Source organism: Sebastes fasciatus, chromosome 11, assembly GCF_043250625.1.
Source record: "Sebastes fasciatus isolate fSebFas1 chromosome 11, fSebFas1.pri, whole genome shotgun sequence".
NCBI classification, from domain to species: domain Eukaryota; kingdom Metazoa; phylum Chordata; class Actinopteri; order Perciformes; family Sebastidae; genus Sebastes; species Sebastes fasciatus.
Window position 1 is genome coordinate 1,340,987 of NC_133805.1, and position 144,179 is coordinate 1,485,165.

General features: G+C 35.2%; 1 protein-coding gene and 2 long non-coding RNA genes across 3 annotated transcripts; all 3 read right to left on the reverse strand.

The window, feature by feature from the left end:
• Positions 1–21,180: 21,180 nt before the first annotated feature.
• Positions 21,181–21,687, reverse strand: LOC141776343 (uncharacterized). The gene is made up of 2 exons (XR_012595749.1): positions 21,392–21,687; positions 21,181–21,302 (listed from the first exon to the last, which is right to left on the reverse strand). It is a non-coding gene; the product is annotated as an uncharacterized LOC141776343 (long non-coding RNA).
• A 25,774-nt stretch (positions 21,688–47,461) lies between these two features.
• LOC141776347 (M1-specific T cell receptor alpha chain-like) lies at positions 47,462–113,318 on the reverse strand. The gene is made up of 5 exons (XM_074649842.1): positions 113,264–113,318; positions 52,088–52,291; positions 51,211–51,258; positions 50,981–51,088; positions 47,462–48,124 (listed from the first exon to the last, which is right to left on the reverse strand). Coding segments are annotated over exons 1-5 (402 nt in total). The 5' UTR covers positions 113,304–113,318; the 3' UTR covers positions 47,462–48,122.
• On the reverse strand, positions 106,295–110,553 carry LOC141776348 (uncharacterized). Its single transcript, XR_012595751.1, has 2 exons — positions 110,443–110,553; positions 106,295–110,228 (listed from the first exon to the last, which is right to left on the reverse strand). It is a non-coding gene; the product is annotated as an uncharacterized LOC141776348 (long non-coding RNA).
• Positions 113,319–144,179: the final 30,861 nt, after the last annotated feature.

The following is a 144,179-nucleotide window of genomic DNA, read 5'->3' on the forward strand; positions in this document are numbered from 1 at the left end:
AATCTTCGTCTGTCGCAATGGAGTGAGAGTGAAACACGCTGATGTAACGTAGGCTACAGTACTATGGGAAGTGAGAATTTGGAGTGGGTGGTGCATGACGATATGACCCACTTTCTCCACTATTTTAGCCAGTGCAGCCGCATACCGTACGCAGGGGCTGGCTCTCTGTTCTTGGTTATCTAATAATATGCTACAATAATATAACACATTTCTGTCTCCTCTTTGCTTCTGATACAAGACACCATGGGCGGTAGACAGCTGTTCAGATACGTCAAGATGGAACGGCTGGGAATAGTCCGGGAGGGCTAAAGCAGCCGCTTCGGCCATCTCCTGTTTTAGGCGGATGAACCCCTCTTCCCCCTCCTGTGACCATTCCAGTTCTGCCGTTAGATTTCTCATTCCTGCCATAGTTACCATCTGTCTAAGCAACTGTGTATCTCCGGCGTAGTTAGGAATGTACTGTCTGGAATAACCAGTGAGTCCCAAGAATGACAACATTTCTTTAACGGTTAGTGGTTTTGGGTGGTGCAAAATCGACTCTCTGTGTGCAGGTGACATGGCAGTGCCTTTGGCTGTAATTATTCTTCCCAAGAATGATACCTGCGCTCTGCAACACTGGAGTTTTTCTTTAGAGACCTTATAGCCACAACTATATAGTCTTAACAAAAGAGCATGCGTCAGAGACAGACACACCTCGGCCGAGGGTGCTGCTATGAGCAAGTCATCAACATACTGTACAATAAAACATCCGTCCGGAAGTTCCATCCCTTTTAAATGTTGTCTTAGGGTTTCATTAAAAATTGAGGGCGAAAGAATAAAGCCCTGTGGTAACACATTATATGTCAGCCTCTGGCCTTCATATGTAAATGAGAAAATGTCCTGTAAATGTTCTGCTAAGGGTAGACAAAAGAAAGCGTTAGCTAAGTCTATACATGTAAATGAGGTGTGGGCAGGTGTGAGCATGGAGAGAGCAGAGTGGGGGTTAGGCACTGGTGTAACAGGGGTCGAAACCAGCTCATTTATGGCTCGTAAATCATGAGCCATTCTGTATGAGCCGGAGGGTTTGATTACTGGCAAAATGGGAGTATTCCACTGAGAATAAGATTTTTTTAATACCCCTGCTTTTATTAGTCCCTCAATCGTAGGGGAGATGCCCTGGGCTGCTTCTGCTTTATGTTTATACTGAGGTCTCCAGATAGGGCAGTAAGTGTTCATTTCAAATGTTACTGGTTCCATGCTGCATCTTCCCACATCAAAGGGGCCCTTAGACCACAATGAGGAAGGAAGAGTGTTCAACATGGAAGTGGCCCCTTCCCCATCCGTCATTTCACAGCCGTGATGACGTGTTAGGGAAACATTCTCACATGTGCCTGTTACTGTACTGAAATGTGATATTTTATAATACTTTCCCTTTTCTGCCACCCATATTCCTTTTAATGTTGTTTCTTCACACCCTGTTACGTTACCCGCCTCTTTACACATGGTTCCTAGGTCTTTTGCTTGATGTTTTGGAGCGAGCGCTAATGAGATATGTGGGACAGCGTATGAGGATAGTTTGTACCATAGTTTTTGTTCTGGGTTTAGAGAGACTATGGCTGCAACGCCTTGGGGTCCTATTACAATGTCCTTGACTTGTAGTGACCACGATCTATCAGCTAACTGTTGCTGAAACTCATCCTGATATTGTATCTCATTTTCCCTATCATAGTTTAGGGTACAGTGGGGAGGATCAGGTACAGGAAGGTAGGGGTTTAGAGCTCGGATCCATGGTTGCCACAGGTTGTAAAAGTCAATCAGTGGATTGCAGTCTTCCAAAAGAACCCAGTATATTTCAGCAGTGGGTGGACTCTGTTGAGGATCGATTATTTCTTTTAATAACATTTGATGTCCAGGGGCTCCTGACCCGGAACATCTGACAACACTTCCATTTGGGAATTCCACCGATATGCCACCTTTTGAACAATGCACAGAAGCCCCTAGGGCTGCCAGAACATCTCTTCCCAAAAGATCTCTTGGACAGTCAGGTGCATACAGAAAAGAATGCATTAGTCTTTGAGTACCATTTTCCACAGGTATTGGTTCAGTAAATGGTAACTGTTGTTCTCTGCCGGAGAAACCTAAAACAGAGACATAGTGAGAGGATAACCGGCATTCTGGCTCCGCTAGGGTGGAATACCGAGCTCCGGTATCCACCATGAACCATCTTTGTTTTCCATTCACTATTAGTTGTAAACAAGGTTCGGCCAGTCCCTGCTCCCCTCTGCTTTCTAGGCTTCCCTATAGTCCCCATTGTCCTGGAGGTGGTCCTGGTATTTGGTATTGTGGAGCCTGGAGGGGTGCGTATTGCTGATTGGGTGCCTGTGGAGGTGGGGCTAGTCCACCCTGAGGCTGCTGGTTCTGCTGATAATTTGGGCACTCCCTAGCCCAGTGATCTTGGCTGCTGCAGATAAAGCAGGCTCCTCCTCTCGGTGCTCCTCCCCTCCCTCGGCCTCTACCTCCTCCCCTTCTTCTCCCCCTATTCTGGCCCTGCGGCTGTTGTTGATAGGGTGGGTACTGATATTGAGGGTTAGGTTGTGGTGGGGCATATTGGGGTGGATAATATGGTGGAACTGGAGGTGGGACAGGTGTGGGTATTGGGGCAGGTGTCTGGACCATCTGTTTGTGCAGGTTCTTCTGCTTCTTTCCCTCTGTTGCACTTTCCCTGGCTGAGGCTAGCTGAAGCTTCGTTAATTTAGCTAACATGTCTTTCATTTCCCCAATTTCATCATCTTTTTTTTCCTCATGTTTTCGCATGTGGTGTAGGTAATGTGTCTCCCATTTACTAGATTCAGCTGCTTGCATGTCAGGGTTATTATCCATTGCTTCTTTTACGGCTGGGGGAGAGTGTTTTAGAACAGCATTCCTAAAGGGATATTGATGATTTACTTTGTCCGGATTATGTCCAGAGGAATCAGCCCACTCTCTTTTGCACCTGGCCAAAAAAACACTCCCCGTCTCGTCATTCTTTATTTTAAATACCAAGTTATGCAGTTTTCCTGCGGGAATGGGATACTTAGCCCTTATGGCGTCTCCCATGGGGGTAGCATATCTACACCAGGATTCCTCATCCCCTGATCGAGTGGTGTGTGAATTCTCTTCCAATTCTCTCTGTGCCCATACTGACACACTTCCTGCTCCCAACAATGCTCTCACGTCCCCTAATGAGAGTTTCGTGCCCCTGGTCTGCTCATCCAATGCTCTAAGCCATGCACCGCCTCCTTCTTCCAATGGGGGCAACCTAGCTGCTATGGCACTTTTATCTCCGGCCCCAAAGGGTTGATATCTCTGACCTCCGGTGGTCTGAATGAGAGGATAAATGCCTAACGGTTTTTGTCTGACCACTCTTCTGTTGCCATCCCGGGGTCTCAAATTATGTCTATGACCCAAGTCTGTGCTACTCTCTGCAAACTGTTGTAGCTGTTCTTCTCCATACTCCTCGTCTAGTCCCTCTCTTTCTGGTCTTTCCTGCTCTGGTCTACCGCGTGCCGTGAACTGTCCGGTGAAGGTCATACAGGACCCATCTCTACCATGACTCATTTCTCCGTCCTGTGAACGTCTATCTGACCTAGTCCAATGGAACGCATCTGGTTCTTCCCCTGGTTCTTCCTTTTCCTGTCTTCTAAATCTTTCCCTCTCTCGACTGGACTCAAACCGTGGCTCAGTTTGTCTACAAAGACTGGAGGTGGTGGATGTACCCCCATCCTCCTGATGGCCTGATGGGCCTCCTCCACATGCTCCATCCTGCTCTCTGTCAACCTCCCTCTTGACTGCCTCTGTCCTTTCTTCTAATTCTACCCATAGTCTGTCCCTCTCCTGCTCTTCCTGCTCCTTTCTATGTCTCTTTTTCTCTGCCTCGTCTCTATCCCTATGCCATCTCCTAGCCATCTCTTCTCTCACCCTCCTGACCTCAGGGTCAGAGGATTCGCTTGGGGAGACGACCATCGGTGGTGGTATGGGAGATGGTAAGTTCTGTTCTGAGATTGTATCCCCCATTAGATCCACAACCCCAGGCTGATTTCCCCCTCTGGTTAACCCTAGCAGGCCTATTTCTAGGAGCCGGGTCCTTCTTTCTAAATCTTCTCTGTTCCTTTTTCCCTCAGGATCTTCTAGCCACAAATGTCCTCCCTGAACAGAAAATTGGGGCATCTGGGCAGATACTGGTTTGGGACTGGAATGTTGTGGAGGGTCGGATTCAGGGCTATGTTCAGGGGGTGGAGACGGTGGAGGGAATGTTTGGGTGTCATCGTATGGTGGGGGTACCGTAGGTGCTATACCTGTCATTACCATCTGATGATGCGGTGGTGGCGGATCGGGCTGTTCCCCTAAAGCTGGGTACAGCCGGTTGTATCCGTCCGGGGTTTTATTTGGTTCTTTTTTAGTCTCTTTTTTTACTGGCCATTGATGTCCTAATTCAGTTACGGATGCAAGATAAATGCCGTTTATTTTAGCTAAAGTTTTTGCTTGGTTCTCAACGTCTTTTTGGGCTTTCTTTTTTGTAAAAATACCGCTTTGTTCCACCGTTTTTCTACTTTGGGCCAAGAGTTCCTGCTGTTTTAGTATGGCTTCTCGTACTGCTGGGGTAAAAGCTGATTTAGAGGAGTTTTCCGGGAACTCTTTATTCTCTATCATTCCTTTAAACCATGCATCCATCCCCTCTGTCTCTTTTCCCCTTATCTCTGGGTCAAAGGTACATATCGCATTCGTTCTTACTTTCGCCCACTGTTGGCCGAAGGTTAACCCACTTTTGTTACAACCGCCTTTTTCCTCACAATCTTTGTCAAATTCTCCATCCATTCTGTTCAGTACTATTTCACACAGGTTTATTCAGTTTATGACAGTAACTAGATTCAGAGTAAATGGGTCGCTATGCCCCTCGCTGTGATCCTACCAACATAAGCTTCTACTGGACACTTTGATGTTCCAGCGATGTTGGCCCAGTATCAACAGTAAGTTTTAATTTTCCTCTGAATACTAGTTATTAATGTACACTCATACAGGCGCTCCAAGCGCAGCGTTCCAAACGCTTTTCTAACGTCCCAGACGTTACTAAAAGGGCAACTTTCCTCCTTTTAGTTAGCGCTCCAAGCGCAGCGTTCCAAACGCTTTTATCCAAACAGTAGTGATATCAGAGTAATTGGGTCGTTATGCCCCCACCACAGATCCCACCAACACAAGCTTCTACTAACGGTCTCCCGTCAGCGGTGCTGGCCCGGTATCTGAGGCAGTTTTAAATTTCCTCTGATGTACACTATCAATACAGTTTATTAGTGTTCCAAACACCACAGTACGGATCCCAGATCCTTATAGGATCCCAGATCCTTTTAACTAAGATCCCAGATCATTAGCGGATCCCAGATCCTTTTAACTAAGATCCCAGATCATTAGAGGATCCCAGATCCTTTTTATTAGTGTTCCAAACACTATATAGGATCCCAGATCCTTTTAACTAAGATCCCAGATCATTAGCGGATCCCAGATCCTTATAACTATGCAACTTGATTTATCCAAAGTCAAACAGAGATGCTTCAAACTCAGCCAGAGAGATAAATTTAGATCCTATGCCAATATGCAGATTTTGTTTTAACAGGTTCTGCTTACCTTTTTGCCTTGTAGTCAGGGTACCCTTATCTCTCTCTCACTGAGTTGTCCGGTCTCTGGCTCGCTCTTCGCTCTTTCCGAAGATCACGTCAGGGTCACCAAATTGAAGGAAATCCCCTCAGGGAATCGTCACCTTCATGCGTGTTGGTTTATCTTCTAGGCAGCTGCAAGCTCAGAGTTAAAATCATAAAAGATTGCAAATTAGGTTAAATCAGTATCAATTTATTCCGCAGATATATTCATCAAAGTTGCACAGAGTTATTCACAGAATTCTGGATTCATCAATGTGTCCCTGATACCATGTAATACAGTGTACAGTTCACAGTGAATGAACACCGAGCTTTTCTTTACATTTGCCTTTATACACAGCAATAAACATTCTCTGAAGGGAGGGGCAGAGTTTTGATCATTCTTAGTACTTTTCCATAATGTCACTATGACCTTCCTCTATCTGACTCCATCGTGTCCACAACGCTATCTACTGTTCACAACATTCTGCCCTCTCCCCCCTATCTGTTTCTTCCCTAAGGCTGTGTCCTTGAGACTGTTCTATCTACACAAAAGTATGTTTATGCCGTCCCACCCTTGTGACTCTGAACGAGAAGTCCCTCAGGCGCCACAGTATTCATCTTATAATTCTTAGTCTAAACATCTTCAACCCAATGAACTCGTAACATAATAGTTTAAGCATTGCCATATTATTCTTCATGATATATTTCCAACAACAGCAGTCAGTGAAAATCCAGACTATTCTAAATGTCTCCGATTGTGACTCTGTGGCTAGGTAACTCTTTAAACCTACTGATTGTTCTCCTTTAATCAATCATCTTTTTCATTCATCTCTTCCTCTGCATGTTCTCTTCTTCCCCAGAGTGTAAAGGAGAAGACAGAGTGAAACAGACAAAAGGAGATGTACTTGCTGCTGAAGGACACACAATCACACTGGACTGTACATTTGAGACAAGTGCCACGTTCCCCACTTTGTTCTGGTACAAACAGGAACTTCATGATTACCCAAAGTCTATCCTACAACGCTACTCTGGAGCAAAGGATGCTGGAGACGTTCAGAAAGACAGAATTGATGCTACAGTCGACAAGACATCAGTTCCTCTGAGGATCCAGAAGCTTCAGCTGTCAGACTCTGCTGTGTACTACTGTGCTCTGCAGCCCACAGTGACAGGAAACACCAAAACTCTGTACAAAAACCTTTGGAGCAAAGCCAACACAATACTCCACAACGTCCACTAGAGGGAGTCACACCCTGTTCCACTTCAACAGGAGCTGATGATCCAGTCTAGATTGTTTCCCCTCATGAGTCAGTTGTGATGAAGACCTTTAGAGATGAAACTTTTCTGAATATGAGTCTCCTCCTAACTGCACAGGTGGCTTCATGACAGAGACAATATATCTGAGAAGAAACAAAAAATATATCTGAGTGCAAGAAACAATATATCTGAATTTAAGCAACAATATATCTCAGTGCAAGAAACAATATATCTGAGTGCAAGCAACAACATATCTGAGAATAAGGAACAATATATCTGAGTGCAAGCGACAATATATCTGAGTGCAAGCAACAATATATCTGAGTGCAAACGACAATATATCTGAGTGCATCAACAATATCTATGAGTTCAAGCAACAATATATCTGAGTTTGCGCAACAATATATCTGAGTGCAAGCAAAAATATCTCTGAGCTTAAGCAACAATATATCTGAGTTCAAGCAAAAATATACAGTACCTTAGTGCAAGCAACAAAATATCTGAATTTAAGAAACAATATATCTGAGTTCAAGCAACAATATATCTGTGTGCAAGCAAAATATACAATATCTTAGTGCAAGCTACAAAATATCTAAGCTTAAGCAATACTATATCTGAGCGCAAGCAACAATATCTCTGAGTTTAAGCGACAATATATCTGAGTGCAAGCAACAATATATCTGAGTGCAAGCAATAATACAGTATATCCGAGTTTAAGCAACAATATAACTGAGTGCAAGCAAACATATATCTGAGTTCAAGCAACAATATATCTGAGTTTAAGCAACAATATATCTGAGTATAAGCAACAATATATCTGAGTGCAAGCAATAATGTATCTGAGTGCGAGCAACAATATATCTGAGTGCAAGCAACAATATATCTGAGTGCAAGCAACCATATATCTGAGTGAAAGCAACAATGTATCTGAGTGCAAGCAACAATATGTCTAAGTACAAGCAAAACATATATCTGAGTGCAAGAAACAATATATCTGAATTTAAGCAACAATATATCTCAGTGCAAGAAACAATATATCTGAGTGCAAGCAACAACATATCTGAGAATAAGGAACAATATATCTGAGTGCAAGCGACAATATATCTGAGTGCAAGCAACAATATATCTGAGTGCAAACGACAATATATCTGAGTGCATCAACAATATCTATGAGTTTAAGCAACATTATATCTGAGTTTGCGCAACAATATATCTGAGTGCAAGCAACAATATATCTGAGTATAAGCAACAATATATCTGAGTGCAAGCAAAAATGTATCTGAGTGCGAGCAACAATGTATCTGAGTGCAAGCAACAATATATCTGAGTGCAAGCAACAATATATCTGAGTGCAAGCAACAATATATCTGAGTGAAAGCAACAATAAATCTGAGTGCAAGCAACAATATGTCTAAGTACAAGCAAAACATATATCTGAGTGCAAGAAACAATATATCTGAATTTAAGCAACAATATATCTCAGTGCAAGAAACAATATATCTGAGTGCAAGCAACAACATATCTGAGAATAAGGAACAATATATCTGAGTGCAAGCGACAATATATCTGAGTGCAAGCAACAATATATCTGAGAATAAGGAACAATATATCTGAGTGCAAGCGACAATATATCTGAGTGCAAGAAACAATATATCTGAGTGCAAGCAACAACATATCTGAGAATAAGGAACAATATATCTGAGTGCAAGCGACAATATCTATGAGTTTAAGCAACAATATATCTGAGTTTGTGTAACAATATATCTGAGTGCAAGCAAAATTATCTCTGAGCTTAAGCAATACTATATCTGAGTGCAAGCAACAATATATCTGAGTGCAAGCAACAATACAGTATATCTGAGTTTAAGCAACATTATATCTGAGTATAAGCAACAATATAACTGAGTGCAAGCAAAAATATATCTGAGTTCAAGCAACAATATATCTGAGTTTAAGCAACAATATATCTGAGTATAAGCAACAATATATCTGAGTGCAAGCAAAAATGTATCTGAGTGCGAGCAACAATGTATCTGAGTGCAAGCAACAATATATCTGAGTGCAAGCAACAATATATCTGAGTGCAAGCAACAATATATCTGAGTGAAAGCAACAATATATCTGAGTGCAAGCAACAATATGTCTAAGTACAAGCAAAACATATATCTGAGTGCAAGAAACAATATATCTGAATTTAAGCAACAATATATCTCAGTGCAAGAAACAATATATCTGAGTGCAAGCAATAACATATCTGAGAATAAGGAACAATATATCTGAGTGCAAGCGACAATATATCTGAGTGCAAGCAACAATATATCTGAGTGCAAACGACAATATATCTGAGTGCATCAACAATATCTATGAGTTTAAGCAACAATATATCTGAGTTCAAGCAACAATATATCTGAGTTTGCGCAACAATATATCTGAGTGCAAGCAAAAATATCTCTGAGCTTAAGCAACAATATATCTGAGTTCAAGCAAAAATATACAGTACCTTAGTGCAAGCAACAAAATATCTGAATTTAAGAAACAATATATCTGAGTTCAAGCAACAATATATCTGTGTGCAAGCAAAATATACAATATCTTAGTGCAAGCTACAAAATATCTAAGCTTAAGCAATACTATATCTGAGCGCAAGCAACAATATCTCTGAGTTTAAGCAATACTATATCTGAGTGCAAGCAACAATATATCTGAGTGCAATCAACAATATATCTGAGTGCAAGCAACAATATATCTGAGTGCAAGCAACAATATATCTGAGTAAAATCAACAATATATCTGAGTGCAAGCAACAATATATTTGAGTGCAAGCAAAAATATATCTGAGTGCAAGCAACAATATATCTGAATTTAAGAAACAATATATCTGAGTTCGAGAAACAATATATCTGTGTGCAAGCAAAAGATACAACATCTTAGTGCAAGCAACAAAATATCTAAGCCTAAGCAACAATTAAACTGAATGCAAGCAACAATATATCCGAAGGCAAGTAAAAATATATCTGAGTGCAATTAACAATTCCACATAGACATCAGTTTGATCAGGTAACAGGATCTTTAGAGAACTGGGTGATATCCAAGAGTTCAACAGTTATGAATCTTGGTGTTACGTTCCATTCAACTCTTTCTGTTGATCAGCACATTAAAGACATCACAAAGATCGCCTTATTTCACCTACGCAACATCTCTAACATCAGGTCTTCTTTATCCATGGCTGATGCAGAGGTCCTAATCCACACCTTGGTATCATCAAGACTGCATTATTGTAATGTTTTGCTATCAGGTCTGCCTCGTTCTAGAACTAGAAGTCTTCAAACTAAAACTAGAAAATGGGACCACTTTAAACCAGTTTAGGCTTCATTACACTGGATCCCAATCCATGTCAGATCAGACTTTAAGGTGCTTCTGATGACCTAGAATATAGTAAATGGGCACGTTCCTTCCTACCTGTCTGATCTACTTCAACCTGATACTCCAATCAGGACTCTCCTCTCTCAGAATACAGGGCTCCTGTCTGTCCACAGAGTTAAAAAGAAGTCAGCAGGCCAAAGGGCCTTTTCTTATCGAGCCCCTTTCCTCTGGAATAACCTCCCTATGGACATCAGACAGTCTGAATCTGTGGAGGCCTTTAAATCAAGACTCAAAATCCATCGTTTTGACCTAACTTTCTATAGTTAGTTATTCTTTTATAATCTGGCTGCTACCAGTCTGTTAACCAGGAGGAAGTGGAACTGAGAGAAGGTCAAATCCAGATCTAAGAGGAGACGGAGAGATTCAGGGAGGAGCTAAGATGTTACTGAACTATAGAAGAGAGAGGAACTTCTATATTCAGCAGAGTTCAATACACAAACCATCAACATTACCTTCATTCAACATGCTCTCATTGGACTGTTATGGACTTTCTCTACTGTTTGTCACTTTTCTAACAGGTACGCTAGATTCTGCTGTTTTAAAAACAACTTGAACTCCAATGTTTCATAAATGGAATTCATTTCTTGAGAGTTCTGTAACATAATAAATAACAGAGTTGTCTCTTCCTTCAGGTGTCAGCTGTGAAGAACTCACTCCAGTCAAGAATGAAGAGTCCAGTTTAGAAGACAGCACTGTTACTCTGTCCTACACATACTCTAAAAAACCAACTGGTAATGATTATTTCTTCTGGTATCGACAATATCCAGGAAAACCACCAGAGTTCATCATCTCACACTCTTCTTCAGGAGAAGTAGGACTTTTTAAAATCTCTGGACTGAAGATTAAAGTGGATCAGAACCAGAAGCAAATCCATCTGAACATCTCCTCTGCTGCAGTGTCACACTCTGCTGTGTACTACTGTGCTCTGCAGCCCACAGTGACAGGAAACACCAAAACTCTGTACAAAAACCTTTGGAGCAAAGACAACACAATACTCCACAACGTCCACTAGAGGGAGTCACACTCTGTTCCACTTCAACAGGAGCTGATGATCCTGTCTAGATTGTTTCCCCTCATGAGTTCAGAAGGAAACAAAACCAGACCGGACAGAGAGTCCTTCTCTACACTATTTTTTTGATACAAGTAATTTTCTTTTAACAAGAACTTTTTTTTTTTCGGTCAAGTATTTTTTATTGAATTTCTCTTTGTCAAGTTTATTTTTTGTATTTATTTTTTGTCAAGTATTGCCCTCTCTTGAGGAACTTTACACCGCCCGCTGCCTCCTCAGAGCAGCCGGCATCCTGAAGGACCCTTCCCACCCTGGACATCAGCTGTTGGAACTTCTGCCGTCTGGTAGACGGTTCAGGTCCATCACATCACGGACTAATAGACTCAAGAACAGCTTCTACCCTAGCATCATACGTGAGCTGAAAACTGGCAGACACTCACATAGAACTGAACGGAATGGAACTGATCTAAACACTGTCAGATTCTTGTCAGAAAACAGAACCCTTACTCAGCTTATTACATGTTTTCATCCTATCGCACTTTTTATTCAGATACATTTTTTCTTGTAATTTATCAACTACTGATACATGTGCAATATGTGCTCTTATTACTGTGCAATAACTCACTGCCTTGATTGTACTGTATATTGCCTTGACCATATTGTAATTGTATTGTCTGTATTGTATCATAGGTCAACATTTCTAGTTACATTAAGTAGATTAGGTTAAGCTTGATTTGGACAAAGGTTTTATCTTATCTTTTATACTGTATATTATGTGTGATTGCACCATCAGGACTGCTTCAAATTTCGCTGTACTCTGTGTAGTGTCACTAAAGGAATCTTGAATCTTAAGCTAAGGTCAAATGACATTATTCAGACAGTACATTACAGTTTCTAGTTGATCAGTTTCCCAGAAGCACACGTCTTCTGGACGTCCAAATAATGTGAATGGATTGAACGCTGATGGAAGAGTTCTCTGGCCACACCCACTGAGGTTTAACTCAACCAATGAGATTCGTTGTGTCTTCAGAGCAGAAATGTTTGAGGAACTAAAAGCCCAGTTAGCTTGATGTTGAGGAGAAGGGCTGTGCAGCAGAGAGGCTGTTTAGTTCTTTCATTCTACTGCAGTGGAACAACGTCGCTCATCTGCTGTCTGTTTGGCTTTAACAACTCCAAAGACATGTTGCTTTACCTCTTTTTACTCTTCTTTACCTTTATAGGTGAGTGTTAGCACAGAGATCAACCTCTCATTGAACCTGCTGGATTAACCACACATTTCACTACTACAGCTTTATCTGTGGAAGGGAACACTTTATAAGATAGAAAAAGACATTTGGTGGTGTTTTATCTCTAAATGATCAGAGAGGAGAGAAAAAGTCTCTTGATGTCACAATCTCTTGCAGACTAACTGACATGAATAATACTCATTTTGCAGCCCTGGGTTCCATGAACAGCATAAAGCTACAAAGTACTGAAGAACATGTTGCAGAGGGCAGAGACATCAACCTGACCTGTAAATATGAGGGAGCTATCAGCAATATCCAGTGGTACCGACAATACCAGAGATCCAGACCAGAGTTCCTGCTCTACATCACCGAGGGAGGATTGATTCATCCAACTGGTTCTGGTTTCTCAGCTCACATTAACAAAGCAGAGAAACATGTTGATCTGGAGATCATCTCAGCTAAAGTGTCACACTCTGCTGTGTACTACTGTGCTGTGGCGCCCACAGTGACAGGAAACACCAAAACTCTGTACAAAAACCTTTGGAGCAAAGACAACACAATACTCCACAACGTCCACTAGAGGGAGTCACACTCTGTTCCACTTCAACAGGAGCTGATGATCCAGTCTAGATTGTTTCCCCTCATGAGTCAGTTGAGATGAAGACCTTTAGAGAAGAAAGTTATCTGAATATGAGTCTCCTCCTGACTGCACAGGTGGCTTCATAACAGAGAACTGTTGGATTCCAGCTGTGAACATCAGACCAAACACAACTCACTAAACTTTTTATTACTGAACATTCAGTTACAAGATTTCACCTCCGTCAACGTGGAAAAACTGGCTGCTTTTCTGCTCTGTTCAACTCTCGTAGGTACGGATGTTTCTGACAATAAAACCTGAAATATCAGTTCACAATTTAATGTTTCAAAGACACAAATCTGGAGGTCATCACTTCATCACTAATAACTGCTCAAAAATATATCTGAGTGCAAGCAAAAATATATCTGAGTGCAAGCAACAATATATCTGAGTGCAAGCAACAATATATCTGAGTACAAGCAAAAAATATATCTGAGTACAAGAAACAATATATCTGAGTTTAAGCAACAATATATCTGAATACAAACGACAATATATCTGATGGCAAGGAACAATTTATCTGAGTGCAAGCAACAATATATCTTAGTGCAAACGACAATATATCTGACTGCAATCAACAATATCTCTGAGTTTAAGCAACAATATATTTGAGTGCAAGCAACAATATATCTGAGTTTGCACAACAATATATCTGAGTGTAAACAACAATATATCTGAGTGCAAGTGCCGTATCTTTCCTGCGACAGTGCTGTTGAAGTGATGAGGAAGGATGCTCCGCGGACACTGTTCTTGCTGGTGTAGGGGATTTACAAATGGAACAGGTTTGGTTATTAGCTAATTTAATAAATAATATTCATAGAATTATTATTATTAATAAGAATTATTAATCAACATTAATAATGAACGGGGCACCACCCTGGAATCAGGGACCAATAACCAAAACGTTAATCCAGTCTCATAAGGGGATTGTTCACTCCAAATGTCAGTATTTTAACACTACTTTACACTTAGGAGATAAACGGTGAAGGGTGAATCCGAGCACTAACTCTCATAACCAGCCGTTATTACAATATGAATGCACAATAAACACAGACAACTGCTATTTAAAATAAGACCATTTATTTACATATAGTGATCTCAATCAATAATAAACACTCTAACAACATCAATCTAAATCAACAGTTATTACAGCAGCAATTACTAGTTAACAACACTTTTAATAAACAAACGGATATTCTACAACGCAGCTCTAAGCACTAAACTAGAATTAAACAAAACACAAAAGCAAAAGAAAATGTGTGTGCGGCAGAGAGAGGGAGATGTGTGTGTAAGAGAGAGAGATGTGTGTGTGAATGCAAATGTGTACGTGTTTAGGTGTGAAGGAGGAGTGTCTGTGTGTGTGTGGTGTGGGAGGAGCAAAGGACGCCCGCGGTGGACGTGGTGACGTCACGCGAGGGGGGGTTTGCTCGAACGTTACAGATCACGCCCAAACGGATGTGAAAGTCCCGCGTGATCAGTAAGGTGGGAACGTGAGGAGGCGTATCTACGTGTGTGCGTGTGTGGGAGGAGCAAGGGAAACCCCGAGGCGGCGTTACCACGTAAGCGGTCACGTCACGAGGGAGGAGTTGCTCTGGTGGCGGTAGCGCCACGGAAATTACCGACTGCGCACGAACGGGACGGGGATCCCGCGTGTCGGCAAAGTGTTTGTGTGTGTGTGGTAGAAGTGGAGGAAAGAAAGGCGAGGAGCGCCTGAAAACAGTATCACAGTCAAAACAGTAAACACCGCAGCAGCAGGAATCCTAACTGCCGCGCGAGAGATGTACTAGCTGGGTTATTATTACTCAGATGCTCGGCAGGCAAACTCACGTTAGTCAGCCGTGCACTGGTCTTTTAATAATGAACTACAGCTACAGATCTTCACGTTTAGCAGGAGCTAACACAAGAAGCACACAGTAATCAGACAGTCAGCAACAGTAAACAAAGCAACATAAACAAGCAAAGCAAAGCAAGTTAAATAAACAAAGCAAACAGACAGACTCGGCGGTACGTTCAGTATAAATCAACAATAGTTATTAACTTATTGGAATATACAATTTCACTAGTCTCTGCCCAGACACAAGCCTCTTACTTGAATCGCTTCTTCGGAGCGATAGTAGAGTATATCGTCGTTAATTGGTCCGGCGGCGTCGCACTGGCTCGGACAATAACGGGCCGTTATGGAGCTCGTCAGCTGATGAACGGCAGGCTGGACCTCCGTGGCGGCGGAGGGGAAAGCAGCCAGAAATGAAGGAAAGGCGGTGCGCTCGTTTCCTTTGATGAAGAGCGGTTGTCCTCGGCTTCCTTGGTGAAGCCGGGCTGTAGTCTTCCTTCTGCAGGGATGTGGATCAAAGTCTGATGGACACAACATTATCTTAACTCGTCCAGCGAGGTCAGAAAATGTGGCTCGGTCTTAGGTGAACGCCGCAGCGTTGGTGTACCTCCTGGAGTCGCAGTGGAAAAAAAAAGGGCGAGCTTCAGGTGAGCGTGCCTATATCTCCTGTGAGAATAGTGGGCGTTTCACCGGAAAGACCCCACGTCTCCTATTAGCCTCATCCAATGGGGCTGCTCCCGTTTGGATTCAACTGAGATCTCGCGTGAAGACGCAAGATTTCATGAGCTTGACCGTTGGGTCCCCTGCTGTGATCAGGCTTCTAGTTTCCCATGTAGGCCAAGGCTCTTTGTCTCATGAGGTCCCTACACTGGTATAATAGAGTTTATTACAAACAAGCAACAAATGTCATAACGGACGTCTAGAGCGTCCGGAGGTCTCAAGTCAAATCTGAAAGTCCTGCACTTCGGGGCTCTCGCGCCTCCTTATATCGGGTTCATGTCATGCACATCTGAGCTGAACGTATGACCATGTATGTGTCCGTTATCCTACATGTTTATCTTTCAGCCCCTGGTCTTAGCGTATGACTATGTATGTCTCTACGTATGCTTCTTACACATATGTTTACAATTAGGGGCCTCGCTGTCTTGTGCAAGACTTGAAAATATACCACATATTCCCCCCTTCGAGACTTACACAAAGTCTCGAAAAAATAAAAGAAGAGACATACAGGTGTATAAACATGACAAATTTAACAACCCGTCCTTTTTACCATTGAAACAACTGTATGGAGTATAAAAGTGAGAGTGAAAAACCTGTCAGGCAGCTAATCTTTCTTGAAATATCCATTAAACAATGTATACAGGAAAATTCTCTCACGGTCCCTCTGCCAAGGCGACCATACGTAGTACTCCATAACACTGAAATGAGGAATTTTAGCAATTTGTGTATGGAAATGACTTAAGCAAATACATATGGAACTCTCAGCAAATTAAAACAAAACAATGTCCAAAGTCAGGCTGGTCGACCCATCGCACCTTTCTATGGACCTTTTCCTGCCTACCCCACTGTCCCTAAACATCGAGAAAAAGAAAACATCTGAGGTCCCATTATATTTAGAAACCATCATTTGCCAAGCATGTAACACACAAAAAAGAAAATTCATTTTTAAGAATACTAATGTAACATCTAAGAGAAGACATAAGACTGTATAACGCTGCAGTTTCTCAGCAGCCTTGACTCCGGTGTAGTATCGATGACGTCTTGACTCTGGATGTTGTATCGCCAGTCCACGTTCATAGTTCTTCAGGCCATTCGTATTTTCATGTTTGAAGTGTCTGAACCCATTCAGCCCATCGGAGTCCCTGACAATCCACCACCCTCACAGTGGTCTTCCCCCAATATGTTCTAGAATGAAAGAAAAGAAAACCAGTATCTTTTGCATACAGAACAGATACAAATTAAAATATCAAACACAGAATAAGAACACTTCTATAAGTAAAAATGTGAAATTAGAAATCATATAAGAACACTTCTATAAGTCAAACTGTGAAATTAGAAATCATATTGTCCATTAATCATATTGTTCATTTGTTGCCATACCCCCCCTTCGAGACTAAACAAAGTCTCGAAAGAGCAAAACAAAATCAACACTACAAACTACGCAAGCAAAAACAGAGGTAAATAATAGGATTATAATCATATGAGATATTTAAAATGGATATTCTTCCACCAATTCGATCTTTATTGCGTCATCCTCATCCACGTCCGTGTCAGCTTCGTGTAATAATGGCATCAGCGTTTGATCGCCGGGCAGCACAACTCCAACCCATTTAATTATCATAGGACGATAGACTGCACCAAGACGCTGTTTAATTCCTAGTTTTTGCAAAATCAATTTCACCGTCTTATCCACAAACTCTTTCCCATTGTCTGAGGATATTCGATCTGGAAGTCCCCACCTGCTTATGACCTCTCTACATAAGAACTTGGCAACCGATTAAGCATCTTTTCGTTTTGTTGGACAAGCCTCAGGCCATCGTGAAAATCTGTCCACCACGACTAGCATATACCTTTTCCCTTCAATCGGTTTTATCATGTCAACATAGTCCACAACTAGTTCACGCATAGGACCCCTTGGAGTTGGGATGTGGCCAGGAGGAACCGTCACTCCCCTCCGAACATTGTTTTTCAGACAGATAGTACACCTGCCTATGACATAATCAATCTGTTCAAGCAAACATGGTGCCCAAAAACCATACTCTTTTGTAATCTTTCTCTTAACTTCCCCCCTTGCAACGTGAGCTAAGCCAAGCGCCTCCTGAATCATCAGACCCAACAGGTCTGGAGGTGATAGTATCAGCCCCTCATGATTTCTCCAAAGTCCAGTAGAATCTCGGGTGGCACCTCGGTCTAGCCACAACTGTTTGTCCATTTCAGGAGCAGCTTCCTGCATTAAAATCACATCTTTGAGCGTAATTTTGTCTTCCAAGTTCACTTCATGCGTGACGAGAAGAACTTTGCCCAATTTATCTGCTCCAGTGACTGCTTTTGCAGCTTCATCAGCCGCTCTATTCCCTTGTGAAACCCTTGACGCATCCCTCTTATGTGCCGCACATTTAGCTATTGCTATTTCTTTAGGCTTCATCATAGCATGCAACAATTTCATGATCTGGGCGTGATGCTGTATCGGCGAACCATCCGTTTTCTTAAACCCTCGGTTCTTCCACACTGCTCCAAACAAGTGGCACACATTATGTGCATATGCAGTCGGTATATATCGTCACTCGCTTCCCTTCTGCCAACAAACACGCTTCAGTTAGCCCCACCAGCTCAGCAAGTTGTGCAGATGCAGGCTGTGGTATCTCTTCAGCCTTCTCAACTGCAAATCCAGTTCCTTGGGCTTTTACTATCGCATAGTAGAGTCCGCACCCTTAATTTATCGCCCACACGATAGCAAGACCCATCAGTCCAATACTCCAGGTCCACCACATGCAATGGGAGAGCTTGTAAATCTGATCTAAGCCTAGAGTATTTCTCTGCTTCTTGAACACAATCGTGTGGCTCACCGTCTTCTGGAGTTGGCAAATTCTCCGCTGGATTTACCGTAACACACCTTGCTAGGGTAACATCTTCCTGCTCTAAGAGCCTATGATAGTCTCTGAGCCTAGACATGGTCAAGTTGTTCTTACCATAATTCAAAAGATTTCTGAGACTATGATGTGTAAGAATTGTCACTGGATAACCCATTGTTACAGATGATGCTTTATTGTACATTAGAGAAACTCCCACCATAGCTCTGTAACACAGTGGTAACCCTAGCTCTACTTCTGAATAAGCCGTGGAGTAATACGAAATAGGTTGAGGACTCGTCCCCGTACCCGTTGGTTGACAAAGAACTGCACATGCATATTTACCCCCAATAGAAGTAGATACATATAACACAAAATTCTTAGAGTAGTCTGGAATTGCTAGCGCCGGAGCCTCTTGCAACTTCGAAATCCAAGGATGTGCTCCATCTTGAAGAGTAGGTAACTTTTCAAGTATGTTTGACATATCTGTACTCTGCCAAGGCTTATACTCCAAATTCCGTCCTCGGATGACCACTGGAATCATCTTGTTGGGATTCGACTGTTTTCTAGAGCGAACTCTAGTTGTCGTGGCAGATTGTTCGGAGTTTTCATTCTCTAACTCTTCCTTCCGAAACCGCAATTCCTCTAGCTGGTACTCTAGTTCTCTTAGTTCTTCTGGACTATCAGTTTTTTTGTCGGTCACGGCGGCATCGGTCTATGCTTATTTCGATCTTTCTTAAAGTCTTCCGGGCTTCCTCTTCATGGCCCTCTTCATCCTCACTGTCATCAGAGATAACATTTCCTCTTATTTCCGCTCTTGCCAACATCCGCCTGACTGCAGGGTCATATCCTCCCCTGCTCCCTTCCTGATCGCTTTGGTCACTCTCGTTTCCATGGTCCAGCTTTTGCTTCCCAGACCCAAACCTTGCTTTATTCTTACTTTTGGATCTTGGATACATCGTTATAGTTGTCTCCGCTCGTCCTGTTTCTATTATTCTGTCCTCCTCGTTTCTGATACGGTAGTCACCCTCCTGACTGATCACCGGGATCTGAGGATAGATTTTCTTAGACTTCGTCCCTACCTCATAAGGTGGTGGTCCCTTCACTGGGTTCATATGTGAGAACAATGAATTGGTGTCTTTCCTCAGTTTTTCTGTTTGTTCTGTATTTTGTTTTATTTCTTCTGCAACTTTATCCCTCTTATCGTTTGCAGCTTTGATCAGTTTCTGTCCCTCATCTTCAAACAACTGGAGAATGCCAAGCTCCACTTGCCTCTTCTCCTTGCGTTTTCTCCCCTTTTTTCCCTTCTTTTGCTCTGCCTTGTATGTGGATACAAGTACCAGCATTATTTTAATTACATCTGGGTTAAGAGTCCCCTCCATTGGCCATGGTTGATCAATTTCAGGCCAGCGTTTGTGCCATTTTTCCGATATTTTTGCAATGTTTGCGATGCCCCTAATTAAAGGATTATTCTTCTGTACTATCTCAACAGGAGTGATTACTTTTGGATTTTTAGTGTTCTTTTTCCCCATTATAACGGCTTCCTTATGTTCCGTTATTGTACTTTAAGAAGTAATTGCTAAAATTAAAACTACTCAAGGCTATTTAGATTACTTCCCCCCTTTTTTTTTTTTTTTTTTAACCCAATTACCCAATTAATCAATTAACCAATTATCCAATTAACCAATCAACCAATCCACCAATCAACAAATTATCCAATTATCCAATTAATCAATTAACCAATTAATCAACTAACCAATTAATCAATCAACAAATCAACCAATCATCTAATCAATCAATCAACAAATTAACCAGTTATCTAATCAATCAATCAACAAATCAACCAGTTATCTAATCAATCAATATTCAGCTCAAATCGTCAAACAGTCACCACATTGAATGTCCACCACATCACAGATCAGACAAACCACGCACAATAACATAAATGAACATCTGCAATTGTCAGCAGAGGTTAGACTAAACAATCATATGCCATTAATTAATCAAATGCATTAACTGATCAATCAGTTGCCAAGTTTTCTATTTATTCATTTATTTATTTCTCCTAACTGCCTAGAGCATGTACTCTTTCATGTGTATAGGAGCAGGTCAGTATCCTCTTAGGCTTATAAATGAAAGCAGGTTTATATGTGTACCATCAATATTGCTTACGACTGAGAACATATACAAATATGGAAATGCAGGTTTTGTTTTTGTTAAAGAGTCTGTGGATAAATTTGTACCGGCCTTTAGTAGATTGAAACGGAAGCCTCCCCGTGGACGTCAGCAATCCACCCTCCGTGATGTGCCGGCCCGCTGCCTTGCCTCCCGTCTCAATTCTCATTCACCATAAATGACATAACAGACAAGAAACAGGCAATGATTTAGTCTCTTGTGAACCCATTAGGTCCCTTTAACAGCATCATAAATTTTATTCCTAACTTAAACCCCTACCTAAACATTAAAGCACTTAGTGAACCCCACTGGACCAAACAGTTCAAACGGCAAAGGAATTCTCTGTATCTCCCAAGAAAGGGTCACCGAACGCCTTCATACTCCCACATTCCAACCTCCTCTAGGGAATTTTGAGACGAGTGAGGGGGGGTTTCAAACGCTACCCTTCTTAAACGAAGTTCATTGTGCATTTAACAGCTTATTTATTATATTACGTCCCTTTTAAGAAGAGCTCATGTTTTATTTACTAACTCGTTCAATTCATTAGTCTTCTAAAAGAAGCTCATTATTTAAGTCATTAGTCTTCTAAAAGAAAGAAGCTCATGGTTTTATACAATACATTATTTAATTCATTAGTCTTCTAGAAAAAGAAGCTCATGGTTTTATACAATACATTATTTAATTCATTAGTCTTCTAGAAAAAGAAGCTCATGTTTTATACAATACATCGGGCCACGTATCTATTCTTACAAATTATTAAATGTCCTGTTCTCAAATCACCACCTATATATGGTTATTCAATCATAATGTGTTCTTTCTTTCTTTTAACTTTAACACATCTATTCTCTTCCTATGCATTTTATGGCACACATCTGGAACACATCAGCAGCCAAGTGTCACACACACACATTCAGCACTCCTACGCACACACATTCTCCCCAGCTTCTTCTCATCCCAAAATAAACACACACACACACATTCTCTTCACCAGTTTTAGATATCTTCATTCATACAGCATGCTTTCTGCCGCTATTTCCTTACTTTTTCTCATAAAATTTATGCTACCTCTGAGGTGTAAATCTTCGATGAGAGGCTGCTTCAGACACCGTTCGTCAACAAACGTCAGAGTGGTAACGGTCAATCGAATTGTGATTCTACACTCTCCAGTTATTAAACTGACCATAAGATGTCGTTCCAGGTTTTAATCGGCCCGTACTACATGCTCCTACACTTGAGGGCTCTAACCTATCTGATTTGCGGCTGTCATATGATCATTTCCTTTATTTCCTTTATTTCCTTTATTTCCTTTATTTCCTTTATTTCCTTATCTCTCTCTTATCACTCTGTCTCTTAACACTCTTTACATTTATTTATTCAAATTACCTGGATCCAGGTTTCCCAATTTTGTCTTTCTAACTTAATTCCGGACTATGTCAGAGCCATCGTTACGCAGTGGCTAATATGCATGTGTCTTACCGTTAAGAAGTTGAGGGCCCCTCTTCATTAATCTTGCACGATACTATTTAGCACACCTTATCGTTACCATGAAGCTATTCTAAACTATTCCTTGTATTTCTCATACTTCTTTTCTTCACTTAATATCTTTTCTCTATTCATTCCCCCTTTTTTCATTAAATTTAGCACGGAGCCTCACTTTAAACATCAAATCAACAGGACATGTCCATAACAAGAAGGTTCTTAATTTACGGTGTGGCCAAACAACTCCACATAACAGCCCCAATTTATGACCAGCATTCAATCGAGTGCGCTCACCGTCTGTGAAGTTGTAGCAGTAAACCGCTGAGGCCACCTCCGATCCTGTTCGTGACGCCAAGTTTGTCGTATCTTTCCTGCGACAGTGCTGTTGAAGTGATGAGGAAGGATGCTCCGTGGACACTGTTCTTGCTGGTATAATAGAGTTTATTACAAACAAGCAACAAATGTCATAACGGACGTCTAGAGCGTCCGGAGGTCTCAAGTCAAATCTGAAAGTCCTGCACTTCAGGGCTCTCGCGCCTCCTTATATCGGGTTCATGTCATGCACATCTGAGCTGAACGTATGACCATGTATGTCTCCGTTATCCTACATGTTTATCTTTCAGCCCCTGGTCTTAGCGTATGACCATGTATGTCTCTACGTATGCTTCTTACACATATGTTTACAATTAGGGGCCTCGCTGTCTTGTGCAAGACTTGAAAATATACCACACAAGCAACAATATCTCTGAGTTTAAGCGACAATATATCTGAGTGCAAGCAACAATATATCTGAGTGCAAGCAACAATATCTCTGAGCTTAAGCAACAATATATCTGAGTTCAAGCAAAAATATACAGTATCTTAGTGCAAGCAACAAAATATCTGAATTTAAGAAACAATATATCTTAGCTCAAGCAACAATATAACTGAGTTTAAGCAATACTATATCTTAGCGCAAGCAACAATATCTTTGAGTTTAAGCGACAATATATCTGAATACAAGCAATAATATATCTGAGTTTAAGCAATACTATATCTGAGCGCAAGCAACAATATCTCTGAGTTTAAGCGACAATATATCTGAGCGTAAGGAACAATATATCTGAGTGCATGCAACTATATATGAGTGCAAGCAACAATATATCTGAGTGCAAGCAACAAAATCTCTGAGTGCAATCAACAATATATCTGAGCAAGCAACAATATATCTGAGTTCAAGCAACAATATTTCTGAGTTTAAGCAACAGTATATGACTGCAAGCAACAATATATCTGAGTGAAAACAATAATATATCTGAGTGCAAGCAACAATATATCTGAGTGCGAGCAACAATATATCTGAGTCCAAGCGACAATATATTTGAGCATAAGCAACAATATATCTGAGTGCGAGCAACAATATATCTGAGTGGAAGTGACAATATATTTGAGCATAAGCAACAATATATGACTGCAAGCAACAATATATCTGAGTGCAAGAAAGAATATATCTGAGTGCCAGTAACAATATCTCTGAGTGCAAGCAACAATATATCTGAGTGCAAGCAACAATATATCAAATGCGAGCAACAATATATCTGAGTGCAAGCAACAATATATCTGAGTGCGAGCAACAATTAATCTGACTGGAAGCAACAATATATCTGAGTGCAAGCAACAATATATCTGAGTGCAAGGAACAATATATCGTGCGTGAACATAAGCATGTTCATGTGCATAGTTGTGTGCGCATACGCATGTGCTCAAACATGACCAAAATCAGTCTGGGATAATATTTGACGCTGAGCTTTCCTTTCATCATCGGCTGATTTAACATAATGTTGTCTCTACTTTAGGAGGTGATCCATCCTTTAAATCATCACAGCTACCGTTCTGTAACTCCTGTTATAAACACCAGAAAAAGAAGAAGTTCCCTCCTCCAGCTGGTCCAAAATGCTGCTACCAGTCTGTTAACTAGGAGGAAGTGGAACTGAGAGAAGGTCAAATCCAGATCTAAGAGGAGACGGAGAAATTCAGGGAGGAGCTAAGATGTTACTGAACTATAGAAGAGAGAGGAACTTCTATATTCAGCAGAGTTCAATACACAAACCATCAACATTACCTTCATTCAACATGCTCTCATTGGACTGTTATGGACTTTCTCTACTGTTTGTCACTATTCTAACAGGTACGCTAGATTCTGCTGTTTGAAAAACAACTTGATCTCCAATGTTTCATAAATGGGATTCATTTCTTCAGAGTTCTGTAACATAATAAATAACAGAGTTGTCTCTTCCTTCAGGTGTCAGCTGTGGAGAACTCACTCCAGTCAAGAATGAAGAGTCCAGTTTAGAAGACAGCACTGTTACTCTGTCCTACACATACTCTGAAAAACCAACTGCTACTGATTATTTCTTCTGGTATCGACAATGTTCAGGAAAACCACCAGAGTTCATCATCACTATCTCAGGTCTTAATGTTACAAGACCAGCAGAATCTCTGAAATCAGACACTAAGTTCTTCACTAAACTGTCTGAAGAAAAGGATGGTGTGGATCTCCAGATCTCCTCTGCTGCAGTGTCACACTCTGCTGTGTACTACTGTGCTGTGAAGCCCACAGTGACAGGAAACACCAAAACTCTGTACAAAAAGCTTTGCAGCAAAGACAACACAATACTCCACAACGTCCACTAGAGGGCCACATTATCCAGTAGGAGGTGCACTACTCGTGCACTGTGTTCAACCATTCAGTCAATCACAAGTGCTGCTGTGAAGAGAACAATTGTCAGACTGAATGTTGAACATCAGCTAGTTTCTCCTGTTGATTTAAACCTTGTTGTAGAGATGGAACATTGGCTGTGGATTATTCTTGCTGCTCTTTTCTTTGGTAAGATACAAACAACTCCATGTTGTGATTCTTTTCTCCAGGTTGATAGAAAGTGGAGTGTTTGTGTCCACAGAGTAACACTGTCCAGTTGTCTTCTCCTCTCAGCTTCATCAACAATCAGTCAGTCTAATGGCTTCATTTTCTCTACTTTTTCCAGGACTAATAGCTGGAGACAAAATCTCTCCTGTAAAAGATGAGCTCAGTGAAAGAGAAGGAGAATCTGTCTCACTCAGATGTGACTATGAGACAACTTCACAAGACGTTTACCTTTATTGGTACAGACATCATGGTGACCTTCAGGCTCCTCAGTTTATTCTCTGGAAAAGAGCAAGAAGCGAAACAAATGATTATATTCCTGATAAACGATATGAATGTAAAACAGGGTTCAACTCAACTGAAGTGACCATTAGCAGACTAACCCTGGCAGACACAGCTCTCTACTACTGTGCTCTAGAAACACAGTGATAAAAAGTGGAGAAGAGGCTGTACAAAAAGCTCAACACAGATATGGGACTACTCTTCAGAGAGGAGGGAAGTGGTATTCAAACCACAGCTTCATATCAGATGGATTCTGATCAGAGTCATTGTGGTTACAGCTGCTAATAAAACACTGGGGGGGGAATCCACATGAGCAGCAAATCCACATCAGGGACCAACTAGAGCTGGGCCGCTGGAAACAGTTTCAAACTGGCTTGATATTAAGCCACAACACCGGACCGGACCGGTATCAAAATTACATTTTACCACTAGGTGTCGCACTGACTCAGCAGCTGCTTGTCACAAAATGAGAATAGCGGGTCCACCTTAACAGCTCACCTTAAGTTAAAGTTTAAGCTTGGAAGAGAACTAAAAGACTAAATAGCCACAGCGAGGTAGATATAGCTTAATGTGGGCAGACCATGGATGAATTAAGGGTCATTAAGGTGTTTACCACCACGGTTTAGCTAGCATTAGAAAGCTAATGGCTAACTCTCTGTATGCAGCTGTCAATGAGCGAGATGACGTGGTTGATTCACGGCATCGTTGACAGCTTACGACAAAATGAAAAAGTTCGTTGCCGTAATAGTTGCCGGTGTAGTTATAATAGATAAAGAAAGTATGGACGCTGGTATATATGATATATATATACAGTATGTAATTTTATTCCAAAAGTCGTAAAGAAAGAAAAAGAAGTATATAATAAAATTCACAAGTATGAATATATCTGAGGTTAAGCAACAATATATCTGAATGCATGCAACAATATATCTGAGTGTAAGCAACAATATATCTGACTTTAAGCAACAATATATCTGAGTACAAGTAAGAATATATTTGAGCGAAAGCAACAATATATCTGAGCCAAGCAGAAATATATCTGAGTGCAAGCTACAATATATCTGAGTGCAAGCAACAATATATCTAAGTGCAAGAAACAATATATCTGAGTGCAAGCATAAATATATCTGAGTGCAAGCAGAAATATATCTGAGTGCAAGCTAAAATATATCTGAGTGCAAGCAACAATATTTCTAAGTGCAAGCAACAGTATATATGAGTGCATGCAACAATATATCTGAGTTTAAGCAACAATATATCTGAGTACAAGTAAGAATATATTTGAGCACAAGCAACAATATATCTGAGTGCAAGTAAGAATATATTTGAGTTCAAGCATAAATATATCTGAGTGCAAGGAACAAATTATCGGAGTGCAAGTAAGAATATATTTGAGCGCAAGCAACAATATATCTGAGTGCAAGAAGAAATATATCTGAGTGCAAGGAACAAATTATCGGAGTGCAAGTAAGAATATATTTGAGCGCAAGCAACAATATATCTGAGTGCAAGAAGAAATATATCTGAGTGCAAGCTACAATATATCTGAGTGCAAGCAACAATATTTCTAAGTCTAAGCAACAGTATATCTGAGTGCATGCAACAATATATCTGAGTTTAAGCAACAATATATCTGAGTGCAAGCAACAAGATATCTGAGTCTAAGTAACAATATATCTGAGTGCAAGCGACAAAATATCTGAGTGCAAGCAGAAATATATCTGAGTGCAAGCAGAAATATATCTGAGTGCAAGCTAAAATATATCTGAGTGCAAGCAACAATATTTCTAAGTGCAAGCAACAGTATATATGAGTGCATGCAACAATATATCTGAGTTTAAGCAACAATATATCTGAGTACAAGTAAGAATATATTTGAGCACAAGCAACAATATATCTGAGTGCAAGTAAGAATATATTTGAGTTCAAGCATAAATATATCTGAGTGCAAGGAACAAATTATCGGAGTGCAAGTAAGAATATATTTGAGCGCAAGCAACAATATATCTGAGTGCAAGAAGAAATATATCTGAGTGCAAGCTACAATATATCTGAGTGCAAGCAACAATATTTCTAAGTCCAAGCAACAGTATATCTGAGTGCATGCAACAATATATCTGAGTTTAAGCAACAATATATCTGAGTGCAAGCAACAAGATATCTGAGTCTAAGCAACAATATATCTCAGTTTAAGCAACAATATATCTGAGTACAAGTTAGAATATATTTGAGCGCAAGCAACCATATATCTGAGTGCAAGCAGAAATATATCTAAGTGCAAGCAAAAATATCTCTGAGTGGAAACGGCAATTTATCGGGGCTGAACGTGGCTCTGTGTGTGCACTAGTGATGGCGAGATGAAGCCTCATGAAGCTTTGAAGCTTTCCAGCAAATTGGTTCGGAAAAGGGTTCATAGCTCGAGGCTTCATGTGCTCACGAAACAACCTGGTGGTCAAAGAGTGTAAAACAGGCAGATATGATCTTAACCATGTGATGAGATAAGATACGATATTCCTTTATTAGTCCAGCACTGGGGACATTTGCAGTGTACAGCAGCAAAGGGGATAGTGCAAAAAACAAGATGCATAAGCTAACACAGTAAAAAAAGAGCTAAACAAAGTGTAACAAAATATGAACCAAGTATAAAGATAGGAAGTGTACAAATAGGAGCAGTATATACAGTATTGACAATAAACAGACTATTAACAAAATTGCAAGTGGAAAACGATATTGCACAGTGAGAATTAAGTGAAAATCCACCTGAAAATATCAGTTTATTGTCAGTTTGTCAGTTTTTGGTGTGTAAGTGTAAGTGCTCTACTGGGAGCAGTGCTGGTTGTGGTCTACTTGGACCACAGATCTGTGATATACTGTATTTTGCGCCAGTAAAGGCTGTTGGGAATGATTATAAACAATGAAAAAAAATCTATTACCATGTAATCAATTTATATATATATCATATATAATAAAAATGTCTATTTAGTAAGTATATTATGAGTATATAAGATACATGTATAATAAACTGTAATTGTTTTGTGAGTAATGCATCTTATGTGTGTAAACCAATCCTTTGGTCAATAATTGTATTGTAGTGTAGTGTAATATAATATAATAATTACAGAAGGGGTAATATTAGTGTTCTGTCACTTCTGGAAAGTGGCATTGGTTGAACCAGTGAAGATCTGAACCACTTCATGAACCAGTCAGCAGTATGGCCGGGCAGTGAGGCTTCGGATGTCATCAATGATGTCATTGGTCTACAACGATACAAGCCTCGATACGCGCATCGCAGGAAACTTCCTGGATTACTCGACACACGCTCCGAAGCCTCGGCACAGCACGTAACATCACTAGTGTGCACATGGCGTGTGCACATAAGCATGTACATGTGCATAGGCTTGTGCACATAAGCATGTACATGTGCATAGGCTTGTGCACATATGCATGTGCTCAAACATGACCAAAATCAGTCGAGGATAATATTTGACGCTGAGCTTTCCTTTCATCATCAGCTGATTTAACATAATGTGGTCTCTACTTTAGGAGGTGATCCATCCTTTAAATCATCACAGCTACCGTTCTGTAACTCCTGTTATAAACACCAGAAAAAGAAGAAGTTCCCTCCTCCAGCTGGTCCAAAATGCTGCTACCAGTCTGTTAACCAGGAGGAAGTGGAACTGAGAGAAGGTGAAATCCAGATCTAAGAGGAGACGGAGAGATTCAGGGAGGAGCTAAGATGTTACTGAACTATAGAAGAGAGAGGAACTTCTATATTCAGCAGAGTTCAACACACAAACCATCAACATTACCTTCATTCAACATGCTCTCATTGGACTGTTATGGACTTTCTCTACTGTTTGTCACTATTCTAACAGGTACGCTAGATTCTGCTGTTTTAAAAACAACTTGAACTCCAATGTTTCAGAAATGGGATTCATTTCTTGATAGTTCTGTAACATAATAAATAACAGAGTTGTCTCTTCCTTCAGGTGTCAGCTGTGAAGAACTCACTCCAGTCAAGAATGGAGAGCCCAGTTTAGAAGACAGCACTGTTACTCTGTCCTACACATACTCTAAACTGAAACCTGGTGATTATTTCTTCTGGTATCGACAATATCCAGGAAAACCACCAGAGTTCATCATCTCCCATTCAGGAACTGGAAGTATAATTAATCATCCAATCCCTGAACTGAAGATTAAAGTGGATCAGAACCAGAAGCAAATCCATCTGAACATCTCCTCTGCTGCAGTGTCACACTCTGCTGTGTACTACTGTGCTGTGAGGCCCACAGTGACAGGAAACACCAAAACTCTGTACAAAAACCTTTGGAGCAAAGACAACACAATACTCCACAACGTCCACTAGAGGGCCACATTATCCAGTAGGAGGTGCACTACTCGTGCACTGTGTTCAACCATTCAGTCAATCACAAGTGCTGCTGTGAAGAGAACAATTGTCAGACTGAATGTTGAACATCAGCTAGTTTCTCCTGTTGATTTAAACCTTGTTGTAGAGATGGAACATTGGCTGTGGATTATTCTTGCTGCTCTTTTCTTTGGTAAGATACAAACAACTCCATGTTTCCTCTCTCAACACTTTTCACTAGTAACTGAGCTGTGAGTGCTTTTAATGTTCATTATACAGAGAAGCAACAACACATCATTTCTGTTGCTATCTAGTAGCTTCTAAAGAACTCCTTCTATGGTTTAATGTGACATCAGACAGCAGTCAGTGAAAATCCAGACTATTCTAAAAGTCTCTGATTGTGACTCTGTGGCTAGGTAACTCTTTAAACCTACTGATTGTTCTCCTTTAATCAATCATCTTTATTCATTCATCTCTTCCTCTGCATGTTCTCTTCTTCCCCAGAGTGTAAAGGAGAAGACAGAGTGAACCAGACAACAAGAGATGTCATTGCTACTGAAGGACACACACTCACACTGGACTGTACATTTGAGACAAGTGACCCAAGTCCCACTTTGTTCTGGTACAAACAGGAAGTTCATGATTACCCAAAGTTTCTGCTGCGACGGTTCTCTGTAAAGACAGGTAATTCTGAAGAGCAACAGAGAATTGATGCTACAGCCGACAAGACGTCAGTTCCTCTGAAGATCCAGAAGCTTCAGCTGTCAGACTCTGCTGTGTACTACTGTGCTCTGCAGCCCACAGTGACAGGAAACACCTAAACTCTGTACAAAAACCTGACAGCTCCTCATTGAACATTTACACACTTCAGCTCCTCCTTTAACTGAACAACACCTCCATCTAGTGGACACTGACACGTCCAACAGTCCAGATGTAAAACAGGCTTTGGCACAATCTACAACTCTTAACATCTTTCCAGATGGACTTCTAAGATGAGAAATAACTCGTTTTTCATGTCGTAACCTCTTTGACCCTGCTGTCCTTCCATCGGGTCCACAATGTTATTTTACTGGGTTACTGGTACTGACTTATAGAACTGTGAAGAAAACAATTCATGGTGTAGTAATAGCAATAGATTCAGACCATCTGTCCACTGTTCTCCTCACACCACCACTTACTTCTTGCTAATAAATGCACACTATTTCTCCTCCTTCTTGCATGTTTCCAGTCCATTAGACGATAAAACCTTCTTTGAATATATGTAATTTATATCAGTTTAGACTGTGATATAGTAAACTATTTCTATAAACAAGAACATTGAGAAATTGTGAAAGGATACAACATCCTGGCAGAAAAGTCCTCTTCTGAATCAACTGTAACGTCACTGTAACGTCACAGTAACGTTAGTTAGTGTAACGTCAGAATAACGTCAGAGTAACGTCAGTCACAGTAACATTAGTCAGAGTAACGTCAGAGTAACGTCAGTCACAGTAACGTTAGTTAGTGTAACGTCAGAATAACGTCAGAGTAACGTCAGTCACAGTAACATTAGTTAGTGTAACGTCAGAGTAACATCAGAGTAACGTCACAGTAACATTAGTTAGTGTAACGTCAGAGTAACGTAAGTCACAGTAACAGTGGTAAATAACAGCAAAACTATTTTTCCAAAAATCAAACTAGACTTTGTTCTGATGTTGGAATGTGGTTAGCAGCAAACAGTCTTCTGACCAGAAAACAGCTGTGAAATGATCAACTGTAATGTGTGACGTCACATTAACGTTACTGTGACGTTACTGTGACGTCACCGGATGAGCTCCGTCACAAGACCTCAACACAGGTCACAACACAACCCACAGCCAGTAACACAGGAAATATCTCTCACCTTACAGGTGTTCTCAGGGACGAGGAACAAGTCCAACGGGAGCTAACAAGAAAGCTCCTTCTTCACGGTCCCAGCGGCTTTCTGCGGGTCTCTGCGGGTCTCTGCGGGTCTCTGCGGCTTTCTGCGGGTCTCTGCGGTTCGTGCGGTTCGTGCGGATCTCTGCGGGTTCGCGCCGGTCTCTGCGGCTCTCTGCGGTTCGTGCGGGTCTCTGCGGGTCTCTGCGGGTCGTGCGGGTCGTGCGGGTCTCTGCGGTTCGTGCGGGTCTCTGCGGGTCTCTGCTGTTCGTGCGGGTCTCTGTGGTTCGTGCGGTTCTCTGCGGGTCTCTGCGGGTCATGCGGTTCTCTGCGGGTCTCTGCGGGTCATGCGGTTCTCTGCGGGTCTCTGCGGATCATGCGGGTCTCTGCGGGTCTCTGCGGGTCATGCGGTTCTCTGCGGGTCTCTGCGGGTCATGCGGTTCGTGCGGGTCTCTGCGGGTCATACGGGTCTCTGCGGGTCTCTGCGGGTCTCTGTGGGTCTCTGCGGGTCTCTGCGGTTCGTGCGGGTCTCTGCGGGTCATACGGGTCTCTGCGATTCGTGCGGGTCTCTGCGGGTCTCTGCTGTTCGTGCGGGTCTCTGTGGTTCGTGCGGTTCTCTGCGGGTCTCTGCGGGTCATGCGGTTCTCTGCGGGTCTCTGCGGATCATGCGGGTCTCTGCGGGTCTCTGCGGGTCATGCGGTTCTCTGCGGGTCTCTGCGGGTCATGCGGTTCGTGCGGGTCTCTGCGGGTCATACGGGTCTCTGCGGGTCTCTGCGGGTCTCTGTGGGTCTCTGCGGGTCTCTGCGGTTCGTGCGGGTCTCTGCGGGTCATACGGGTCTCTGCGATTCGTGCGGGTCTCTGCGGGTCTCTGCGGGTCTCTCTGGGTCTCTGCGGGTCTCTGCGGGTCTCTGCGGGTCTCTCTGGGTCTCTGCGGGTCTCTGCGGGTCTCTGCGGTTCAGAAGCTTCAAACTTTGGGCAGGTTGTGAGTGACTGATAGTTTTGACGCTCGTGACGTGTCAGCTCTCGTGGTTGAAACAGCCAATCACATCACGGCCTTCATACAACGTAGCAGATAGAGGTAAACAGTACAATTTCACTGAAATATTATTGATTTATTGATTGATTGATTTATTGATTGATTTATTGATTTATTGATTTATTTATTTGTTTATTTTTTGTATAATTTATTATTTGGTTATTTCTATTTCTGGCAGTCATTACTCAGTTATATTAATAATCTAATGAGATGTCCTGTGGTGCATGTTTAAATTTAGAGAGTACATACAATAATAATAACATTATTATTATTATTATTGTTATTATTATTATTATTATTATTATTATTATTATTATTATTATTATTATTATCCTAATTGTTGTTCTAATAGAATGAATCCATCATTATTGTTCTTTTTTTCAAATTCTTTTAAATTTATTTCTGGATGTAAAGTTTATTCTATTTCCCAAGGGTCAATGAAAATAAAGCTAATCAACACATGTCAGTTAAATATTTGTGTGTTTGTGTATGTTTCTTAACAATTTAATATTATATATATATATTATATTATATATATATATATATATATATATATATTTTTGTAGGAATTATAATTCCTGTTGATTTTGAAGTTGCTGGTGTACGATTTATTATTTTAATAATAAATATCAATTCAATAAATCTGTGTCTATGGATTTATTTATTTATTTCATTTTGTTTTACAAAGTTAATAAAATGATGTTTAAGTCAAACTTGATGTTTCTTTACACATAACAGAATGATCCAGTCTCTTCCACTCAGCGAGACATACAGATGATTAATTAAACACTGGTATCTGATCGGTACTCGGTATCGGCCGATACTCAGAGCCCAGGTATCGGTATCGGTATCGGTATCGGTATCGGTATCGGTATCGGGACTGTGTGACTGAAGTCAGATCGGTGCATCATCTCTACTCACATGATAGAGACCAGCTGCTTCATTCAGGACCTGTTGATGTGTGTAACAGTTCCTGAGTACATCCACAAGGTGGAGCTGGTGTCACATCAGACAGCAGAACAAGAACAGCACTGGTTCCTAACCTGGGGTCCCGACCCCCACTAGGGGTCACCAAAGTGTAAGACAACTTTTTTTAAATAAATGTACAATTTCCGATATCAGAACATTTCATTCATTTCTGTGAAGAAAACTAAAGGAAATTGTCATTTTTAAAGTTTGGATCATTATTCAAAATACAAATTAAAACAAATCTCACAGGATGAGGACACGGTGGAGACCTGAACACCAGTCAGGTCTTCACGGTAAAGACCTGAACACCGGTCAGTCACAGAGTCTGTTATTTAAGATATAAACAGGATGAGGACACGGTGAAGACCTGAACACCAGTCAGGTCTTCACGGTAAAGACCTGAACACCGGTCAGTCACAGAGTCTGTTATTTAAGATATAAACAGGATGAGGACACGGTGAAGACCTGAACACCAGTCAGGTCTTCACAGTAAAGACCTGGGGTCTCATTTATAAAACAGTGCGTAGGATCCATACTAAAAATGGACGTGTGCACAAAAGCCGAAAATGGCGTATGCCAAAAAAAAAATCTGATTTATAAACCGTGCGTACGCACACCTGCACGCAATGTTCCCTTTATAAATCACACTCCACCTGGAAATGTGCGCACGTGGATCTGCCTCATATTCCGCCCTCTACACGCCCACATTCAACCATAAATGGTCAATGCAAAACACCTCATTAATGTTTCTGCATGTGAATGAGCCTGTTGATCTTTACGGTAAATCACGGCAGCTACCGAGAGGAAGACCGAGAAAAGGAGTTTTTCTGACACAGAGATCAAGGTGCTTGTAGTTGAGGAGGTCTCTGAACACTCGTTCCCTCTTAATTCTGTTATACACGTCATTTAGTCCTCAGTGCCGGTATATCCACCAGCACCATGCAGCATGTTACCAGTGCCACTGCTGTGTTTATATCTTTACAGCAATCAATGTCATCGATTCACAACTTGCCAAAATGATCAAGACAATCAGTAAAATCCACCACGCTGGATATCATTATGAAAAAAGACATTTAACAGGTGAACACAATTTATTTATTATTTAAGTTTTTATAGTGAACTTGTCCTGTATTATGATTAGGACTGATAATGATAATGAGGATATGGAGAGTAACGATTGTGTGAGAGCTGTCACTGGCTTTATTTCCACACTTTGTTAATTTACACTCTCCATACTGGTGAAGATGTGCCGGGTGGAGGTGACTGGTGAAGATGTGCCGGGTGGAGGTGACTGGTGAAGATGTGCCGGGTGGAGGTGACTGGTGAAGATGTGCCGGGTGGAGGTGACTGGTGAAGATGTGCCGGGTGGAGGTGACTGGTGAAGATGTGCCGGGTGGAGGTGACTGGTGAAGATGTGCCGGGTGGAGGTGACTGGTGAAGATGTGCCGGGTGGAGGTGACTGGAGGAGGCAGAGTGGCGCACCGCGATGGCGCACTGGAGACAGTCTGATAGTTGCATCGGATAGCCGTTTTCATTTTGTCTATATGTATACTGTATCTGTCCCTATCTAATAAACCATTAATAAATTAATAAGTCACGTCATCACTGCAGCGATTTTACACAACAACTTTATGAAAACGAATATGGTACTTGGTGATATCTGCACACTATTAGAAGATCTTATTAAAACTATTGGCGCTCTGCTCTGCCATTCTTTAATGCTATTTGATATAATCTTGGATTTCTACAACCGATGATGATGATTTCATCAGCTGCTCCGCAGCTGACTGCGAGTGTCGGTAGTCCGACCCTCTCCTCTGCGCTCTGGAGGTGGAGGGAACGTGATGGTGTGACAGCGCTGATGAGATATTGAGCAGAATTTGATTTGAGTTGGCTGATATATTTTACATTTGTAAGGTGCTTGTAGAATAGTTATGGCTCAATAGCACAAATAACACTGCTTTTAAATGTTTATGATACAGTGGATATAAGTATGAAGTGAAGTTAAATGTGTGAGAGGCATCATTATACGTATAATGACATTTAATGTCTACAGTCTGGCTTCAATTCACCACCTCACCATCTGCGTCTCCAGTTTCCCCTGCCTCGGTGCCTCGGTGCCTCCATAATGTGCGTACGCACGGGTCAAAGTTTCCGTACCGGTGCGCACATTCTCCCGTCAAGTTTGTTTTTATAGATCACAACTATTGCGTGGGAAGTGGCGTACGCACATTTCAGGCCCCGTTTTGTGCGTACGCAACGGTTATAAATGAGACCCCTGAACACCGGACAGTCACAGAGTCTTCATCTCTACTAAACAGCCTCATCCTGCATTAGAAAACAACTAAAGAGCTGATAGAACAACGACAGGGAGAAGAAAACAGCGAATTTGTCAAAAGAAGAAGCCTTCTAAGTATGAATGATTGTTTAAAAAACAATCCTGAATGTGTGTGTGTGTGTGTGTGTGTGTGTGTGTGTGTGTGTGTGTGTGTGTGATTGTGTGTGTGTGTGTGTGTGTGTGTGTGTGTGTGTGTGTGTGTGTGTGTGTGTGTGATTGTGTGTGTGTGTGTGTGTGTGTGTGTGTGTGTGTGTGTGTGTGTGTGTGTGTGTGTGTGTGAATGTGTGTGTGTGTGTGTGTGTGTGTGTGTGTGTGTGTGTGTGTGTGTGTGAATGTGTGTGTGATTGTGTGTGTGTGAACGTGTGTGTGATTGTGTGTGTGTGAATGTGTGTGTGAATGTGTGTGTGATCGTGCGTGTGATTGTGCGTGTGAATGTGTGTGTGATTGTGTGTGTGTGAATGTGTGTGTGTGTGTGTGTGTGTGTGTGTGTGTGTGTGTGTGTGTGTGTGTGAGTGTGTGTGTGTGATTGTGTGTGTGAATGTGTGTGTGATCGTGTGTGTGAATGTGTGTGTGTGAATGTGTGTGTGTGTGTGTGTGTGTGTGTGTGTGTGTGTGTGTGTGTGTGTGTGTGTGTGTGTGTGTGTGTGTGTGTGTGAATGTGTGTGTGATTGTGTGTGAATGTGTGTGTGATTGTGTGTGTGAATGTGTGTGTGATTGTGTGTGTGATTGTGTGTGTGAATGTGTGTGTGATTGTGTGTGTGAATGCTGACATTGTTAGTGTAAAGTGCTCTGAGTGGGTTGGAAGACTAGAAAGGAGCTCTATTATTATATATTATTATATATTATTATATTATTATCATTAGCTCTATTAAAGTCATCTCAGCAGTAAATCACTAAATGTCTCAGAGTGGCAGCTGCTACGACCTCAACGCTGGATGAAGAGCGCCTCGTTTCAAATGTGATTTAAAATCTACAAACAGTATATATATACATGTATATATATATATATACATATATATGTATATATATATATATACATATATATGTATATATATGTATATATATCTGTGAAATGTGCTCATTTTAGTGGCGTCTGTGAAGAACAGAGATATACAGTGGTGTTTTAGCCCGGCATGGTTTGGTTTTATATTCTCTGGTGTCCTCTTATTAATAAACGTGTGAACAGACACTCAAACTACATCAAGACAGAGTCAAAACCAAGACTCTCCACTTAACAAGACATACTATCTATATCTAATATTTCACCTGAAACACTTCAGCATGTTGTTCCTTCTCTTTGTGAGTATTTTAGTCATCACATGAGAGTCTTCAGCATATTTTACATCATTTAAAAAAGCACTAAAAAGTAAAAAAAATTTAATTTTCTACATATTTATTTTCTTCTATCTGAGGCTGAAGAGCTGATATTCATCCATATTCCTGTTTGGACCAAACAGATGTGATCAGAGGGTTTTATTATATCAGAGAAACAAACAGAAACAATCTGACAGTTACAGTTCTGGAGGAGAGCCACCAGATAGAGCTGTTGGCCCATGGAGAGGCTGCAGCGTGCCGCCTGCAGGACGCCGCCTACAGGACATAACGTGATGTGAATGAGTCCACAGGCTCTGTGAAGCTCTAATAACATCTCCATCAGGTGATAAAAGAGACCTCTGGTATTTAAAATAGAAGAAACTATGAACCTGACGAACTGGTACAGTTATAAAGTGGAGAAGAGGAAGTAAAAGTCACAGTTTACAGACAGCAGGCAATAATAACACATACACAATGAATTCAATAAGTAATTCATACTAAAGAGTGACAGGTGAATGCCGCCGCCACCGTTATTATCTCTGGTAGTCCAAGACGTCTACAACAGATCATTTAAGATGAATAAAGGTTTACCAGGTTAACCTTTATTTATATTTCTTCATAATCAGAGTGATGAATACTACACACACTAATGATACAAGAACATAAATAATAGCACTACTAATAATTAGTAAACATTATTAATTATTATTACACGTCTGTGTTGAATACTCGATTCTGATTGGTCAATCATGGTGTTCTGCTATTTCTTTATAGCAGACCGTTGCTACATATTGCAGACCGTTGCTAAGTATAGCAGACCGTTGCTACGTATAGCAGACCGTTGCTACGTATAGCAGACCGTTGCTACGTATTGCAGACCGTTGCTACGTATAGCAGACCGTTGCTACGTATAGCAGACCGTTGCTACGTATAACAGACCGTTGCTACGTATAGCAGACCGTTGCTACGTATTGCAGACTGTTGCTTCGTATTGCAGACCGTTGCTACGTATAGCAGACCGTTGCTACGTATAGCAGACCGTTGCTACGTATTGCAGACCGTTGCTACATATAGCAGACCGTTGCTACGTATAGCAGACCGTTGCTACGTATAGCAGATCGTTGCTACGTATAACAGACCGTTGCTACGTATAGCAGACCGTTGCTACGTATAGCAGATCGTTGCTACGTATAACAGACCGTTGCTACGTATAGCAGACCGTTGCTACGTATTGCAGACCGTTGCTACGTATAGCAGACCGTTGCTACGTATAGCAGACCGTTGCTACGTATAGCAGATCGTTGCTACGTATAACAGACCGTTGCTATGGACGCAGCTCTGATGTCGGACTCTGGAGGAGCGTTTTTGTGTCAAAATATTGATTTCTTCAGCCGTGTAATAAGATGGATAATGTACAGCTGGCGGCTCGCTGTACATTATCTTGTACTCATTTCATGGTTTATTAGCAGTAAAATAACTATTAACTAAGTTTAATTAACTATCAATTAACCGTTTATAAACAATGGTTATTATGCATTATAATACAGTATTAATAATATATTATATATGTATTATAATACTACTAATAATATATTATATATGTATTATAATACAGTATTAATAATATATCATATATGTATTATAACGTTTTGCTTAAAGCTGCTGAAAGTTTTGAAACAGCTGCAGGTTTTTTTTTTTTTCCAGCACACGTGTTGGAAATATTCTGAGGTCGTGTTTTTTCTTCTTTTCTGTCTGCTGGCGGATGTTTGTCAGACGGTGACCTCGAAGCTTCACGCTGCTGCAGCCTCGTTTCCTCTTCTTCTTCTTCTTCTTCTTCTTCTTCACCTCGTGCACATCCTGCTGCTGACTTCCTGTCGGCGGCGAAGCTGCAGAAAAAACAAACCAACAAACAAACAAATGATTTTTCCATCGCTGCTGTTAAAGTCACCGCAGAGTCACGCGGTTACTGTCACAGCTGGTCACACTGACGATGATGATGATGATGATGATGATGATGATGATGATCTTTACATCTATAAACTTCAGGCTTTAACACGACAACAAAACGGTGGAAAAAAGGCAAATATAAATAAAATATAATCAGAGAGTGATGTCATGTCGTAGTAGAATAATAAACACTGTGATGATGTCATAACGTACAGAGTGATGTCACAGTGGACCATCAAGAACAGACCCTGTGTGTGTGTTTGGTCATTTGACCACTAAAGTAAACAATAATAAATATAATAAAGCCGTCTCTCTGTACTGTGTTTTATGCATCATACAGGAGCCCAACAGCACACGTATGACCTCTAAAACACGCTGAAACAGAAGACCAAGAACAGACATGTGGTGTTTGTTTAAACATGTAAAGGTAACACTTTATAATAACCATCATTTATAAATGGTAAATTAATAGTTATTTTACTGTTAATAAACGCTAAAAGCATGCTAATTAATAATGTTTACTAATTATTAGTAATGCTATAATTTATGTTATTCTAACCGTTTATTGTTGCACACATTATAGCATTTGTTAATGGTTACTTAATTATTTGTAAACCTTAAAGAAATTGTTTGTAAAACTAGATGTTTATGCCTCTAAATAAAACATGAAATATTTCTTTATTTGGTTAAATTTTGTTTTACGCTGATTTATGGTCATTCCAGTGTTTAGTCATCAAATGTGAAACCACTTTTCTTTATGTTGTATTTTAATAAGATCATAGAAAAGATTCAAAATATATTATATATATAATTTAGCAATTAATAAAAATGTTTACTAATTATTATTAATGATATAATTTATGTTATTTTAACTGTTTATTGTTCCACACATTATAACATTTTATATTCTATATATAAAATTATTTGTTAATGATTAAGATATTATTTATAAACCTTAAAGAAATACTTTGTAAAACATCTATAAACATTAAATAGATAGATGTATTAGTAAATGTTAAAATGTGTGCAACAATAAACTGTTAATAAATACTTTACTAATGTAATCAGAATATTATTATTATTATACCTTTCAGCTGTGGTACAATATAATATATATATATATATTATATATAAATATATAATATAAACTAACTATTTCATATTACACAAACTAATGATAAAATAACATAATTTATAGCATTGCTAATAATTAGTAAACATTATTAATTATCATTTCATTGTTTTTTTATTTATTTATTAACCATTGACAAAGTATTAACTATCTATCTAAATAATGTTTATATATGCTTTTATGATGATTATAGATGTTTTATAAAGTATTTCTTAAAGGTTTATAAATAATATTAACAAATACTTATATATATACATATATATATATAGAATATAAAATATTATAATGTGTGCAACACTAAACAGTTAAATTAACATAAATTATCGCAGTAAAATAACTATGATTAATTAGCTATCCATTTAGCATTTATAAATTATGGTTATTATAAATTCTTACCTTTTTTATCATATTTGAGAGAAAATGAGCAGTGAAATGCAAACAAACAAACAGAAACAACAACTATATGTGACTCAGATAATGATCCATAAGACGTCCTGACAATGGAACAATGAAGGAGACAAAGAGGTCACCCTCTTGTTTGCATTTATGTGTCATTAGAAAACAACTCGTCTTGTCTTTCATTCCTATAGAAAGTGTAAAGTTACTATTATATATAAATATATCATATTATTATAAACATGATTACAATAGAAAGCAGCAGTAGAACGAGCAGCTGAGTGACATATTTATGACATCCTGTCGGAACAATCTGATGTTTATCTGCTTTATATTTAGGCGTCTCATCTGATTCTGAGGTCACACCTGATGATGCCTCTTCACCTCCTCACCGCCCACACACATCCTGTCCCAGCAGGCTTTGAGGCAGAAACCGCCGCCGCCTTCGTCTGTGACGTCGCTCCGTGCAGCTCGTCCTCAGCGAGCGACCGCATCCTGTGGAAACAGTGAGGCGGCAGCAGCCAATCAGATCGCAGATACAAACACCTCCACAGAGAGACAGATGATGAGAATATAACACATTTAATATTCATATAACACGCTTATATGTAAACATAACTAATATTAATATAACACATTTATATGCAGACATGACTATTATTAATGTAACACGTTTATATGTAGACATAACTAATATTAATATAACACGTTTATATGTAGACATAACTAATATTAATATAACAAGTTTATATGTAAACATAACTAATATTAATATAACACGTTTATATGCAGACATAAATGCAGTACCTGTGAGGGTTTCTGGACAATATCTGTCATTGTTTTGTGTTGTTAATTGATTTCCAATAATAAATATATACATACATTTTGCATAAAGAAGCATATTTGTCCACTCCCATGTTGATAAGAGTATTAATTACCTTTACGGTGCATTTAGAACAGATAAAAAACTGTGTGATTAATTTGAGATTAACTATGGACAATCATGCAATTAATTTAACATTTTCATGCAGTTATTATTTATTTATCATAATAATTTATCAGTTATTTATCTATTTTCATCCACATATCTGGAGGTCAGAGGTCAAGGGACCCCTTTGAAAATGGACATGTCAGTTTTTACTCGCCAATATTTAGTGTAACTTTGTAGCGTTATTTAACCTCCTTCATGACAAGCTAGTATGACATGGTTGGTACCGATGGATTCATCGGGTTTTATAGTTTCATTTGATACCAGTATCTTCACTCTAGCTTTAAAACTGAATACTATAATATTAGACACATTTGATGCAGCTTCATCTTTGTTTTTGCCGTGTGCATAAACAACCATATCATCGGCGTACATCTGAATGTTAACGTCAGAACAAACCGATGGTAGATCATCTATGTTTGGAGCGTTATTTAACCTCCTTCATGACAAGCTAGTATAACATGGTTGTTACCGATGGATTCATCAGGTTTTATAGTTTCAGATGATTCCAGGATCTTCACTCTAGATTTAAAACTGAGCCCGCTACAACCTAAAAATCACAAGTTGCGTTAATGCGTTAAAGAAATGAGTGGCGTTAAAACAAATTTGCGTTAACTTTGACAGCCCTAACTATTATTTAAATACAAGAATAAATAATTTACTTGTTCTACATGTTGTAACATGAATCACAAATTAATCATATATTTAAAAAATTGAAATGAGCACATTCAGTAGAAAACAGGTGGAGTGGAAACACACACACACACACACACACACACACACACTGTGGTTTTCATGTTTCCATCCAGTCGGTTGTTATGATTAATTTTCTCACATCGTTTACTGACAGAAGTTGATCACAGAGGAACATTTTTCATGGTTACAGCCTCCACATCTCATCTTGATACCAATAGTCATCTTTTATTTCCTGTTTGTTTGATGTTTCTGTAACTTTTATTAAAGATTCAGTTACAATCTTAAACTCGAGTCCAGCATGTTTGAAGTGACACGACTTCTTCTCACATTTGTGTGACTTTAGTGAATCCAAACTAACACTTAAAACCCCCAAATAACACAAACTAACTAACCAATGGATGCAGCGGTAGACCAGCTACTCTCCTGTTCTGAGAGGGAACATTACTGTTTTTTTCAATGCAGTCTGGTGGGTTTGAAGAGAGCGATATAACAGCTTCAGTTCCCGTCAGAAAGGGCTGTCTGATGACGAGGTGAAGCGGCTGTGGACGGGAGCAGCAGAAAAACAGATTTTAGACACCTAAAAAGATCAATATCAGTTAAAGTGTACGCTATACTTAGAACATTTTCACCACTTTACCTCGCTGACAGCCCTTTCTGACAGGTGGTATCCATCGGTACCAACCATGTCATACTAGCTTGTCATGAAGGACGTTAAATAACGCTCCAAACATAGACGATCTACCATCGGTTTGCTCTGACTTTAACATTCAGATGTACGCTGATGATGCGGTTGTTTATGCACATGGCAGAAACAAAGATGAAGCTGCATCAAAAGTGTCTAATGTAGTATTCAATTCAAAGCCACCAGACTCTATTGAAAAAAACTGTAATTTTCCCTCTCAGAACAGAGGAGTAGCTGGTCTACCGCTGCATCCATCGGTTATTTAGTTTGTGTTATTTTGTGACTTTGGTGTTTTAAAAGGTTAGTTCAGATTCACCAACAATAACACAATACCGCCGAATGCGGGTAAATTGTTGGCAGTGGCGGGGTGAAATCATCAGGACACCTGCCACTTTGGCAGGCAGGGAAAACGCTAGTGATGGGAATAGAGAACCGTAGTTGTCCGCTTTCTTGGCATCTCATGCCTCCGTGACTATCGATTCCTCTTATTGGTGCTTTCCAACAGTTACTCTGCACAATGACACATAAGCACACTGTATCTTGTTTCAGTTCGTTTGGGACCAGAGACACGGCGGAGAGAAAAATAAAGTGCTCAACAGCGTGGCGCTACTAAACCTGAGGGGATGCACCCTATTTTTCCCTGAATTCTACACTGTGAACAACAAACCTGTGTTTAAATCAGCAGGAGGAGAGGTAGTAACATTACCTGTTAGCAGCCGTTAGCAGCACAGTCCTGACTGGATAAATAGCGGAGCTACTAACGTTAACGGAGGTGCCATTGAGTCATTATTATGAGGCGTTCAAAGTCTGCTCAGGAAAAAGGACTATTGGGCGAAAGTAAATTACAACGTTATCAGGATGTGTTCAAATGTAATTTCATAAAATTAAGTTTTTGGTGAGAAACTTGAATAAATCCAGTTGTGTGAAGGAAATGTTTTCGCATCAATATAAAATAGATATTAGAGAGAGAATTATGACCTGTTTAACTTCCTAACACTAGCTCTAAGCAGCTTGCCAAGATTGTTTTTAATCAAAGCAAATATTTAATAATCATAATCATTTGAATTGTGTGTTTTTATGCACATAACCACTATAGATGACAATAACAAAGTACAGTACAGTACTGTATACACTACCCTCCCTCCACGGTGTAATTCCAACACTGTAATTTACCGTGTTTATAATGTTTTTAATGTAAAATATATTGAACATTGAATGAAATCTGATCTAAAATGTTATTCCTTCATTTAGCGCAGAGATTTCAAAAGTATCAGATAAAATTATAATAATAATAATTGTCTGCCACAGTGGCAGGAAGTAAAGAAAGAGAATTTTCAACCCTGGATGCAGCGGTAGACCAGCTACTCTCCTGTTCTGAGAGGGAAAATTACTGGATTTGTGTATGGAGTCTGTTGGCTTTGAAGAGAGCGATATAATGGCTTCAATTCCCCGTCAGAAAGGGCTGCCTTACAGCGAGGTGGAGAGGTGAAAATATTCTAAATATAACGTCTACGTGTCTAAAATCTGTCCACAAAAGGCACGTTGCTTTGCTCCAGACTCCATCTGCTGTAGTAATACACTGACTACTACACAGAGAAACACCTGAACTATCCCTTTAACCAGGAATCAATATGTTCCCTCAACCAGTCTGCTTCTTCTGGACCGGAACAACCGACCATCAGAAACACATCAGAACCTGAAAACTACCATTTATTCTCCACAACAGAGAGATTCTGGTTCACTAGAAACCGAACCGGTGAACGATAGTGAACAGTGAGATGTTGTTTATGGACTATTATATTTAGTAAGAGTGTGTCGCTGTACGGTGTTCATATTCACCAGAACTGTCTCTCTGGTCTCCACGTAGCTCTGATCACAGCGGCAGATTCTATTTTTTATCAGTGCCGTCTGTGTTTTAACTGCTGCCTGCCCGGAGACGAAAACCAGCCTTTCTGGCTAACTCTGACAATATGCACTGTCTCTATCAAATACAATACTAAACTAAACTAAACTGACCTCAGAGTCCTGATCTCAACCCCATCCAACCCCGACTGAGATCCAGACCTGATCCCCAGCACCACACATACTTTAGGTCATGTAATGTGCTTCTAAATTCAGTATTTGAATTTATCATTGAGGTTAAATGTCCTCAAACTGGGCCTCACAAAGACAGAAGTGTATCACACCCCCCACCCCCTCATCACATCGCTGGTGTGTTTGTGTGCAGCAGAACAAACAGGAAACCACAGAGATCTGCAGCTCTGCTGATCACAAACACTGATTAACGTTCATATTTAACATCGACAGCATGAACACACTGACCCAGATACGACTTTATGTCCAACAACTTGTAGTTTTAAAAGTTTAAATCGATCCAAATACAGCCAACACACAGAGATGTACGGAGGACGGAACCTGCCAAATCTAAAATAAATTAATAAATGATTCAACAAATGAATTAATATGTCATTAAATGTAGCAAAAATAACATTAAAAAAATTATATTTATGTTTTAATTTGCTTCTTTATTTATTAATCTTTGCATTAATTCCTTTATTTGTTTTCTCTTTTGTTTAATTTTCCCTTTTATTTATTGATGTATATTTTTTATTTCTATTATTATTTTAAATGTATTTATTTATTTTTCATTTATTTAGTTTTTCATTTATTTTTAATTATTTTATATTTATTTTAAATGCATGTATTTATTTATCTTCGCATTAATTCCCTTATTTATTTACTCTTTTGTTTAATTGTCCCTTTTATTTATTGATGTATTTATTTTTATTAATTTTAAATGTATTTAATTATTTTCTAGTATATTTTTCACATTTATTTAGTTTTGCATTTATTTTAAATTATTTTATTGTTAAATGTATGTATTTATTTATGTATTCTTGCATTTATTTATTTATTTCTGCATCATTTGTGCCTTTGCATTTCACCCCTTATTTATTTCCCCAAACTTATTTATTTCTGTATTATCTTCACAGGGTCAGGGTGTTATGACTATATGTTAGTTAGCTAAATAAAAGGGAACATTAAACAGAAGAGTAAATAAATAATAATTAATACAAAGATAAATAAATAAAAAAGCAAATTAAAATAGAAATATAAATTTATGTCATATTTTGTCAATTAATTAATCAATGCCTACATTTATTTTATTTTTGCTGCATTTAATGACATATTTATTTCTTTATTTATTTATTCATTCATTTATTTATTATTTTTGTCAGGTTCTGTCCTCCGTAGAGACGAACAGAGACTGCGAGGTTTCATTTCATCAGATAAACCAGAGTCACTGTTCTGAAATCATTTGTTCATTAAATGTCTCAGTTAATTCCTGTAAATGAGTTCATCTCTGAAAGAAGAGTTTTAACATCAGATATTATAAAATGTCATCAATGACTCAGTAAAGTCCTAAAATCATCTCCACTGTCGACGTAAGAAGGATAAAAAAATGTCAAATGTGAAACCACGTCAACACTTTTCTACACGTCATATTTTAATAAGATCAGAGAGAAGATTCAAAAAAGGAAGAAATATCAGTTAATTTTGCAATTATTAGTATTGGTAACACTTTATAATATTTAATTTCTATTTAACAAACAATGAAATGATAATTAATAATGTTTACTAATTATTATTAATGCTATAATTTATGTTATTTTAACTTAATCTATGTTACACACATTATAACATTTTAATACTATATATACAAGTAGCTGTTAGTGATTAATATATTATTTATAAACCTTTATAAATAGTTTGTAAAACATCCATAAACATTATATAGATATTTGTAATACTTTATAATGGTTAATAAGGTTTCTGGACCATCTGTCTATAGATGTTTTACTAATATATATAAATCATTTGGTAATTATTAACAAATACTTAATATAGTATATAAAATGTTATAATGTGTGCAACAATAAACTGTTAATAAATACTGTATTAATGTAATCAGAATGTAATTGTTATCGTCTCCTATCATCTATGATACAATATATAATTAGTAAAATAATTATTTCATATTACACAAACTAATGATAAAATAACAGAAATTATAGCATTACTTATAATTAGTAAACATTAATTATCATTTCATTGTTTAACAGTAAAAAAAACTATTAACTAAGTTGAATTAATTAACTAATCAATTTACCATTTTAAATTATGGTTATTATAAAGTTTATTATTATTATTATATCATATACAGTCTGTGTGAGGAATTCTGAATAAAAACATTTAGTCATCCAGTGTGTTTTCAGTCTTTATTGTAACAACAGAACAGAGTTCAATGATAACAGAGATATTAACACCAGCAGCAGAAGCAACAACACCACTGACTGTAGATCATAAAGACGACAGGTCATACAGATATTAACACGTTAACACGTTAACAGGTCATACAGATACTAACACGTTAACAGGTCATACAGATATTAACACGTTAACACGTTAACAGGTCATACAGATATTAACACGTTAACACGTTAAAAGGTCATACAGATATTAGCACGTTAACACGTTAACAGGTCATACAGATACTAACACGTTAACAGGTCATACAGATATCAACACGTTAACACGTTAACAGGTCATACAGATATTAACACCTTAACACGTTACCAGGTCATACAGATATTAACACGTTAACAGGTCATACAGATACTAACACGTTAACACGTTAACAGGTCATACAGATATTAAAATGTTAACATGTAATACAGATATTAGCGGGTTAACAAGTTATACAGGACGCTGATGATATTAACAGGTTAACATACTGATAGACGTTCCTATACTATACTATATACTGTATATATATATATATATATAAAACAGACGTATGAGACACTGATGGAAGAAGACTTCATCACGTCCATCAGGACGTTGCTCTGTGAATCCGTCGTCTGGTTCCTACAAAATAAAACATGAACCAGAGTTAATATACAGTTAGTACACTTATACAGATATAGTCAGTTAATATACTTATACAGTATATAGTCAGTTAATATACAGTTAGTATACTTGTACAGTACATAGTCAGTTAATATGCTTATACAGTATATAGTCAGTTAATATACAGTTAGTATACTTGTACAGTATATAGTCAGTTAATATACAGTTAGTATACTTGTACAATATATAGTCAGTTAATATACACATAGTATACTTATAGAGTATATAGTCAGTTACAGTTTTTCTCAATTGTTTACACACAAATACTGGTACTTGACACACAATGACCACAACATGTAACTCATGCACCAACCCCCTGAACCAATTCTGCTAAACTACAAGCACAATTCCTGCTTTACACTCAAATTGCAGTTCTAAAACACACTTTTTTCAGAACACTACACACAATTCTCTGCATTTGGCACAATTTTCATGAAGAAAATCTCGTTTTCACAAGGAACACACTGTCATTAAAAATTCTAAAGTCAATTGCCCTACTATGCACACTGACTCATCACATGGGCAAACACCTGTCACACAGTGTTACAATTAGCAATCATGGAAAGTGTATGACCGAAATCCACAAACGCGTATACCCCTTCTCCAAGCTATGGAAGACGCATGTGGAGATATAGCAGTTGATGCTTTTCATGGCTGGATTCGACATGCTAAGCGATATTTCCCCCGCTGCTTGGCCAGGGAAAACATTGCTTGTGATGTGGATGAGGTGCTGTGGCCAGACCGAAACAGAAGAGAGGATGCAGCATAGTTTTTTTTACTGTAACTGTATACAGTAAATTCTTCTGTTGTTTTGTATGTAGACCACTGTATGTGCAACTTTGTGTTGGTTGGGATGTACACTGTGTACATTGTTTTTGTGGGGAAAATAAAATATATTTGTTACCGTGTATTTGTGTGTTCTGAGTATAAAAACAATATTCTAAAATATTTTACAACACACTTCTGTATGTACTGTCTGTAGTAATGTATGTACTGTCTGTAGTAATGTATGTACTGTCTGTAGTAATGTATGTACTGTCTGTAGTAATGTATGTACTGTCTGTAGTAATGTATGTACTGTCTGTAGTAATGTATGTACTGTCTGTAGTAATGTATGTACTGTCTGTAGTAATGTATGTACTGTCTGTAGTAATGTATGTACTGTCTGTAGTAATGTATGTGCTGTCTGTAGTAATGTATGTACTGTCTGTAGTAATGTATGTACTGTCTGTAGTAATGTATGTACTGTCTGTAGTAATGTATGTACTGTCTGTAGTAATGTATGTACTGTCTGTAGTAATGTAAGTACTGTCTGTAGTAATGTATGTGCTGTCTGTAGTAATGTATGTGCTGTCTGTAGTAATGTATGTACTGTCTGTAGTAATGTATGTACTGTCTGTACTGTCTGTAGTAATGTATGTACTGTCTGTAGTAATGTATGTACTGTCTGTAGTAATGTATGTACTGTCTGTAGTAATGTATGTACTGTCTGTAGTAAGTGTAACACTGAACAAAAAAAGGGCCTAAGTCATTATGATGAATGGAGAAGAAGTGTTTTCCATTCATCATAGTGTTTTACATTGAGCACATCAGTGTTCAACTGGTTCTTATAAATGTCTATTCATATGATGGTTTGTGTGTGTCATTTGAAAACAAAATACCATTTTGAGAAGAAATAACATTGTTTTGAATGTAAAGTTTCATTTTGCAGGAGAATTGAGGGGTTTTGCCCATTGTGTGTGTGTTTTTTGATTTGTGTGTAGAGTTCTGAGAGTATGAGGCATGCTTTCAGAAAATGTGTGTAAACAATCGAGAAAAACTGTAACGTGTCGGTGAGCGACGCAAGAGAGAGAGAGAGAGAGAGAGAGAGAGAGAGAGAGAAACAGACAGACAGAGAGAATGAGAGAGAATGAGAGAGAGAGAGAGAGAGAGAGACAGACAGACAGAAAGAGTGAGAGAGAGAGAGAGAGAGAGAGAGAGAGAGAGAGAGAGAGAGAAACAGACAGACAGAGAGAATGAGAGAGAGAGAGAGAGAGAGAGAGAGAAACAGACAGACAGAGAGAATGAGAGAGAGAGAGAGAGAGAGAGAGAGAGAGAGAGAGAGAGAGACAGACAGACGGACAGAGAGAGTGAGAGAGAGAGAGTTGTCTGGATTATGACTGTAACTTCTTCATATTTCTGGAGTATTACCATTACGAGCTGTGATTGGTCAGTAGGCGGTGCTTTTATATGAGTTGAGTTAACCCTGAAGTTACCTCGCTAACGCCAAATCCTGCTTCGTAGTCCAGGTCTCAGCTGTGGTGGTGTTCACCGTGTTCACCAGTAGAGTCCATATGAACGCCCCCCCCTCATGTCGGATTCACGACCTCGTCAGTGGAAAGTTCCTGAAAGCTCCGAGTTCACGAGTTGTGACGTGTTTGTTGACGTTGTCATAAACGGCGGACGCCTTAGAAGTTAACGTTTTAGTGCATAATAAGTTAATATATTGTCATTTTAGTTGTATATTGTTTTTATGATTTATATAATTTTATAATATGTCTGAGGAAAATGTTGATATTCCCAACGACCTTATCTTTCTGCTCTGTCATTATGCCTCTGCATTTCCTGCATCATGTTAGCCACTCGCTCGCTTGCTAAACTTGTTAGCCTTTGTGGCTTCTAGACGGCAACAGTAACGTTAATATTGCCGTTGCTTAGCAGCGGTGTTCTCATGACTTAACCACTTGATTATCCTGTGTCCAGACAGCAGGAGAGGGGACAGCGGGGGGGTCCTACAGGCTGATATTAGTGAGTCATTAGTGGGTCGGTACTCACAGTGACTGATCCACAGACGAAGGGTCAACAGGACGTTGAAGACGATGGTCTTGAGGAACAGCAGCCTGAGGCCCAGGATGGTCAGAGACATCAGGTTCACCTTGGCATCTGTAAAGACCACCATCATCATCATCATCATCATCATCATCATCATCATCATCATCATCATCACCATCATCATCATCCCAATCAGAGTTGTAATGATGGACTCAGTCTGATTTATTACCAACCTGGTTCCAGAGTGTCTTCACACAGTTCAGACGCAGCTCCATCTTCAGCTGAAACACATCAGACAAAATGATTATTAGTTATTATGACGGTTACAATTATCAGTCTTTATTAATATATAGTCTATTTCAGGTTTTACTATTACAATTCCAGATTTATTTACTGTGACGGTTCTCATTCACTGCATCTTGTATGAAAAGGTTGGGTTGGCCTCGCAAATGAATCAGACATGTTTTTATCTGTTCTAAATGAACCTTAAAGGGAGATTAGTCAAATATTTATTACTCTTATCAACATGGGAGTGGACAAATATGCTGCTTTATGTAAATGTATGCATATATTTATTATTGTAAATCAGTTAACAACACAAAACAATGACAGATATTGATCCAGAAACCCTCACAGGTTTAAAGCTAGAGTGATTGCTCTGACGTTAACATTCAGATGTACGCCGATGATACGGCTGTTTATGCACACGGCAAAAACAAAGATGAAGCTGCATCAGAAGTGTCTAATATTATAGTATTTAGTTTTAAAGCTAGAGTGAAGATACTGGTATCATAGTAAACTTTAAAACCTGATGAATCCATCGGTGCCAACCATGTCATACTAGCTCATCATGAAGGAGGTTAAATAACGCTCCAAACTTACACAAGATTTTGGCGAGTAAAAACTGTCATGGCCATTTTCAAAGGGGATTTCCAATAATAAATATATACATACATTTACATAAAGCAGCATATTTGTCCACTCCCATGTTGATAAGAGTATTAAATACTCCCTTTAAGGTACATTTAGAACAGATGAACACATGTGTGATTAACTATTTTAATGGGTTGACAGCTCTAATAAAGACATTATTAAATGGTTCAAACTTACCTTGTTGACATTTGTACTCATCGTCTTTAGACAACAAAGCCACCTGGTTGAACAGCGAATCATCGCCTATTCGGACGGCACTCTTCTTGTTGAAGATGTCATTATGTGTAAAGTTTGCTGCCTGCAGTCGGCTGAAGCCGGTGGCCAGACATGCTGTGGTCCCACCCTCTGACAGCTTGTAGAAGGACGGCTCGTACAACTCTTCTGAAAAACACAAACGGACAACTCATAAACACACAGCGATAAAACATTATTATTAACACGGCTCTGTTGTGATGTAAAACATTATTATTAACACGGCTCTGTTATGATGTAAAACATTATTATTAACACCGCTCTGTTATGATGTAAAACATTATTATTAACACGGCTCTGTTGTGATGTAAAACATTATTATTAACACCGCTCTGTTATGATGTAAAACATTATTATTAACACCACTCTGTTATGATGTAAAACATTATTATTACACCGCTGTGTTATGATGAAGAGGTGAGACTGATGAAAGACGTCAGTCTCAGACACACTGTGATGGAAACACACTCTGAAACGTCCACGTCAGCTACAAACATCTAAAGCTAATATTAGTATTTCAGACCTAATAATCCCAAATCACACCGCTGATGGAAATGTGTGATGTACGTTTTCCAAACTGAAAGTACATTTTTATACGTTTTAGGCTGAGGTTTGGTATTTTCCTCAGTTTTACTGTGGTAGTGTCATACATTTATTAAAGTAGACTTACCTGTGTGTATTGTATTATGTAGTATTTAAATAAACATAATAAATGTACAATCATATAAACTGTGCATGCATCTCAAAATATTCTATAATTACTGTAATATTTATAAATTTCTACTTTATTTAGTGTGCATACATTTTATATATTCATTCTGTATTTGAAGAGAAATTAATTAAAAATGTTGTTGATGTTTTCATTTATATTAATATAAAAAATATTTGATTCTGGTATTTTCAGTTGCAGCTAAATACAAAATAAAAGGTGAATTCATTGTTGCGTTCCTCTCTTATTATTCATTCATTCATTATTCATCAACACAAATAATTAACATGACAAAGTGTTAAATATACAGACATTAATGATGTAGTGCTTATGTTAGTAAGAAAGATACTAATAAATGTTAAACTTTATTAAAGTGTGGTCATGGTGCTATCTGTAAGTCCTTTAACACAGTATTAGCAACACATTAATGTTGTAATAGGAAGTTCTCCAATTTAGTTTTTTAACTTAGAAGCTCTGCTGAGTTATAAAAAACTTCATGTTGTCTGTTTAAGTTTTAGTCTTTTTATAAAAAGGACATATATAGTGTAGATCTGTTAACGTTGACAACACACTTACTTGACGATACCAACGCTCTGGTTCAAGAACCAAATGTGGTTTTGAAGTTGTTGTCATTCACACAGTAACTAAACTAGTTACAAAAAACGCTGCAGTTCTTCAACATATTCATGTCGATAGATGTCGATAGAACTGGTCTGCATCTTTTTTATTTTACTACAAATAATAAATAGTCATCTGTTATTAGTTTGTTTGGCTTCTTATTTAAGTGTATATAATATATACTGTATAATACTGTATAATAATAATGATCATCTAACTCTGTATCCACTTTTAAAAAACTTTTGAAAACACATTTTTTAAGGATAGCATTCCTATAAGTGTAAGACTGGGTATAAATATATGTATGTATACATCTGTTTTGTGGACGCATGTGTACATTTATACACATTTATGTATATATATTTGTTTTATCAACTTGTCCTACCATTTTACCACTTTTATTATTATTGATATGTTCTGTGATGTTCTGTTTTAGCAGTTACCATATTTGTTACTTTATTTATCTGCTTTAATTGTCTTGTGAAGCACTTTGAGAAGTGCTATATAAATGCATTTATTATTATTATTATTATTATTATTATTATTATTATTATATTAATAGTATTTAGTAAACTGAATATCAGTGACTTAACAGTTCTTTGATATTTAATATTTGAAGTTATATTTTACATCCGCTGCAGGATTTACCAAAATAAATGCCTCATCAATAATACGATCTACGCTAATGATTCCTTTTGGTTTCATCATTGTTGGAAATAAAATACTACCTTGCAAGCATATATTGTCTTTATTTTATGTATATGTACGTAACATGGTTTGCAAAATCATTTAGCAAAAATCTGTTGTTCTGCAGCAACTCTGAGGTGCATGAATGAAAAAAAAAAAAAAAAGAATAAATGATGACAAGAAACTCAAAAAGACTAAATACCAATATCACTGAGAGATTTGTACATTATAATTTGTAAGATTTGAAGAACGTTACGCACACTTTGATTTATTTATAAAGCTAATATTTACTCACTTTTTTCTACCTGAAGTTTAGTTCCAGAACCAAATATGAGTTTGTTGACTCACATTGTCGTGTTGTTGGACAGTTTCCACTCATTTATTTTTATTTCCAACCTTCTACATGAGGAATATTTGAAATTAACATCAATTTAAAATGTTAAAGGTTTTTTTGCACTTGTAATGTGAGACATAAATAGATAAGTTTAGTTTTAAATCAAAATGGCTGAACACCCTGATTATGTTCATTTATTTAAAAAGAACTCAAATTATATTTACCTTTTAGCAGCAGAGTGAATGAAATATTTACTTCAGTCTCACACTTACTTGTCATGATATTAAGTTTAACTCCGGCTCCAAACACCATCCTGATGTTGTTATTCACACTCAGATTTATCTGACAGCAAAAACACCAGCGAGCTGAGCGAGTGAGAGGAACGCTTGAAACATATTTATAAATGTTTATTTTTTTAATAAGAAGCTAAATGTGTTATTTTATCTGCATTAATTCTAAAAAGTTAGACATTAAACTGAAGTTAAACTGACAAATTTAAACAATTAATTCAGACATTAAGAAGTCAAATAAAAAGACATCTTTGTCACTTCAAAATCACGAGTTTAAGTTCCACGTCTCTATAATAAGTTCTTCAAACAAAGGTATTACAGGCGTAATGTTTGTGTCTTCATGTTGAGTAAAGTTACGAAACTGTGTCGACGATTATTAATAATTTTCATTCTGACGTTATAAGAACCGTAAATTTTATAAAATGCACTTACGTGAGGAGACAGTAATTTTGATTCCAGATCCAAACATGAGTTTGTAGTTGTTAGCATTCACACAGTAAGTTAGCGTAATTCAAAAACTACAGAACATCCTTCATTATACTGATGACACGTCTCTATATATTTCTAATAAACTACAGAACATCTTTCATTATGCTGATGACACGTCTCTATATATTTCTAATAAACTACAGAACATCCTTCATTATACTGATGACACGTCTCTATATATTTCTAATAAACTACAGAACATCCTTCATTATGCTGATGACACGTCTCTTTATATTTCTAATAAACTACAGATCATCCTTCATTATACTGATGACACGTCTCTTTATATTTCTAATAAACTACATAGTGTACTGTACTTATTCTGATTTATATCAGGATTCATATTTATTAAAATATACATATAATGTTAATAAAATATAGTACTAATGCTATATACAACACTAGCTTTTTCAGGTAGTAGATATACTGTTATGTTCAGCATTTTTAAAATTTTTACATGGACTCTCTGGTGGTTTAATATGTTATTAATACAACAAATAAAACAAATAAGGTGGACTTTCAGCTGCTGTTGGAGAATTATTTACCAAAATCTTTAGTATTTAATATCAGCCATTATGTTTTGATCCTCTGTCAGTTGGTCTGTAAAGAGCAGATGTATATATATTTTATTGTTCGTCAATCTGGTTGTTGATTTTTGGATGTTGCACAAATTATAACCTGAAATAACATTAAACTCATAGCTGTTATAGCAGTAAACAGTGTTTTGTAATATACAACTATAAACAGTATGTATAAATATAACAAAGTAAGGTAAGATACAGTAGATTACTTTTATACACGATTTTTTGCACTCGTTTATATTTGTATGAAACATTTTTGTGACTTTTTGTTATTATATGAACTAATTAACTCTGCAAACTTCATTTTCATTGTACTCTGCAATGACAATGAACAAATATTCATTATTCCAGTTTATTTATGGGTATTTTCTTTTTGCATTTACTGTATATTGCTGTATGTTTTGTTTGTGATTTGTGATTTTTGCAGCGGGCAGTCGTTCACCAGCATCATTTTAAAATTACAGGGTTTGAAATATAGATTAGTTTGTTATCAAATAAAACATCGGTCGAATACATGTACTAAAAACTAAAAATAGCAAAGCTTCATATTGCAGAAGTTAGATACCATACTATCCTATTACTATATAATGTTCAGGCGTTTATAAATTAATTTGAACATTTGATTATCAACAATTGTGAGTGTATTTTCTCATGATTAATTAATTAATCAGTCAGGTAAGTAATTGTTTCAGCATTACAACATTACAATCAGATTTTTCACTTTTTGTTAGTTTTGGTCATTTATCAGTATCTAATATTAATGTATTTGTTTTTTTCACGACTCACTCGTTTGTACGATTAACTGGATTCCAGCTCCGAAGATGATTTTGAAGCCAGCAGCATTCACACAGTCAGCAGCCGCAGAACAACAAACACTAGCAGCTCAGATAATCAATGTTAACGTGATTAAACACGATCAAATTAATTTATTACTGAATTACATGACTGACAACTTGTTAAAGTTAGAAACAGATAAGCGGTGTTTAAGTGTTTTTTGGGACTTTCCTGGTTGACATTTTGCTATTGTTCAAAGTTTTACTAAATGATCAGAAAATGTGTTTGTTCGTGTACAATATTGTTAATATAATGTTTTTTTTATCATTAGTCCATTATGAATCCTACGCCACATAATTCATATTATGGACGTGGTTTTAAGACATTTGATTTGACATTTAATAAATTCAGTGAATATAGGCACATGTGAAATGTAAAATATTGTGGGTAAAAACAACAATATCATGTTTTTCTGCATGTATTTCACATTCGTTGTGTTTTTTGTGAGGTTTGTATGTTTAAGTATTTTATGCAAAACATAAAAATATTATAGACTAAATCATAAATCTAGGAATTATCTAGTTTCCAGTTTTTCTGTATGGAAGTTCTTAATAAAAGAAGGAAATAATAAACTGTGATGAACAATTACTGTATCGTGATATATACCATTACTGAGAAGATTTGGGCCATATCGCCCACCCATACTGCATCTTTATCATATATATTTAACCTCAGCAGGATGACTTGGTTAATAAAAAGTTGTGTTATGAAACAATATTAAAATTAAGGTTCATAGTTCTAACAAATTTCAGACATAGAACATTTTTAGCTGACAGCAGAGAAGCTTTATAAAACTTGACTTACCTTAACAAGACTGTAGTTAGGTCCTTTACTAATTAACTGTTAAACTGACCATTTAACCATAAAACTGACCTTAAACTGACTAATCAGCTGTTTAATGAATAGAAACCGGACTCACTTGTTTCTACTGAGACGTGAACCCCTGATCCAAACCAGATCTTTTGGACTCCAGTCTGAGTCGCACAACAATGAGAGCTTTAACAAGAACTACTAACACTCTCCACTTCTCTATCGTTTATTTATTATTGTATATATTATTATTGACTGACATGGAAATACAGTATGATGGTTCACAGCTCTAATAAATGATTATTCATTTATGAGAGTTAAATTTGACCTGGAACACTTGAAAACATTTCATTTTGAATTGCAGGATTTTGTATTTGACTTAATGTGAGATTAACTTTTATAGTAAATATCATCCCATATCAAAAACCAAGATAATTATGTGGTAATTATTATTATTAATTATTGTATTATTGTGATTTTATTATAGAAAATATCATCCCATATCAAAAACCAAGATAATTATGTGATCATTATCATTGTTAATTCTTTTGTTATTGTGATGTTATTAACTTCATAATTGATCGTTTGTAATGTTTCCCTCAATCAACTGATCAATACATCAATAATTAAATTATTTCTGTTTGTTCTTTCTAATTACTTTATTAAAGTTTGTTTTACTTCACTGATTCTCTGTGAAGCACTTTGCAGCTTGTCTTATTAAATTACTAATAAAAGAAAGTTGTAGTCGTTCTCATGCCAAAAAATAAATAAATAAATAATAATAATAATGTTTTTGTTTCATTCTTACTGGATTGTACGAAGAGTTTAGTTCCTTTCCCAAAGATGAGTTTGCGTGCGGCGTCATTCACACTGTTTATGTCGGTGGCTCAAAAACCTCCGAGCCTCTAAACTCGTCATGTTTTAACTCTTAGAGAATATAACGTCCAATAATCTCATAAAGATCATTAACTAGAACACGACTACTACTGTTAACGCCATCTTAAGGCTCCTTTGTTTCCTTGTAATGATCAAAATAATGTAATTACAGTCTTTACATTCATATCAAATGTTCTGCATTGATTTTACTTCTAAATTAAATTCAAATGACAACTGAATACATTTGATAATTATGATAAAACAGGAATATTTTTGTTGAAAAATGTAGGTTGAATTTAAGAACAAATATCAATGTTGGCAGTAGATATTTTAGAACATATAAACCCTTAAAACTACAGTGATTACTTTCACATATTAGTTTAAAATGAACATTACATGACCAGTTCAGAGGATAAATAGACTTACTGGTGTGAACCGTCAACTTTGTGCCGGATCCAAAAATCAGCTTGACGGCTGCATTATTCACACAGTGTCACACGTCAGTGCAAATACACCGAGCAACAGAATCTATTCATGTGAAACATTAAAATACCCCTACAATTTTACAATTACATTAAGGTGAATTAAATCAAATTTAGGGCTGAAACTGTTAATTTAGACTATTATCAGACATAGGTGCAGTTTGAACTTTAAGGTTGTGTACAACACAGAGAGGTCTAATGTATTGGGATGTGTGTTGCCAACATGTTACAAGCGTAAGTGGCAAAATCAGTTTGATTGCATTGTTTTGTATTGAATGTCCGACTCCTAACTGGCCGTGAGCGACGATTTTGAGCTGAACTTTTGTCGGACGCCCCGTTTCTAGTTATTCCTGTCGCTTGCTTTGAAAGCGCCGCAACGGACGATGAAACGGTTGATTGGTGAAATTGAAATGAGGAGTTATCTGATACGATATCTCCTCATTTCACTATAAATACCTGAATAAGGAGGCAGCTGGCTGGAGGGAGATCACCTGATAGTTTACTGAGGCTACTGTTGGCTGTGTTGTTTGTCATTTTCAGTAAATATCACAATATAGAATCTGTGTTGACTGTTTTTAAAAAACACAAACGTCAGAAGAGAGCAAGTAGTACTCACCCATCTTTTAAGTGGTCACATCTCCAGTCTGATCTGGAGCTTATGTTTACATGGCGTTACAGAGATGCAGATTTAACAGAAAGTGTCCGATGTTATCAGGCTATAAGTAAATAAAAAGACCACAAATCTGTCTTCTTATCTTGTTGGTTTCTTATACTGTCAATATGAAGACACCACAAGGTCGATATTATTCATCATTATAATAAATTATCAGTTCTGCGTTATTATAAAAAAATGTATAAGATGCATTTCTAGGGGGTTCTGCGCCTGTTATCAGACCAAAAATGTTTCTTCTCCTCAGTTTGCTTTCATTAAAAGATTTAAATGTTGGTTGACTGAATGGATTAAGCTCAAATCTAAAACAGGGGATAGATTTGTTTCATCGTTTAAACTTAAGTATAAAAATTCAGTTGCTTAATTCCGTCAGCGGCACCACAACAAATAACGGGCCGTATTTCCCACATTGATTTGGTTTGTATGGAATAACTCACGGAAGCAATTAGAAAAATTAGACAAACTAGACAACAATAAAATGTAACAGGTATAAGTACAGGTAGTACAAGGTGGAACAAGTTAACACTGTATGCAGACGATGTCATTCTATACATCACTCCCCATATTAATGAAAACTATGAAAGTAGTAATGGTGACCACTTGGGACATGAAATAAGGATAAAAGGTAAAAAGTTAATATTATTTAAGGGGTATTTGTTTTATTGTTTTTTGTTCTTATTATACTGAACTGTATAGGAGCTGAAAATATTGATATTTTTAAACATAAACTAAAAACCCATCTATTTAATCTGGCTTTTATGTAGTTTTATGTACTTTTTTTATTTATCATCATCATCATAGTGTTTATTTTACTCTATTTTATGTAATCAACATTTTAATGCTGATCATTATTATCTCTTTTATTCTATTTTATTTTATTAAAATTTTACAATCTGCTTATTTTGTGTAGTTTCATAATTTTTATTTTTATTGTTATTTTTATTTCCTTGTATTTTATTTATCTTTCATTATCTTAAATACCCATATCTCTTATTGCTTTCTTATTCAATTAACTTTTATATTGGTTGTTTTGGTGTGCATTAGTCTCTAAATTCATTTTTAACACTCAATCGTCTGTCCAGCACTTTGAATTGCATTTGACTTGTTTGAAAGGTGCTATATAAAAAAGTTTGTTTGATTGATTGATTGATTGATTGATCTGATCATATTGTTGTACACAATTTTGTGTTTGTCCTGATCAAAGTATGAATCCTTTTCTATATCTAAGAGCAGATTTATTTACTAATAACTCAGATAGCATTTCTTTCTATTCACTCTAGGTTAGTTTTATCTTCATGATTCAGTTTTTATAAACAGTTTTTACTCACTGTCGTGGACGTAGAGTTTAATTCCTGATCCAAACTGGAGCTTTTGGTAACCAGTTGTAGTCTCACAGTTCAGGACGGCTGATCGATAACTGAAAACTTTGGAGCTTCCAAAATAAATCATTATATTTGTTTTGTACTTTCCCACAAGATATTAAAATAATGACTTAAGTTATTCCCGTAATATAACATCTTGTTCTTGTAAGATTTAAAATGATTTAAGGGGTCATTTCAAATGAGAAATATGTTTATATTTATATATACTGTTTACTGTAGGCTTGTTCATCCCCACAAACAGTTTCTGAAATAAACTTGGAAAAAAAAGTTTGTAAATTTGTGTTTGGTTGATTATTTCTCTGTTACAATACTAATTGGTATTGTATTTTATATCGTTGGAAAGCCTGTTTATTTACTTTCACAATGATGTCCAACTTTTAAGGACCGTGCATTTGTGGGAAAATACAATACCAACTAGCATTGTAACAACAGAGAAATAATCGACCAAACACAAATTTCCAAACTTTTTTCTCCGAGTTTAGTTGAAATAGTTTTAGCCTTTAGTAAATTGTTATTTAGCGCGTTATCACTGATGGATTCAGTTATTTTCTGGTTAAAGAACAGAAAATCTTACTGATTTGTATTTTCAGCTCAGTTCCTCGTCCAAAAATCAGCCTTCCCGTTCCGTCATTCACACTCTGAGACGCTTCATAACAGAAACTCACTCAGCGCATGAATTCAGATTTGATTTTTGTCAATATCTATGTAAAAAACGAATTAAAATGAAAACAAAAAAGAATAATGAATCACAGCATTTGGCTAAATGCTTTAATTGTAGATTTTAATCCCATCTTTATATTTCAGTGTTGAATCAGTTCTGTTTTGAATTTTAGATTTGTTAGTTATATTTAAAAGTAATTTTGTCCCATTAAAATTTCAAAATGTAAAGTTTTATGATATCCATCCAGGTTGACGCTGTATATCTGTTAATGTTCACAGAAGTGCTGATGAACATGTTGGAGTCTCCAATCATGATATTTGTGTTGTATGTTTTCCTCCAACAATAAAACTTCTGATAAGATTTAAAAGAATAAAATAATTAGTAAAAAGCTGAAATATGTATATTTTTATATTAAGTGTAGGTTTCTTGTCTTCATGATTTAGTTGTAATAAACATTTTTTACTCACTGTCGTGGACATAGAGTTTAATTCCAGATCCAAACTGGAGCTTTTGGTTACTGCTTGTAGTCACACAGTTCAGGACGGCTGATCGATAACTCAGAACATTATTCACAAACTCTAATGCATTCAAATACTTTACAACTACATGTTTTTTATTTTTTGTGGTATTGCTTAAGTAGTATTTAATGAGTCCAATTAATTATATATAGATGTTTGTATTTTATTTTCCCACAATAAGAAAACAGGTTAATGAGAACAACATTACCTTTTGTTCTCGTAAGATGTGAAATAATTGAATGGTCAGTTTAAAGATGTAATATATTCATATTTATATTTACTGCAGGTTTGTTCCCCCTCAACGATTCAGTGCTAATAAACACATTTTAATAAATTAATCCATTCTGTCTGGAAAGCTTTTCAGTTTACAGTCCGATGGTTTTAGTTAAAGGTCATTATGCAAATTTTTGGGTGCGACGTTGAGCAATGAGCCCCCACCGACACTACTGTTTAATCAGATTTAATAACTGGGGCTGTCAATCGATTAAAATATTAAGTTGTGATTAATCGCACGATTGTCCATGATTAATCACGATTAATCGCACATTTTTTATCTTTTCTAAATGTACCTTAAAGGGAGATTTGTTAAGTATTTAATACTCTTATCAACATGGTAGTGGACAAATGTGCTGCTTTATGCAAATGTATGTATATATTTAATATTGGAAATCAATTAACAACACAAAACAATGACAGATATTGTCCAGAGACCCTTTAACCTCCTTCTCAACTAGCTATTATGACATGGCTGGTAATGATGGATTCATTAGGTTTACTAGTTTCATATGATACCAGTATCTTCACTCTGGCTTTAAAACTGAGCCGCTACAACCTAAAAATCATAAGTTGTGTTAATGCGTTAAAGAAATTAGTGCCGTTAAAACGATTTTGCGATAATGCGTTAACTCTGACAGCCCTAATAATAACATATTTTTCAAAAAGCAGCGTGTCCTGCATCAATCTGATGTACTGTAAATTATGATCATACACTGCCAAAATAGTTTTAGTGGAAAACAAGGAAACTGATGATCTTAAAAATTGATTAACATCAATGAATTTCATGCCAGATACTGTACAGATACTTATATTACAATAAATATACTGACTAAATTAATTGAAATTGCAAATCTAAAAAACTGTTAAGTTTGAGAGTTTGATGTGAACAACCAGTAATAAGAAAACTGCCCACATGATTAAGGTGATTATGGTGATTTCGTCTGATATATGAAATCGAGGTGAAGATAAATAAACAAGATTTGACTCACTGATTTCAACAACTAATCTGGTTCCTCTTCCAAAGTAGAGTTTTCTGAGTCCAGAGTCAGTCACACAGTACTCGGCTGCTAACCAAAAACTCGACCTGGAGCTTTGTATTTTCTTTGGAAACACTGAAATCTTTTACCAAAGATCAGATATGAAAAGTGTACTTTTCCCATATGTGGAATTCACATATAGTCATTATTAATCTTAACATATTTGATTTTTTGTTTTTTCACAGGTGAAAAATCTGCAAAAACATTTAGTTGAGAAGTGATAAACTAATACGATTATTCTCTTTAGTCAGACTTAAAGAAGGTAATTTTCTTACTGGTTTGTACAAACAGAATCGTTCCGCTGCCAAAAAGAAGTTTTTCTCCCCCAAGATTCACACAATGACAACAGTATGAACAAGAACTGTTGGCTGGTTTTAAAACCTACGACTGATCAAAACCTGTATTTACTGCTGAAAAAGAAGAACTTTAGAGGAATAAACCAGTTTACACATGGTATAACGTCTATGATACATAATAATGCTGCATGTTTGGTGTCTGGGGCAACTCTTCTTTTTTTGCTCTACTCTACGTCAACAAAAACATTCCTTACTAACCTCAAATTTACATTTAAATGTAATTTCTCCTTTTAGCTACTAGAATGTATTTAAGGCAGTTATTATATTAAATTGAGGATACAAAATATTATCTCTCACAACAACCCCTTAAGCATTGATTGCTTACTAGCTAACAGAATGAAAAATTATGCCATTAAAGTTACTTTAATCTCAAAACCTTGTATTTTTAAGTTTAAAGGTTTATTGTAAGACTCGATGTCTTTGTAATCAAAGCAAAACAAGTTATTTGTATTGAGTCCGGTTGTAATCAGTGAATCAGAGTAATTTGGATAATTGGTCTTCTCATAGTGAATGAAAACATTGATAAGTGTCCATTCCCTGGACCTTAAATGGGGCAACATAACAATTGGGGGCTCATCCGGGATCGTAACAGTCCCTTAAAAAAAAGTCCTAATAATTATTCATATAGTTTGAATCTATAGCTTTACAATGGATAAACATGAAGGAAAAATTCTGTTCATAGTGTACAGAGGAGAGTCAAAACATTTCCGAATAGATAATTGATACTTTGACAAATAAACCTACAAATTAAGTTAGAATTAAAGTAACTGCAGTATCAGATAGTAAATCAACCATCAGTCTTTAGGTGATAATATGAATAAAATAAACTTACTGGATTCTACTGTCAGTTTAACGCCAGACCCGAAGAAGATCTTATAAACTCCAGATCCAGTCACACCGTGACAGCAACAACTACAGAAACACTGATCTCAGCTCAGTACTGACACTGACATTAATCTAAAACATTTGTAATAGTAAATCTAAAACTTTTGGTTTAATACTATAAAGGCTACAACAGCACAGAACTGCCATCATTGGAAATAATAATAATTAACTTTTTGTTTTCATCATAACTGCTGTAAGAAAATGTTTCATTAATAACACAGTGTGTTGTTATAATGCAACAAAAATGTCTTAAAGAAAGATAGAGGATGGGAAAATGTTGAAATACACTTTCCTGTTTCCAATCTTTCCTCACAATCTAAAACAACAAACTGGCCTCACTTTCCCAGAACATTTCTCCCTGTAGCAAAATCAGTTGTATAGAATAAACAAACTGTGACGCAGTAAGTCATATCATCCGCAAATAGTGATATTTAAGGCAACATTTGAATCCGTTGAGACTACTATAAAAACTGACAGCATTTCTCACTGATTAACATTTATGTTAAGATTGTTATTTTGGAAGTCGGTAGATTTTTGTCGGTAGATACATCCAGGAGGACAAGGTTGTGCGAAGTATGCGAGTTAGGAAAAGTTGACAATTAATCACATTTTCTTCTGAACTGTCCAAACTATGATGAGTTACGAACTTCTATTTTAAATGAAATGTCTGATCTAAATCCAGAAATGTTTTGGTGCTCGGATGATGACAAAATGGAACGGCTATTTAATTTGAATGCTTATAAGTCGGCTACTTTCATTTCTCAAGCTTGGAAAAAATGTCAGGATGGTTTATTTGTTTAGTATTATTTGTTATCTATATTGCTACTCTGGTTTCTGCCTTTGCCTTTTCTTTATTTTCTAAATAATGTTTTTTTGTAAGCCCCTTTGGGCTGGGCATATTATTTATGCATGACACAATAATAGTAAAATCAAATCAAATAAAAAAAACATGTGTGTTTGTATCCTAAAATGATATTCAAACCCTTTTATAAAAGCAAAAATATCTTTCTATAACAAGAAAACGTGTCTTGTCACAGGAAGAGAAGTTCTATCTTCTGTTTAAACTTTAGCAATCCAGTGCCTAATTTTAACATGGACACTTTATAATAAGTTTCATTTGTTTTTACCGGCTGTGTTTCATTAAATATACTTTTAAATATTCATTTTTTCTTACTTGTTTCTACATGTAGAGTTGTTCCAGTGCCAAAGAGGAGCTTCACTCCATTATTCACACACTGGAAACAGACTCAACAAAAACAACTGGAACCTTTCTTAAGTCTTAAAAAAAACACCATAGATAATAAATTGTACAAACAGCCAGCTGGAGGTTGAGGGTTCAACTATCTTCAAACCATTAGGTTGTAATTTAAAATAACATATGTTCAAGTATTGCAAAATTATAAAAAAAGCCAGAGTAAGATAAAACTTTACAAAAATATTAGTTATTAATGTGAGAATTAACTGTTTAGTAAAGCAAAAAAGATAGAGAACGTACTATTAGAAAGGACATTAAAACATTTAAGTAGAATTTTACAAAAAAGCAAGTCTCTATACTCTATCCAAAGACTATTCAATAATGCATTTTTGTTAAGTATAGAATTTAACTTACTTGAGCCAACTATGAGTTTTGTGCCACCACCAAAGACGAGTTTGTTGAGCCCAGAGCTAGTCACACAGTTCAAAACTCAAATACATAAAACACTGGTATTTACTGAAATAAGACATCTGACTGATAAATACGAGGTCCAGTGAATTTAGGGATTTTAGAACTATAACAATAATTTACATGTGCAGTAATAAATGTAAATATAACGGTACTGTTTGTTTGACCGAGAACAGGAAAAGTTGTTTAAATGTTTAAATTTTCATCAGCTGACTGTGGTTTGGCCTTAGTAGAGCCTTTTTTCAAATTATTTTCTTGTTACTGGAATTAACAAATCTTAATCAATAATAATTTTTACTTTTCTCATCACATGAACTGTGTGCACAAACCATTGTACTAGATTATGTTTAATATGTAAATATTTGATATATTGATGAATGTAACTCAGAGTTTCTCAAGCTTTTCTAAGATCAGAGACTATGATTAAGTTTTCATTTTTAATGTGATCTGTCTTTGATTTTCAGGAACCAGCATAAATTACAATTTAGGAGTGAAAGTGGATTACAGGTTCTAGGTTCTTAACGAGTTGTATTTGTATTTATATTTGCGTGACATGCGCAATCATTAAAGTTGCTTATTACGATAAAGGTGAGTATGATGTTGACTTTGACTTTCATCGTACATTCAATTTTCAAGAGTATGGGGGCAGCTCTCAATGGATTATATTTAAATTATGAGTGATGAGTTGTGAAATAATAATTAAAATGTTTATGTGTTTATGTATTACATTACTTGTTAATGTGCGGTGATGCGTTTACATATTTATATATATCAGCAGCTTTTATGTTTTCCCCATCTTTTCTCAACACTGTTAAAAAAAACGTAACCTGATATACTTACAACATTCTAAATATACCACAATATACTAATAAATTAGCAGTACTTTCTGGCCTCAACAGTCAGCCAGATTCCCTCTCCAAAAAGTATCTTCCAGTTTGTTGGCCCACAGTGTCTCTGTCTTTAACAATAACTACAATAACTAACTTTATCACAGCGACAAATGTAATCACATCATCTGCAAACAGCTTAATATTTGAACATATTCTACTCTCTGCTGTAGAGTTAATGATTCCTATTAATGAAAAACACTATTAAAATTCTTCTGTATTAGAGTTTTATCACTGACTTTATGGTATTAATTTTATCGATGGACATAATGTTGATTTATTTTTTACTGCATGTTTGATAGATGTTGTTCATTGACTAGTGTATAGATTAAGAACAAAATTCTATCTATCATATAATAACAACAATAACAATGTCTTATTGTACTTATTGAATATTTTAATTTTACTCACTGCTCTCTACAATCAGTTTGGTTCCTTCTCCAAAAATAAGTCTCCAGTTAGATCCTGAAGCAGTCACACTGTGGATCGGATCTGAACAATAACTACAAAATGTTTCCTTGTGTCGCTTCAAAAACACAAACAACCTCAAAGACTTTGAGTTAACGGTAATATTCTCTGACTCCCAACAATCAATTAGATTAATTCCCCCCTTCCCTCCCCCCAAAGAAAAACAGACTCTGTTATATGTTTTTCTTCCTGGACAAAATCTAAAGTTTAAAAACATATTTAATCACATCATCTGCAAACAGCTGTATGCGAAGACTGGATTTATTAATTTTCAGTAGTAATTCTACTGAATAAATCATATGATTTCCATTAAGAATTGTGTTTTTACTGTATACTTTTGAATCTTACTTGTTAACATTATCTTACAATGTTAACTTTTTCACAGCAGCTAACCATTTTCTCATTCATCAAAAGTAAACTATATCTAACTGGGTGAAAACAGCCTTGATTTGAGTTGATGAGGATTCATTTTTAAATTATACAAAGACTTTTGAAATGTTTTTAGGAGCCTCAGATATCAGACAACCTTGTGATGAACAACTCATTAGACTTGTGTTGATACTAAAATGTCATCATTTGTCATTCCGATCCATTTGTCCTGTTGTCCTGTGAATATTTAAATGGTTAATACTCACTGCTCTCTACTGTTAGTTTGGTCCCTTTTCCAAAAATCAGCTTCCTAGTTCCCGTTGAAGCAGTCACACAGTGGATATACTCGAGACACTAACCACATGCATTATTTTTCCTCATGAAGGTACTATATTTACATTTTACAAGTTTGATAAAAATAGTTTCTTATTGATTCTAATTAGGATTGCTTCAATATAACTGGATTTGATTCACTATATATGACTGAAATATTTGATATCTACCAGAAAGGTCTGAACAGAAAATGTAATTTTTCAGATTGAAATGATTATAGAAGTGAACAAGAGTTTAAAAAGCTGAACCAAAGGTTGATCTAGTGTTTTTTTAATTTATATATGAGCTGTTTGTGGACACTTCCGCCATCTAGAACTAAATGAAAATGATAGATTTAGAATGTAACGTTAGATCTAAACATAATTTATTACAAATTAATTAAGTAACTTACTTGATTCAACCATCAGTGTTGTGCCAGAACCAAAGATGAGTTTGTCATTTGAAAAGCCAGTCACACAATAAAAAACCCAACTACATAAACCCTGAGGTCAATGACATGGACTATTTTCTCATGAAGCTACTCTTTTTATATTTAAAAGGTGTTATATATATATATATAATAATATATTCATAGTAGTTGTTATTTGGCTTAAAAATAATTTAATTTAAGGACAAGAAGCGCTGCATATGACTAAAAAAATCGAAATGGTACCATAAATGTGTATACAACATTTTTTTTTAACAATTGGTGAAGATGATTGGGTGAAAGGGAGTTTAAAGCTAAAGGTATATTTAGTTTTTTTTTAAGCATATAAGTTGCTGGTGGAGGACCAGTTGAAACATGCTGAAGTTACTATAGAGTTATTAATAGATCAAACATCATTTCTTACAAAATAAAAATATAACTTACTTGCTTCAACTTTCAGTTTTGTGCCAGAACCAAAGATGATTTTGTTCCCATAACCATTCACACAATAAGAAGTCCAATGACATAAACCCTAAGATCAACTCTGAGTTTCTGAAGCATCAAAACAAAAACGGGTCAACAAAGGAGCATAAATGTGTAATGTTATAATACGTAAAATACTAATATACGTATAATACTAATACGTTATGTAATTTAGAAAGTCAGTTGCTCAGAGTTGCTTTAGGAAAAGTCATGGAGGGACATCGTATTCATTATTAGTAATGCTATAATTTATGTTATTTTAACAATTTATTGTTGCACACATTATAACATTTTATATTTTAAGTATTTGTTAATGATTACGATATTATTATAAACCTTTAAGAAATTGTTTGTAAAACATATATATACATTACATAGATATTAGTAACACTTTGTGATGGTTAATAACTGGTTTGTAAACTGTCTATAAACATTATTTGGATGTTATGAAGTTACAACTGGTGATTATAATACCTTGTTAAATAGTTAATACATACTTTGTAAAGCATCTATAAACATTATTTAGATAGATAGTTAATACTTTATTAATTTTTAATAACTGGTTTCGGGTCCATCTATCTATGTAATGTGTATAGATGTTTTACTAACTATTTCTTAAAGGTTTACAAATCATTTGGTAATCATTAACAAATACTTAATATAGTATATAAAATTGTAAAATGTGTGCAACAATAAACTGTTAATAGTTTACTAATGTAATAATAATGTAATTGTTAACGTCTCTTAACAGCTGTGATACAATATATAATAAACTAATTATTTCATATTACACAAACATAAATTATAGCATCAGTAAAAATTATCAATTATCATATCGTTGTTTGTTAACAGTAAAATAACTATAAACTAAGTTTAATAAATTATCAATTTACCATTTATAAATGATGGTTATTATAAAGTGTTTCTGAATTTAGTTAAAATCTGGAAACCAGCGTGTCCTGCTGACATGCACCGTACTGTTGTTTACTGAGGTTTAGCGCAAATAAAGAAAGGTATTGTATAAAATAAAGACACAGTAATAATATGTATGAATATTTGTTAATACATTGCGCAATATTTGTTTCTCATTTTAATGGACCTGTTATGTACATAAAGTTGATTTTTTAATTTTCTGCACAATCAAACCAAATAAACAGTAGGTTGACTGGGAATGGACAGGCTGAGCAGATATTTACCCTGTTATGGGTTTTTAGTTGATTAATATGTCTACTGTGGAGCCAATACAATAAACTGGAGATCATTTCTAACAATAATAACTGAACTTACTGTCCTCCACGATCAGTTTGATGCCCTCCCCAAAAATTATTTTCTGGCTTCCCGTCCCAGTCACACAGTGTTTGGTCCCTCAACAAAAAACTGCAGTAATAAATTACATCACATCGTCTGCATACCTCTCTACTTTTACATTTACTAACAGACTATTAATAACTGTATGGTTTCTGTTAAACAGATCAATTAATATCTAAAAATATTGTGAATTCTTTTGAGTAACTTTATGTGATTTTAGTTTTTTCAATACAGCTTTTTTAGGTAATGGAAAAATGAAATGGTATGAACAAACTAACAGATAAGTTAGTCACTCTTGAATATTGCAATTCATAATACTCACTGCTTTCTACTGTTAGTTTGGTCCCTTTTCCAAAAATCAGCTTCCTGTTTCCTCCAGTAGTCACACAGTGGATTTGATCTGAACAATAACTACATTAACTATTTCATTATCAATTATAACTAATTAATTACAACTAACTAGAAATAGTAAAAAAAAATGGGCTGCTTTTAATTTGAAATGATCACACAAGAATAACATAATTTCATTGATGCTTCATTCCAGCAGAAATTCGTACAAAAAATTACTTAATGCTAAAATACATGTCACACATGTTAGAAAAAAAGGAGTGTAGATGCTTTATGGTCTGTTTTTTTTTTTTATTTCTGTTAGTGTTTTATCATCATACTATATTTACTACTGTTAGATTAAAACCGTGTATCTGAGAGATGTCATTTTTGGGTAAAACCTGCTTGTTTTTAGCTGGATGCCAGTGCAACTCCAGATTAAAGGTTGTTACTAAAATCATTAACAAAAAAATAAATGATTTGTTTATACTTACTGGAGATGACTGTCAGTTTAGTGCCAGATCCAAAGGTGAGTTTAGATCCAGAGTAAGTCACACTCTGAGAAATCCAACCACATAAACCCAGACATGGACGACAACGTATTAAGGTATATTTCTATGAATTCTGAAGAACTTTGGAGAGTTGCGATAATTTAATATGGTTGAATATGTCTAATAATACAACTAATAACATGTACAAAGACCATGCTGCTGACTTAAACATTTTGACAACGATCATATTGTTAATTTTATTTTATTTAAAGTCCTTTAAGGGAAATTTGGGATTTTGGGCTTTATGAATAATACAAAATGTATTTGACATTTAGCTCTTATGATATTTATATTTATATAAATTGTTTTACTTTGACTTGTGTCAATGCCAAAATTACCTTTGCATGAGCATTCAAAACATTTAGTATTTTTAACTTAATAGATCCCACTTTTCAGCATTTTCTATTTACTTCTTTGCACTGTGGTTATATGTTATATATTGCACATCTCAATGCAAATATTTGTACACATTTCATATTTTTTATATTCTCATTTTCTTATTTTTAGTTTCAGTGCTTATATTTCTTTGCATATATTGTCTATATATTGTCGCGTTATGTACATATTATAAATGTTACATACTCCTTTATTTCTATTTTCTTACATGTCTTTATGTTACGCCCCAATGGGGATCAATAAAGTATTTCTGATTCTGATTCTCCCAAAAAAAAATGCTTATTAACTACAATAATTTATAATATCGTGTTACATTGCTTCTTGTTTTAGCTGGATGTCAGTGCATTTTTTACATTATTATCTAAAGGCTTTTACAGAAGTTTTAAGGTGTTGAAATTCACAGATTACCACGTCACCGTTCAATGTGTTTGAAAGTGTGAAAATCATCAGTGATGTGGTTTATGTTCTGTATTTAGAAATTTATCTAATTTGTTTATTTTAATATTTGTATTTGAGCTTCCGGAGGACATCTGAGTGAAAATAAAAAAAAAGCAGATGATCTATAAAATGTACTTACTGGAACCAACCGTCAGTTTAGTGCCAGAACCGAAGATGAGTTTAGTAACTCCAGAACCAGTCACACTCTGAGAAACCCTACCACATAAACCCAGAGAAGGGACTGAATGGATTCAGTAGGTTATTTATATCAACTCAAGAACTTCAGGGAGTTATAAACAATATGAATGGGGATATGACATTAAAAACTATTAAAATATACCACCGTTTATGACACAAAAGTGGAAATAAGAATTACTAATAATTACGTACTCCCTCTGAATGTCATGGATAAGCACGGTGAAGCCGAGGTTATAGTTAGTATGTTAACATTTAATACGAATATTTTCTTTCAGCTGGTGTAAACATATTGAACGTATTTGTCCTGTTGAGTTTTTAGTTTGACTTCAGACTTCTATTGCGTTCATTGTTGTTCCAATACAGTAATTTTGAGAAATGTGATATCATTCTAATTCTGATACCAACAGGTAGCAGTAAATATGTTTACTGAACTTTGGGTTTGTTGAGCCGCTGGAATTAATTAATATTTTGCAGTCTGTCAGAAGAATTTATCCTTTAAAATGACATCTTTGCCTTTCACTATTTAGAAAGTTATTCAATAAATATGCGCTGAGATATTCATTCAGTTTGAAGTTTTTTCTTCTAACTGTCTGACTTTCATCATATACATATATGCGACTCAAAATACGGAGTTAATATAGAATAATAATCAAACATAATATTATTACGATACTCACTGGCCTCGACAGTTAGTTTGACTCCTTTCCCAAAAACTAGTTTCCAGGCTGCTGAACCGGCACCAGTCACACAACGTCTCCTCTCAGAACAATAACTGATGTTAGTGACCGATCATCTGACAACAGCTGTGTTATATTCTTAATTTGAGACATAATTGTCTGTTTCATATTGGTTTATACTGTATGTGCCAGTGAGGAGCATTAATAGATAATACGTGAAGTTCAAGAGTCAATACTAAGCTGATAACGATTTCGGTCTCTAAAAATGAATAATGACGCCAAAGTACTTACACACTATGATCACCAAATAATTAACACAACTTGTACATTTTCATTCTGAATCTCATATTAATCCATTATTGTATCTGTATTTTCTTTTAAATTAATTAATTGGCGTCGAAGTGTATCATTACATTTCCAGCCATTACTGGCTTTATTTTAATTTGTGTCGATACCAAATAATACCTCAGCATAAACAGCCAACAAACACACGTTAATTAATTTAATTTAATAAATTAATTACTTTTTTTTTAATGATTAAGATAAATATATAAGTAATGAATTTGTATTTTGATTAATATACATTTATAAGTAATGGATTGGTATTCTTGATTGATAATGAATTTATAATTTGATAAGGATAACTATCAAGTAATTAATTTATATTTCTGTATGACAGAGATAAAAGGTAATAATTATATTTAGACAAGTTTAGGAAAATTAATTAGAGGATATGTTTAGCTGGTTTATTATCAATGAATGATTTATGGAGAGGGGGGGGGGGGATTAAATAAGTTTGTATTTCTTCTCACTCTCTTTTCCAATATGTAAACCGAGGCATCAAGTGTTGGACAATTTATTTTCCTTATGCTTTTCATTGTATGTAAATATTACTTGTTTCTGGCTGTCCACTTGTTTGTATGATCATTCTCTTTTTTTTATTTTACAATTTTACAAAAAAAAATATTTTTTTTTAATCTAATATAGCAAATGAATCATTGATACTCACTGGTTTCTATGATTAGTTTTGTTCCTTCTCCAAAAAAGAGTTTCAGGTTTCCTCCTCCAGCAGTCACACAGTCAGTCTGATCTGAACAATAACTACACGGACTGATTCTGCTTCAGTCAACAATAATTACACCACTTCATTAAAACTAACGGAGGACGTTAATGATTAACATGTAAAAGCAGTAAATAAATATTTTGGATGTCCTTTTTTAAATTTTGCACATAAATTTGCTTCACTTGAGTAAATCTTATTTTATGTTGTGGATATATATATATATATATGAATGATGATGAATGATTGAAACTTACTAGTTTCTATGATCAGTTTGATTCCTTCTCCAAACCGCAGTTTAAAGTTTTGAGATCCAGTCACACAGTAGATCTGAACTCAACAATAACTACATGGACAGTCAGCCACTGCTTCAATAACAACAACTAACGAAGCTACTCTACACAAAATCTATACATAATTATTACAACTAAATTAAAGGTAAAAGGGTTACACATTTGTTGTACTAAAAGAGCAATTTCTCAGGTTTCATAGTATGCGGAAGGCTCGGATTATTGAGTAAAAAATCACTAAATGTTTACATTTGTTTGTGCAAAAACCTCCAAATTATATCCACAATGATATCTTGATGTTAATCTTTTAATCTTTGTTTTTCTGGTATCATGTTGCATGGTTTGTCTGGTTTGATTATTGTGTGTTATACAAAGTTTTAATTAACATTTCAGCATCAGAAGCGCCAAAATGTAATTTGTCGACAGTCAGTTTTGTGCCTGAACCAAAGATGAGTTTAACCAACTAAGTCCTGCTCATTTTATAAAAGTTATACGACTGTTTCCTTGAGGATTATTTATGAACATCGACCTCTGCAAATATTGAAACCAGGTGCAGAAAAATATGATCAAACCGGAGACATTTCACCGACCATACTGAACACTAATTAACTGATTTGACATTAACATTACCACAACCTGCCATCCTAGATACACATTAGTGGCACTAACAACAACATTTCCTTTAGTCAAAAATCTTATTTAAAGCCCCATTTAAAAGATTGAATCACATCATCTGCAAATTGTTTAAAAGTTTTAGACAAAGTGTAATTCACTTCATTCATTAATTTGTGTAAGCAAGCATCTTTGTCCACACCTATGTTGATAAGAGTATTAAATACTTGACAAATCCCCCTTTAAAGGTACATTTTGAACAGATTAAAAAATGTGCGATTAATCGTGATTAAATATGTAATTATTTGTTCTTTTTTAGCTCATAATCAGGTTGGTCTTTTGAGTCATTGTTGAATTATTTAGTTATAAACTTACTGGAGACATTAACATTTTCTGAAAGGCCAAAAAAAAAAGAAGAAAAAACTATATAATTAATAATAAACCTTTTCAGTCGTACTGATATTTCCAACCATTCAGGTTGTCATTTGAACTACTGGCAAACGACAGCATGTCATACATAAAATAACATTAACATTATTATGCGTCTTATTTTTCATTTGAATTATATAATTGTATTTTTGGATACTCACTGCTCTCTAAAGTTAGTTTGATTCCTTTTCCAAAAATGACCTTCTGGTTTCCAGACGTAGTCACACAGTCAGTCTGATCTGAACAATAACTACATCAACTATATTTCCTCACATGGACACAGGAGATACAGTTAATAAATCATAGGTTCATTTTGAAAGAATATCTACATAAATATGTTTGAGTAATGACTTTCACGCTTACAAAGCTTTAAATTGATCTTTTTGGAGTCTATTTTTCTACTAAAATACTATAATGTTTTTTTTAGCTCCCAATTTAGAAGCTATCAGACAAATTAATAGAATTAGTGGTCGGTACAGTGCAGTAAGAACACCATCAAAAATAAACTCTGAGGGGTATTTCTGAAGCAAACAGTTCATTAAATTCAGTCCAACAGTTCCTGGTTTATCATCATAGAGATGAAATGTTCGAGGGGTTTAACATTTAGACGTTCAATACATGTAGACATTGAAATCTAATACTGTAAATCTGTGTTCTGTCAGATGAAGATGTGAATGGATGATGAAGATTATACTCACTGGATTCAACAGTCAACTGTGTTCCTTCACCAAAAAGTAATTTAATGAATGATATTTTGACATGTTTTACTGATGGTGATATTGAGATATATAGCAGATATTGATGATTTTGATTGACGCTTTTTATTATTTATTATTATATTATTATTATATATTATTTTCCACTTCTGAAGAGTCTAACGGATCATTTCATCACTATCAGCTGTTTACACTTGTTCTGGGTGTAAAACACGTAAAGTTTGTTTTTAAAGACGCTCCATATATAAATAATATTTATTATGTATATCAGTACTCACTGGGTTCAACAGTTAATCTGGTTCCACTTCCAAAGATCATCTTAGTTCCACCTCCAGTAGTCACACAACATGAAGCACCAGAACATAAACTCACTGAACCAGACTCCATTTAGAAAAACATCATTTTAAACTGAATTAATTTAAACTATCTACATTTATTGATGTATTTCTGATTATAATATTTAAGATTAAAATAATCAAGACAATCTTACAACTGGTTAGTTTCATTAAAGCATCTTTAAATATCTGGATACTCTAAAGCTGCAGCATCATCCAGATAAAACAAGAACTGTTTCACCATCAATGTACGGATGAATTATTTTCTATTTTGTGATGATTTAATGAGCCACATATTAATGATATTTATAATCTATATCAGTACTCACTGGGATCAACGGTTAATCTGGTTCCACTTCCAAAGATCATCTTTCGACCTCCAGTATTCACACAACATGAAGCACCAGAACATAAACTCACTGAACCAGACTCCATTTAGAAAAACATCATTTTTAACTTTGAGACTTTTGTCTAAATGTTTATAATCCTGTCAAATAAATAAATTGCTGTTTCCATTCAAAGTAATTTTCAATATCTAATAAATAAAATGTGACTTCATTGTACAGTAGAGACACTGAACAGATGTATAATGCTCTGAATTAATACATTAATAATCTGATAATACCTAATCTGTTGGGATATTTATTGATTATGATAAAAACTATTATTTTCTACTTTGTGCTGATTTTATGAGTCTGAATGTTTTTGTAAAATACATGAAGAGTTTGTTAATAATATTAATGATGTATATCAGTACTCACTGGGTTCAACGGTTAATCTGGTTCCACTTCCAAAGATCATCTTTCCAGCTCCAGTATTCACACAACATGAAGCACCAGAACATAAACTCACTGAACCAGACTTCATTTAGAAAAACATCATTTTAGAGTTTAACTGAATTACATTTCAGTCCCATAACCATTTTACCTTTAAATCATAATTAAAATGCAAAACATGATTTTTAAATGTGACTGAATGATTACATTCCAGTCATAAACAGCTGTACGTTTTACCTTTAAATCATAATTAAAATGACATTTAGTGTGGAGTTAGTGGTGATGCATTCAAAAATAATTAAAATGCTAAAAGATTATTTTGTACACCGACTGCAATATCCCAGGTGTAACTCAACTTAATAGTCTGTTTATTGTCAATACTGTTAATTTTGTTCCTATTTTTATATCTCCTTCTATTTAAATTGTTCATATTTTATATGTCTGTCTTCTTTTGCTGCTATACACGGCAAATTTCCCCACTGTGGGACTAATAAAGAAATATCTTATCTTATCTTATATTTTTCCTCTTTATTAGTGTAAAGGGCTGAACATTTCATATCACTACACAATTTATCTGAAGAGGAAGACAAATACCAGCTTTTTACCCATCAGCAATGATATACCATGAAGTAATTTAAATGGACAGAATCTAAATTATACACTAAAAACTGACATCTGATGTCTTTAAAGTTAAAACCGGCGTCATGTTGAGATCACATGGACATTTAACGTTAGCTCTTGTGATCTTTGTTTATTCATTTTGAATGCTAAAGGTGATGGAATTATATCCTTCTGGAGTTAAGAATGATTTTTGAAATAAAACAAATCTAACTGACTTACTGGCTTCAACGTTCAGTCTGATCCCCGAGCCAAAGATCAGTTTGTAAGTTCCAGTATTCACACAACACAAAACACCGTTACATAAACTCCACAGGCCTTCACATCAACAGTGAATCAGCTCACAGCATCCTAATCAACTCAATAACCCGCTATTCCAAAAGGGAAAATATGATGTTAACATGAACTCGCTACCAATACCGTGTCAGAACTGTGATCAACATTAACTCAGCATTTTTTATGAAATAGTATCTTCGCTGTTATATTTGAAAAGTAAAGAATGAATGTTTGCTAATCAGTGCATGTGGAATAATTTCTGTGTTAACAGGATATAAGTCGTATGTGTTTAATTAGCAAGTATTTAATGTTTTTTGTTGTATTAGTACATTTAATTTACTGCCAAACCTATAGAAACTGGAGTATTTGAACATGTAAATGTCTTTTTAAATACCAAAAAAGAGAACATTTTCAGTGTTATGATGCTGTGTTATTTAAATTTAATTGTCTCTTTGGTCTGCATGAACGGTAGTTTACAATATGTGTAAAGAAGCAGTGATGGATTGAACCACATCATCTGCAAACAGTTGTATATTACAGACACGTTAATCTGTATGTATGTTTTCTTTTATTAATTTTTGTATTTGCTGGCTTTTTTCATTTTGTTTTATTTTGATCTAATTTTGGTAATTTAGTTTTTATTTATTTTTGTCATTTAATTTTTTGCAGTCAAACTGAAGGTCAGCAAGACCCCAGATTAACGATATTAAACAGGTTCAGTTTAAACAGAAAACACTAACCAGTGACCTTGTAGTCAAACTGAAGGTCAGTCTAAATGTCTACACTTCCTGACATGATAACAAACTACATTCACCTTTAACTTGTTTTTATACATTAACTAAAATACTTACTGCATCTGTATGTCTTCCTTTTATTAGTTTTTCTTTACTTTTGATCTCCTAATAAATGAGTCTTCTGTTTAGATGTTGCATATATTCCAGTAAATGTAAATAATAATATTTATTATAATGTATATCAGTACTCACTGGGTTCAACGGTTAATCTGGTTCCATTTCCAAAGATGAGTTTAACTCTAGCTCCGTCATTCACACAACATGAAGCACCTGAACATAAACTCACTGAACCAGACTCCAGTTAGAAAAACATAATTTTAACATCTGGGACCTAATAATGTGATGTATTTGATTATTATGATAAAGATTGTATTATTTTTTTTACTGCATCTCTGTCAGCTGTTCACTCATCAGTCAGTCCAGATAATGATTATGATGATCATTTTTATCGGCTATTCTGGTTTAGTTTGTATTCCAGTAAAACACTGTAAAGTCTGTTTTTAAAGACGCTCCATATATAAATAATATCAATGATGTATATCAGTACTCACTGGGTTCAACGGTTAATCTGGTTCCACTTCCAAAGATCATCTTTTGTTGATTCTTAGTCACACAACATGAAGCACCAGAACATAAACTCACTGAACCAGACTTCATTTAGAAAAACATCATTTTAACTTCTGGGACTTCTGCTGAAATGATTATATTCCTTCAATAAGACGCTATCTTTATTAAAAACAAATGTTCATTATACATAAATGTAAATTTTGACATGTTTTACTGATGGTGATATTGAGATATATAGCAGATATTGATGATTTTGATTGACACTCTTTATTATTTATTATTATATTATTATTATATATTATTTTCTACTTTGTTCTGAAGAGTCTAACGGATCATTTCATCACTATCAGCTGTTTATTCTGGTTCTGGGTGTAAAACACGTAAAGTTTGTTTTTAAAGACGCTCCATATATAAATAATATTTATAATGTATATCAGTACTCACTGGGTTCAACGGTTAATCTTGTTCCTCTTCCAAAGATCATCTTTTCACCTCCAGTATTCACACAACATGAAGCACCAGAACATAAACTCACTGAACCAGACTCCATTTAGAAAAACATCATTTTAAACTTTAACTGAATGCATTAATGAATTACATTTCAGTCACATAACAAAGCTGCTCGTTGATCATTTTAAACCTTTAAATCATAATTAAAATGTAGATTATAATATTAAGAGTCCAGTTAGTGATGATGCTCCTGAAGCTGATTTATTTATCATGATTATGATTATTTATTGTTCCTATAATTATTATTACTGTCAATGTGTACTTCATTTAATTTATTTTTTAAATCTTTTTTGTATTTAATTTATCTATTTTTTGTTCTTCATCCTTTTCAGTAAAACACTGTAAAGTTGCTTTTAAAGACGCCTCGTCAAAATATTAATTATGATGTATATCAGTACTCACTGGGTTCAACGGTTAATCTGGTTCCACTTCCAAAAATCATCTTTTCAATTCCTTGATTCACACAACATGAAGCACCAGAACATAAACTCACTGAACCAGACTCCATTTAGAAAAACATCATTTTAACATCTGAGACTTCTGCTGGAATGATTATATTCCTAAAATAAGATGCTATCTTTATTCAAAACAAATGTTCATTATACATAAATGTGAGTTTTGATCTGTTTTACGATCTTTTCTGTTTGAAACGATCTTCATTTAGAAAAACATCATTTCAAACTGAATTAATTTAAACTATCTACATTGATTGATGTATTTATGATTATAATATTTAAGATTAAAATAATCAAGACAATCTTACAACCGGTTAGTTTCATTAAAGCATCTTTAAATATCTGGATCCTCTAAAGCTGCAGCATCATCCAGATAAAACAAGAACTGTTTCACCATCAATGTACGGATGAATTATTCTTTGATATTGTGATGATTTTATGAGCCACATATTAATGATATTTATAATCTATATCAGTACTCACTGGGTTCAACGGTTAATCTGGTTCCACTTCCAAAGATCAGCTTATATCCACCTCCAGTATTCACACAACATGAAGCACCAGAACATAAACTCACTGAACCAGACTCCATTTAGGAAAACATCATTTTTAACTTTGAGTCTTTTATGTCTTCAGTTCAGTCATAAATAGGTTATTTTTATTAAAGATACTAACACACTATTAATGTATATCATATATAATGATGATGATGATATAATGATATGTAATATGTAGATTTGAATATTTACCGTACAGTAGTTATTATTACGATTAGTTTAATAAAAGCATCTTTAAATCACCAGACAAACAAAAAACTGTATCTTAGATTGTGAAATATGGATATATATATATGGATGATATGATATTTAAAGATACAAGTTTTCCAATTCACCAGTTTTAAACTGACTTATCTTCTACTTTGTGTTGATTTTATGAGAATCATTTCTATCATTGTTCACTCATCAGTCCAGATGAACACAACCTTTTATCTTCTAGTCTGGTTTAGTGTGTTAAATATGCTCCATATAAATAATATTAATGATGTATAATATGTATATCAGTACTCACTGGGTTCAACGGTTAATCTGGTTCCACTTCCAAAGATCATCTTTAGATTTCCAGTATTCACACAACATAAAGCACCATAGCATAAACTCACTGAACCAGACTCCATTTAGAAAAACATCATTTTAACATCTAGGAACAAATAATGTGACGTATCTGATTTTTATGATAAAGATTGTATTATTTTCTATTTAGTGCTGATTTAATGATCCTGTTCACTCATCAATCAGTCCAGATAACTACCCGTTTTTATCTCTTGTTGATTTTTTTAATCTAGGCTGATACTCTGGTTTTGTTTATATTGCAGTGAAACACAGATATTGTTTGTCTCAAAGATATTATTAAGATATTTATTATCAATATCAGTACTCACTGGGTTCAACGGTTAATCTGGTTCCACTTCCAAAGATCATCTTTCTTTGATTCGTATTCACACAACATGAAGCACCAGAACATAAACTCACTGAACCAGACTCCATTTAGAAAAACATCATTTTAACTTTGAGACTTCTGCTGGAATGATTATATTCTAAAATAAGACGCTATCTTTATTAGAAACAAATGTTCATTATACATAAATGTAACTTTTGATATGTTTTACTGATGGTGATATTGAGATATAGAGCAGATAATGATGATTTTGATTGACGCTTTTTATTATTTATTATTATATATTATTTTCCTAACGGATCATTTCATCACTATCAGCTGTTTATTCTGGTTCTGGGTGTAAAACACGTAAAGTTTGTTTTTTAAAGATGCTCCATATATAAATAATATTAATGATGTATGTCAGTACTCACTGGGTTCAACGGTTAATCTGGTTCCACTTCCAAAGATCATCTTTCCACCTCCGACATTCACACAACATGAAGCACCAGAACATAAACTCACTGAACCAGACTCCATTTAGAAAAACATCATTTTAACATTTGAGGCTTCTGTCCAGTTAAAAGTCATTTTAGTTTATAATAATTGTAAAATAATACATATATATATTATTATTTGACGCTGCTTAAAGATTATTTTGTACACTGACTACAATATCATCACAACGACCCAGGTGTAACTCAACTTAATAGTCTGTTTATTGTCAATACTGTTAATTCTGTTCCTATTTTTATATCTCCTTCTATTTAAATTGTTCATATTTTATATGTCTGTCTACTTTTGCTGCTGTACACGGCAAATTTCCCCACTGTGGGACTAATAAAGGAATATCTTATCTTATCTTATATATTTCCTCTTTATTAGTGTAAAGGGCTGAACATTTCATATCATTACACAATTTATCTGAAGAGGAAGACAAATACCAGCTTTTTACCCATCAGCAATGATATACCATGAAGTCCTTTAAATGGACTGAATCTAAATTATACACTAAAAACTGACATCTGATGTCTTTAAAGTTAAAACCGGGCGTCATGTTGGGATCACATGGACATTTAACGTTAGCTCTTGTGATCTTTGTTTATTCATTTTGAATGCTAAAGGTGATGGAATTATATCCTTCTGGACTTTAGAATGATTTTTGAAATAAAACAAATCTAACTGACTTACTGGCTTCAACGTTCAGTCTGATCCCCGAGCCAAAGATCAGTTTGTAAGTTCCAGTATTAACACAACACAAAACACCGTTACATAAACTCTACAGGTCTTCACATCAACAGTGAATCAGCTCACAGCATCCTAATCAACTCAATAACCTGCTATTCCAAAAGGGAAAATATGATGTTAACGTGAACTCACTACCAATACAGTTTCAGAACTGTGACATTAACTAAGCATTGTATTTAGTATATTTAATTTACTGCCAAACCTATAGAAACTGTAGTATTTGAACATGTAAATGTCTTTTTAACTACCAAAAAAGAGAACATTTTCAGTGTTATGATGCTGTGTTATTTAAATGTAATTGTCTCTTTGGTCTGCATGAACGGTAGTTTACAATATGTGTAAAGAAGCAGTGATGGATTGAACCACATCATCTGCAAACAGTTGTATATTACAAACACGTTAATCTGTATATATGTTTTCCTTTATTAATTTTGTGTTTGCTGGCTTTTTTGATTTTGTTTTATTTTTATTTAATTTTGGTATTATTTTTTGTTTTTTGTGGTTCAGTGTTTTGAACCTGAGCTGGTTGTCTTCAACTTGGAGCTTTAAAACAACTTTAAAGTCAGATTTTCACCACAGAATGAAAATAATTCAACTTACTGGCATTAACGTGAAGTTTGGTGCCACTCCCAAAGATAATCTTGTTAACATTCACACAGTCTGAAGCCTCAGTACACAAACTTCACTCACTCAGCTCTGCAGCCAACAGCACACAAACTACATGAAGTCAAACTAAAACTCTGGGAATGGATGACAAGGTTTAGAATCCAAGAATGTAAAGTTGACATTATGTGAGACGATGATAGAGGGAACCGTTCAGATTGGTTCAGGACAGCAAGACCCCAGATTAACGAGAATAAACAGGTTCAGTGTAAACAGAAAACACTGACCAGTGACCTTGCAGTCAAACTGAAGGTCAGTCTAAATGTCTACACTTCCTGATGTGATAACAAACTCCATTCACCTTTAACTTGTTTTTATACATTAGCACTGGATTCAACAGTCAGCTGTATTCCCTCACCAAAAAGTACTTTTAAAACAGTGTTTCTGCCTTTAACAATAACTACAGAGCTCACACTCATGAATATCATCACATCGTCTGCAAAAGCTGTATTTCTTATATTTAATTTGCTATTTGTTTATTCTAGAGTTTATATTTTCTAATGAAGATAAAGCATTAGTCTTTAATGTCTACACTTCCTGACATGATAACAAACTACATTTACCTTTAACTTGTTTTTATACATTAACTAAGATACTTACTGCATCTGTATGTCTTCCTTTTATTAGTTTTTCTTTACTTTTGATCTCCTAATAAATTAGTCTTCTGTTTAGATGGTGCATATATTCCAGTAGATGTAAATAATAATATTTATTATAATGTATATCAGTACTCACTGGGTTCAACGGTTAATCTGGTTCCACTTCCAAAGATCAGCTTATATTGACTCGTTGTAGTCACACAACATGAAGCACCAGAACATAAACTCACTGAACCAGACTCCATTTAGAAAAACATAATTTTAACATCTGGGACCTAATAATGTGATGTATTTGATTTTTATGATAAAGATTTTATTATTTTCTACTTAGTGCTGATTTAATGATCCTCTTCACTCATCAATCAGTCCAGATAACTACACGTTTTTATCGCTTTTTGATTTTTTTAATCTAGGCTGCTACTCTGGTTTTGTTAATATTGCTGTAAAACACAGATATTGTTTGTCTCAAAGATATTATTAAGATATTTATAATCTATATCAGCACTCACTGGGTTCAACGGTTAATCTGGTTCCTCTTCCAAACATCATCTTATTTCCAGTATTCACACAACATGAAGCACCAGAACATAAACTCACTGAACCAGACTCCATTTAGAAAAACATCATTTTAACTTTGAGACTTCTGCTGGAATGATTATATTCCTAAAATAAGACGCTATCTTTATTAGAAACAAATGTTCATTATACATAAATGTAACTTTTGATATGTTTTACTAATGGTGATATTGAGATATAGAGCAGATATTGATGATTCTGATTAATACTTTCTCAGTATTTTGAATTATTTTCTACTTTGTTCTGAAGAGTCTAACGGATCATTTCATCACTATCAGCTGTTTATTCTGGTTCTGGGTGTAAAACACGTAAAGTTTGTTTTTAAAGACGCCTCGTCTAAATATTAATTATGATGTATATCACTACTCACTGGGTTCAACGGTTAATCTGGTTCCACTTCCAAAGATCATCTTTAGATTTCCACCTCCAGTATTCACACAACATGAAGCACCAGAACATAAACCCACTGAACCAGACTCCATTTAGAAAAACATCATTTTAAACTTTGAGTCTTTTATGTCTTCAGTTCAGTCATGAATAGGTTATTTTTATTAAAGATACTAACACTATTAATGTATATCATATATAGTGATGATGATGATATAATGATATATAATATGTAGATTTGAATATTTACTGTACAGTAATTATTATTACGATTAGTTTCATAAAAGCATCTTTAAATCACCAGACAAACAAAAAACTGTATCTTAGAATGTGAAATATGGATATATATATACATATATATATATATATGGATGATATGATATTTAGAGATACAAGTTTTCCAATTCACAAGTTTTAAACTGACTTATCTTCTACTTTGTGTTGATTTTATGAGAATCATTTCTATCATTGTTCACTCATCAGTCCAGCTGAACACAACCTTTTATCTTCTAGTCTGGTTTTGTGTGTTTAAATATGCTCCATATATAAATAATATTAATGATGTATAATATTTATATCAGTACTCACTGGGTTCAACGGTTAATCTGGTTCCACTTCCAAAGATCATCTTATTTACACCTCCTTGATTCACACAACATGAAGCACCAGAACATAAACTCACTGAACCAGACTCCATTTAGGAAAACAGCTTCTGAAAAATTGACTTTGCAGATGAACATCCAGATTTAAAAGTGTGTGAAGTATTTTATAAAATTCTGCTTTTGATTATCGCATTATCAATTTAATTTTGAATTTTACTATCAAGACATTATTTCAACTGTTTTCCTCCTAAAAACCTCTTTAGATGTTTGGTTGAGCTGGATGAGGCTTTACTTCCTGTTTTATCTTTTTAAAACAGTGAAGAACTGATTATTTTTATACTTTGAGCTGATTTTATGTTGAATGAACCATTTCCATCAGAAGCTGCTCACGCTTCACTTTTTATCTGCTGTTGTGGTTTTCTACATATTCATGTCAAACACCGTAAAGTTTGTTGTTAAAGCCGCCTCATATAAATAATTATTATGATATACAGAATACTATTACTCACTGGGTTCAACGGTTAATCTGGTTCCACTTCCAAAGATCATCTTATATCCAGCATTCACACAACATGAAGCACCAACATAAACTCACTGAACCAGACTCCATTTAGAAAATCATCATTTTAACTTTGAGACTTCTGCTGGAATGATTATATTCCTAAAATAAGACGCTATTTTTATTAGAAAAAAATGTGAATTTTGACATGTTTTACTGATGGCGATATTGAGATATATAGCAGATATTGATGATTTTGATTGACTCTTTTTATTATTTATTATTATATTATTATTGTATATTATTTTCTACTTTGTGCTGAAGAGTCTAATGGATCATTTCATCACTATCAGCTGTTTATTCTGGTTCTGTGTGTAAAAGATGTAAAGTTTGATATTAAAGATGCTCCATTTATAAATAATATGAATGATCTATATCAGTACTCACTGGGTTCAACGGTTAATCTGGTTCCACTTCCAAAGATCATCTTTCCAACTCCGGCATTCACACAACATGAAGCACCAGAACATAAACTCAGAGTGACTAACTGAACCAGACTTCATTTAAATAATTAGCGTTTAAAATTATATTTTTTGTAATTACATTTCAGTCACATAACAAAGCTGCTCGTTGATCATTTTAAACTTTTAAATCATAATCAAAAAAATGTAGATTATGATATAAAGAGTCCAGTTAGTGATGATGCTCCTGAAGCTGATTTATTTCTTATGATTATGATTATTTATTGTTCTTGTTCCTATAATTATTATTACTGTCAATGTGTACTTCATTATTCATTATATATTTTATTTTAATTTTTTTTTTTTTTTTTTTTTTTTTGTATTTAATTTAACAGTTTTTTGTTCTTCATCCTTTTCAGTAAAACACTGTAAAGTTAGCTTTTAAAGACGCCTCGTCTAAATATTAATTATGATGAATATCAGTACTCACTGGGTTCAACGGTTAATCTGGTTCCTCTTCCAAAGATGAGTTTATATCCACCTCCAGCATTCACACAACATGAAGCACCAGAACATAAACTCACTGAACCAGACTCCATTTAGAAAAACATAATTTTAGAGTTTGACTGAATTACATTTCAGTCCCATAACCATTTTACCTTTAAATCATAATTAAAATGCAAAACATCATTTTTAAATTTGACTGAATGATTACATTCCAGTCATAAACAGCTGTACTTTTTACACTTAAATCATAATTAAATTGACATTTAGTGTGGAGTTAGTGGTGATGCTCTTGATCTCTACGTTATAAACTGATTATCATGATTATTGTTCTTTTTATTTAGTACTTTCATTTTTATATTCACTCATCAATCAGTCCAGATAAGGGCACGTCCTTAACTCCTCTAATTGTTTATATTGCTGTAAAACACAGATATTGTTTTTCTCAAAGATATTATTAAGAAATTTATAATCTATATCAGTACTCACTGGCTTCAACGGTTAATCTGGTTCCACTTCCAAAGATCATCTTAAATCCAGCATTCACACAACATGAAGCACCAGAACACAAACTTCACTCACTCAGCTCTGCAGCCAACAGCACACAAACTACATAAATAAAACTAAAACTCTGGAAACGGACAACAAGTTTTACAATTCAAGAATGTAAAGTTGACATTATGTGAGACGATAATAGAGGGAACCGTTCAGATTGGTTCAGGTCAGCAAGACCCCAGATTAAAGAGACTAAACAGGTTCAGTGTAAACAGAAAACACTGACCAGTGACCTTGTAGTCAAACTGAAGTTCAGTCTAAATGTCTACACTTCCTGACATGATAACAAACTACATTTACCTTTAACTTGTTTTTATACATTAGCACTGGATTCAACAGTCAACTGTATTCCTTCAGTAAAAAGTAATTTTAAAACAGTGTTTCTGCCTTTAACAATAACTACAGAGCTCACACACATGAATATCATCACATCGTCTGCAAACGCTGTATTTCTTATATTTAATTTGCTGTTTGTTTATTATAGAGTTTATATTTTCTAATGAAGATAAATCATTAGTCTTTAATATCCCAAATATTAGATTTCCCCCTATAAGAACCATTCTTCAAAACTGAAATATTTGAGTTATAGCATATCATCACTGTTAGGGAAAAAAGTCCAATTTTGGTGATTTTTCCTTGTTGTTAGATAAGTTGAATGATGACCTGCTCCTCCATAGGTTGAGACCCGTTTACTACTTATAATAACACTCATATTATATAACTTTAAAAATTTAAATTATGCTCTTTTTGCCAAAGTATTATTAGTAAGTTATTTTGAAGATACCTTAACACTTGACTGCCTTTTCAGTCAATCCTAAAGGATCATTTTTAATGCCTGATTTACATAAATAATATTTAAATAACTGTCATTAACTTTCAGCTGAAATATAACATCATTGTCATTTACATTTTTTCAGGCAGCAGGTCATGAAAAATGTACATGACGGAAATAGAAGATTTGGCAGAAAACTAAAAGATCCAAAATATTAAAAAATATAATCTTAATACTCACTGTTCTCTACAGTTAGTTTGGTTCCTAATCCAAAAATGACTTTGTCGTTTGTAGTCACACAGTGGATGTGATCTGAACAATAACTACATGACTTATTTCCTTGTGAACATAATTAGAGATAACAAAAGATGGTACAGTAACAGGACATTTTTATTTGGCTTGATAGCACTATAATTATTAGTTTTCATTGATATATCTGCAACAACTCGCGGTCGTTAAGAGTGCATTCAAAAATAATTAAAATGCTAAAAGATTATTTTGTACACAGACAGTGCAATATCATCACAACGACCCAGGTGTAACTCAACTTAATAGTCTGTTTATTGTCAATACTGTTAATATTGTTTCTATTTTTATATCTCCTTCTATTTAAATTGTTCATATTGTATATGTCTGTCTACTTTTGCTGCTGTACGCGGCAAATTTCCCCACTGTGGGACTAATAAAGGAATATCTTATCTTATCTCATCGTATATTTTTCGTCTTTATGAGTGTAAAGGGCTGAACATTTCATATCATTACATAATTTATCTAAAGATGACGACAAATACCATTTTTTTACTCATCAGCAATGATTTACCATGAAGTCATTTTAATGGACAGAATCTAAATTATACACTAAAAACTGACATCTGATGTCTTTAAAGTTAAAACCGGCGTCATGTTGAGATCACATGGACATTTAACGTTAGCTCTTGTGATCTTTGTTTATTCATTTTGAATGCTAAAGGTGATGGAATTATATCCTTCTGAAGTTTAGAATGATTTTTAAAATAAAACAAATCTAACTGACTTACTGGCTTCAACGTTCAGTCTGATCCCCGAGCCAAAGATCAGTTTGTAAGTTCCAGTATTCACACAACACAAAACACCGTTACATAAACTCCACAGGCCTTCACATCAACAGTGAATCAGCTCACAGCATCCTAATCAACTCAATAACCTGATATTCCAAAAGGGAAAATATGATGTTAACGTGAACTCGCTACCAATACCGTTTCAGAACTGTGACATTAACTCAGCATTTTTTATGAAATAGTATCTTCGCAGTTATATTTGAAAAGTAAAGAATGAGTGTTTGGTAATCAGTGCATGTGGAATAATTTCTGTTTTAACAGGATGTAAGTCGTATGTGTTTAATTAGCAAGTATTAATGTTTTTTGTTGTATTTAGTACATTTAATTTACTGCCAAACCCATAGAAACTGGAGTATTTGAACATGTAAATGTCTTTTTTACTACCAAAAAAGAGAACATGTTCAGTGTTATGATGCTGTGTTATTTAAATTTAATTGTCTCTTTGGTCTGCATGAACGGTAGTTTACAATATGTGTAAAGAAGCAGTGATGGATTGAACCACATCATCTGCAAACAGTTGTATATTACAGACACCACAGAATGAAAATAATTCAACTTACTGGCATTAACGTGAAGTTTGGTGCCGCTCCCAAAGATAATCTTGTTAGCATTCACACAGTCTGAAGCTTCAGTACACAAACTTCACTCACTCAGCTCTGCAGCCAACAGCACACAAACTACATGAAGTCAAACTAAAACTCTGGAAACGGGCGACAAGGTTTAGAATCCAAGAATGTAAAGTTGACATTATGTGAGACGATGATAGAGGGAACCGTTCAGATTGGTTCAGGTCAGCAAGACCCCAGAATAAAGAGAATAAACAAGTTCAGTTTAAACAGAAAACACTGACCAGTGACCTTGCAGTCAAACTGAAGGTCAGTCTAAATGTCTACACTTCCTTTAACTTGTTTTTATACATTAACTAAGATACTTACTGCATCTGTATGCCTTCCTTTTATTAGTTTTTCATTACTTTTGATCTCCTAATAAATGAGTCTTCTGTTTAGATGTTGCATATATTCCAGTAAATGTAAATAATAATATTTATTATAATGTATATCAGTACTCACTGGGTTCAACGGTTAATCTGGTTCCACTTCCAAAGATGAGTTTAACTCCAGCTCCAGTATTCACACAACATGAAGCACCAGAACATAAACTCACTGAACCAGACTCCATTTAGAAAAACATAATTTTAACATCTGGGACCTAATAATGTGATGTATTTGATTATTATGATAAAGATTGTATTGTTTTTTCACTCCATTTCTGTCAGCTGTTCACTCATCAGTCAGTCCAGATAATGACGTTTGTTTTTAAGTTTTTTTTGTCGGCTATTCTGGTTTAGTTTGTATTCCAGTAAAACACTGTAAAGTTTGTTTTTAACGATGCTCCATATATAAATATTATTACATTATTAAATATGTATATCAGTACTCACTGGGTTCAACGGTTAATCTGGTTCCACTTCCAAAGATCATCTTTTGTTGACCTCCAGCATTCACACAACATGAAGCACCAGAACATAAACTCACTGAACCAGACTCCATTTAGAAAAACATCATTTTAACATCTGGGACTTCTGCTGGAATGATTATATTCCTAAAATAAGACACTAATTTTGATATGTTTTACTGATGGTGATATTGAGATATAGAGCAGATATTGATGATTCTGATTAATACTTTCTCAGTATTTTGAATTCTTTTCCACTTTGTTCTGAAGAGTCTAACAGATAATTTCATCACTATCAGCTGTTTATTCTGGTTCTGGGTGTAAAACATGTAAAGTCTGTTTTTAAAGACGCTCCATATATAAATAATAATTATGATGTATATCAGTACTCACTGGGTTCAACGGTTAATCTGGTTCCACTTCCAAAGATCATATATCCAACATTCATTTTAACATCTTGGACGTAATAATGTGATGTATTTGATTATTATGATAAAGATTGTACTATTTTTTTACTCCATTTCTGTCAGCTGTTCACTCATCAGTCAGTCCAGATAATGACGTTTGTTTTTAAGGTTTTTTTGTCGGCTATTCTGGTTAGTTTGTATTCCAGTAAAACACTGTAAAGTTTGTTTTTAACGATGCTCCATATATAAATATTATTAAATAATTAAATATGTATATCAGTACTCACTGGGTTCAATGGTTAATCTGGTTCCACTTCCAAAGATCAGTTTATTTAAACCCGTAGTCACACAACATGAAGCACCAGAACATAAACTCACTGAACCAGACTTCATTTAGAAAACTGAGAAGTGATTTGATTGTAAAACAGCTCGTTTCTAAACATTAAATCAAACCTCGTCGTTCTCATAGAATCATCGTTTTTACATTTGAGACTTTTTTCCTGAATGATGTCGTTTCAGTTACAACAATAAAATGCTATTTTAATACAAATCTGTTATATATAAAATGCAAATGCTGACATTTACTTTACAGTAGAGAAACTGAATGAGCCTGTAAACACTGTAAAATGTCCTTTTAAAGATGCTTCATATATAAATAATATTAATGATGTACATCAGTACTCACTGGGTTCAACGGTTAATCTGGTTCCACTTCCAAAGATGATTTTAGTTTCACCGCCGGCATTCACACAACATGAAGCACCAGAACATAAACTCAGAGTGACTAAATGAACCAGACTTCATTTAAATAATTAGCATTTTAAATTATTTTTTTCGTAATTACATTTCAGTCACATAACAAAGCTGCTCGTTGATCATTTTAAACCTTTAAATCATAATTAAAATGTAGATTATGATATAAAGAGTCCAGTTAGTGATGATGCTCCTGAAGCTGATTTATTTCTCATGATTATGATTATTTATTGTTCCTATAATTATTATTACTGTCAATGTGTACTTCATTTTCTATTATTTAAATCTTTTTTTGTATTTAATTTAACTGTTTTTTGTTCTTCATCCTTTTCAGTAAAACACTGTAAAGTTAGCTTTTAAAGACGCCTCGTCTAAATATTAATTATGATCAATATCAGTACTCACTGGGTTCAACGGTTAATCTGGTTCCACTTCCAAAAATCAATTTATATCCAGTATTCACACAACATGAAGCACCAGAACATAAACTCACTGAACCAGACTTTTACATACAACATACAGACATAGAGAATTGATATACTATATTAGACTGATTACATGTTTAACGACTTAAACATCATTCTATTATTAATCTACTATATTTGGATCAATAATCTCTCAGCATATTAAACATGTTTCTCTTTAGATGGATCTCTGAAGCGGCTCACTGCTCACAAAGTTTGTTGTTAAAGACGCCTCATATAAATAATTATTATGATCTAAAGAATACTATTACTCACTACGCTTCATATATAAATAATATTAATGATGTATATCAGTACTCACTGGGTTCAACGGTTAATCTGGTTCCACTTCCAGAGATCATCTTATTATATCCAGTATTCACACAACATGAAGCACCAGAACATAAACTCGCTGAACCAGACTTTTACTGCCAAACCTATAGAAACTGCAGTATTTGAACATGTAAATGTCTTTTTAACTACCATAAAAGAGAACATGTTCAGAGTTATGATGCTGTGTTATTTAAATTGAATTGTCTCTTTGGTCTGCATGAACGGTAGTTTACAATATGTGTAAAGAAGCAGTGATGGATTGAACCACATCATCTGCAAACAGTTGTATATTACAGTCACGTTAATGTGTATGTATGTTTTCTTTTATTAATGTTTGTGTTTGCTGGCTTTTTTGATTTTGTTTTACTTTTATTTAATTTTGGAATTATTTTTTGTATGTTTTCCTTTTATAAGTTTTTCTTTACTTTTGATCTCCTAATAAATGAGTCTTCTGTTTAAATGTTGCATATATTCCAGTAAATGTAAATAATAATATTAATGATGTATATCAGTACTCACTGGGTTCAACGGTTAATCTGGTTCCACTTCCAAAGGTGAGTTTATCTCCAGCTCCAGTAGTCACACAACATGAAGTACCAGAACATAAACTCACTGAACCAGACTCCATTTAGAAAAACATCATTTTTAACTTTGAGTCTTTTATGTCTTCAGTTCAGTCATAAATAGGTTGTTTTTATTAAAGATACTAACACACTATTAATAATATTAATGTGTATATTGTCTGTACAGTAGAGACACTGAACAACCAAACTGCAGCATCATCCAGATAAAACTAAAACTGTTTCTTACTTTGTGAAGTTTGGACATTTAGAGGTTTTAAATTCACTTATCGTCTACTTTTTGTTGATTTTATGAGAATCATTTCTATCATTGTTCACTCATCAGTCCAGCTGAACACAACCTTTTACCTTCTAGTCTGGTTTTGTGTGTTTAAATATGCTCCATATATAAATAATATTAATTGTATTTATAATCTATATCAGTACTCACTGGGTTCAACGGTTAATCTGGTTCCACTTCCAAAGATGATTTTAGTTGCAGATCCAGTCACACAACATGAAGCACCAGAACATAAACTCACTGAACCAGACTCCATTTAGAAAAAAATCATTTTAAATTATATTTTTGTATTTACATTTCAGTCACATAACAAAGCTGCTCGCTGATCATTTTAAACCTTTAAATCATAATTAAAATGTAGATTATGATATTAAAGAGTCCAGTTAGTGATGATGCTCCTGAAGCTGATTGATTTCTTATGATTATGATTATTTATTGTTCTTGTTCTAACTGAACCAAACTTCCTTTTTAACATTTACACTATAAATAACATGTAGATTATATTATTAACAGTAGAGATATTAAGGTGTTTTACTGTTGATGATCTGAATGAACAGATTCACGATTCTGATCAATACTTTCTAAATTTATTATTATTTTAATTATTAGCATTTAAAGAAAATATTTCAGCCATTTAGTCTCATAAAAAAACAAAAACAGTGTTTTTAGTTTGTGAAAAGTTTACATTTTGGAGAGTTTAACACCTGATAACAGAGATATAGTCAATTATTTTCTACTTTGTGCCACATTAACACTGATTATGATCAATATCAGTACTCACTGGTTTCAACGGTTAATCTGGTTCCACTTCCAAATATCATCTTATTTCCACCTCCAGTATTCACACAACATGAAGCACCAGAACGTAAACTCACTGAACCAAACTCCATTTAGAAAAACAGGAAAAAATAATTACACACTTAATTATTCTGATTTGATTTTTTTTTTAAACTAAAAACAAAACAGATGTTGATGTAACAGATTTGGTCCTCTCATAGAATTATTATTATTTATTTTTGAGACTTTAGTCTGAATTATTTTTATCCAGCTTTTTTCATAAATGTTCATGATACATTAATATGATAAATCAGTTTAATATTGAGATATTTAAGGCAGAGTAGAGATTCTAATGTTTGTTATTAACACGCCTTCTTCTCAGCTGACGTTTTTATGATTAATATGATCAACACGTAAAGTTTGTTTTATAAAGACGCTTCATATATAAATAATATTAAATATGTATATCAGTACTCACTGGGTTCAACGGTTAATCTGGTTCCACTTCCAAAAATCATCTTATATCCGGCATTCACACAACATGAAGCACCAGAACATAAACTCACTGAACCAGACTCCATTTAGGAAAACATCATTTTAACATCTGAGACTTCTGCTGGAATGATTATATTCCTAAAATAAGACGCTATCTTTATTAAAAACAAATGTTCATTATACATAAATGTAAATTTTTATATGTTTAAATGTTATGTTAAAACAAAAACTGTTTCACCATCAATGTACGGATGAATTATTTTCTATTTTGTGCTGATTTTATGAGCCACATATTAATATTCATTATAATGTATATCAGTACTCACTGGGTTCAATGGTTAATCTGGTTCCATTTCCAAAGATCATTTTATATTGATTCGTAGTAGTCACACAACATGAAGCACCAGAACATAAACTCACTGAACCAGACTCCATTTAAAAAAACATAATTTCAAACTGAATTAATTTAAACTATCTACATTTATTGATGTATTTCTGATTATAATATTTAAGGTTAAAATAATCAAGACAATCTTACAACCGGTTAGTTTCATTAAAGCATCTTTAAATATCTGGATCCTCTAAAGCTGCAGCATCATCCAAATAAAACAAGAACTGTTTCACCATCAATGTACGGATTAATTATTCTTTGATTTTGTGATGATTTTATGAGCCACATATTAATGATATTTATAATCCATATCAGTACTCACTGGGATCAACGGTTAATCTGGTTCCACTTCCAAAGATCATCTTATATTGATTTGCACCTCCAGTCACACAACATGAAGCCTCATAACCCTAACTGCAGCAAAGTGACGAACTTGTTTAATTTGTTTAATGCTTTTTGTTATATAATTTGTGTTATTTTATTTTTGTTATTCAATTATAATATTTTTTCTTATCTTACAGCTTAATTTTGACCTATCATTCCCTGTCTAGATGTTATTATACGTTATTTTGTCTAGGCAGCGGGGGGGGGGGAATAATGTTCTTTTTCTCAAATTAAAATATTATCGTTGATTCTAATTTTTATTTGATCTAATGTGCAGCATTATTTGTAACATAGCTGATGCTTCGGTATCTTGTTGAATGTACGTTCAGTGTTTTGAACCTGAGCTGGTCGTCTTCAACTTGGAGCTTTAAAACAACTTTACAGTCAGATTTTCACCACAGAATGAAAATAATTCAATTTACTGGCATTAACGTGAAGCTTGGTGCCGCTCCCAAAGATAATCTTGTTAGTATTCACACAGTCTGAAGCCTCAGTACACAAACTTCACTCACTCAGCTCTGCAGCCAACAACACACAAACTAGATGAAGTAAAACTAAAACTCTGGGAATGGATGACAAGGTTTAGAATCCAAGAATGTAAAGTTGACATTATGTGAGACGATGAAAGAGGGAACCGTTCAGATTGGTTCAGGTCAGCAAGACCCCAGATTAACGAGAATAAACATGTTCAGTGTAAACAGAAAACACTGAGCAGTGACCTTGTAGTCAAACTGAAGGTCAGTCTAAATGTCTACACTTCCTGACATGATAACAAACTACATTCACCTTTAACTTATTTTTATACATTAGTACTGGATTCAACAGTCAACTGTATTCCCTCACCAAAAAGTAATTTAAAAACAGTGTTTCTTCCTTTAACAATATCTACAGAGCTCACACTCATGAATATCATCACATCATCTGCAAAAGCTGTATTTCTTATATTTAATTTGCTTGTTTTTATACATTAACTAAGATACTTACTGCATCTGTATGCTTTCCTTTTATTAGTTTTACTTTACTTTTGATCTCCTTATAAATTAGTCTTCTGTTTAGATGTTGCATATATTCCAGTAAATGTAAATAATAATATTTATTATAATGTATATCAGTACTCACTGGGTTCAACGGTTAATCTGGTTCCACTTCCAAAGATCATCTTATTTCCAGCATTCACACAACATGAAGCACCAGAACATAAACTCACTGAACCAGACTCCATTTAAATAATTAGCATTTTAAATTATATTTTTTGTAATTACATTTCAGTCACATAACAAAGCTGGTCGCTGATCATTTTAAACCTTTAAATCATAATTAAAATGTAGATTATGATATTAAAGAGTCCAGTTAGTGATGATGCTCCTGAAGCTGATTGATTTATAATGATTATGATTATTTATTGTTCTTGTTCTAACTGAACCAAACTTCCTTTTTAACATTGACACTATAAATAACATGTAGATTATATTATTAACAGTAGAGATATTGAGGTGTTTTACTGTTGATGATCTGAATGAACAGATTAATGATTCTGATCAATACTTTCAAAATGTATTATTATTTTAATTATTAGGATTAAGAAAAATATATCAGCCATTTAGTCTCATAAAAAACAAAAACTGTTTTTAGTTTGTGAAAAGTTTACATTTTGGAGAGTTTAACACCTGAAAACAGAGATATAGTCAATTATTTTCTACTTCTACTTTCGACTGATGCTGCTTCTGCTTCATTAAGAGATTAACACTTCTTGTTTTTGGTATTTTTTGTAGTCTATGTTTTAATTTTATCTGGACGTAGTGTATTTGAGCAGACTGATGGATTTATGAGATGCATTTCTGCAATTAGCTGAAATGTACAACATCATAAAGTTGGATTTATTTTAACAGTAAAATTGTCCATTTATACATGTTAAAATGTATCAGCCTATTTTGTCTGTGATTCCTCCTATAATTATTATTACTGTCAATGTGTACTTTATTATTTATTATTTATTATATTTTGATTTATTTAAAAAAAATAAAAAATTAATTTAACAGTTTTTTGTTCTTTATCCTTTTCAGTAAAACACTGTAAAGTTAGCTTTTAAAGACGCCTCGTCTAAATATTAATTATGATCAATATCAGTACTCACTGGGTTCAACGGTTAATCTGGTTCCACTTCCAAAGATCATCTTTTGACCTTGATTCACACAACATGAAGCACCAGATCATAAACTCACTGAACCAGACTCCATTTAGAAAACTGAGAAGTGATTTGATTGTAAAACAGCTCGTTTCTAAACATTAAATCAAACCTCGTTGTTCTCATATAATCATCGCTTTTACATTTGAGACTTTTTGTCTGAATGACGTCGTTTCAATTACAACAATAAAATGCTATTTTAATAAAAATCTGTTATAAATTAAATGCAAATGTTAACATTAACTTTACAGTAGAGAAACTGAATGAGCCTGTTAAACACTGTGAAATGTCCTTTTAAAGATGCTTCATATATAAATAATATTTATAATGTATATCAGTACTCACTGGGTTCAACGGTTAATCTGGTTCCACTTCCAAAGATCATCTTTTGATTCGCATTCACACAACATGAAGCACCAGAACATAAACTCACTGAACCAGACTCCATTTAGAAAAACATCATTTTAACATCTGGGACCTTTTGAACTCGTAAAATAAACTTCTGTTTGGATTTAAAAGAAGTGACTGATATAAATACTGAATAAAGTGTGTTAGTGTTCATGCTCTTGATTAATATATTGATGATTATGATCAAGACTTTCAACAAATTCAACTCATAAAAACATCTTTAAATCTTTGTTTTCTTTGTGATTAAAACATTGTTGGTGTTTCCTGCCGTCAGGTTCTCACCTCAGAATGAACACAACTGAACTTACTGTCATTAACATGAAGTTTAGTGCCGCTGCCGAACATCATCTTATCATTTCCAACATTCACACAACATGAAGCACCAGAACATAAACTCACTGAACCAGACTCCATTTAGAAAAACATCATTTTAACTTTGAGTCTTTTATGTCTTCAGTTCAGTCATAAATAGGTTGTTTTCATTAAAGATACTAGCACGCAATTAATGTATATCATATATAAGTATATGCAACCATTATGCATACTACAAAAAAGAGCAATCAGGATAGTAAATAATGTGGGATATAGGGAACACACGAACACATTGTTTTTAAAGTCACATGCATTGAAATTTATGGATTTGGTCAAATTTAAAACCTCAATAATTATGTTTAAAGCAAGACATAATTCACCTCCGGGCAATTTTCAAAAAATGTTTTGTGAAAGGGAGGGGTGTTATAATTTAAGAGGAAAATTTAATTTAAAAAAGCATTGTGTTCGTACAACAAAGAAGAGTATGTGTATTTCAGTCTGTGGGGTGGATTTGTGGAATGGTTTGGGTGATGGGTTGAAGGGGAGCACAAATATAAATCAATTTAAAAAGCTATGCAAGAAAGATATTTTTGGGAGGTATAATGTTGAGGAAGAGTTGTGATAAGGGTAGGTTATATACTTTTTAACTCCGGATGGATTTGTGGGTTGTAAATAAACTTGGGATGCTGTTCATATATTCAACTTGGGATGTAAATAAATCTGGGATAGTTTTTATATTATATTATATTATCATTCTATGATATATGAGTTAAATGAGGAGAAGTGAGAAAGGGGTAGGGTAATATAAGTTTTTCTTCTACCTACTCCTTTTCGGACACTATAACTCTTGTTTTGTTTGTTATTATTTTGTATCTGTTTTATTTATTTTATGTTTGAAATAAAGTCTTTCATTCATTCATTCATTCATAATGATGATGATGATATAATGATATATAATATGTAAATTTGAATATTTACTGTACAGTAGTTATTATTACGATTAGTTTCATAAAAGCATCTTTAAATCACCAGACAAACAAAAAACTGTATCTTAGATTGATAGACGCCTCGTGTAAATATTAATTATGATCAATATCAGTACTCACTGGGTTCAACGGTTAATCTGGTTCCACTTCCAAAGAGCATCTTAAATCCAGTATTCACACAACATGAAGCACCAGAACATAAACTCACTGAACCAGACTCCATTTAGAAAAACATCATTTTAACATCTGGGACCTAATAATGTGATGTATTTGATTATTATGATAAAGATTGTACTATTTTCTACTTTGAACTGAATCAAACTTCATTTAGAAAAAACGGACAAAATAATTACATATGTAATTATTCGGATTTGATTTAAACAAAAATAAAAAAATGTTAAGAGAAAAATAATTATTATTATTTACTTTTGAGACTTTTGTGAATGATTGAATGATTTTTATCCAGCTTTTTTCATAAATGTTCATGATACATTTATATGATAAATCAGTTTAATATTGAGATATTTAAGGCAGAGAGTGGAGATTCTAATGTTTGTTATTAACACGCCTACTTCTCAGTTGACGTATTTATGATTAATATGATCAACACTAGTTTGTTTATAAAGACGCTCCATATATAAATAATATTAATGATGTATATCAGTACTCACTGGGTTCAACGGTTAATCTGGTTCCACTTCCAAAGATCAGTTTAGTTTGACTTCCAGTATTCACACAACATGAAGCACCAGAACATAAACTCACTGAACCAGACTTCATTTAGAAAAACATCATTTTAACATCTGGGACCTAATAATGTGATGTATTTGATAAAGATTGTATTATTTTTTACTCCATCTCTGTCAGTTGTTCACTCATCAGTCAGTCCAGATAATGACACCTTTTTAAGATTTTTTTATCGGCTATTCTGGTTTTGTTTGTATTCCTGTAAAACACTGTAAAATTACTTTTTACCGATGCTCCATATATAAATAATATTAAATTATTAAATATGTATATCAGTACTCACTGGGTTCAACGGTTAATCTGGTTCCACTTCCAAAGATCATCTTATTAGTTCCAGTATTCACACAACATGAAGCACCAGAACATAAACTCACTGAACCAGACTCCATTTAGAAAAACAGCATTTTAAACTTTAACTGAATGCATTAATGAATTACATTTCAGTCACATAACAAAGCTGCTCGTTGATCACTTTAAACCTTTAAATCATAATTAAAATGTAGATTATGATATTAAAGAGTCCAGTTAGTGATGATGCTCCTGAAGCTGATTTATTGCTGATGATTATGATTATTTATTGTTCTTGTTCCTATAATTATTATTACTGTCAATGTGTACTTCATTATTTATAATTTATTTTATTTTAATTTATTTATTTTTTGTATTTAATTTAACTGTTTTTTATTCTTCATCCTTTTCAGTAAAACACTGTAAAGTTAGCTTTTAAAGACGCCTCGTCTAAATATTAATTATGATCAATATCAGTACTCACTGGGTTCAACGGTTAATCTGGTTCCACTTCCAAAGATCATCTTATATCCAGTAGTCACACAACATGAAGCACCAGAACATAAACTCAGAGTGACTAAATGAACCAGACTCCATTTAAATAATTAGCATTTTAAATTATATTTTTCTTGTAATTACATTTCAGTCACATAACAAAGCTGCTCGCTGATCATTTTAAACCTTTAAATCATAATTAAAATGTAGATTATGATATTAAAGAGTCCAGTTAATGATGATGCTCCTGAAGCTGATTTATTTATCATGATTATGATTATTTATTGTTCTTGTTCTAACTGAACCAAACTTCCTTTTTAACAATTACACTATAAATAACATGTAGATTATATTATTAACAGTAGAGATATTAAGGTGTTTTACTGTTGATGATCTGAATGAACAGATTAATGATTCTGATCAATACTATCTCAGTTTATTATTATTTTAATTATTAAAGCAGTGTTATTTTAACACCTGAAAGCAGAGATATAGTGAATCATTTTCTACTTTGTGCCACATTAACACTGATTATGATCAATATCAGTACTACACTCATCAGTCCAGCTGAACATAACCTTTTATCTTCTAGTCTGGTTTTGTGTGTTTAAATATGCTCCATATAAATAATATTAATGATTTATAATATTTATATCAGTACTCACTGGGTTCAACGGTTAATCTGGTTCCACTTCCAAAGATCATCTTTTGACCTCCAGTATTCACACAACATGAAGCACCAGAACATAAACTCACTGAACCAGACTCCATTTAGAAAAACATCATTTTAACATCTGAGACTTCTGCTGGAATGATTATATTCCTACAATAAGACGCTATCTTTATTCAAAACAAATGTTCATTATACATAAATGTAACTTTTGATATGTTTACTGATGGTGATATTGAGATATAGAGCAGATATTGATGATTCTGATTAATACTTTCTCAGTATTTTTAATTATTTTCTACTTTGTTCTGAAGAGTCTAACAGATCATTTCATCACTATCAGCTGTTTATCCTGGTTCTGGGTGTAAAACACGTAAAGTTTGTTTTTAAAGATGCTCCATATATAAATAATATTAATGATGTATATCAGTACTCACTGGGTTCAACGGTTAATCTGGTTCCACTTCCAAAGATCATCTTTCCACCTCCAGTATTCACACAACATGAAGCACCAGAACATAAACTCACTGAACCAGACTTTTACTGCCAAACCTATAGAAACTGGAGTATTTGAACATGTAAATGTATTTTTAACTACCATAAAAGAGAACATGTTCAGTGTTATGATGCTGTGTTATTTAAATGTAATTGTCTCTTTGGTCTGCATGAACGGTAGTTTACAATATGTGTAAAGAAGCAGTGATGGATTGAACCACATCATCTGCAAACAGTTGCATATTACAGAAACGTTAATCTGTATGTATATTTTCTTTTATTAATTTTATGTTTGCTGGCTTTTTTGATGGGAGAAAGTGTAAATGCACTATGTGAAATGTCTGTGAATAATGTTCTTTTTCTCAAATTAAAATATTATCGTAGATTCTAATTTTTATTTGATCTAATTTGCAGCATTATTTGTAAGATATCTGTTGCTTCGGTATCTTGTTGAATGTACGTTCAGTGTTTTGAACCTGAGCTGGTCGACTTCAACTTGGAGCTTTAAAACAACTCATTTTAACATCTGGGACCTAATAATGTGATGTATTTGATTATTATGATAAAGATTGTATTATTTTTTTACTCTATCTCTGTCAGCTGTTCACTCATCAGTCAGTCCAGATAATGATTATGATGATAATTTTTATCGGCTATTCTGGTTTAGTTTGTATTCCAGTAAAACATGTAAAGTTTGTTTTTAAAGATGCTCCATATATTAATAATATTACATTATTAAATATGTATATCAGTACTCACTGGGTTCAATGGTTAATCTGGTTCCACTTCCAAAGATCAACTTTCTTTGATTCGCAGTAGTCACACAACATGAAGCACCAGAACATAAACTCAGAGTGACTAATTGAACCAGACTTCATTTAGAAAATTAGCATTTTAAATTATATTTTTCGTAATTATATTTCAGTCACATAACAAAGCTGCTCGCTGATCATTTTAAACCTTTAAATCATAATTAAAATGTAGATTATGATATTAAAGAGTCCAGTTAGTGATGATGCTCCTGAAGCTGATTGATTTCTTATAATTATGATTATTTATTGTTCTTGTTCTAACTGAACCAAACTTCCTTTTTAACATTTACACTATAAATAACATGTAGATTATATTATTAACAGTAGAGATATTGAGGTGTTTTACTGTTGATGATCTGAATGAACAGATTCACGATTCTGATCAATACTTTCAAAATGTATTATTATTTTAATTATTAGGATTAAGAAAAATCTTACAGCCATTTAGTCTCATAAAAAAAAATCAGTGTTTTTAGTTTGTGAAAAGTTTACATTTTGGAGAGTTTAACACCTGATAACAGAGATATAGTCAATTATTTTCTACTTTGTGCCACATTAACACTGATTATGATCAATATCAGTACTCACTGGGTTCAACGGTTAATCTGGTTCCACTTCCAAATATCATCTTATTTCCACCTCCAGTATTCACACAACATGAAGCACCAGAACATAAACTCACTGAACCAAACTTCATTTAGAAAAACAGAAAAAAATAATTTCAAACTTAATTATTTGGATTTGAATTTTAAAAAAACAAAACAGATGTTGATGTAACAGATTTGGTCCTCTCATAGAATTATTATTATTTACTTTTGAGACTTTAGTCTGAATGATTTTTATCCAGCTTTTTTCATAAATGTTCATGATACATTTATATGATAAATCAGTTTAATATTGAGATATTTAAGGCAGAGTAGAGATTCTAATGTTTGATATTAACACGCCTACTTCTCAGCTGACGTATTTATGATTAATATCATCAACACTAGTTTATTTATAAAGACGCTTCATATATAAATAATATTAATGATCAATATCAGTACTCACTGGGTTCAAAGGTTAATCTGGTTCCACTTCCAAAGATCATCTTTTGTTGATTCACACAACATGAAGCACCAGAACATAAACTCACTGAACCAGACTTAATTTAGAAAAACGTTATTTCAAACTGAATTAATTTAAACTACCTACATTTATTGATGTATTTATGATTATAATATTTAAGATTAAAATAATCAAGACAATCTTACAACTGGTTAGTTTCTTTAAAGCATCTTTAAATATCTGGATCCTCTAAAGCTGCAGCATCATCCAGATAAAACAAGAACTGTTTCACCATCAATGTACGGATGAATTATTTTCTATTTTGTGATGATTTTATGAGCCACATTTTAATGATATTTATGATGTATATCAGTACTCACTGGGATCAACGGTTAATCTGGTTCCACTTCCAAAGATCATCTTAGTTACACCTCCAGCATTCACACAACATGAAGCACCAGAACATAAACTCACTGAACCAGACTCCATTTAGAAAAACATCATTTTAACATCTGAGACTTTTGCTGGAATGATTATATTCCTAAAATAAGACGCTATCTTTATTAAAAACAAATGTTCATTATACATAAATGTAAATTTTGATATGTTTTACTGATGGTGATATTGAGATATATAGTAGTATTATTTTCTACTTAGTGCTGATTTAATGAGCCTGTTCACTCATCAATCAGTCCAGATAACTACACGCTTTTATCTCTCTTTGATTTTTTGAATCCAGGCTGCTACTCTGGTTTTGTTTATATTGCTGTAAACACAGATATTGTTTGTCTCAAAGACATTATTAAGATATTTATAATCTATATCAGTACTTACTGGGTTCAATGGTTAATCTGGTTCCACTTCCAAAGATCATCTTAGTTCCAGCTCCATTCACACAACATGAAGCACCAGAACATAAACTCACTGAACCAGACTCCATTTAGAAAAACATAATTTTTAACTTTTAGACTTCTGATGGAATGATTATATTCCTAAAATAAGACGCTATCTTTATTAGAAACAAATGTCCATTATACATAAATGTAAATTTTGATATGTTTAAATTTTATGTTAAAAAAAAAACTGTTTCACCAACAATGTACGGCTGAATTATTTTCTATTTTGTGCTTATTTTATGAGCCACATATTAATAATATTAATGATGTATATCAGTACTCACTGGGTTCAACGGTTAATCTGGTTCCACTTCCAAAGATCATCTTTTGTTGATTTACACAACATGAAGCACCAGAACATAAACTCACTGAACCAGACTTTTACTGCCAAACCTATAGAAATTGGAGTATTTGAACGTGTAAATGTCTTTTTAACTACCAAAAAAGAGAACATGTTCAGAGTTATGATGCTGTGTTATTTAAATTGAATAGTCTCTTTGGTCTGCATGAACGGTAGTTTACAATATGTGTAAAGAAGCAGTGATGGATTGAACCACATCATCTGCAAACAGTTGTATATTACAGACACGTTAATCTGTATATATGTTTTCTTTTATTAATTTTTTTGTTTGCTGACTTTTTTGATTTTGTTTTACTTTTATTTAATTTTGGTATTATTTTTTGTTATATTTTTTTAATTTATTTTTGTCATTTAATTTTTTTCTAGTCAAACTGAAGGTCAGTCTAAATGTTTACACATCCTGACATGATAACAAACTACATTCACCTTTAACTTGTTTTTATACATTAACTAAAATACTTACTGCATCTGTATGTCTTCCTTTTATTAGTTTTTCTTTACTTTTGATCTCCTAATAAATGAGTCTTCTGTTTAGATGTTGCATATATTCCAGTAAATGTAAATAATAATATTTATTATAATGTGTATCAGTACTCACTGGGTTCAACGGTTAATCTGGTTCCACTTCCAAAGATGAGTTTAGCTCTAGCTCCGTCATTCACACAACATGAAGCACCAGAACATAAATTCACTGAACCAGACTCCATTTAGAAAAACATCATTTTAACTTTGAGACTTCTGCTGGAATGATTATATTCTAAAATAAGATGCTATTTTTATTAGAAACAAAATGTAAATTCTGATATGTTTTACTGATGGCGATATTGAGATATAGAGCAGATATTGATGATTTTGATTGACACTCTTTATTATTTATTATTATATTATTATTATATATTATTTTCTACTTTGTTCTGAAGAGTCTAACGGATCATTTCATTGCTATCAGCTGTTTATTCTGGTTCTGGGTGTAAAACACGTAAAGTTTGTTTTATAAAGACGCTCAATATATAAATAATATTAATGATGTATATCAGTACTCACTGGGTTCAACGGTTAATCTGGTTCCACTTCCAAAGATCAGCTTAAATTGATTTGTACCTCCAGTCACACAACATGAAGCCTCATAACTCTAACTGCAGCAGAGTGACGAACTTGTTTAATTTGTTTAATGTTTTTTGTTCTATAATTTGTGTTATTTATTGTTGTTATTTAATTTTTATATTTATTTTTGTGATTTAATTATAATATTTTTTCTTATCTTACTACTTAATTTTGACCCATCATTCCCTGTCTAGATGTTATTATACGTTATTTTGTCTAGGCAGCGGGGGAAGGTTTGGGGTGGGAGAAAGTGTAAATGCTCTATGTGAAATATCTGTGAATAATGTTCTTTTTCTCAAATTAAAATATTATCGTTGATTCTATTTTTTATTTGATTTAATTTGCAGCATTATTTGTAACATATTTGATGCTTCGGTATCTTGTTGAATGTACGTTCAGTGTTTTGAACCTGAGCTGGTCGACTTCAACTTGGAGCTTTAAAACAACTTTAAAATCTGATTTTCACCACAGAATGAAAATAATTCAACTTACTGGCATTAACGTGAAGCTTGGTGCCGCTCCCAAAGATAATCTTGTTAGTATTCACACAGTCTGAAGCCTCAGTACACAAACTTCACTCACTCAGCTCTGCAGCCAACAACACGCAAACCACATGAAGTAAAACTAAAACTCTGGAAACGGACGACAAGGTTTAGAATCCAAGAATGTAAAGTTGACATTATGTGAGACGATGATAGAGGGAACCGTTCAGATTGGTTCAGGTCAGGAAGACCCCAGATTAAAGAGACTAAACAGGTTCAGTTTAAACAGAAAACACTGACCAGTGACCTTGCAGTCAAACTGAAGGTCAGTCTAAATGTCTACACTTCCTGACATGATAACAAACTACATTTACCTTTAACTTGTTTTTATACATTAGCACTGGATTCAACAGTCAACTGTATTCCCTCACCAAAAAGTAATTTAAAAACAGTGTTTCTGCCTTTAACAATAACTACAGAGCTCACACTCATGAATATCATCACATCGTCTGCAAACTAACTTGTTTTTATACATTAACTAAGATACTTACTGCATCTGTATGTCTTCCTTTTATTAGTTTTTCTTTACTTTTGATCTCCTAATAAATGAGTCTTCTGTTTAGATGTTATATATATTCCAGTAAATGTAAATAATAATATTTATTATGATGTATATCAGTACTCACTGGGTTCAACGGTTAATCTGGTTCCATTTCCAAAGATGAGTTTATCTCTAGCTCCAGTATTCACACAACATGAAGCACCAGAACATAAACTCACTGAACCAGACTCCATTTAGAAAAACATCATTTTTAACTTTGAGTATTTTATGTCTTCAGTTCAGTCATAAATAGGTTGTTTGTATTAAAGATACTAACACACTATTAATAATATTAATGTATATATTTTCTGTACAGTAGAGACACTTAACAATCAAACTGTAGCATCATCCAGATAAAACTAAAACTGTTTCTTAGTTTGTGAAGTTTGGACATTTAGAGGTTTTAAATTCACTTATTTTCTACTTTGTGTGTATTTGATGAGAATCATTTCTATCATTGTTCACTCATCAGTCCAGCTGAACACAACCTTTTATCTTCTAGTCTGGTTTAGTGTGTTTAAATATGCTCCATATAAATAATATTAATGATGTATAATATTTATATCAGTACTCACTGGGTTCAACGGTTAATCTGGTTCCACTTCCAAAGATCATCTTATTTACACCTCCAGTATTCACACAACATGAAGCACCAGAACATAAACTCACTGAACCAGACTCCATTTAGAAAAACATCATTTTAAACTTTAACTGAATGCATTAATGAATTACATTTCAGTCACATAACAAAGCTGCTCGCTGATCATTTTAAACCTTTAAATCATAATTAAAATGTAGATTATGATATTAAGAGTCCAGTTAGTGATGATGCTCTTGAAGCTGATTTATTTATCATGATTATGATTATTTATTGTTCTTGTTCCTATAATTATTATTACTGTCAATGTGTACTTCATTTTCTATTATTTATTTTATTTTAATTTATTTTTTAAATCTTTTTTTGTACTTAATTTAACAGTTTTTTGTTCTTTATCCTTTTCAGTAAAACACTGTAAAGTTAGCTTTTAAAGACGCCTCGTCTAAATATTAATTATAATGTGTATCAGTACTCACTGGGTTCAACGGTTAATCTGGTTCCACTTCCAAAGATCATCTTTTGTTGACCTCCAGTATTCACACAACATGAAGCACCAGAACATAAACTCACTGAACCAGACTCCATTTAGAAAAACATCATTTTAACTTTCAGACTTCTGCTGGAATGATTATATTCCTAAAATAAGACGCTATCTTTATTAAAAACAAATGTTCATTATACATAAATGTGAATTTTATATGTTTTACTGATGGTGATATTCAGATATAGAGCAGATATTGATGATTCTGATTAATACTTTCTCAGTATTTTTAATATGTTCTACTTTGTTCTGAAGACTCTAATGGATCCTTTCATCACTATCAGCTGTTTATTCTGGTTCTGGGTGTAAAACAAGTAAAGTTTGTTTTATAAAGAAGCTCCATATATAAATAATATTAATGATGTATATCAGTACTCACTGGGTTCAACGGTTAATCTGGTTCCACTTCCAAAGATCATCTTAGTTCCAGTATTCACACAACATGAAGCACCAGAACATAAACTCACTGAACCAGACTTTTACTGCCAAACCTATAGAAACTGGAGTATTTGAACATGTAAATGTCTTTTTAACTACCAAAAAAGAGAACATGTTCAGAGTTATGATGCTGTGTTATTTAAATTTAATTGTCTCTTTGGTCTGCATGAACGGTAGTTTACAATATGTGTAAAGAAGCAGTGATGGATTGAACCACATCATCTGCAAACAGTTGTATATTACAGACAAGTTAATCTTTATGTATGTTTTCTTTTATTAATTTTTGTGTTTGCTGGCTTTTTTGATTTTGTTTTACTTTTATTTAATTTTGGTATTATTTTTTGTTATATTTTTTTAATTTATTTTTGTCATTTAATTTTTTGCAGTCAAACTGAAGGTCAGTCTAAATGTCTACACTTCCTGACATGATAACAAACTACATTCACCTTTAACTTATTTTTATACATTAGCACTGGATTCAACAGTCAACTGTATCCCCTCTCCAAAAAGTAATTTAAAAACAGTGTTTCTGCCTTTAACAATAACTACAGAGCTCACACTCATGAATATCATTACATCGTCTGCAAAAGCTGTATTTCTTATATTTAATTTGCTGTTTGTTTATTCTTTTTCTAGATTCTGATAACAAACTACATTCACCTTTAACTTGTTTTTATGCATTAACTAAGATACTTACTGCATCTGTATGTTTTCCTTTTATTAGTTTTTCTTTACTTTTGTTCTCCTAATAAATTAGTCTTCTGTTTAGATGTTGCATATATTCCAGTAAATGTAAATAATAATATTTATTATGATGTATATCAGTACTCACTGGGTTCAACGGTTAATCTGGTTCCACTTCCAAAGAGCATCTTATTTTGATTTGCACCTCCAGTAGTCACACAACATGAAGCACCAGAACATAAACTCACTGAACCAGACTCCATTTAGAAAAACATAATTTTAACATTTGAGTCTTTTATGTCTTCAGTTCAGTCCTAAAATAGGTTGTTTGTATTAAAGATACTAACACACTATTAATAATATTAATGTATATATATTTCTGTACAGTAGAGACACTGAACAACCAAACTGCAGCATCATCCAGATAAAACTAAAACTGTTTCTTAGTTTGTGAAGTTTGAACATTTAGAGGTTTTAAATTCACTTATTTTCAACTTTGTGTTGATTTGATGAGAATCATTTCTATCATTGTTCACTCATCAGTCCAGCTGAACATAACCTTTTATCTTCTAGTCTGGTTTTGTGTGTTTAAATATGCTCCATATAAATAATATTAATGATTTATAATATTTATATCAGTACTCACTGGGTTCAACGGTTAATCTGGTTCCACTTCCAAAGATCATCTTTTGACCTCCAGTATTCACACAACATGAAGCACCAGAACACAAACTCACTGAACCAGACTCCATTTAGAAAAACATCATTTTAACATCTGAGACTTCTGCTGGAATGATTATATTCCTACAATAAGACGCTATCTTTATTCAAAACAAATGTTCATTATACATAAATGTAACTTTTGATATGTTTACTGATGGTGATATTGAGATATAGAGCAGATATTGATGATTCTGATTAATACTTTCTCAGTATTTTGAATTATTTTCTACTTTGTTCTGAAGAGTCTAACGGATCATTTCATCACTATCAGCTGTTTATTCTGGTTCTGGGTGTAAAACACGTAAAGTTTGTTTTTAAAGACGCTCCATATATAAATAATAATTATGATGTATATCAGTACTCACTGGGTTCAACGGTTAATCTGGTTCCACTTCCAAAGATTATCTTTTGAATTCCTTGATTCACACAACATGAAGCACCAGAACATAAACTCACTGAACCAGACTCCATTTAGGAAAACGTTATTTCAAACTGAATTAATTTAAACTATCTACATTTATTGATGTATTTATGATTATAATATTTAAGATTAAAATAATCAAGACAATCTTACAACTTGTTAGTTTCTTTAAAGCATTTTTAAATATCTGGATACTCTAAAGCTGCAGCATCATCCAGATAAAACAAGAACTGTTTCACCATCAATGTACGGATTAATTATTTTCTATTTTGTGATGATTTTATGAGCCACATTTTAATGATATTTATAATCTATATCAGTACTCACTGGGTTCAACGGTTAATCTGGTTCCACTTCCAAAGATCATCTTTTGATTTCCTTGAGTCACACAACATGAAGCACCAGAACATAAACTCACTGAACCAGACTGAAGATGTGAATGGGTGATGAAGATTATACTCACTGGATTCAACAGTCAACTTTGTTCCTTCACCAAAAAGTAATTTTCTGTTTGCTGTCCCAGTCTCACAGTGTTTCTGCCTTTAACAATAACTACAGAGCTCACAATCATGAATATCATCACATCGTCTGCAAAAGGCTGTATTTCTTATATTTAATTTGCTGTTTGTTTATTATAGAGTTTATATTTTCTAATGAAGATGAAGCATTATTCTTTAATGTCCCAAATATTATATTTTCCCCTATAAGAACCATTCTTTAAAACGGAAATATTTGAGTTATAGCATATCATCACTGTTAGGGAAAAACGTCCAATTTTGGTGATTTTTCCTTGTTGTTAGATAAGTTGAATGATGACCTGCTCCCCCATAGGTTGAGACCCGTTTACTACTTATATTTACACTCATATTATATAACATAAAAAATTTAAATTATGCTCTTTTTTTGCCAAAGTATTATTAGTAAGTTATTTTGAGGTACTCACTGGGTTCAACGGTTAATCTGGTTCCACTTCCAAAGATCATCTTTTGTTGATTCACACAACATGAAGCACCAGAACATAAACTCACTGAACCAGACTCCATTTAGAAAAACATCATTTTAACATCTGGGACCTAATAATGTGATGTATTTGATTATTATGATAAAGATTGTATTATTTTCTACTTAGTGCTGATTTAATGAGCCTGTTCACTCATCAATCAGTCCAGATAACTACACATTTTTATCGCTCTTTGATTTTTTAATCCAGGCTGCTACTCTGGTTTTGTTTATATTGCTGTAAAACACAGATATTTTTTCTCTCAAAGATATTATTAAGATATTTATAATCAATATCAGTACTCACTGGGTTCAACGGTTAATCTGGTTCCACTTCCAAAGAACGTCTTTTGATTCGCATTCACACAACATGAAGCACCAGAACATAAACTCACTGAACCAGACTCCATTTAGAAAAACATCATTTTAACATCTGGGAACTTTTGAACTCGTAAAATAAACTTCTGTTTGGATTTAAAAGAAGTGACTGATAGAACTACTGAATAAAGTGTTTTAGTGTTCATGCTCTTGATTAATATATTGATGATTATGATCAAGACTTTCAACCAATTTTTTGTTTTCTTTGTGATTAAAACATTGTTGGTGTTTCCTGCCGTCAGGTTCTCACCTCAGAATGAACAGAACTGAACTCACTGTCATTAACATGAAGTTTAGTGCCGCTGCCGAAGATCATCTTATCATTTCCAACATTCACACAACATGAAGCACCAGAACATAAACTCACTGAACCAGACTCCATTTAGAAAAACATCATTTTAAACTTTAACTGAATGCATTAATGAATTACATTTCAGTCACATAACAAAGCTGCTCGTTGATCATTTTAAACCTTTAAATCATAATTAAAATGTAGATTATGATATTAAAGAGTCCAGTTAGTGATGATGCTCCTGAAGCTGATTTATTTATAATGATTATGATTATTTATTGTTCTTGTTCCTATAATTATTATTACTGTCAATGTTTACTTCATTATTTATCATTGTATATCAGTACTCACTGTGTTCAATGGTTAATCTGGTTCCACTTCCAAAGATCAGTTTAGTTGCACCTCCAGTAGTCACACAACATGAAGCACCAGAACATAAACTCACTGAACCAGACTCCATTTAGGAAAACATCATTTTAACATCTGGGACGTAATAATGTGATTTATTTGATTAATATGATAAAGATTACTACACCATACCGTATACAACTACTCACTGCTACTGTACATCATATACAACACCTCATTCACTCTGTTTTAGTCTGGATTTGCGACTGTCATCCAAACATTAAAACGTAAAGGTCACAAGGGACAACAGACAGAGCTAATATGACAAAAGCCAGAGTTAAAGTTAGTGTTAAAGTTAGAGTGAAGATGCTGTTATCATATGAAACTAGAAGACCAACCAGGTACAATCATGCGATTAATCACAATTCAATATTTAAATGGATTGAACACCTGAACATCTTAAACAGTACAAACAGTTGGAAGGATCAAAAACTCAAAAATCTGAATCATTAATTCGGTTGAAAGATTTTGGACAAAAACACGGCATCATTTATGAACTATTTCAGTTATAATGTCTGAATCTGTTACATTAAAACTAAAGTCACTGCTGTTTTGTTTCTGCACCATAATAAATAAATAAATGAATAAATAAATAAATAAATAAATAAAACTCCCTTTAGTGTTAAATATATGAAAGTATTTCCGTCTCACCTGAGTGGACGAGCAGCTGAGTTCCTCTCCCAAAGATAATCTTATCAGTTCCTCTCGTCACACGGTGACAGACGGCTGACTGAAATCCTCTCAGAGGTTCATATTCAACTGTTTCACACATAAACTATCATCTCAGGATTAAAACTAAACTCAATTAACTCTAAACTTCATTTAAATCTCTCTTTACTTTCTGCTGTTTCACCACAAACAGACTCGAACCGGCCGAGTTTCATGACTTTAAATCATTCTGAGGTTTTAAACTCACTTTCATCAAGAAATTTAACATTTCTTCAAAATTCAAAATGACAGAAAAATTATGTAAAAATTACAGAAACTGTTTATTGAGATGTGTTTTAACAAAAAGAAATCTGTATAAATGGAGCACATTAAATATCTGCTTTTAACAGCTTTTTGCTAATTTTAACAAAACTAACCTTCAAATAATAAAGTATTCTTTACTGATAAAAGCAGCAGGATTATAGGATATATATATATATATATATAAAAATATATATATTATTTGATTAATGATGAATAATAAACGTGACTTACTGGGTTGAACAGTCAGTTTTGTTCCACTTCCGAACACGGTCTTGTATCCTCCCTGACCAGTCACACTGAGACACACAGCTCAACAAAAACCAGTCTGAACCAGCGACTGCACTGGGACCAGTTATCAGCCAGCAGAGAACTCAATAAAAAAAGGATTCATGTGGAAATGATCCAGTTTGTGACGTCTCCGATTTTAACATTTAAATCTGCATTATTAATAATGATAATAATAATAATATAAATCATAATTTATTCACCGACCTGTCGACACGATGAGTTTCGTGCTGCCGCCAAAGATCAGTTTGTTTCCAGCTCCGTACACACCGCCACACACACCCGTACACAAACCGCATACAAACAACACTAATATATATATATATGTATATATATGTATATATACATATATATATATATGACGATTAACTTATTGTTATACGATGTTCAGTACGGAAGACCGGTTATGCCAAAAATGAAAAAACAATACTCATGTTTGGACAAAGTTACGACTTTTTAACTCAAAATTATAACTAACCGTCTCAAAAAAATTACGTACAATACTGTCATTGTTTTACTTAAAAAAAGAAAAAAAAATTGTATCTGGTATTATTTACTTACGTACTTTACTTAAAAAAAAAAAAAAAATGTTGACTTAGTAGCTTAGCTCAGTTTTGACTTATATAATATATTATATATATTTTTTTATCATTCTTAACTTTTCATCCTTTTTTTAATCCTCTTTTTTCATGGCATTAGTGGGCTTCCATACAAATTTCCATATTTATTTATAATCTGAATGACTATAATCTACGGCTCCTATTTCACTTTGTGTTATTAGATTTTTGTAGTTTTTATTTGATGTAACTTTTTATTCTGTTATTTATTCATTTGTTTATTTCTTCTGCACATTTTTATTATCAACTTGTTTATTATTATTATTATTATTATTATTATTATTTTATGTTGTGTATTTGTGCAGCTGGCGTTTCTGTTGGCTCTCGTTGGTTTGTTGTTAATGTTTGTATTCGTTATAACTCCTCATAGTTTTTGCATCAGTTTATATATATTTGTAAATTTGTATTTTTGCCGTGGAGTCAATACAAAAAATCAATAAAGTCAGATAAAAATGTGAATAAAGAAACTCTGTTCATCTTACCAGATTCAACAGTCAGTCTGGTTCCACTGCTGAAATAAAGTCTGTTTGCTCCCTGATTATTATTCCCACTGTGACACCGACTGGGATCAAAACTGCTGCACCAACACTGCTACTAGAGCTCCTCATCAGCGGTTCATTACTTCTGTTTTCATGGTTCTACACTGACAAATTTTTTACTGGTACTAGTGTCAGCATTGCTGTTAGCTGAGTGGAGCTGTAGTACCTGTTGGTGTGTAGAAATCCTCTCCAGCTTCTTCTCCTCTTCTCCTCTGAGATAAAAACTAGTGTACATTTATAGTTTGTGTAACAGGCAGGAAGGAAAGAGCCCAACCGACGTGACCTGTTTCTGAACCAAACTTCACCTGATCATCCAGAGGGGAAGCTCCACTTCTAAGTGTCTATTTTTATATTCAACTCTTCACTCATTAAACAGAATGATGATCTGTATGCAGATGATGCTGTTGTGTATCTAGCAGACTCTATTTTCATTATTATCAACAAATCTCACCTTCTTTTTTGCTCTTGTGGCAAAAAAAATGAGTATTAGAACAACAAAAATGACCCTGGAAACACTTTATCCACCTTTATCCACCTTTATCCACCTTTAGCCACCTATTCTCCGGTCAGAAACACAGAAGAGAAAAGAATTCAGATCAGACTTCTGCCTCTCAGGGCTTCTGTACATATATATATATATATATATATATATGTACATATGCGTCAGAGCTCAAAAAGGGACTTCCTGACTTCCTGTGTATTTAAAGTGATACTCACTCTAGATCGTCCACTAGATGGCAGCGTCTGTCTGGCCTCAGATCAGCTTCCAGCGTCTGTCTGGCCTCAGATCAGCTCCAGCGTCTGTCTGGCCTCAGATCAGCTCCAGCGTCTGTCTGGCCTCAGATCAGCTCCAGCGTCTGTCTGACCTCAGATCAGCTTCCAGCGTCTGTCTTGCCTAAGATCAGCTTCCAGCGTCTGTCTGGCCTCAGATCAGCTCCAGCGTCTGTCTGGCCTCAGATCAGCTTCCAGCGTCTGTCTGGCCTCAGATCAGCTCCAGCGTCTGTCTGGCCTCAGATCAGCTTCCAGCGTCTGTCTTGCCTAAGATCATTTTCCAGCGTCTGTCTGGCCTCAGATCAGCTTCCAGCGTCCGTCTGACCGCAGATCAGCTTCCAGCGTCTGTCTTGCCTAAGATCAGCTTCCAGCGTCCGTCTGGCCTCAGATCAGCTTCCAGCGTCCGTCTGATCTCAGATCAGCTTCCAGCGTCCGTCTGGCCTCAGATCAGCTTCCAGCGTCAGTCTGACCTCAGATCAGCTTCCAGCGTCGGTTTCATGTCTCAGGATGTGAGACGTGATGTTCTGAGTTCAGCTGAGCGTCAACTGGACATCCAGATGGTCGTTAACGTTGCCGGGAACATCTTACTGAGAGAAAAATACAAAAACAAAACAAAAAAACATGCTGAAAACATCCAATAGAAATAAAGACAGTAATAATTATAACTGAAATAACAATTAGTAAATAAAGTAAATAAATTAACCAGTAAATAACCGAAAAACCCAATTAATCAAGTATTAAAACAGCAACCAATTAATCCATTGTAACAATAATAATAATAATAATATTACCATTATTATCATCATTAAGAGAAAGAAGTCTAAATAGAATAAAAATATAAAAACAATAATAATAATAATAATAATAATAGTAAAATAATGACATCGTAATAATAATAATAGTGAAATAATAACAGTAATAATAATTATTATTATAATTATTATTATTATTATGATTATTATTATTTATACCATTCTGGCATTTATATTTAACTCACTTATAGATCCCACTCAGCATTTTGTATTTATACATTTGCACTGCGGTTATATATTATATATGTTATATATTCCACATATTAATGCAAATATTTCTGCATATTTCAGATTTCTTCTATTCTCATTCCTTATTTTATGACTTACTTATATTTCTTTACATATATTGTGTTTATATTGTAGCATTATGTACATAATTTAAATGTTACGTACTGCTTTATTTATTTTTTATTATATTTCTTTATGTTTATATGTAAGAGCAACTGGAACACCCCAATTTCCCCCTTCAGGGGATCAATAAAGTATTTCTATTTTCTGATGACTACGTTTTTTAAAAAAAAGATATAAATGTTGAAATATGACATGAAAATGTAAACACATTTAACCGGCACCATTTTTGGTGAAAGTGCTATTAAAGTTTTCCGACCGTCGTCTCCGTGTGAGCTACAGACACATTTTAAACTATATTATAGAAACAACAGGATTAAAGATGATTTGAGCAGTGAATGTGTATAATGTGAACTGTTTTATGTTTTTAAGTCTGTTATTTGTGTTTTTAGGAAATGTTTAAGCTGCCATACATACTGATAGATGCATCTGTGTTAGTTTTATTAAGATAACTCATGTAATCACGATATCATCACACTGAAGTGCAGCACCACGCTGGGGAGTCCCGCTCTAGGTCGGCTTGGTGAATGTATTCAGTGAATGTATGAAATGTGTGATTGAGGAAGGAAGAACGCTAAAAAACGCTAAATAAAATGTACAACCATGCGACCCAGATCTCAAAACACAAACAAACATCATTTAAAACAAACCAGCACCGAGCCTTTCTGATCAATACTCACTTTATGTGGATATAATACATACAGTATAATACAGGTTGTGATTGAACTATAAAAACATACAGTATATATTCTTCAATCCAGACTTTAACTCAACTATGATGTAAATGACTGAATGTGTCAGTGAAGGAACAGCAGAGCTCGTCTGTTGACATGAAACTGAGCTGCTTCCTGTCTGATCTCTATCTGCAGTTTCAGGTCTGAGTGTTGAAATGTGGTTTCAACTGATGAAACTGTTTGTTACTGAGAAACCAACAGACACTCTGACACAAGAGCTGAGTGATCACAACATTATAAATAATAAAGATTCACAGACAGGAACGAGGTCACTGGGAGATAAATCTGTGTGTCGTCTGCATAAAAATAACGCAGCAGCATGCTAAGATACGATGTGACCGAGCTGAAGCATTTATATACAGAACATAAGGTCCCAGAGTTTATCCCTGAGGTTCTCTGCATGTTATCGAGGCTGAAGAGGACGCTGTCGTCTTCATTTCATTCACCTTTATTTAACCAGGTTAGACCCATTGAGATTAAAATCTCTTTTTCAAGAGCGACCTGGCAGAGAATGGAAAACAGTACAAACAGTTTCATACAAGCACATTAAAAAAAAACAATAGATCAGCTCAAAGGTGCCATACCGTAAAAGTGCAGGGAAGCCATATAATCCTATTTCAATCAAAACAAGTACAATTATCGATTTCTATAGATTTCACCATGCCTTTAAATTCATTTAGAATGACTAGGTCCTGGAGTTTTAGTTCATTTTGCAGGCTGTTCCATGCAGATGGTGCAGAAAACATAAAGGCCTTCTTTCCCAACTCAGTCTGAACTCTGGGAACGGCCATAAGCATCGTGTCCTGAGGCCGTGACCCATAACTGCCATGTTCTCTGGTTAGAAAGACGGATAAATAACAGGGGAGTCTACCCAGAATGGCCTTATAGATAAAAACATACCAATGGCTAAGCCCACGTATCGTCTACTGTGTGAAAAGCTGCACTTAAATCTGCGTCGGCCGACTTTGTAAAATCACTCAGCGACAAACGAGATAATTCACGACAGAACACGACTCCACATAAAACTGTTGTTGGTTCGTCGTCCTGCTCGACAAACACAGAAAGAGCAAAGAGTTCTCCAAAAACTGTATTTCGACACACCGTTCTGCAGAAGAGAAGATGACGCCTCGTCAGTTTTATTTTACAGGTCTGAGAAGGCAGATTTCTACAGTGAGGATAAAAACAGAGAAACCAAAACACATGCAAGAGGAATAAAACTACCATAACAGAAAACTAATAAAAGAGGAGAAGTGCTCTGAATGAAAAATTTCAACCGCGACTAAATTAAAAAACTAAACACTAAAAGGTTTTGTTTGTGTTTTGTGAATTTGGAGTTCCTTTTTCAAACATTGAGAGAAATCTATTCTGAATCAAACAATAAAAACCCAGAATAAAACATAATGTCATCTATAATAATGTAATGTTACGTGTACGTTTTATTTATTTATTAAATAGTTCAAGATGTTTCATTTCCATTCTGTTTGTGCTACATTACTGTCGTATGTGTTTTAGTTTTTAAAGAATTTGAATTCATCCACTGCAGGCAGAATAGCACCCGGTGGTGTGATGAGGTTGATCCAACCGAAGTGAAGCGACGTGGTTCTTTGACAAAAACAAACACAATTTTTTCACGTACATTTACGAATTTAATCTCATAAATAGATTTTTTTCTCTGAAAATCTCGTTTTTTTCTGACATTTTTCAGACTTTTTATTGGAAAGTGTTCGGCCATTTTTAGCCTAAATTTGGAGCGTTATTTAACCTCCTTTACTACCAGCTATTATGACATGGTTGGTACCGATGGATTCATCAGGTTTTATAGTTTCATATGATACCAGGATCTTCATTCTAGCTTTAAAACTGAGCCGCTACAAACTAAAAATCACGAGTTGCATTAAAGAAATTAGTGGCGTTAAAACTAATTTGGTTTTATTTTAGCCCTAGTTTTTTGTATTTGAGCAACATTTTTCTTTTCAGTTATGTATTTTAATATTTGTTTCACTTCCTGATGTGATGTGTTCTCCTCATGTTTGTGTTTTTATCTATTTGTTTTAGTATTTGATGCATTCTTGGATATGAAGCACATTTCTCTAGGCTCTGAATTAAAAACTTCTCTTAATGTTGGTGTTTTACTCCAACATGCTTGTGTTTTGTCCTCAGAGGCCACCGTAGATTTCTGCCAACTCTATCAAAAACGTAAAGAAATAAGCTTTTTTGAGATGAATAACGGTGAGTGATCATAATGGTGCAGCCTTCGCACAATCAACCTTTGTCTTATTTCAACCTGACTTCATTCATTCCCTCTCGGGCGGAGAAGCGTGAGTTGTTGTTTTTAAGCATGGCGGTCGGTGGATGAGCGGCGTTAGTAGAGCACGGCGTAGATGGTGAGGATGGTGCTGAAGGCCAGAGCTTTGGTGAACACCACTCTCCATCCGTTCATCATCACCAGCAAGAAGTTCAGCTTCGCTTTCTCTGTTCAGGAGAGAATAAAAACAGCAAGATGAACTCAACACGTTTCACACTGAGTCTGTGACGGCGTGTGTTCAGGTGTGTTCAGGTGTGTTCGGTGACTCACCTGGATGAAGGTCGGCACACATGTCCACTGGTTGGTGGGAACAGAAAACATCATTCAGAGACACAAAGAGGAACGTCTGACTCATGAACAAACATCCGTACACAGAATAATAATTATCAGTAATCAACATTTTGAGACTTAATAATATTAAGATTAATATGATACCAGAACTCTTATTTTCATGTCTTACTTTGCTGATTATAAACATATTTTATCTTCCTCAAAAAACATATTTTTCATTCTAGTCGAATGCGTCAGTGTTGAGTGAACAAAGTGATGATTTAAATCTTTCCATCTCTGATGACAGTAACAGTTAAACCTCTCTGCTACAGACACGGCTCAGTCAGAACTAACGGTGACCGGTACCGGTGATGATCTTACCGCCGTCGTTGTTGGCCGGCGTGTTGTGCAGCTCACAGGACAGGATGGTCTCGTTGGTGTATCCAGCGTAGAAGTAGGTTTTCTGTTCCTTGGACAGAGTGGCTTTGGTGGTGTTCACACTGATCGGATCCCCCCTCATGTTCAGAACCATCTCACCTTCTTTCGGATAGAAATCGGTCGCCAGACAAACCTCCGGAGCCGGCGGGTCCTCCGGCGTCCTCTCCGGGTCCTCGGGCTGCAGAGGACTCAGGACGAACAGGTTCGTGTTCACAGTACCTGGATCTACAAAAGAAACATGATTAACCAGAACCACAAGGCTTGTTACAGGACTCAGCTGAATAATTAATATTCATAATAATAAACAACTGATTTTATTATTACGCTCCCACATTCATCTGTGCGCGAGAAATACGTTTTTATTATTCTCAAAACATTTTATATGAATAAATAAAAACCTTAGAAATATCTGTAAAATATTCTATGAACATCACAAACAGAACGTGGAGTCTGAAGCAGATTATTATGTTTTTTAATAAGAATAATCATAGTTTCTCTTCGTTAACTCAGACAGAAGAGTGTTTAATTAAAGGACACTTTCATTTCAATTACAACTGAAAATAAAAAACAACTTGTAGGTCCTAAACTGGTTTCAATAAATTAATGTGCTATATTTATTTATTTATTGTTTTATTTATTTATTACCATTTTCTGATTGTTTAATACTCTTAACACCTCACCTGTGTCTGCTTTAAATTGTTTTATTAAATCGTTTTTTTTTTTATTGTAAAGCACTTTATTGTGTAATAGATGTAATAGCAATAAACGTTATTCTCATTATTAGAAGTAGATTTATTAGAATGATTATAGTTTTTCTTCATTAACTTAGACAGAAGAGTGTTTAATTAAAGTGGCCTTTAATATATAATAATATTTAATATTTAATCAAAGTGGCCTTTAATTAAACACTGTTCTGTCTATATATACATATATATATATTTATATATATAAATATAAATATTAAATAAATAAAGATCTTAGAAATATCTGTAAAACATTCTATGAACATCACAAACAAAACGTTGAGTCTGAAGCAGAACATTATGTTTGTTATAAGAATGATTATAGTTTTTCTTCATTAACTCAGACAGAAGAGCGTTTAATTAAAGGACACTTTAATTTCAATTGAAAATAAAAAGTTAAAAATGTAGGTCCTCAACTGGTTTTAATAAATTCATGTGCTATATTTATTTATTTATTTATTTATTTCTACACTTCATCTGTGTCTGCTTTAAATTGTTTCATTAAATGTTATTTTTTTTCTAAAGCACGTTATTGTGTAATAGATGTAATAGCAATAAACGTTATTATCATTATTAGTAGTAGATTTATTGGAATTAATTTCTCAGTAGATAAACAGCACAGCGAAAACCACATTTTTAAGACTCAAAACTGAATTGAAGACCTAATGTGTTTTATTTGACTTTGTTCCTGGGATTTCTGATCAATACCGGTTCAGTACCGGCTTTACAGCCATCAGTCTTTAATTATTTAATTACTGGTTTAGACAATGACAAACATCAGTCAATCATTATTTCATTTTACAAATATTTTAGGCAGTTAAAATTAATCTATATGCAGATGATACTGTTTTATATCATATCACCAAATCAGTCAAATTAGACCTTTGAGAAATTATAACTCTCTATTTTACTCTGGTCTTTCCATTGGGCAACAGGTACTATAAAGATAATGTTTATTATCATTAGTAGTAATGTGTTTATTAGTAAGTAGATTTCTCCGCAGAGAAGAAAAGAAGTTGCATTTCTTGTCCAAATGAACTTTATCATTAATAGCATTATTAAAATTCTCAGTATAATCAGTCTGTAATTTCCAACAAGAAGAAAACAAGAAACCACTTTTTAAAGACTCAATTTAAGATCTTATTTGCCTGTAATTAATTTAATTAATTAATTAAAACCACTAAACAGGCATTAGACAGAATAATATCAGGACTTTTCTCATTCAGGAGAGATTTGGCTTCTTTTTAGTTGTTGTTTTGTTTGTTGTTTTTAATACCTTTTAACGCTCTACCTATCATTTTTTTTCTTGTTCATGTAAAGCACTTAATTTCTCGTAGAACAAATTAATATCATCATTATTCAGTTTTAACATTTATCATTGTTATTATAATTATCAGTCTGATTTTGTATTTCTCCAAAGACAAACACCACACCATGACACCGAAACATCAGTCAATCATTATTTCATTTTACAAATATTTTTGGCTGTTAAAATGAATCTATATGCAGATGATACTGTTTTATATTATATCACCAAATCAGTCAAATTAGACCTTTGAGAAATTATAACTCTCTTTTACTCTGGTCTTTTTCTGTGAATCTGATTAATTTATCTACTTCACTTTTATAGATACACATTTAGTTGGGCAACAGGTACTATAGAAATAATGTTTATTATTAGTAGTAGTAATATGTTTATTAGTAAGTAGATTTCTCCGAAGACAAACAATGCAGCAAGAAAAGAATCATTATTAGTATTATTAAAATTCTCAGTATAATCAGTCTGTAATTTCCAACAAGAAGAAAACAAGAAACCAATTTTTAAAGACTCAATTTAAGATCTTATTTGCCTTTAATTAATTTAATTAATTAATTAAAACCACTAAATAGCTATTAGACAGAATAATATCAGGACTCTTCTCATTCAGGAGAGATTTGGCATGTCTTTAGTTGTTGTTTTGTTTGTTGTTTTGTACAACAAATGAATATCATCATTATTCAGTATTAACATTTATCATTCTTATTATAATTATCAGTCTGATTTGTATTTCATCAAAGACAAACACCGTGCTATGACACTGTGACGTTTCTGAGACTTTAAGACTGAATCTAAGACCTAACATATTTAATTTAAAAATACTGAAGTCATGACATTTAGAAATAATTTCAGCACTTTCAGACAGATTAAGTTCTTTCTTCAGTAAATCATTTCATTACATTATTATCATATTCTATAGTTTTAGGTTTTCACTTTAATGCCTTCTAACGCTCCATCTGTGATCATTTTAAGTTGTTTTTCAGTTTCATAAAAAGCATTAAATTAACGTTATCATTATTCAACATGTTAAATATTTTTTCTCTATTATAAACAGTCTGAATTGTACTTTTTTTTCTGCAGACAACACGTCAAGAAACGATAACAAGGCTGTTAGATTTGTATTTGACTGTAGGTATTTAAAACCACTTAAAAACATTATTTCAGGACTTTTTAAGAGGACAGATTTGACTCCTGTTCTGACTTCAAAAAAATGACTCTGGATTTAAAACATTTGTTTAAGATTTTAAGTTCTCTTCTCTTTTATATAAAGCAACATATTAAGTGTATCCTTATTTATTACTATCATTATTATTTCTCATTACTAGCTGTATTAAAGCGCACCAACAAACTGAATGTCGGATCTAAACTGTTGCAGCGTTCTGGACTATTTCAGGCTTTGAACTGACAGAAAACATAATTTAAGACATTTTCCAGGACATCTTGTGTGAGTCTATGTTCTAAGATCTGCGTTTTGTTTGTCTGAATTCAGCCTTTACAGAACGTCTGCAGCTCGTCGTCTCATCACAACTTCAAATTTAAGCTTTAAAACATAAAAACTAATTTCCAGCACTACACAGAGACTCTGTAAATGTAATTAATCCTGCTCATAGCAAGTAGAAAGTGTGTTTTCTTACCTTGAGGAGTGACGGTGAGACTGATGGCTTTCCCAAATGTTAAAGCATCACAGTGTTACAGCCTCGTACAAAAACCTCAGAGCTGACAATCATCCTCAGAGAAGCTCAGAAATGTTAAAAATCCACTTCACAGTGACACACATGGAGCTGTAGACACCGAGGAACAACCACAGAGAGTCTGAGTTTGTGTTTGTGAGGTAAAGGTCAGAATATTCAACATTTCAGCAGCACATGCAGCGACGTGACGTTCAGTAAAGAGAAGAAATGTGAGTGTTTTCAGTAGAAAATCAGCAGCAGAGGACTCACCTGAAACACAGAGAGGCTTTTAGTCGTCTATCTGTTGGTTCTGGATGTTTCCACACGTTAATCAGACGCTTTAGAGCAGACTGGAGGTTTTTGTACAGCTCTGTGTGGATGTTCAGTCACTGTGGAGACCCCAGCACGGTGAAAACACCTCGTACAAAAACCTCCCACCGCTGCAGCAGGAAACAGCCGAGTATCACCGTCAGTGTCTGCTCAGACAAAATCAAGTCTTCTGTTTATTATTACTTTATCAAAGCACTATGTGTAATGACATACAGCGGTGTTATAAGCTGGGAAATATGTTTACTTTGAGCCAGGGTCTGAAATTAAAAATAAAATCGTAAAATCGTCACGCCCGTTGAGAACCGGTCCTTGACAACAAAAACACTCAACAGCGTGGCGCTACTAAACCTGAAGGGACGCACACTATTTTCACCTGATAAAGCGACACTGTGAACAATAAACCTGTGTTGAAATCAGCAGGAGGAGGGTTAGTAACGACTGGATAAATAATGGAGATACTGACGTTAACGGAGGTGCCATTGAGTTATTGTTATGAGGCGTTCAAGCTCTGCTCGGTAAAGATGACTATTGGTTGAAGGTAAATTATAACGTTATCATGATGCGTTCAAATGTTATTTTGTAAAATTACGTTTTTTGGCGAGACACTTGAATAAATTCAGTTGTTTGAAGGAAATGTTTTCACAGCGATATGAAATAGATATTAGAGAGAGAATTATGACCTGTTGAACTTCCTAACACTAACTCTAAACAGCTTGCCAAGATTGTTTTTAACTAAAGCAAAAATATTTACATATTGGTAATCATTTGAATTGTGTTTTTATGTAAATAACCACGATAGATGACAATAACTGTGTACAGTACAGTGTTCAGTACAGTACAGTACAGTACAGTACTCTCCCAGAAGCTACGGTGTAATTCCAACACTGTCATTTACCGTGTATTTAATGTTTTTTTGTGTAAAATATATGGAACATTGAGTGACATCAGATCTAAATAGTTATTCCTTCATTAAGCGCAGAGATTTAAAAAGTGGCAGACATCATCAACTCTATCCGCTCAATAGAGAAAATCACTTTCACTCTTCCACTTCAACAGGAGAAGGAGGATAAATACCGGGGAACTGGGATAGTTAGAACCATCTAGACCAGAGGTCAGAGGTCAGAGGTCAGAGGTCAGCAACCTGCGTCTCTTCAGCTCCTCTCCAGCGGCTCCCTGTGGAGTTTTAAACTCTGTTCTTTGTTTACATTTTCATTTTTATTTATCATCGTTGTAGGTCTATGGTACGACGGGACGACGGAGTATTAGGGACACATTGAGGGAAAAACATACATCTGAGATTAAGAGAATAAAGTCGGAATATTATAAAGTAGTAGTTTTACGTGTTATTTTCTTTATTTCTCGTAAAGTTATGACTTTATTCTGTAAATCTCAGATGTTTTTTCCCTCAATGTGGCCCTAATACTCCGTAGTACATTGTGTCTTTGGCCCTCACTGCATTAGACTTATAAACTATATACTTAGACTATAAACTAGGGATGTCACGAGAACCGATACTTTGGTACCAAGTCGATGCCAGAATTTTAAAAAAGTGACGGTACTGTTTTTCTACAGTAGCGATGGTACCGTACGATGCCTGTAATGGTCATTGGTAGGGATGTGACGGTGAGAAACATTTCCCAACGCGTGACAACGCCGGTGTCACCGAATACACCGGACATTTTACAAGAAAGATGACGGTCAACATGTGCAGAGCGCTGACTCTGATCTGTACCGTCAGGTGACGGTGTGTCTGGCCTCTCCGGTAGCGCTTTTGCTGCGGGGCTCCGCTGCGGGACTCTACCTGGCACCGCTGCTCCCTGCACACCGGCTGTGACGGCTCTATCCGCCTCTCTGTGATTACCTCGTTAACGTTCTGGTTCTCTTATAGCATTGAGATTAAATGTGAAATATTGCCAAATATAGGTGTGTTTGATTTTCACTTCGACAACAAATCCTCTGCCTCCTACTCCTGAGCTGACGGACCAGATGCATTCACGGTCAGTATGTAGCGTCCGTCGTCGGACTATCGATAACATGCTGCTGATGCGCCAAAATGAACTAAATGGGTCAATTCTTTTTATTTATTACTAAAGGGACTGTTAGTAAGAATCCTAAATGTCTTGTTAACAGTGACACCGTTAAGTCAACTAGAGTCAGCGTCCTGTTGCTGGCGCTTGTATGAAACTGTTTGTACTGTTTTCCATTCTCTGCCAGGTCGCTCTTGAAAAAGAGATTTTAATCTCAATGGGTCTAACCTGGTTAAATAAAGGTGAATGAAATGAAGACGACAGCGTCCTCTTCAGCCTCGATAACATGCAGAGAACCTCAGGGATAAACTCTGGGACCTTATGTTCTGTATATAAATGCTTCAGCTCGGTCACATCGTATCTTAGCATGCTGCTGCGTTATTTTTATGCAGACGACACACAGATTTATCTCCCAGTGACCTCGTTCCTGTCTGTGAATCTTTATTATTTATAATGTCGTGATCACTCAGCTCTTGTGTCAGAGTGTCTGTTGGTTTCTCAGTAACAAACAGTTTCATCAGTTGAAACCACATTTCAACACTCAGACCTGAGTTCATTTCATTCACCTTTATTTAACCAGGTTAGACCCATTGAGATTAAAATCTCTTTTTCAAGAGCGACCTGGCAGAGAATGGAAAACAGTACAAACAGTTTCATACAAGCACATTAAAAAAAAACAATAGATCAGCTCAAAGGTGCCATACCGTAAAAGTGCAGGGAAGCCATATAATCCTATTTCAATCAAAACAAGTACAATTATCGATTTCTATAGATTTCACCATGCCTTTAAATTCATTTAGAATGACTAGGTCCTGGAGTTTTAGTTCATTTTGCAGGCTGTTCCATGCAGATGGTGCAGAAAACATAAAGGCCTTCTTTCCCAACTCAGTCTGAACTCTGGGAACGGCCATAAGCATCGTGTCCTGAGGCCGTGACCCATAACTGCCATGTTCTCTGGTTAGAAAGACGGATAAATAACAGGGGAGTCTACCCAGAATGGCCTTATAGATAAAAACATACCAATGATTAAGCCCACGTATCGTCTACTGTGTGAAAAGCTGCACTTAAATCTGCGTCGGCCGACTTTGTAAAATCACTCAGCGACAAACGAGATAATTCACGACAGAACACGACTCCACATAAAACTGTTGTTGGTTCGTCGTCCTGCTCGACAAACACAGAAAGAGCAAAGAGTTCTCCAAAAACTGTATTTCGACACACCGTTCTGCAGAAGAGAAGATGACGCCTCGTCAGTTTTATTTTACAGGTCTGAGAAGGCAGATTTCTACAGTGAGGATAAAAACAGAGAAACCAAAACACATGCAAGAGGAATAAAACTACCATAACAGAAAACTAATAAAAGAGGAGAAGTGCTCTGAATGAAAAATTTCAACCGCGACTAAAATAAAAAACTAAACACTAAAACGTTTTGTTTGTGTTTTGTGAATTTGGAGCTCCTTTTTCAAACATTGAGAGAAATCTATTCTGAATCAAATAATAAAAACCCAGAATAAAACATAATGTCATCTATAATAATGTAATGTTACGTGTACGTTTTATTTATTTATTAAATAGTTCAAGATGTTTCATTTCCATTCTGTTTGTGCTACATTACTGTCGTATGTGTTTTAGTTTTTAAAGAATTTGAATTCATCCACTGCAGGCAGAATAGCACCCGGTGGTGTGATGAGGTTGATCCAACCGAAGTGAAGCGACGTGGTTCTTTGACAAAAACAAACAAAAAATGTTCACGTACATTTACGAATTTAATCTCATAAATAGATTTTTTTCTCTGAAAATCTCGTTTTTTTCTGACATTTTTCAGACTTTTTATTGGAAAGTGTTCGGCCATTTTTAGCCTAAATTTGGAGCGTTATTTAACCTCCTTTACTACCAGCTATTATGACATGGTTGGTACCGATGGATTCATCAGGTTTTATAGTTTCATATGATACCAGGATCTTCATTCTAGCTTTAAAACTGAGCCGCTACAAACTAAAAATCACGAGTTGCATTAAAGAAATTAGTGGCGTTAAAACTAATTTGGTTTTATTTTAGCCCTAGTTTTTTGTATTTGAGCAACATTTTTCTTTTCAGTTATGTATTTTAATATTTGTTTCACTTCCTGATGTGATGTGTTCTCCTCATGTTTGTGTTTTTATCTATTTGTTTTAGTATTTGATGCATTCTTGGATATGAAGCACATTTCTCTAGGCTCTGAATTAAAAACTTCTCTTAATGTTGGTGTTTTACTCCAACGTGCTTGTGTTTTGTCCTCAGAGGCCACCGTAGATTTCTGCCAACTCTATCAAAAACGTAAAGAAATAAGCTTTTTTGAGATGAATAACGGTGAGTGATCATAATGGTGCAGCCTTCGCACAATCAACCTTTGTCTTATTTCAACCTGACTTCATTCATTCCCTCTCGGGCGGAGAAGCGTGAGTTGTTGTTTTTAAGCATGGCGGTCGGTGGATGAGCGGCGTTAGTAGAGCACGGCGTAGATGGTGAGGATGGTGCTGAAGGCCAGAGCTTTGGTGAACACCACTCTCCATCCGTTCATCATCACCAGCAAGAAGTTCAGCTTCGCTTTCTCTGTTCAGGAGAGAATAAAAACAGCAAGATGAACTCAACACGTTTCACACTGAGTCTGTGACGGCGTGTGTTCAGGTGTGTTCAGGTGTGTTCGGTGACTCACCTGGATGAAGGTCGGCACACATGTCCACTGGTTGGTGGGAACAGAAAACATCATTCAGAGACACAAAGAGGAACGTCTGACTCATGAACAAACATCCGTACACAGAATAATAATTATCAGTAATCAACATTTTGAGACTTAATAATATTAAGATTAATATGATACCAGAACTCTTATTTTCATGTCTTACTTTGCTGATTATAAACATATTTTATCTTCCTCAAAAAACATATTTTTCATTCTAGTCGAATGCGTCAGTGTTGAGTGAACAAAGTGATGATTTAAATCTTTCCATCTCTGATGACAGTAACAGTTAAACCTCTCTGCTACAGACACGGCTCAGTCAGAACTAACGGTGACCGGTACCGGTGATGATCTTACCGCCGTCGTTGTTGGCCGGCGTGTTGTGCAGCTCACAGGACAGGATGGTCTCGTTGGTGTATCCAGCGTAGAAGTAGGTTTTCTGTTCCTTGGACAGAGTGGCTTTGGTGGTGTTCACACTGATCGGATCCCCCCTCATGTTCAGAACCATCTCACCTTCTTTCGGATAGAAATCGGTCGCCAGACAAACCTCCGGAGCCGGCGGGTCCTCCGGCGTCCTCTCCGGGTCCTCGGGCTGCAGAGGACTCAGGACGAACAGGTTCGTGTTCACAGTACCTGGATCTACAAAAGAAACATGATTAACCAGAACCACAAGGCTTGTTACAGGACTCAGCTGAATAATTAATATTCATAATAATAAACAACTGATTTTATTATTACGCTCCCACATTCATCTGTGCGCGAGAAATACGTTTTTATTATTCTCAAAACATTTTATATGAATAAATAAAAACCTTAGAAATATCTGTAAAATATTCTATGAACATCACAAACAGAACGTGGAGTCTGAAGCAGATTATTATGTTTTTTAATAAGAATAATCATAGTTTCTCTTCGTTAACTCAGACAGAAGAGTGTTTAATTAAAGGACACTTTCATTTCAATTACAACTGAAAATAAAAAACAACTTGTAGGTCCTAAACTGGTTTCAATAAATTAATGTGCTATATTTATTTATTTATTGTTTTATTTATTTATTACCATTTTCTGATTGTTTAATACTCTTAACACCTCACCTGTGTCTGCTTTAAATTGTTTTATTAAATCGTTTTTTTTTTATTGTAAAGCACTTTATTGTGTAATAGATGTAATAGCAATAAACGTTATTCTCATTATTAGAAGTAGATTTATTAGAATGATTATAGTTTTTCTTCATTAACTTAGACAGAAGAGTGTTTAATTAAAGTGGCCTTTAATATATAATAATATTTAATATTTAATCAAAGTGGCCTTTAATTAAACACTGTTCTGTCTATATATACATATATATATATTTATATATATAAATATAAATATTAAATAAATAAAGATCTTAGAAATATCTGTAAAACATTCTATGAACATCACAAACAAAACGTTGAGTCTGAAGCAGAACATTATGTTTGTTATAAGAATGATTATAGTTTTTCTTCATTAACTCAGACAGAAGAGCGTTTAATTAAAGGACACTTTAATTTCAATTGAAAATAAAAAGTTAAAAATGTAGGTCCTCAACTGGTTTTAATAAATTCATGTGCTATATTTATTTATTTATTTATTTATTTCTACACTTCATCTGTGTCTGCTTTAAATTGTTTCATTAAATGTTATTTTTTTTCTAAAGCACGTTATTGTGTAATAGATGTAATAGCAATAAACGTTATTATCATTATTAGTAGTAGATTTATTGGAATTAATTTCTCAGTAGATAAACAGCACAGCGAAAACCACATTTTTAAGACTCAAAACTGAATTGAAGACCTAATGTGTTTTATTTGACTTTGTTCCTGGGATTTCTGATCAATACCGGTTCAGTACCGGCTTTACAGCCATCAGTCTTTAATTATTTAATTACTGGTTTAGACAATGACAAACATCAGTCAATCATTATTTCATTTTACAAATATTTTAGGCAGTTAAAATTAATCTATATGCAGATGATACTGTTTTATATCATATCACCAAATCAGTCAAATTAGACCTTTGAGAAATTATAACTCTCTATTTTACTCTGGTCTTTCCATTGGGCAACAGGTACTATAAAGATAATGTTTATTATCATTAGTAGTAATGTGTTTATTAGTAAGTAGATTTCTCCGCAGAGAAGAAAAGAAGTTGCATTTCTTGTCCAAATGAACTTTATCATTAATAGCATTATTAAAATTCTCAGTATAATCAGTCTGTAATTTCCAACAAGAAGAAAACAAGAAACCACTTTTTAAAGACTCAATTTAAGATCTTATTTGCCTGTAATTAATTTAATTAATTAATTAAAACCACTAAACAGGCATTAGACAGAATAATATCAGGACTTTTCTCATTCAGGAGAGATTTGGCTTCTTTTTAGTTGTTGTTTTGTTTGTTGTTTTTAATACCTTTTAACGCTCTACCTATCATTTTTTTTCTTGTTCATGTAAAGCACTTAATTTCTCGTAGAACAAATTAATATCATCATTATTCAGTTTTAACATTTATCATTGTTATTATAATTATCAGTCTGATTTTGTATTTCTCCAAAGACAAACACCACACCATGACACCGAAACATCAGTCAATCATTATTTCATTTTACAAATATTTTTGGCTGTTAAAATGAATCTATATGCAGATGATACTGTTTTATATTATATCACCAAATCAGTCAAATTAGACCTTTGAGAAATTATAACTCTCTTTTACTCTGGTCTTTTTCTGTGAATCTGATTAATTTATCTACTTCACTTTTATAGATACACATTTAGTTGGGCAACAGGTACTATAGAAATAATGTTTATTATTAGTAGTAGTAATATGTTTATTAGTAAGTAGATTTCTCCGAAGACAAACAATGCAGCAAGAAAAGAATCATTATTAGTATTATTAAAATTCTCAGTATAATCAGTCTGTAATTTCCAACAAGAAGAAAACAGACAACACGTCAAGAAACGATAACAAGGCTGTTAGATTTGTATTTGACTGTAGGTATTTAAAACCACTTAAAAACATTATTTCAGGACTTTTTAAGAGGACAGATTTGACTGCTGTTCTGACTTCAAAAAAATGACTCTGGATTTAAAACATTTGTTTAAGATTTTAAGTTCTCTTCTCTTTTATATAAAGCAACATATTAAGTGTATCCTTATTTATTACTATCATTATTATTTCTCATTACTAGCTGTATTAAAGCGCACCAACAAACTGAATGTCGGATCTAAACTGTTGCAGCGTTCTGGACTATTTCAGGCTTTGAACTGACAGAAAACATAATTTAAGACATTTTCCAGGACATCTTGTGTGAGTCTATGTTCTAAGATCTGCGTTTTGTTTGTCTGAATTCAGCCTTTACAGAACGTCTGCAGCTCGTCGTCTCATCACAACTTCAAATTTAAGCTTTAAAACATAAAAACTAATTTCCAGCACTACACAGAGACTCTGTAAATGTAATTAATCCTGCTCATAGCAAGTAGAAAGTGTGTTTTCTTACCTTGAGGAGTGACGGTGAGACTGATGGCTTTCCCAAATGTTAAAGCATCACAGTGTTACAGCCTCGTACAAAAACCTCAGAGCTGACAATCATCCTCAGAGAAGCTCAGAAATGTTAAAAATCCACTTCACAGTGACACACATGGAGCTGTAGACACCGAGGAACAACCACAGAGAGTCTGAGTTTGTGTTTGTGAGGTAAAGGTCAGAATATTCAACATTTCAGCAGCACATGCAGCGACGTGACGTTCAGTAAAGAGAAGAAATGTGAGTGTTTTCAGTAGAAAATCAGCAGCAGAGGACTCACCTGAAACACAGAGAGGCTTTTAGTCGTCTATCTGTTGGTTCTGGATGTTTCCACACGTTAATCAGACGCTTTAGAGCAGACTGGAGGTTTTTGTACAGCTCTGTGTGGATGTTCAGTCACTGTGGAGACCCCAGCACGGTGAAAACACCTCGTACAAAAACCTCCCACCGCTGCAGCAGGAAACAGCCGAGTATCACCGTCAGTGTCTGCTCAGACAAAATCAAGTCTTCTGTTTATTATTACTTTATCAAAGCACTATGTGTAATGACATACAGCGGTGTTATAAGCTGGGAAATATGTTTACTTTGAGCCAGGGTCTGAAATTAAAAATAAAATCGTAAAATCGTCACGCCCGTTGAGAACCGGTCCTTGACAACAAAAACACTCAACAGCGTGGCGCTACTAAACCTGAAGGGACGCACACTATTTTCACCTGATAAAGCGACACTGTGAACAATAAACCTGTGTTGAAATCAGCAGGAGGAGGGTTAGTAACGACTGGATAAATAATGGAGATACTGACGTTAACGGAGGTGCCATTGAGTTATTGTTATGAGGCGTTCAAGCTCTGCTCGGTAAAGATGACTATTGGTTGAAGGTAAATTATAACGTTATCATGATGCGTTCAAATGTTATTTTGTAAAATTACGTTTTTTGGCGAGACACTTGAATAAATTCAGTTGTTTGAAGGAAATGTTTTCACAGAGATATGAAATAGATATTAGAGAGAGAATTATGACCTGTTGAACTTCCTAACACTAACTCTAAACAGCTTGCCAAGATTGTTTTTAACTAAAGCAAAAATATTTACATATTGGTAATCATTTGAATTGTGTTTTTATGTAAATAACCACGATAGATGACAATAACTGTGTACAGTACAGTGTTCAGTACAGTACAGTACAGTACAGTACTCTCCCAGAAGCTACGGTGTAATTCCAACACTGTCATTTACCGTGTATTTAATGTTTTATTTACCGTGTATTTAATGTTTTTTTGTGTAAAATATATGGAACATTGAGTGACATCAGATCTAAATAGTTATTCCTTCATTAAGCGCAGAGATTTAAAAAGTGGCAGACAATAATAAATACACTCTACTGTCACAGCGGCAGGAAGTGAAGAGAGTGAATTTCAGACTCTGCTTTGCGCGGATATAAAACTATATTATTATATTACACAATGTTATAATGTGACGTAACGTTCTATTTCACATGTTCCACACAGTTTAACCCAGGTGATGATCCGTCTGAGCACCTGTTCCCCTCAACCGGCCGCTCAATTACCCCGTTTCTACGTCAGTTTGCACGTCAGTTTGCACGTCAGTTTGCACGTCAGTTTCTACATCAGTTTGCACGTCAGTTTGCACGTCAGTTTGCACGTCAGTTTGCACGTCAGTTTGCACGTCAGTTTCTACATCAGTTTGCACGTCAGTTTGCACGTCAGTTTGCACGTCAGTTTGGACGTCAGTTTGGACGTCAGTTTGCACGTCAGTTTGCACGTCAGTTTGCACGTCAGTTTGGACGTCAGTTTGGACGTCAGTTTGCACGTCAGTTTCTACATCAGTTTGCACGTCAGTTTGCACGTCAGTTTGCACGTCAGTTTGGACGTCAGTTTGGACGTCAGTTTCTACATCAGTTTGCACGTCAGTTTGCACGTCAGTTTGCACGTCAGTTTGGACGTCAGTTTGGACGTCAGTTTGCACGTCAGTTTGCACGTCAGTTTGCACGTCAGTTTCTACATCAGTTTGCACGTCAGTTTGCACGTCAGTTTGCACGTCAGTTTCTACGTCAGTTTCTACGTCAGTTTGCACGTCAGTTTGCACGTCAGTTTGCACGTCAGTTTGGACGTCAGTTTGCACGTCAGTTTGCACGTCAGTTTGCACGTCAGTTTGGACGTCAGTTTGCACGTCAGTTTGCACGTCAGTTTCTACGTCAGTTTCTACGTCAGTTTCTACGTCAGTTTCTACGTCAGTTTGTACCTGTACAACCGGCGTCACAAGAAACATCTTGAATCTTGAATCTTGAAAAGTTCTGGTCGCCACGTTTAGACAACTTTGACCACGTTGTCGTCCTGCTGCCTCCGTGTTCGGTGACCTGCAGCTTGGAGGATGACCTTTGACCTGCAGGTTAGAGGATGACCTTTGACCTGCAGGTTGGAGGATGACCTTTGACCTGCAGCTTGGAGGATGACCTTTGACCTGCAGCTTCTACTATAGTCAGACGTCATATTTAAATTTTACCAAAACCTTCTTTCTATAACTTTGAACACAAAATTAAATGAAGTTATTAATTAAGTTAGCTGATCAACTGAGTCTGTAAATGACTCAAATAAATATGAAATATCATAGAAATGTTGAAATAGACTGGAGGGGGGGGGGCTTTAAGCCTTTTTGTAAAGAAGTGGACCATTTAGTCTCAGAGATTCTGACCCTGAATTCTGATTTATCTTTTCCCTTTTGGTACCTGTAATCTTCTTAAAGGTCTCAGTAAAAACAACACAAGATTATTATCATTATTATTATTATTATGGCTGATAGTAAGAGGAACCGTCCTCACCAACATCATCAACTCTATCCGCTCAATAGAGAAAATCACTTTCACTCTTCCACTTCAACAGGAGAAGGAGGATAAATACCGGGGAACTGGGATAGTTAGAACCATCTAGACCAGAGGTCAGAGGTCAGAGGTCAGAGGTCAGCAACCTGCGTCTCTTCAGCTCCTCTCCAGCGGCTCCCTGTGGAGTTTTAAACTGTTCTTTGTTTACATTTTCATTTTTATTTATCATCGTTGTAGGTCTATGGTACGACGGGACGACGGAGTATTAGGGACACATTGAGGGAAAAACATACATCTGAGATTAAGAGAATAAAGTCGGAATATTATAAAGTAGTAGTTTTACGTGTTATTTTCTTTATTTCTCGTAAAGTTATGACTTTATTGTGTAAATCTCAGATGTTTTTTCCCTCAATGTGGCCCTAATACTCCGTAGTACATTGTGTCTTTGGCCCTCACTGCATTAGACTTATAAACTATATACTTAGACTATAAACTAGGGATGTCACGAGAACCGATACTTCGGTACCAAGTCGATGCCAGAATTTTTAAAAAGTGACGGTACTGTTTTTCTACAGTAGCGACGGTACCGTACGATGCCTGTAATGGTCATTGGTAGGGATGTGACGTGAGAAACATTTCCCAACGCGTGACAACGCTGGTGTCACCGAATACACCGGACATTTTACAAGAAAGATGACGGTCAACATGTGCAGAGCGCTGACTCTGATCTGTACCATCGGGTGACGGTGTGTCTGGCCTCTCCGGTAGCGCTTTTGCTGCGGGGCTCCGCTGCGGGACTCTACCTGGCACCGCTGCTCCCTGCACACCGGCTGTGACGGCTCTATCCGCCTCTCTGTGATTACCTCGTTAACGTTCTGGTTCTCTTATAGCATTGAGATTAAATGTGAAATATTGCCAAATATAGGTGTGTTTGATTTTCACTTCGACAACAAATCCTCTGCCTCCTACTCCTGAGCTGACGGACCAGATGCATTCACGGTCAGTATGTAGCGTCCGTCGTCGGACTATCGATAACATGCTGCTGATGCGCCAAAATGAACTAAATGGGTCAATTCTTTTTATTTATTACTAAAGGGACTGTTAGTAAGAATCCTAAATGTCTTGTTAACAGTGACACCGTTAAGTCAACTAAAGTCAGCGTCCTGTTGCTGGCGCTTGTGCTCGCTCTACATAGACATGAAGGAGCATCACTCAACACAGTGAGGAGACACATGTCAGCTAAAAGCACAATATCACTCTATATTTCAGCTGCTTAGCAGTAATGTTAGCTGACCAGACCAAGGTCTCTCCATGAATCAATGCTGATCCTAGTGTTGGCTTTTCCTGCCTCAGCCTCCCGACCGCGGCCGGAGGGAACGGGGGAGACGCCGGAGTTTTGGTCGGAGACGATGACGTTTCTCTCTGCGGAGCCCCGTCACTTCACAAGACACGGGAAACCTCTGTTGGTCTGGAGGAGCTGCAGCAGTTATTTCTGCACAAACGTCCACTGTACATTCACTAGATATTCTCAGAGCTAAACTAACTCTTCTGCAGTGTGGAGTGAGCAGCATGCACGTGAGAGGTGGAGAGAGAGAGAGAAGGAGCGTGGTGTGTGAGTGAAGACAAACAGGCAGAGCGTGCATGGGATCCCGACCCGGTACATTTATACATGTAAGAAGTTACAAACCGTCCCTTTAAAGGCTACACGCCTCTGTTTTTTTAATTCTTCACATGTTTCTAATAAAACAGTGTGTGTTGAGTTACAGTTCAGGGATTCATTGTTGTTGTTTTGTTTTTACCGTGGTATCGAATTGGGTATCGAGAATCGTGGAAATTCACTGGTTTTGGTATCGACCACTAGATTTCTGGTGTCGTGACATCCCTCCTATAAACTGTGTTACCTTCATCACAATGCTCAAATGTTTAAAATGTCTCTTTTGATAGTAAAGGTTGCTGAGCCCTGATCTAGACTCTTAATACATGTTCCTGTCTGAACTCTCTTATGTGCATTGTGAGCTGTACCTGCCTCTCTTTTATTTGTTCCATGTTTGATTATCATTGATTATAATGTCCCAGTCCTCACCTGTTCCATCTTCATCATAACAAAACAAAACAAGTAGTGATTTATTATATCTAAAAAAGTCAACTCTATTTTTCACAGCTTATTTTCCTTTTAGTTTCAGCTTTAGTTTACTATAAGAACCCTGATGTGGTCCAGATGTGTCTGGTTCTACTCTGAGAGAAAAGGTCTGGTCAGAATGTGAAAGTGAAGACGAGTACATCAGTGCACCTTCTTCAGGTTCTGAGAGGTTAGGAGCCCCAAACTGGCCCCAGCTATTCTCCACGAGGAGCGTTGAGGCCTGCAGAGGTTTTTGTCGAGGTGTCAGGCTGACTTTACTCACTGTGGTACGTAGACACGGTGAGAAACCGTCGTACAAAAACTCATGAACTGTTTCTCTATGGGAGACGCTCGGCGGCAGCTGAACGCGGTTTGAGGTTTTCCCCCATCAGCCCCCTGTGGCTTCTTTGAAGTGAGGAGGCGTCTTATCTGATGGGAGACAACAACGGAGCGGTGACGTGAGACAAATCTGACAAGGGTCACGTGACCTGATGATCAGAGCCAAGCAGAAATAAAGATAAGTTAAGAGCATTTATTCATTCATTAAAGGTTCAATCTGTACGTTTTAGATCACATTATTTCAGCTGCATTCACATATATATTATATATAATATATATATTCACATATAACTACTGTTGTTGCTTTCTACATCTCTGAAAGTCTGAAGGGCCATTCTGAAGGCCGGTGTTTAGATTATGAGGCTTACAAAGTGACATTTTCTTCAGTTAAAGGGACTGTTTGTAACTTCTTACACATATAAATCTACCGGGTCGGTTTCCCTTGCGCGCTCGCATATGTGTCTCCGCTGTTCAGACTCAGACTCCAACACAAACTCCAGTGAAGCACCAAAACCTCTTGGTTGTATCTAGTGAAGCTGTTAAACCGTGTTGGCCGCGGTCGGAGGACGCGGGGGAGACCGTAGCTTTGGTCTCCAGGACCGGAGTCTCTGCTCCTCTGCTCCTCTGCCTGCCTTCACTCACACACCACGCTCCTTCTCTCTCTCTCTCTCTCTCTCTCTCCACCTCTCACGTGCATGCTGCTCACTCCACACTGCAGAAGAGTTAGTTTAGCTCTGAGAATATCTAGTGAATGTTCAGTGGACGTTTGTGCAGAAATAACTGCTGCAGCTCCTCCAGACCAACAGAGGTTTCCCGTGTCTTGTGAAGTGACGGGGCTCCGCAGAGAGAAACGTTATCGTCTCCGACCAAAACTCCGGCGTCTCCCCTGTTCCCTCCGGCCGCGGTCGGGAGGCTGAGGCGGGAAAAGCCAACACTAGGATCAGCATTGATTCATGGAGAGACCTTGGTCTGGTCAGCTAACATTACTGCCAAGCAGCAACAGGACGCTGACTTTAGTTGACTTAACGGCCACAGGTGAAGCTGTTAACAAGACATTATGATTCTTACTAACAGCCCCTTTAACTAAAGACAGAGGAGATACTGGTCATCAGGGAACAGGCTGAAATAGAGAAGTAGTCTGATGAGTTGGATCAGACTACGGGTGTGAAAGAGACCTCATCTGGGGTCAGCTGCATGAACTTCCTTACTCTTATTCAGCCTGTCTGTTGCATAAATATTAAGACTGATTTAATGATGAGAGGTAGGAAAGGTAGCTACTGGCTAAACCTGAGGTCAAGTCTTTGTTGCTATGACAACAATCTGTTAGGTCACTTAGCTAACTATTTCAACTGTTTATCCATCATTTTTAGCTAACATTTTAAAAACTATATTCTCATACTTACTGTGGTGTCGCTGTTGCATCCTCCATTTTTCCTCCTTTGAGGTGTCAGGTGTATTTCACCCATAATGCATTGCGTGGCAGGCTATCTAAGTCAGTGTTACATTAGTCACTCAAAGGGAAGCTTCATGCAACGGGTACATCCGAGTGTCTGCAGCTGGTCTGACTTAAAGTTAGATCTAAGACAAAGACTAGGTCTATCTTTATTTTGAAGGTGGTTTTATTGGTGCATAACAATAAACCCTAAATACTGAGAGGAAGTATTACAGTTTTTCTCAATTGTTTACACACAAATACTGGTACTTGACACACAATGACCACAACATGTAACTCATGCACCAACCCCCTGAACCAATTCTGCTAAACTACAAGCACAATTCCTGCTTTACACTCAAATTGCAGTTCTAAAACACACTTTTTTCAGAACACTACACACAATTCTCTGCATTTGGCACAATTTTCATGAAGAAAATCTCGTTTTCACAAGGAACACACTGTCATTCAAAATTCTAAAGTCAATTGCCCTACTATGCACACTGACTCATCCATTAGAGCAGTTACCCACCCATAGCTTAAACCCAAACCTAACTGAGACTGTGTCTGCCCCACCTAAATTAATTAAATCAAAAGTAAACAGAAGAGGAGTTAAACATAATAATCTAATAAAATCTAACACTAGCACTGCAATAAAGCAACAAAACAGGAGAATTAAATGTGGACTCTTAAATATCAGATCTCTGTCATCTAAAGCTCTACTAGTAAATGATTTAATATCAGATAATCACATTGATTGATTTTGTCTTACTGAAACCTGGCTGTGTCAGGAAGAATATGTCAGCCTAAACGAATCCACTCCCCCGAGTCATATTAATACTCACATTCCTCGAGACACCGGCCGAGGAGGTGGAGTTGCAGCCATCTTTGACTCAAGCCTATTAATAAACCCTAAAACTAAACTAAATTATAACTCATTTGAAAGCCTTGTTCTTAGTCTTTCACACCCACCCTGGAAAGCACTACAGCCAATTCTCTTTGTTATAGTGTACCGCGCTCCAGGCCCATATTCTGAATTTCTATCTGAATTCTCAGAGTTTCTATCAAGCTTAGTCCTGAAAACAGATAAAGTCATTATAGTAGGTGATTTTAATATTCATGTGGACGTTGATAATGATAGCCTCAGTACTGCGTTTATCTCTTTATTAGATTCAATTGGTTTCTCGCAGAACGTGCATAAACCCACTCACCGCTTTAACCACACCCTCGACCTTGTTATGTCATATGGTGTTGAAATTGAACATTTAATTGTTTTTCCACAGAACTCTCTTTTATCAGACCATTATTTAATCACTTTTGAATTCTTATTACTAGACTATACACCATCAGATAAAAGTGTGTACACTAGATGTCTATCCGATAGTGTTGTAGCTAAATTTAAGGAAGCGATTCCATCAGCATTAAATTCAATACCATGTCTCAATATAACAGAGGACTCGTATGTTAATTTTAGCCCTACCCAAATTGATCATCTTGTAGATAGTGCTACAGACTCACTGCGAGTCACACTTGATTCTGTTGCCCCTCTAAAAAAGAAGTTAGTAAAACAAAGGAAGTCAGCTCCATGGTATAACCCTCAAACACGCAAACTAAAGCAAGCATCGAGGAAACTGGAAAGGATATGGCGTTCCACCAAACAGGAAGAATCTCATTTAGTCTGGCAAGATAGTCTTAAAACATATAGGAAGGCTCTCTGTGATGCCAGAGCAGCCCACTACTCATCATTAATAGAGACAAATAAGAACAACCCCAGGTTTCTATTCAGCACTGTAGCCAGGCTGACAGAAAGTCACAGCTCTATTGAGCCATGTATTCCTACAACCCTCAGTAGTAGTGACTTCATGAGTTTCTTTAATGATAAAATCATAACTATTAGAGACTAAATTAATCACCTCCTACCGTCAACTGGTACCAATTTATCCTCAAACTTAGGAACCTTAGAAACAGCTGTACAACCTGATATATATTTAGACTGCTTTTCTCCTATCGATCTCCACAAATTAACCTCACTGATCTCCTCATCTAAATCATCTACCTGTCTCCTAGACCCCATCCCAACTAAACTGCTTAAAGAAGTTTTACCTCTAGTTAGCACCTCTTTACTGGATATGATCAATGTGTCTCTACTAACAGGCTATGTACCACAGTCCTTTAAAGTAGCTGTAATTAAACCTCTTCTTAAAAAGCCCACTCTTGATCCAGAGGTCCTAGCCAACTATAGACCTATATCTAACCTTCCCTTTACCTCCAAAATACTCGAGAAAGTAGTTGCCAGTCAGCTGTGTGACTTTCTACAGAACAATCATTTATTGGAAGATTATCAGTCAGGATTTAGAGTGCACCATAGCACAGAGACAGCACTACTGAAAATTACAAATGACCTTCTAATGGCATCGGACAAAGGACTTGTCTCTGTACTTGTCTTGCTAGATCTCAGTGCTGCTTTCGACACCATTGACCATGACATCCTATTACAAAGACTGGAACATTTAATTGGCATTAAAGGAACTGCACTAAGTTGGTTTAAGTCCTATTTATCAGATCGATCTCAGTTTGTACATGTCAACGATGAGTCCTCCATGTACGCCAAAGTTAGTCACGGAGTTCCACAGGGTTCTGTACTTGGACCAATTCTATTTACCTTATATATGCTTCCCTTAGGCAATGTTATTAGAAAACACTCCATAAACTTTCATTGTTATGCAGATGATACCCAATTATATCTATCGATCAAGCCAGACGAAACAAACCAGTTAACTAAACTTCAAGCATGCCTTAAGGACATAAAAACCTGGATGACCTGCAATTTCCTGATGTTAAACTCAGACAAAACTGAAGTTATTGTACTAGGCCCTGAGCACCTCCGAAACAAATTATCTAATGATATAGTTACTCTAGATGGCATTGCCCTGGCCTCCAGCACCACCGTAAGGAATCTGGGAGTTGTCTTCGACCAGGATATGTCCTTTAACTCTCACATAAAACAAACCTCACGGACTGCCTTCTTTCATCTACGTAACATTGTGAAGATCAGACACATCCTGTGTCAAAATGATGCAGAAAAATTAGTCCATGCATTTGTTACCTCTAGACTCGATTACTGCAATTCCTTATTATCAGGCTGCTCCAATAAGTCTCTTAAGACTCTCCAGTTGATCCAGAATGCTGCAGCACGTGTACTGACTAGAACTAGAAAAAGAGATCATATTATGCCTGTATTAGCTTCTCTGCACTGGCTGCCTGTAAAATCCAGAATAGATTTTAAAGTCGTCCTCCTCACCTACAAAGCGCTAAACGGT

Excerpts from the sequence above, each read along its gene's own strand:
- LOC141776347 (XM_074649842.1), bottom strand. The coding sequence starts at position 113,303 with ATGATCTTCGGCAGCGGCACTAAACTTCATGTTAATGACA. Across the intron at positions 51,259-52,087 it reads TGAGTACAAATGTCAACAAG|CTGAAGATGGAGCTGCGTCT; the intron begins GTAAGTTTGAAC and ends GATGTGTTTCAG. Across the intron at positions 51,089-51,210 it reads TGAAGACACTCTGGAACCAG|ATGCCAAGGTGAACCTGATG; the intron begins GTTGGTAATAAA and ends TGGTCTTTACAG.